Source organism: Brienomyrus brachyistius, chromosome 2 (assembly GCF_023856365.1).
Source record: "Brienomyrus brachyistius isolate T26 chromosome 2, BBRACH_0.4, whole genome shotgun sequence".
In the NCBI taxonomy this organism is placed as follows: Eukaryota; Metazoa; Chordata; class Actinopteri; order Osteoglossiformes; family Mormyridae; genus Brienomyrus; species Brienomyrus brachyistius.
This window is the reverse complement of record NC_064534.1, coordinates 29647973-29779818: the sequence shown is the minus strand read 5'-3', so window position 1 is coordinate 29779818 and position 131846 is coordinate 29647973. Positions and strand designations below refer to the sequence as shown.

General features: G+C 44.6%; 10 protein-coding genes and 1 pseudogene across 17 annotated transcripts in view; 6 read left to right on the top strand and 5 right to left on the bottom strand.

Moving 5' to 3' along the window:
• Positions 1–12975, bottom strand: part of LOC125709603 (receptor-type tyrosine-protein phosphatase alpha-like) — a 24650-nt gene extending 11675 nt beyond the window's left edge. For 2 of the 3 annotated variants that reach the window (XM_048978214.1, XM_048978220.1), the window contains exons 1-8: positions 12563–12975; positions 4129–4185; positions 3625–3685; positions 2708–3103; positions 2121–2135; positions 1610–1694; positions 995–1068; positions 16–152 (exon numbers count right to left, since the gene is read on the bottom strand). In XM_048978214.1, coding sequence (XP_048834171.1) covers positions 16–152; positions 995–1068; positions 1610–1694; positions 2121–2135; positions 2708–3103; positions 3625–3685; positions 4129–4149 — 789 coding nt within the window. In that variant the 5' untranslated portion in view covers positions 4150–4185; positions 12563–12975. The remainder of the gene's footprint in view (positions 1–15; positions 153–994; positions 1069–1609; positions 1695–2120; positions 2136–2707; positions 3104–3624; positions 3686–4128; positions 4186–12562) is intronic. The other variant, XM_048978230.1, reaches the window with a different exon arrangement.
• A 14587-nt stretch (positions 12976–27562) lies between these two features.
• Positions 27563–35801, top strand: zgc:73226 (uncharacterized protein LOC402792 homolog). 3 transcript variants are annotated; one of them, XM_048978279.1, is made up of 6 exons: positions 27563–27750; positions 29778–29946; positions 30286–30370; positions 31319–31404; positions 33074–33238; positions 33497–35801. In XM_048978279.1, exons 1-5 carry the CDS (start codon positions 27594–27596, stop codon positions 33222–33224), a joined length of 648 nt encoding a protein of 215 aa, XP_048834236.1. In that variant the 5' UTR covers positions 27563–27593; the 3' UTR covers positions 33225–33238; positions 33497–35801. The 3 variants fall into 3 exon arrangements, with proteins under 3 accessions (XP_048834236.1, XP_048834227.1, XP_048834222.1); XM_048978270.1 differs by having other exon boundaries at positions 27564–27750; positions 30289–30370; positions 33074–33220; XM_048978265.1 differs by having other exon boundaries at positions 27566–27750; positions 33074–33220.
• A 166-nt stretch (positions 35802–35967) lies between these two features.
• LOC125709636 (protease-associated domain-containing protein 1-like) lies at positions 35968–39654 on the bottom strand. The gene is made up of 5 exons (XM_048978294.1): positions 39375–39654; positions 38789–38889; positions 38587–38696; positions 37971–38138; positions 35968–36891 (listed from the first exon to the last, which is right to left on the bottom strand). The coding sequence occupies exons 1-5, from the start codon at positions 39445–39447 to the stop codon at positions 36771–36773; spliced, it is 573 nt and encodes a 190-aa protein (XP_048834251.1). The 5' UTR covers positions 39448–39654; the 3' UTR covers positions 35968–36770.
• A 1596-nt stretch (positions 39655–41250) lies between these two features.
• si:dkey-88e18.2 (interleukin-12 subunit beta) lies at positions 41251–48057 on the bottom strand. 2 transcript variants are annotated; one of them, XM_048978242.1, is made up of 8 exons: positions 47919–48057; positions 46916–46991; positions 45655–45897; positions 45479–45572; positions 45223–45401; positions 44294–44442; positions 43807–43917; positions 41251–42353 (listed from the first exon to the last, which is right to left on the bottom strand). In XM_048978242.1, the coding sequence occupies exons 2-8, from the start codon at positions 46989–46991 to the stop codon at positions 42186–42188; spliced, it is 1020 nt and encodes a 339-aa protein (XP_048834199.1). In that variant the 5' UTR covers positions 47919–48057; the 3' UTR covers positions 41251–42185. The 2 variants fall into 2 exon arrangements, with proteins under 2 accessions (XP_048834199.1, XP_048834208.1); XM_048978251.1 differs by having other exon boundaries at positions 47927–47997.
• A 24849-nt stretch (positions 48058–72906) lies between these two features.
• On the top strand, positions 72907–74426 carry LOC125719309 (isotocin-neurophysin IT 1-like). The gene is made up of 4 exons (XM_048993971.1): positions 72907–72956; positions 73299–73418; positions 73634–73838; positions 73984–74426. Exons 2-4 carry the CDS (start codon positions 73299–73301, stop codon positions 74136–74138), a joined length of 480 nt encoding a protein of 159 aa, XP_048849928.1. The 5' UTR covers positions 72907–72956; the 3' UTR covers positions 74139–74426.
• A 3315-nt stretch (positions 74427–77741) lies between these two features.
• On the top strand, positions 77742–78532 carry LOC125721812 (fatty acid binding protein 1-B.1-like). Its single transcript, XM_048997918.1, has 4 exons — positions 77742–77848; positions 77968–78140; positions 78253–78345; positions 78445–78532. Exons 1-4 carry the CDS (start codon positions 77782–77784, stop codon positions 78493–78495), a joined length of 384 nt encoding a protein of 127 aa, XP_048853875.1. The 5' UTR covers positions 77742–77781; the 3' UTR covers positions 78496–78532.
• Positions 78533–78854: 322 nt separating this feature from the next.
• On the bottom strand, positions 78855–89102 carry smyd1b (SET and MYND domain containing 1b). 2 transcript variants are annotated; one of them, XM_049003065.1, is made up of 10 exons: positions 88698–89102; positions 86572–86748; positions 86012–86225; positions 85602–85732; positions 85315–85353; positions 82432–82627; positions 81234–81326; positions 80803–80966; positions 80419–80587; positions 78855–79585 (listed from the first exon to the last, which is right to left on the bottom strand). In XM_049003065.1, exons 1-10 carry the CDS (start codon positions 88817–88819, stop codon positions 79430–79432), a joined length of 1461 nt encoding a protein of 486 aa, XP_048859022.1. In that variant the 5' UTR covers positions 88820–89102; the 3' UTR covers positions 78855–79429. The 2 variants fall into 2 exon arrangements, with proteins under 2 accessions (XP_048859022.1, XP_048859031.1); XM_049003074.1 differs by lacking the exon at positions 85315–85353.
• Positions 89103–94881: 5779 nt separating this feature from the next.
• LOC125723343 (DDRGK domain-containing protein 1-like) lies at positions 94882–98371 on the top strand. Its single transcript, XM_048999845.1, has 9 exons — positions 94882–94998; positions 95991–96143; positions 96250–96359; positions 96906–97007; positions 97110–97232; positions 97459–97497; positions 97686–97742; positions 97850–97898; positions 98136–98371. Exons 1-9 carry the CDS (start codon positions 94911–94913, stop codon positions 98294–98296), a joined length of 882 nt encoding a protein of 293 aa, XP_048855802.1. The 5' UTR covers positions 94882–94910; the 3' UTR covers positions 98297–98371.
• A 1333-nt stretch (positions 98372–99704) lies between these two features.
• lzts3b (leucine zipper, putative tumor suppressor family member 3b) lies at positions 99705–115001 on the top strand. Its single transcript, XM_048999833.1, has 6 exons — positions 99705–99941; positions 105615–106157; positions 106314–106853; positions 109466–109786; positions 109904–110134; positions 110725–115001. Exons 2-6 carry the CDS (start codon positions 105705–105707, stop codon positions 111316–111318), a joined length of 2139 nt encoding a protein of 712 aa, XP_048855790.1. The 5' UTR covers positions 99705–99941; positions 105615–105704; the 3' UTR covers positions 111319–115001.
• A 2537-nt stretch (positions 115002–117538) lies between these two features.
• Positions 117539–117651, bottom strand: LOC125732113 (5S ribosomal RNA; annotated as a pseudogene).
• Positions 117652–118280: 629 nt separating this feature from the next.
• On the top strand, positions 118281–131483 carry ubox5 (U-box domain containing 5). 2 transcript variants are annotated; one of them, XM_049002142.1, is made up of 5 exons: positions 118281–118527; positions 120790–120861; positions 123258–124632; positions 125362–125508; positions 127587–131483. In XM_049002142.1, the coding sequence occupies exons 2-5, from the start codon at positions 120808–120810 to the stop codon at positions 127787–127789; spliced, it is 1779 nt and encodes a 592-aa protein (XP_048858099.1). In that variant the 5' UTR covers positions 118281–118527; positions 120790–120807; the 3' UTR covers positions 127790–131483. The 2 variants fall into 2 exon arrangements, with proteins under 2 accessions (XP_048858099.1, XP_048858092.1); XM_049002135.1 differs by lacking the exon at positions 118281–118527 and adding an exon at positions 118539–118708.
• The last annotated feature ends 363 nt before the right edge of the window (positions 131484–131846 follow it).

Below are 131846 nucleotides of genomic sequence, written 5' to 3'. Positions count from 1 at the left end.
GGAGCCGGGCCTCACATTGAACTCCTCCCGGAAAAGCTTGTTGTCGTCCGCCATGCGACGGTTCATCTCCTCCTCCAGCTTGTCGATGGAAAGGGGCGGGTACTTCCTGTTTGTGCTGGGGGAGCGGGCCAATAGGGGCATGGTCTGCATCTCTGAGAGGGAGAGTGGCAGATGGGGGGAAAAGGGTGGAAAACAGAGGAAGGAGGTGAAGTAGCCATGCTATTAAAACACTTAATAACCCTGACAACTGCACAATCGCCAGGGCTATGCAAAGATGGACAAGCTACATCGGCATTGGACTTAACTCATAACCAAAGACTACAAATTGCTAGCAAGACTGCAGAGTGACCACTAGATGGAAATAAAACACAATGAGATGCTTGATCACTAGAATGAAAACATGCAAGGAGATCTTTAACAAGCTTGTTATTTTCCACAAAGGCATACTGGATGCTGTCATCTCAAACAACGCTGATGCCCCCTCACTTAACACAAGTGAAGTTCCAACACAATATCTTATCATTAGAGAGAAAGAAAGAGTCAACCAAATGCAATATGAGGGGGGGAAGGCCCAGGTGGAACTAATCAGTCAGTCACGTGACTCTCACTCCTGAGACAGCCATAGCCCCCCCCCCCCCCCCCCCCCCAAGTTCACAGGAAATGCGTGGGCTCCAGACAGACACGCAAAATAGCAACAGTTAGAGCAGCAGTGCTATAATCAAAACACTCCACTAATTCAAACCAAACCAGACTATTTTAACGGGAAGGAATGGATAGGTTGAACTGCACCGGCATCACTGGGGCCACATAAGATAAAGGGGGACTTCTGCCGCGGACTTTTACATAACAGACTGCTCAGCATTGATCCGCTGAGCACATGATGGCGGGTCACAAAGATACTGCTGTGGGCACGCTGGCGCCAGGACAAAGAGCCCAGCCAGGACGGCGGGCAACGGAGGTGGAGAGAGATACATGCAGATAAAGTGCAGGATACCGGTGTCGTCGGCTCTGCCGTTGGATAGCCGGAATGAGTTGGAATGGCTCCCGGCCTGCTTGTACTTCTTAAACCTGTCAATCAAATGGCACAGAAAAATGAGAGAAAGCGTGAAAGCGTCGCCTGGGCTCCCCGGACAGGCTGCCAAGAGTACGTGTTCAGCACATCAGCGCTTCCACATCGCTTTGGCACAGAGACAGCACTAGCCAACCAACGTGCAACAGAACGCCTACTGCCTGACGTCGTTTGCCAGCGTACGAATTACATGATTGATTCATACTTAGCACGGTGTTGTACTCAACAGAAACCAACTAAGATCCATTCACTGTCCGTTATGTCTGATCCAGGTTAGTGGTGAGCTTGGAGCCACTTGCAAGAAGAACAAGGTACAAGGCAGAGGATACTACAGATGGGGGGTCAGCCCACTGTGTGTGTGTGTGTGTGTGTGTGTGTGTGTGTGTGTGTGTGTGTCCTGTGCCAAACAGTGTGCGGCGTGAACCAAGACGGCACACGAGCAGGACCCGGGTATGACGACGGCCACCCCAGTGTCACACTGCACTGCACTGCGGGCAGGCGAGACGACGAGCAATGGATTCCCCCGTGATGCTTCCTCACCTTAGCATGCACAGCACGATGATGATGAAGATGATGACCAGTAGGGAAGACAAGGCCACCATCACTGCGATGACCGCCCTGTCATCTGTAGGAAAATGTGAGAGGGAAGGAGGGTCAAGAGGAGCAGGGGATAAAAAAGCAGCCTTTCACACATTTGGCGGGGAGGGTAAAGGTGGCTAGAGGCAGAGGCTCAGAGGGACACGCAGGACCCCGAGGACCGAACTGGGACACACTGCCCTAACTAGCGCATAACAACACATATAAACTGGAGGACACAAAGACAGAGGAAATGTAAGAAAGCCCACAAAAACGAGTGCAGGATTCAGTGAGATGGCATCCCCTGTGTGTGTGAGAAGCAGTTTTACCAAGTGAGTAACACAGGAGTTATTCACTGAATGCTGACTCCTAACACTGACTCCCAAACGCTGACTCACTGCAGGAGGTTCCCCAGTACGAGTCAGTGCCTGGCTGCCACTAACCAGTAGGAAAACTGAAGATCTTGCTGCCTTACCTTGTCCCGATCCATCTAAAAACAAAGAAAAGACGATGACATCAGCGGTAAGCATGTCATAAAGCCATTCATTCAGATTCATCGATCCAGATTATTTCTAGAAGCCTCAAGTAACTGATATTCAGTCGATGCGAGGTTCCCGTTTTGGGTTTCGTCTCACAGCGCAAGCACCAGAACGTCAGGTCACCAGTGTCTAACACGACCTGTGGGCACTCTGCCACCATCAAGCCTGCTGTGCACCTTTTCAGGCCAGCAAAAATTAGGGACGAAGTGCTTCTCCGGCCCCTCTGTTCTCAGTGCTTTGAGAGCAGAGTGGAGTAAGCGGCACTTCCTGTTTTATCAGGAAAAGCCTAACAGAGGCGTTTAGTTGTGAAAGGCAGGGTGTTGACACCGAGAGCAGCAAAACACATCCAGTCATCTTTAATCTGCAGAGCTATAACACACACAAATGTGCCCGGTGACACTGTGACATCATAAAATAAGCCAGTTTCCTCTTAAATATGATTCCATATCAACGTGTAGGATATGGATGAATGAAATGAATTGAGTTGAAGCGACTAGCAGGCAGGGGGAAGGCAGAACGGTACCTGGTGCGGTGGTGCTGGGGGCGATGCTGTGCCCAGCGGAGGGCTCTGTGGGGGGCTCAGTGGCCGTGGGGCTTTCGGTGGATGTATCAGGTGCTGGTGTCAGGGCAGGTGACACAGTGGTACCATTCTCACTGCCCGTACTGCCGTTGTGAGCTTGGGCGGTGGCCGCCATGACGAAGGGAAAAGTGGTGGGGGGAGGCGCAGGGGCGGATCCGACACCGAGGACCGGAGTCATGATGGTGAGGGGGGGTCCGTCCCCGTCATCGCCTGCTGTGACGACACCGGGGGCTGCGCTGGCTGCATTGGGCCCAGTGGGCGTGGTGCTGCCAGTGGATGTTGTTGCCACGGTAACATGGGGGACCACCGTGGAGGGCTTGCTGGTCCCAAACGGGAGATCTTGGAAAGAGACATACGGGGACGTTTACGACGTTTACGTGACGAATCCATCACTCTGATGTGAAAGATTCCTATATTGTAGAATATCTGCTCTCATATTCCATCTTGAAATTATGAAATTATGAAATAAAAAGCTGCCTGACCAAATTAATTCCCCAAAAGACGCAGTTATACAGTGGAATCTCCCAGGTGGGTAACTTGCATTGTAAATGAGCCATCAGTACAGGCAGGACTAGAACAAGAGGTTTACACAAAAGCCTGGGTGAAAATCTGTCTCAAATAAAAGAAACCCGCACAGGAAAAGTAGCCAGGAGATTCTAACAAGAGGCTCATCAGAGCAAGATTAATTGTGGGACAGAGCAAATGGAAGAAAATCCACGGCAAACCACCGAGACCCCCTTACCCTCGCATGAACGTGAACGCCATCTGCTCACTGTAACACGATCATCAACGTAACACATCAGCTCACCCGAAACAAAACAAACACTAAGAGAAGCGGGAGGATCATGTGACCATCCTACCTGACCCAGAGACAGCTGCACTGAAGGCCGCCAGGGTCACAGCAAACAGCATCATACTGCCCTAAACAGAGAAGCATGGTCAGGGAGCAGGAAATCAAAGCTGACACCCGGCACGGCCGCTAACGTGGACGTTTCCGCAGGAGTCTGTCCTCTCTGCGGTGACGCCATGTGGGCGCGAACACACAAGTGCCGCAAACGTGACAGCGGTCTCACGAAGTCACTCTCAGGACCCACTAAGGAAGCCTAATTACGTCACTTACATCTGGGTCACAGAGGCCGCGAAGCCTGAAAGTCAGCCTGACACGAAACTTCCATTAAGGGAGAGGAAGCCAAGACAAGCGGCTGCCTCCAGACCCCCCAGCGGACCGGGGCGGCGGAAAGGAGGAGGCAGAACACGCTTCGCTTCCCGGAGATCCCAGCTGCTCTCCGGAAAGCACCTGACACTTGGTAGAAGGGCTAAGGCGAGACGCCCCAGGTGTGTGCTGGGGTGGGAGGACGGCGTACCTCAGGAAGCGGCGAAGGCATCAGTTGGTCATCCGTTCCCCAGGCTCTGCATCAACCCTGCAAAGACAGCCAGACGGTCACCGGACGTCTCACTCCATTACCGCACAAAAATCCAGCCGTCTTTCTTCCATGACCGCTTATCTGGGACTGGATCACAGTGATTCTGGATTCTTCGTCTCAGGAAGCATGGGGTATGACGAAAGAGAGGCCTGGATGGGATCCCAGCCCATTGTGGGGAACAGAAATGTACAAACTATGGGCGATTCAGAGATGCTAAATACCTATGGAGGAGACCGGAGCACCCAAACAACATGCAAACTACACACACAGATAAACACAGACACAGGAAGAACATATAATCTCAACTCTGCACACACATATGCACACACGCACGCACGCACACACACACACACAACTCAACACACACAAAATCCAGACACGCGGAAAGAACACACAAACTCCACACACAGATATGGGTAGAACGCGCAGATTCTGTGCACACATACACATACAGAGAGAATATCCAAACTCTACACACAGACACAGAGAGAACAGAGAGAACTGCAGTTACACACACGGGAACAACATGCTAACTCCACATGCACGCAGAGGGGGCAGGAATCCAACCACGACATGCGAGTTTCAGGGTTCAGCCCTAACCAATGAGCCACCGCACCCCCCCACCCCACCCATAAATTTCACACATGCTTATCATTACCCGCAGGCATACATGATGTGCTCCCCTCCACCCCATAACAGTCGTGAGGCTGGATCCGACCCCTCTAGTTATACGGGACAGAACAGGACCACAAGGGACCTTGATGTCATAGTCGGTCCCAGGAACATAGTCCGACATGGACCGTTAATCCTGCAGCTGGTTTTAAGAGCAATGGGTGGAGGGGTGGTGGAAACTCAGCGACGTGAGCAAAGTGCAGGCGACACAGAAGCTCCCAGCGGCCGCCCCGCACAGAGCATGGCACACCAGCATGCGGCCGCCCCGCACAGAGCATGGCACACCAGCATGCGGCCGCCCCGCACAGAGCATGGCACACCAGCATGCGGCCGCCCCGCACAGAGCATGGCACACCAGCATGCGGCCGCCCCGCACAGAGCATGGCACACCAGCATGCGGCCGCCCCGCACAGAGCATGGCACACCAGCATGCGGCCGCCCCGCACAGAGCATGGCACACCAGCATGCGGCCGCCCCGCACAGAGCATGGCACACCAGCATGCGGCCGCCCCGCACAGAGCATGGCACACCAGCATGCGGCCGCCCCGCACAGAGCATGGCACACCAGCATGCGGCCGCCCCGCACAGAGCATGGCACACCAGCATGCGGCCGCCCCGCACAGAGCATGGCACACCAGCATGCGGCCGCCCCGCACGGAGCATGGCACACCAGCATGCGGCCGCCCCGCACGGAGCATGGCACACCAGCATGCGGCCGCCCCGCACAGAGCATGGCACACCAGCATGCGGCCGCCCCGCACGGAGCATGGCACACCAGCATGCGGCCGCCCCGCACGGAGCATGGCACACCAGCATGCGGCCGCCCCGCACAGAGCATGGCACACCAGCATGCGGCCGCCCCGCACGGAGCATGGCACACCAGCATGCGGCCGCCCCGCACAGAGCATGGCACACCAGCATGCGGCCGCCCCGCACAGAGCATGGCACACCAGCATGCGGCCGCTCCGCACAGAGCATGGCACACCAGCATGCGGCCAAGTGCTTGCAGTTAAAGGACATGCAGGTGGAGGTACAGGGTGGGGACACACATCAATGTATGAAAGAGCGATACAAAGTGTAATTACGCAATGGAAAGCTTTTTATTGGATAGCATTTACTTTTATTCTACCCATTAATTATTCTAAAGGGAGGCATTTAGAACCCAAAACCCACCTCGACTCAATACACAGGGGTTTCACACCCTTGCTGTATTAGCAGTTAAAAGGTCTGACTTCCCCTCTCATGGTATGTTTGAGTTCTGTAGAGCTGACAGATGGGCAGCAAATCCCAGCCTAAACCCACATCTTTCCTGCTATGAAAAAAGTCAGACAGTCATCAACAGAAGGTCCAAACCCCAATTCTGGCTCACAACAGATCAGTATAAGTTTGACGACTTTTCTCTCTCTCTTGGCAACAACCATCCTGTTGAAAACGAAGACTAAGTTAGTTTAATTTTGAAAAATGGTAGAACCCAGAAGTTGGATGCACATGGCAGGAAAATGAATTGGGCTAGCACAATGGGCGATCAAGTTTGAGGAGCCCTGGCACAGTTCATCTTGGACCCAGACGCATGATACCAGCCTGAACATACAGTCTGAAACCTGACAACCCATTGTTACAAATTGTCGGAAAAAATTTTAATCGAACTTGAAGATCCATCACACACCAAGAGGCCAGCCATAAGTCCAAAGTCAAGGCCGGCCTGACACATAAATGGTAACGCAAATTCACACTGAGGCAGAGCGTGATAAATTATGCCGTCGTCAGCCTCTTCATGTACGGAACACGCCGGCGGAGCCCAGGTGGCAAACACGCACGCACACGCACAGAGCCATGTTCCTACAGCTCCGAAACCAGGTGGGACCTGTGATATGGATGAGCGTCGGCTTCCGCATAGGCGCTGCCTCAGTTACCGTTAGGCACTCGTGCAGCAATGCGCTCGCTCCAGCCCTACGGAAGTCAAGGCTACCAGTGATCTTTCTGATGTGGTCTCTCATGATATGTGGTCTACCATCCAGTTCCTCTATCCACTCCACAAAAAGAACTGGTAGAGTTGAGGAGCATCTTCAGCCACAGGCTCATCACTCCAGATGTGACTGTGTGACCACGCCCCCTCCCCGCCAAGTGCTGCCATTGGCTCCCTGCTTCGTAACCTTATCCAAACTCAATTCTCTGTGCCACCCTACCAGCAGAAAATTAAATACCTTCCATATTTACAGTATTTCTACCTCTCCTTTTACTGCTTGCATTGTACTATACACAGTGCAGCTTCATTGGTTAATTTCTTTATTTTTTTTGGGGGGGGGGGGGGGAGAGACATAGTTCTAGGAGTCTTTTTTTGCCTGATATTTCTGTAATGCTGCTGGACAAGAAACATTCTTTCTCCACGTCCATTCAACCCACAGAGCTCAGTGCTTCAGCCTCGCATCATCCCAGCCTGGCCAGTACGGACCTGTACATTAATCAGTGGTAAGGCAGGTGCAGACCCACCTGATTCTGGAGGGAGGAGCTGCCATGTGGCCATCTCCAGGCCCGCTTTTTAAGGAAGTGCATCTTTTAGCGACGTCAACAGCCCGCAGTGGCCATAAGCTCGGAGTGGATACTCTATACGGTAAGATAATCTAAACGGGTGGCTAAATCTTCTTTATTCATGTCAACGCAAATGTAAAGAAAATAAGGGGTCAGTCCTAAATTACAATCTAAAATGAAATACTGATTAAGGAGACGGGATACCAAATATGTCTTAAGTAGACTGAAATATAGACAGCTGGTTTTTCCTGGCTGTTAGATTACTTAATGACTATAATAACAATGATCATAGTAGCTCTTATTCACGTTTATTTAGCCTGCTGTGTAAGGTGCTTTATTTTAAGAGTAAGTTAGAGTCCTGCCCTAAAGCAATGTTAAGTAAGTCAATGCGTCAGTACCGAAAGCCACTTCCTGTGGGATTGTGGGGGGAAAATTCCCAGGGACTACCATCACGGGGTGCTGTATCACGTCACTTCCACTGGAGATAAGATGAAGGGCTGGGGTGGGGTGAGGTGCAGGGGGGATGTTAGCGGCTGGAAAATCCTTTTAGAGCACTTTTTCACCACACCAGGTACTATACTTGTGGTATTTTAAGGCACCGATTTTCCACTGGTGTATGAACTGGTGCTGCTACTGAATGAAATCACAATGCGAGGCAAGTATTTTGTATTGAATTTGAAAAATGGCTGTGGTATATTACAAGGCTGGGCAGTGTGCGATATTAATCCATGTTACGCACATGGAATTCTCACATTGATAGTGAGCTAGATTAATATCCGGCTTTTTCTTACCTTCGATTCTGAATGGACATTATGGAGCAGCCCGGGAATTTAAGTTTCACCAAAACATTTTTACTCTGTTAGAAGAAAACAAATCTTGGCAAGTTTTGCAATTGTAATGATTATTCCTTTTCAAGATTATCTCGTATATGGTTAAAAATCAGTTTAAAGTTTCCCTCCACTGCTTTTGAATGAGCGCTGCATGCGCTCTCCGAGACGATCATAATCATTTTCATCCTTGCTGTTCAAATCACTCCTAGACGGGTCCGTGAGAAATTTATGTTGAACTCCCTTTTTTGTTCAATAAATACCCAAATATTTATCAAAACAAAATTACACTGCAATATTTGAACATTTTCCAGTACCGTGCTGTCATAGTATATCATACAAAATACTTCATTTCTTGTTATGTTACCCTGGTCTTGTTGTATCTGTTCTTCCAACCAGATTGCAATTAAAGCTTAGATCTCTTCATGCACACATCCACTAATATCATTTTTATATTTAACCTTCACTCATCATTTTCTGAGTTCTTCTTACAAGACTACGGTTGTATTGTCTTTCAGGGGCCGACTACTTGCATAAACAATCGACAAAGAAAGTGATTAAAGTCCCGTCCCAAAATTCCGAAGCACCGAAGAAGTACCCCAGCTGGTGTGGCACTTTAGGTACTGGAACCTTTGTACTGTTACTCAACCGGAAGTCAACGGAAAAGTACCGAAAGTATTGTACCAAAAGTACGGTACCTGGTGCAGTGGAAAAGCGCCCTTATAACTGGGAACCTCCTTCACACTGGGACTGTCCATTCTACATGGTCCCAACATATTCAATGTTCCTCTTTTTCCTTGGTGGTATCTTCCGGGGTTCAACATTACAGCCAGCTAAGAATTATCTTGATTAAGAAAATATTTTTTCAGTACCTTTAGCATTCCATAAATGTCTCCTTTAACTCCATATGTATTCAGCTTGGTTGTGTATACTTACTTTTTACTTTGAATTCTGTTTTTGTGGGATCACTGATCAGCGCACCTCCAACAGATGGCCAAACTCTTTCAGTAACGACTCATTTGGTTTCCTCTTGCAAATACAATAACTGCTGCATTTTGTTGCTCAGCCTGCGGTTTAAAGAGCAAAAGCATGTGCAGGTAGATCTACCCCAGCCAGAACCCTCAGATCCACTCTGAGCCTGACCCTCTCCTCACCTTTACATTTTTCCACAGCATCACAGGTTACATCCCAAAATGTAAAAACCATCCTTATAAACATGTCACATTACCACGGAATAGCAGTGACTACAACTGAGAAAAAAACATATAATTCACTTGTTTCATAATACTAGACACCAAGGAATATTAAGGCAAGCTGCACAATAAATGCACTTAATTTAACAGAATGACCTCTGGCAAGCAATCAGTTTTGCTGTTTTTCAGGTTTGTGTTTGACTAGATTGACTGTCTGGCAGTGAATTCTTGTAACGTCCCCTGATTAGACAGGTCCAGCGAGAGCAGTTTTACTTCCCCAGTGATGACCAGTAACAAGACATGACCATGAAGACAGAGAGCAAAATGTACGACGTGAACAGAAACATGAAGACATCAGCTTAACAAAACGAAACCAGCCGCATGGTCTGCTAACCCAAATGAAACACGTAGATCATTAAAACCAAAAGCTAGATCAAGGCTACTCCGCAGCATCAGAGATCAAAACCATCTATGATTAAGTATTAGGACAAAATGAACTTGAAAACTGAAATCGTGGAACAGCGAGAACCAAGAGTGAAGCAGCAAATGAACGCTAGTGCCCCAGCTTCGCCGTTTCATTCATGGTAAGTCCTCCTCTGCAGCTTCCGGGCTACTGGCAGCATAAAGGCCTCCCTACAGCGACATACCTTATAATTCACCCTAATTTATAAGCCGCAACTGCAACAAACAACACAAAGCAACACTGTGTCTCTGCCAAGACTGAGCAATGGTTCATATCCCCAGCGATGCTTTGTCACATCCTCCCCACCCCCCAAACTCCCAGCAAGCGTACGCTCCCCCCCTGTAAAATCAATCCGACATGAGAACACACATCTCGCAACACGTGATGTATACATCCATAATGAACGTCGATTTCGCATTTAAACCCCACCCCCTCCCGGCGCTGGACACATACTCAACGACTGCTATCTCTATTTTCTCTGCTCATTATTCATGCGACTAGTGGCAGACTTTATCCACAACAACCTAAGTTCTCTTCATATTCATTTCATAACAGGATATTAAAAAACACTAGAGAGCTCAGGGCTTGCTGCTCTGACCACAACATCTGTAGCACATCTAGTTAATGAACGTGAATGTATTTACCGAGGGCCAGCATCCATCCGACTGCAGAAGGGGAAGAATCACCCGCACACATAAGACGCATGGACTCCCTCTGGAAAGACGGCACACATGTCCGTGACGTGCTTTTGCAGCTCCCGTTCCACAGCGTAAATGCTAATCAACCACCCCCACCAAGTCCATCCAGTCAGTTAATGTCCCATCAGTAAACTGCCAGACCGTTTTCATTCAGCATTATTCTCCATACTCCTAACTAACCTCTCAAGAGTCACAGGACAGGTCAGTGGCTTACAGTAAACACCTCCCCACCTCCCCAGGGTGGAACACATACCCTCCATTCCACTACAGTCTCCATGGACCTTTAGCTTTATTGATTCCTGAGTCCCCCCCCCCCCCCCCAGTTAATGTTGAGTCGATTTCATACAACCATGTGACGCCCAGAGAGAGAGGCGACAGCAGGCGCTTATCGCCCAGCCGGAGAACGTGGATTTACCCGGCTCAGCGAAAGACGCCGAGGGATGTAGGGCACGCATGCCAAGCCGCATGCGGCGATGCCATTCCTACCCACAACCTCATACGCTCTCACCCCCCGGCAGTGCCCAGGGTTAAACACACAGAAACAGGCAGAGAACTGCCCAGCCCTTCCATCCATCCATCCGAGCATCAATAAGCACCATATAATGCTAAAAGCATCCACTGATCTTCTGCCTTTCACTGACTGCGCTTTCAAGCAAGTCATACACACGCATCTGCTGCCTTTGCATATGATTTTAAGCAAATTAGGGTGCACACTGAACCTCACTGTTGTTTGTACCTAAATAAGTTACCTCACTGGAAGGCACATCTTTAATTACAGTCCATTATTCCACCTGGCGCAAGCAGTCATCATCCACCAAGAGCAAGCTGTCTGTCAATCCTGCTTGGACACCATGGCAATGTATGCCTGGCACTGCAGGGACGCCCACCAAAGCTGATGGTGAAAATATACTTCCCTGGAACAGACAGCGCTACATGCGGAACAAAAAAGTTTCATAAAAGAAGATGTAGGGGGGTGTAGTTGATTCAGTTTTGGAGGAGCATTATCTATTTATACTATAGAAAAATGATATTAAACTTAGACTTTAAACAGGCCATTTACGCAACCATTTTTACACATGAAATTCAGGTTAAGTTCCTTTTACAAAAAAGCTCCTCCCTTGTTCAAATGGTGCAGGATGGTGGACAGAAATCTCTGAATGCACTAATCTCAGGCACACAAGCATACAAGGGTGATCTACCTCTCCCCATCGCAGACTCGTGTGGGCAGTGTTTTTTTTCTGATTATTATCAGATCTGACAAACACCAGCTCTGGGCACCACGCTGGGGTGGGGGGAGGCTGAAGTTTACTCAACCGGTCTTAAAATTCATTTAAGCACAATTTACTGAAGAAATTATTGAGGTTTCAAGGGCCGCGTAAATACCGTCTCGTGATAACCGCTGATATAAACACGTGTTTTGTCTGCAGTGTGAAACTGAAACAAGGAGTAAATGGACGACGTGAAAAGGACTGTTATATTGCAAATTCCCCCCACGCAACCCATTCTTTTCCACCCGGAACCGAAACGTGCGGCCGAGAGAGTCCTGGGCTCCGCTTATCAGGCGTCGGACACTCGCTGCCGATCCTCAGCTTTATCTCACTGTGTCGCGATCGGGTCACTTCAGCGAGTCGTTTGTTGTAATGCAGCCGCCCTAATGATGTTACGTACAGATGACACAGATACACAGCCAGCCGCCCATAGCGCCTAGTTAGTTACAGCTCACGCCGATGCCCTGCTTTAATCACCACCCATGAGGTGTGCATTGTATTAAACACATGAACACACACACTAATTATATATATATATATATATATATATATATATATATATATATATATATATAATCAATCACACACTCACCACTGTGCCTATTCTTGGGGGTTTTATTAATTATGCCAAGAGAATACGATATATTTCGTTAATGCAGTACAGTAAGAAGGCTGGCCTGAAGAAAAACACAAGAATATTATTTTGTTAAAAAAAAAAACTCACCACGCTTTCCTCTGGGTGAGGCGCAGTCTTTGCAGAATTCCTTTCCGATGCGGTAGCGTGCTTATTATCTCCCCTTTCTCGTCTTACTCGCTTCCCCAATCCATGCCTCCACACCCGGGAACAGTGAGTGTTAGGTGGGTGGGTGGGGGTCTGCTTGTTTGGAATGATCCGACGAAGACGGGCGATCGAGCGGGGCGCTAAAACGCAACCCTAATAAAAGGATCGCCTGATGCCCCGCAGAGCATCCAAGCCCCGCCGCACTTCTTCACAAACCGCGGGCCTGTTTGCTTTGGTCCCTCGCAGCGCAGTGTGAGCAGGATTCCCGGGATTTGCCAGCTACGTCTAAGCGCCTTAATCGCTGCTTTTACTCCGCCATGTTTGGTCTCCGTGCCTGGGAATGGGAAGCAGCGAGTCCCGGTCCGGGGCCCCTCCCCCCTTCGCCGCAGCGCTGCCACCGCGACCCCTGGCGGCGGCCAGCGGCAACATACTTAAGGAATCTCAAGTAGAAGCTCCGGGATGGCTTGTGTTCTATGTAGTTTGATAAGGAAATTCCATGTTTATGTGTGCATTCTTCTCCTGTTTTCGTCTATAAATATATATAAATAGTATTTTAAATTTGTACGCAATTAATTCTATTAAATATTCTTTTATTTCCGCAGAAAGAAATTGCATCGTGATACATGCCTTAGACTTTAGGTACAAAACGAAGCGCAGGATAAGCTCATACTGTGTAATCGGGTGTGTAGTTAGAGATTCTGGACCCGCTGACGAAATTTCACCATCCATGCCCCTCTGACACCCCTGTGTGTAATAATATTTAGTATTTTCCATTAGAAATGCTAAATGATATCATATTTCTGTACTCAGCTACTTGGCATTTTAAATGTGCTAATGGACAGCTTACGGTCGCATATGCAGTTTATTATCGAAGAGCATGGAGCCTGTCCTAGGAAGCCCAGGGCACAAGGGAGCAGGGGACATGCAGTAGGAAGCAGGGCACATGCAGTAGAGAGCAAGGGACATGCAGTAGGGAGCAGGGGACATGCAGTAGGGGGCAGGGGACATGCAGTAGGGGGCAGGGGACATGCAGTAGGGGGCAGGGCACATGCATTAGGGAGCAGGGGACATGCAGTAGGAGGCAGGGCACATGCAGTAGGGGGCAGGGCACATGCATTAGGAAGCAGGGCACATGCAGTAGAGAGCAAGGGACATGCAGTAGGGAGCAGGGGACATGCAGTAGGAAGCAGGGCACATGCAGTAGAGGGCAAGGGACATGCAGTAGGGAGCAGGGGACATGCAGTAGGGGGCAGGGGACATGCAGTAGGGGGCAGGGCACATGCAGTAGAGGGCAAGGGACATGCAGTAGGGAGCAGGGGACATGCAGTAGGAGGCAGGGCACATGGTGTAGGGGGAAAGGGACATGCAGAAGGGAGCAGGGGACATGCAGTTGGGGGCAGGGGATATGCAGTAGGGAGCATGGCACATGTAGTAGGGGGCATGGCACATACAGTAGGGGACAGGGGATATGCAGTAGGAAGCAGGGCACATGCAGTAGAGAGCAAGGGACATGCAGTAGGGAGCAGGGGACATGCAGTAGGGGGCAGGAGACATGCAGTAGGGGGCAGGGCACATGCATTAGGGGGCAGGGCACATGCATTAGGAAGCAGGGCACATGCAGTAGAGAGCAAGGGACATGCAGTAGGGAGCAGGGGACATGCAGTAGGAAGCAGGGCACATGCAGTAGAGGGCAAGGGACATGCAGTAGGGGGCAGGGGACATGCAGTAGGGGGCAGGGCACATGCAGTAGAGGGCAAGGGACATGCAGTAGGGAGCAGGGGACATGCAGTAGGAGGCAGGGCACATGGTGTAGGGGGAAAGGGACATGCAGAAGGGAGCAGGGGACATGCAGTTGGGGGCAGGGGATATGCAGTAGGGAGCATGGCACATGTAGTAGGGGGCATGGCACATACAGTAGGGGACAGGGGATATGCAGTAGGGGGCAGGGCACATGCAGTAGGGAGTAGGGGACATGTAGTTGGGCACAGGGCACATGCAGTAGGGAGTAGGGGACATGCAGTAGGGGGCAGGGCACATGCAGTAGGGAGCAGGGGACATGCAGTAGGGAGCAGGGCACATGTAGTTGGGCGCAGGGCACATGCAGAAGGGAGTAGGAGACACGCAGTAGGGGGCAGGGCACATGTAGTTGGGCGCAGGGCACATGCAGAAGGGAGTAGGAGACACGCAGTAGGGGGCAGGGCACACGCAGTAGGGGGCAGGGCACACGCAGTAGGGGGCAGGGCACATGCAGTAGGGGACAGAGGATATGCAGTAGGGAGCAGGGCACATGCAGTAGGGAGTAGGGCACATGCAGTAGGGAGCATGGCACATGCAGTAGGGAGCAGGGGACATGCAGTAGGGGGCAGGGGACATGCAGTAGGGGGCAGGGCACATGCAGTAGGGAGCAGGGCACATGTAGTTGGGCGCAGGGCACATGCAGAAGGGAGTAGGAGACACGCGGTAGGGGGCAGGGCACACGCAGTAGGGGGCAGGGCACACGCAGTAGGGGGCAGGGCACATGCAGTAGGGGACAGAGGATATGCAGTAGGGAGCAGGGCACATGCAGTAGGGAGCATGGCACATGCAGTAGGGAGCAGGGGACATGCAGTAGGGGGCAGGGGACATGCAGTAGGGGACAGGGGATATGCAGTAGGGGGCAGGGCACATGCAGTAGGGAGTAGGGGACATGTAGTTGGGCACAGGGCACATGCAGTAGGGAGCAGGGCACATGTAGTTGGGCGCAGGGCACATGCAGAAGGGAGTAGGAGACACGCGGTAGGGGGCAGGGCACACGCAGTAGGGGGCAGGGCACACGCAGTAGGGGGCAGGGCACATGCAGTAGGGGACAGAGGATATGCAGTAGGGAGCAGGGCACATGCAGTAGGGAGCATGGCACATGCAGTAGGGAGCAGGGGACATGCAGTAGGGGGCAGGGGACATGCAGTAGGGGACAGGGGATATGCAGTAGGGGGCAAGGCACATGCAGTAGGGAGTAGGGGACATGTAGTTGGGCACAGGGCACATGCAGTAGGGAGTAGGGGACATGCAGTAGGGGGCAGGGCACACGCAGTAGGGGGCAGGGCACATGCAGTAGGGAGCATGGCACATGTAGTTGGGCGCAGGGCACATGCAGAAGGGAGTAGGAGACACGCAGTAGGGGGCAGGGCACACGCAGTAGGGGGCAGGGCACACGCAGTAGGGGGCAGGGCACATGCAGTAGGGGGCAGGTCACATGTAGTAGGGAGTAGGGGACATGCAGTAGGGGGCAGGGCACATGCAGTACAGGATGCCAGTCCAATGCAGACCATACACTTTCTCACTAGGTGCAATTTTGGAGATTCCAGTGCACATAATCTCATGCTTTTGGACTTCAAGAAGTAACTGGACTACAAAATCTTATACTCTCAAAAATGTCATTGTGATAACTTTGGAAAAGGTACAGCAGGATGAATGTAGGAATGCCATTCTGGCCCCAGATACATCGCTCTTGGCCTCCATTGTTTAATCAGATGCTTCCTGTTTTTCTACCTATGTTTTTGACAGAATGGTAGACTTCAATACCTAGTGCAATACCTGTTGACAACTGGTCTTAGGAAGTATTCACAAAACAGTCAGTCTTTCAAGATAAAATATCTTCATGATAAGTCTCAACCTACGGCTTAGGCACAGATATCATTATCAGCTTTTAAAGTATTGATGTTTTTTAGACTAACCTATGCTTATCAGTCCACAATATATACTAAATGAACACTTTATTAGGGACTCCTGCTTGTCAATGCTTGTAAGCAACATTCTTCTCCAAACAGCAAATCACGTGTCTGTAGCTTAACACATTCAGTACACAGACAGGGTCAAGAGATTGTTATTGTGCAGCTAAGCATTATAAGATATCTGATCTAAGTGAATTTAAACGTTTCATGATTGTCGGTGCCAGACATGGTGGCTCCAGCGTCTCAGATGCAGCCACCCTCCTGGGATATTTGCATACTCAAGTGTCTAGAGTTTACAGACAATGGTGTGATGAACAAAACATATCCAGTCTGTGGTTGTTCTGTCCCTGATAAAGCTCGTTTATAAGTGAGGTCAGAGAAAAATGATCAGACTCTTTAAAGCTAACAGGAAGGCTACAAATACAAAAATAATAGCTCGGTATGACAGAGCTGTGTAGAAAGGCATCTAGACAGCATTTGAAGTGGTTCTTGTGTCACTTGCTCTTGGACACTGTGAGAAGATTTGGGGTGCAGTACACAGTGTCTTCACCCACAGCTTCCACAGTCCTTTACACAGTTTGCCATCAGGGGAGACACAGCAGATGTGATTATTCCACAGGTGAATAAAGATTGCACAATAAGATGAAATGACAGGTTTAAGTCGTAAGTCTGGATCAAGATGTTCTCCTCCTTCTTAAACTCTTAAACCCACCGTGCCAAAGTGAATCTTCACAGTTGTTTTTTTTTTCCTCACTTATTAAAGCAACTGTGGAACCAAGCCATCTCAAATCTCCGGCACACCGCCTGGTTAAAAAAAATGTCCATCTATAACAAGACCATGGATTGCAGGTGGACACCAACACAAGAGGGAAAACCTGCAGACTCCACCCACACAGCCATGTGGGGGGTGTGAGACAATATTGCCATTCTGTCACCTGCTATTTACACTCAGATCTGTCAATATTTCTCTCAGTGCACTGAGGATAAATGCTTACAAATGAATCTATATGAAAGTGCTGCGTCTTTTTTTATGGGCCGTGGGGGTTAAGACCCTGAGTTTGCGGAAAAATAATGAAACATCTAAGCTAATGAAGTAATTTCCTAAATTTTCCCAACTTGATGTACAACTGAGCTTAGAATGGTGTCGATCAGGCTCTCATTTCATGGGCCATCACTGTGTTTTTTCAGAGGAATTCAAGAGGGATGGTATAAGCTGACATATTTAAGCATCCTGGCGCCCTTTGCTTTCAGCTTGTTACCCATCAGAGTAACATGTCACGCCTGCTGCAGCTGAGGATAGCCGATAGCCCACAGGTGGCCAATGGACACTGCTGTTACAATAGGGACGTATGAGTGAGAGAGAAGCCTGGCAGCTAAGAACACAGTTTGTATGAAGAGCTGATACTGCAGTGGGTAGCAGCGTAAAAAAAGTCCTTGAACCAAAGGCTATCCTTGGTGGATTTAACACCTATTGAAGTCACTAAGCTTGCACCGATACCATTTTTTTCTGACCGAGTATGAGTACTTCAATTTGTGTACTTGCCAATACCAAGTATGATACAAGTAGCATACCATTCATACCACAGCATTCATACCATTGAAAATACCAATAACCTAACCTGGCACAACCAGACCAGTACTCAAATGACAATTTGACAAGACCCTATCAGTTCATTTACAGTTTTCATGGGGCTTTACCAATAGGCAAATTACACCACACACAAGAGTTGGTATGTTAAACTTTTACAACAAGCTATTATTCCAGACTAACAATTACCATCATAGTGCAAAAACTGAAAGACAGGTTTTATTTTTTTTGTTCAGATTTGCTTAGCTTGTTACAATCTAAATATTCACCCGACTATCAAATAAAATGCATAACGTGGCCATTTGCAACCAAACACAAACAAAACTTTGCTTCAAGCCACCAATCAGAGGGATTTGTTTTGTTCCTCTGGCTGTGGTGTGGAGTGGCAAGACGAGTCAAAGCTGGGGTGACAGATTTTCAGAGTTCCTGGGACACTTGTGTAGCATGTGTGTGTGTCTTAGCTCTTTAATAGGGCATGAACATCCACTATTGCTTTTTGGAGAAACTCACTGCATAAACATAGTGTATAAATATTCACTATGGACACACTCAAGGCCTTTAATAGTGCATATATATTCAGTATTGCTTCTTCGACAAACGAAGGGCATTTTGTTCCTTTTCAAAGGGCCATACTGAATGTTAATGCAGTATTATATGCAATGAGTTATACCCTTCTGTGAAAAACTGACTCATTTGTTAGCTTCTTTTATTGACTTGGTGTGGCCTCGAGCCATCTTTTGTGCTTGGAAGTGGACAGATGGTCATGAATGACTGACTTCCCGCTGCATGCAACCGAATACATGCTTTTGCAATGAGTGCATAAAACTTTAGTAGCATCATTCGGTATTGGATTGAGGGGATGCCTGCTCCAGCCCCTGATTAAAAAGGCGTTTTCTCCTCGGTATGGTTAATCTGTGAGGTTCATAGCATGGATCAGCATCCTCATCTCCTTTCTGTTTTTTTTTTATTGGCAGATAGAAATGTCTTAAGGCTTAATCCACACAGCCTAAGAGTATAAACGCCCAATTGTGGTTGACAGCTGTCATTGTAGAAAGCAATAGAGTCTTGAGAACTATTTCTCAAGACCCTGGGATGCATAGCCTGAAATAGGGGACCGTCCTGGCCAAACCAGGACATCTGGTCACCCTAGATAATGCTGCTGAACTACCTAGGCTGATTGCTCCCATTGTATCTTCCATATCTCCTACGGGTTGCCTGCAGTGAAAGTCGCATCACTCCAGATGGTAAAATGTGGGCCGACGGGCTGTGTGCAAAGTGAATATCAGGCCTCTGGCAGAAATCATGACAGCTGAACTGCCACAAATGGGTATGATCATACTGGAGCATGGAGTGAGCTGTGTGTGGGTGGAGTCGAATGGGTATGGGCGTGGCTTGTTAGAAGGCAGGCTGGTGGCACAGGTTGCTAACGACGGTTCACACAAAGGCACTTGTGGTGCAACAACCCTCCTAGGTCCATCATACGCAGCGAGTGATGGACGTTTACTTATCACTAGGCGACTTCAGATCTACTCTCCCTTTGATACAACATATTCCTAATATGACCCAGACAGATTCACAAACAAGGCACAATGATACTACTCTCAAGCAAACCCCCCAAGAACAGCTACCACTAGATATTCAAAATAAAGCAGTAGCCATTTCCTGGGACATTTCCATGATATATTAAATGCTAAGGGAACTTGAGATGGTGAAGTGCGTGCAACACCTTCATTTATGTATCTGTTAATGCTCGCAATCTGTTAGTTGATGATTCTTAAGCATAAAAAGAACGAACCAGCTCTCTGGCTAATGTACAGAAGGCATTTTGAAGAGCCATTAACAGTCAGGAAAACACAGGACATGGAGGTACAGCTGTCCAATGTACATGTCCACATGAGGGGAACAGAAAAGAGGAAGCATCCCACAGCCCTAACAGGGTTATTTCTCCACAAATTCACTTCCACCAAACTATGAATGTCATAGAACTGACTGCCTTTATATATATACAAATTCATACCCCATCTTGCTTGACTCTGGATGCCTGACACTGCCCTTCCTCCCAAAGCTTAAAGTAATTTAACCTACCGCTGCACTTCTGATATGCAATATGGAAAGCGTTGTGCAAGAATCATGTATGATTCACTGTTCAGATGTTTATTCACTGTTTGTTTTCAACAGGACAGACCAAATAGAAGATGCCTGTACAGCGCCGTGGAGACCTGTGGGACTGCAACTTCAGGACCATTGTCAGCAGGAGACAAGGGACTGTTGCTGAGAAGTCTGAAATGAGGTATTTTCCCATGGTGTCATTAGGAAATATTACCTGTACATGCTCCACAAGGAAACATGTTTATAGCGATGGGCCTAGATGTCCATGCAGGGACTCAGTCAGAGCTTACAGCAGGAGTGTGACAATAGTGTCACAAGCAGACAGAGGGAATGACAAAGAAGCAGTAAGACAGAGGAGAGACAAGAATCACAGACAGACACAGAGAACACAAGACAGATACCCAGTCAGAGACAGTAACACACAAACAGTGACAGACAGATGAGAGAGTGTGACAGACAGACATACAAACAGACAGTCACAGATGGACAGAAGGGGAGACCCAAGCCCCCAAGCTGCTGATAATGTTACCATATAGGTTAAGCACTACCAGTACACCAAACCGGTATGAGCTCTGACCCAGCTTGGTAAGCTGCATTCCATTCAATAATGATCTGTGGACATTTAACGTGACATGCAGATGAATTAAATATCGTTAACGTTGGTGCGCAGTATGAAGACATGTCACTGTGTCACAGTAGGACCTGTGTTACAGGTTCACTTGGGGTGCAGCCTCTCCTTCAGCCTGGAGGACTATGACAAAGACGTTTGCCTTTGGAGTGGAGTACAGTACGAGTTCCAGGAAACATGGAACAGTTACATACAGACATGCTTATGGCTGCGAAGGACCATCTGACTGCACATCATGGTGAATCGCTGATGATTTCAGAGGGATCTGTACCTACATATGGTAGCTGTCGATGACTCTGCTCTCATACTTGATCTTCGGTTCAGACTACAGCTACAGACTGTGCCGCCTGTGAACAGCCCTGCATGAAGACGCTGTGTGCCGACGTCCTGAAAGTGACAGACTATTACAAACTGTCAGAATGACAAAGCACACAGGGACTCTAGTTATGGCGATTGTGTGCTCACATCTGGAAAGTCCTCAGCAGAACACACTTGTATACTGGTCACCCATGTATTAAATTACTATACTGCTTGACATGTTTTTATTTATTGCCATAGTTAATATTGTTCATTATTGGTGTGGTGATGTGGCTCAGTGAGCAGCACCATAGTCTCACATCTCCTGGGCTGGAAGATGGCTCCTCAGATCGAGCACAACTTAACACACATACCAATCTCAATACACTTGCAAATCGCATTACACATTTAGAGATTCTTTTACAAGTTTACAAATCTGATTACGCACACAGATTCTGAATACACATTTACAGATTCCTGTACACATTTGCTAATCTCAGTACGCATTAACAAATTAATTCTTTGACACATTTACAAATCTGATTACACACACATGGACTGAGGTACAGTGACATAACTTTCCATACACACTTGCAAATAATATTACTATGATAATAACCCCATAAGTAAAGTAAAAAGGTACTCAGTAATGCATTAAATGTAACTGAGGTACAAAAATTCCATCTGCTCAGTTTTTGCTGCACTACATCTATCTCTTTTCCCTACACTTCCGCATAACTGGCATTTTGTGAGGTGTCCCAATTGTAAGTAGCATAATCTCGTGATTAGTGACTAGTTGACGTCAAGCTTAAATCTGTGACCAGGATAGCAAGTGTTTGTGGTGTATCGAGATCCGCGGTATCCAGAGAAATGTTGACATACGACCACAAAGGACAGACCACATCCAAAAGGAGTAACTGTAGATGCAAGACGGAGCTGTATCCAAAAAAACATAAACCCTCTGCTCAACTCACTGCAGAATTAAATGCGCACCTCGGCTCTTCTGTTACTACAGACACTGTTTGTCAGGAGCTTTATAGGGTCAATACTCATGGGCTGGCTACTACAGCGAAACCTTTTGTCACTCCAGCAAAAGCCAAGCGTCAGTTTCAGTGGTGGCAGTGCAAATCTTGGACTGTGGACAATGTGAACCATGAATTGTTCTCTGATGAGTCCACCTTCACTGTCTTTCCCACATCTGGGAGAGTTACAGTGTGGAGAAGCCCCAAAGTGGCTTACCACCTGGACTGTTGCAGACCCACTGGGGGGAGGGCCAGTGAGGATTTGGGCTGTAATATCATAGCATTCCTTAGGCCCACTACTTGTTCTAGATGGTCGTGTCACTGCCAAGGACTTCTGAACCATTCTGGAGGATCCTGTTCACCCATTGGTTCAAATATTATACCCTGAAGGTGGTACCATGTAACAGGATGATAATGTACCCATACACACATCAAGACTGGTGATGGAATGGTTTAATGAACATGAAAGTGAAAATGAAAATTAACGATTGGGCTGATACATGGCAGATGAAATTTAACATAGATAAATGTAAGGTAATCCATGCAGGAAGCAGAAATATAAAGTACAGATATTTTATGGGTTCCACTGAAATAAAGGTAGCTGATTATGAGAAAGACCTCGGTGTGAATTCTGATGCTTCAATGTCCCACTCTCACCAGTGTGGGGAAGCAATAAAAAAGACCAATAGGATGTTGGGTTAGATATTTAGGTGTGTGGAGTTTAAGTCAAGGGAGGTGATGCTACGATTATACAATTCCTTAGTAAGACCCCACCTAGAATATTGTGTGCAGGTTTGGTCACCATACCTTAAGAAGGACATTGCTGCCTTGGAAAGGGCGCAACATAGAGCGACGAGAATGATTCCTGGTCTTAGAGGAATGTCTTATGAGGAGAGGTTAGCTGAGCTGAATCTGTTCAGCCTCGAGCAAAGGAGACTAAGGGGGGACATGATCCAGGTGTATAAGATTCTAACAGGTCTGGATTCTGTTCAGCCAAATGGCTACTTCAATATTAGTTTAAATACTAGAACTCGTGACCATAGGTGGAAATTAGCAGGAGAACATTTTAAATGAATCTGAGGAAGCACTTCTTTACACAGCGTGTAGTTAGAGTTTGGAATAGTCTTCCTGCTAGTGTAGTGCAAGCTAAAACCCTGGGTTCCTTTAAGTCAGAACTAGACAAGATTTTAACAACTCTGAGCTGTTAGTTAAGTTCTCCCCAAATGAGCTTGATGGGCCAAATGGTCTCCTCTCGTTTGTAAATTTCTTATGGTCTTATGTTCTTAAGTATCTCCCATGGCCTACACAGTCATCAGACCTGAATATTATTGACACAATGTGGAGTGATTTGGAGGAGATGGAAATGTTTCCCACCACGAATATCACACAGTGACCTGGCCAATATTTTGCAAGAGGAATGGCTCAGAATCCCTCTGGTCACTGTGCAGGGTTTGTATCTGTCATTCCTAAGACGAATTGATGCCCGAGATGAATTGCTGTTGACTGCAAAAGGAGGCCATACACCGCAATAATATATTGTGATATGAATGCAGGTGTTTCACCCCCTGTATTTGCCCCCCACAATGTGATAAAAAAAAAACCTGTTGTTTTGACCTTGTGGGGGGAATTTTTCCAATCCCCACAAGGATAATCAATTTTATAAAAAATTATGAATACAATCAAAAAGCTAAAAATGCCAAAAGTCTTGTCTTTTGTTTGGTTACTTATATGCTTAAGGTTAGGGCTGGTTAGCAGTTCAGGTCGTCATGTTGGGATCAGGGTTATACCCACAGAAATGGAGAGTCCCCACAAAGACAAAGATAACTGAACCGTGTGTGTGTGTCCTGTGGTAGACCTGTATCTCATACAGGGTGCTCCCCACCACTCTGTACCCTGTGGGATCACTTCCAGACTCACTGCAATTTTCTTTTACAGTAAACCACTTTGTTCGCTGACTGTCTGACTTATCAAACCTTCACGCTACGTTACAAAACAAATGAGTGTGTAGGAGAGGGGAAGTGCTGCTGGCAGATGATGAACTCATCTCACATGATGTTGAGATGATGAACTCATGTCACAGATGATGAGAACTCACATGATGTTGGCTTTGTGCGTGACCATGACATTCTGACGTTTCTTCGTGGTAGTGCAATCAAACGAAAACTTAGTGATTCGGCGAGATTTCTCCCTGGTGATCGTCTTGAGACACTCGATAATCCCCTTGGTTCTGTGTCACGCAGATGGGCGGGGGAAGACGTGAGCGTTGAACTTCACACATGGACAAGCAGTGTGCTGCGCTGTTACGTTAACACAGCAAGGGGGCACTGTCGCTCAATGTCCATTTATTTACTTAATAAAAGGTGAGATTAACATCATGCTCCAAGGAGCTGTATTTATCCTGTGTCTGCTTATATATAATTATCAGGTCCAGGTTGTTTTGCCGAGTACTGCAGCTAGATAGACTCTTCACATGGACCAGGTTAGTGAAGAGGTTCAGCTTTCGCCTAGAGACGCAACCACCCAAGAAATGTGGATCAACTACCATGGATGGGACAAAATAAGACATTCAAGCCGGCTGGAACAATCGGCCGTGGTCTATGCACATACTCATTTGGTTCGTATTTTTATAAGAGCACAATCTTAACTGCATGTTCAGCCACACATCAATCCCAAAGTAATACTTAGTGTCACGTCCCGATCGTGCCGCTCCTCCTGTGTGCCACACCCCCTCATTAACCTCATATGGAATCCTCTTGATTACCATCTGTTCCTAGTCTTGTCCAATCGAGTATGTGTATTTAAGTGCTTCCCAGTTAGTCTTTCCCCAGTCTTGTCATTAAAGTCTTGTAGTCGCTGATGTTTCTCTGTGCCCCCGACTGTGTTCTCCCTCTTCAGCGGTCCTGACACTTAGTATCAGTGGCAGAGTACGTAACAGCAACTCAATAGTTAAGACATTTAAAAAGGTCTTATTGGAGTTCAGGTCATTGTGAATTGTTTCTTCCATTTCCAAATTAGCACCCTTTATAATGTATCAACTCATTTCTTGATTATTCAAAGTCAAGGGGCCCTAGAGAGACCTGGCTGTTATTTCTAGCCATCAAGAAAAAAAAACATTGGATATTTTAGCACACAGGATTATATCACCGCAGACAGTTTGCTCAAATTGTTAGTTTATACTTTTTCCCCCCTCTTGCAAACTGCTGCTGCATTTTCCCCCTACTACACATTTATGTAAATTTTTTCTGGAAAAACACATCCACTTTTCTGTCTAGTGCAGAAAGTATGCATGCAAGGTCCTGCTCTCTCTCTCATACTCCATGGGAGCATGGATTCTTCCTGCACAGAAAGACTGGGGTTGAGATGCAGACATTATGGCTGGTAGCTCCATGGTTCCTAACAACCTCAGCTGAAGATTTCATCAAGAGTTCATGACTGGATTGCACCAATGAGCTTCAGCAAAGGGGTCACAATTTTTGATAGCAGCCATCAGATCTTGTGACCCTAAACAAACGAAGGAAAAAAACAGGGACTCTGTAGTCAAAAGCACTTCAAGTGGCTTGTCATCATTGTACATTATAATCCTGGAAAGTCAACAGTCAAAAATATTTCAGGTGATTTATTATCAATGTAGATTGTAATGTTGGAAAGATTTCATGACTGGGGTGCACCAATCAGATTCAACACAATGGTCACAATTCTTCATGCAATTCCTGATTGCCATCAGATATTATGACCTCAAACAAAAAAGTGAAAATAGCAGAGACTCTGCAGTCAAAAACACTTCAGCTGCATTATCATAATTAGAAATTATAATCCTGGAAAGATTTCATTACTGGGGTGTACAGGTCAGCTCTGGCACAGGGTGACTAACACAGCGGGCATAAGATTTTGTGACCCGAATGTCAGACAGCGTTCAAGTATCAGAAAGTAAGAAAATGAAACTAAGATGCATCTCGTGCATATCGTGTTGTTTTTAACATATATATTTTTTTAATTTACCTTTACATACACTGTATAAATGTAATGTGGAAATAACTTAAATAATAAAATTACATAAAAATGAATAGACGTGGAAATTAGACACAGCACTGGCTAGGTGTTTTAATTGAGTTACGTAAAGTGCGTAGAGAGCTAGTGCACGGCCACGGGAACCTCGCGTTCATTCTCAACAACACGTGAAGCTGCGACTCCGAATTTGGTGTAACACCTATTCAGCCGCAGAGGTTCCTGCGCAGTCGCATTGCGGCAGCAAGGAAGGATGCGAATTATTATTCCTGCAAATCACGTACCTATTTTAATGCAACTAATAGTTGAGTATTTGGAGTGGACATAAAGATGAATGTAAAACACGAAATGTATGTATTGTTACGTAGAAGTCCCATGCCTACACAAACTATGTGGCAGATTTTCATTGATTCTCCATCCCTGTTCACCCATTCGTTCATTTTCCATTACCTATTATTCGTGTTTTTGCTACTAACATTTTAATGTTACATAAATATATATTTCCTTTATATACACAAATAGCCATACGCTGTGTAACGACCGTTTTCATGAAAACTTTGGGTGGCTGTTAAATAACAGTTGTTTAGAAAACTAATCGTTCATGAATGATACACGTGAAATAACTGACAATTATTTTGATAATTGTACAATATTTACCATGGAATTCAAAAACGTAGTTTACATTTTTTTTTTCATTGAAAACCATTTTGCCACGGACACAGAGTGGTCTTTCCGCGGACGCGTTTGTGCGTGTACTGGCAGCTTGACGATCTCCGCTAACGTCTAGTGGCCATACCAGCACGCGAAACAATTAATATAGCGTTATGTAAGATTTGGTCGAGTGCAATGTTCTCTGCTCGGACAAGTTGGCAGCGAAAGATGGAATAACGAGGAATAATCCCATTGCCACCAGCCCTGCAAATGCAAATATTCACCTTCCATTGACAAGTCCGCACCTCAGTAACCTCAAATGGGTTATTTGAGGTCAGAGAAAACGCGAAACAGAAATTACTTCACCTCTTTGCGCTATTGTTGTGTAACAAAAAAAATGAAGTTGTTAAATATTATTAGCGACTGCCATTTTAGTAAGAAACATAAAATTTCTTAGTTGTCTTTTGGGATACCTTCTATGTAAATTTACAGCACCGAGGTAAATTCTCCAAGTAACTGTTCATCGCTTAGCTAAGAGATTAACCATGCTACGTGTCACTTCCTCTTATCGTCAGGAAGCAACTAGGATATAACGAGATAACGAGATTTACTTTGATACGAAGAAAATTTACCGAAATATTCTGTTCAGGACTATAGCACGAGAGCATTATTCAAAACCTATTGTAGGCCTATTATAATTATTATATATATTGAATTTAGTTATTTCTCCGAATAAAATGTCTCTATTCATTTCAAAACCATCCGTCCATGTTTCGCTTCCCAATTGTGGCCATCAGTTCACTAAAGCAAAAAAAAAATCAAACTACGGATGTGGTTCTAAGACACAGTTCAGAGAGCAAACTCTAGCTGGTGACACAAAGGGTTAAACAGCAGATCTGTTTACTTTGCAGCAGCTACACGTGGGGGAGAAGAAGGAGGAGGGGATTAGAGATGTGATGTCAGGATGCTTCCGTGCAGCCCCAACAACACAGACACATTGCCTGTGAATGAGAGTTCATCTCGGTACAGGACGCGCAGCGTGTGTCTCCGCATCTCCCTTCGTCAAGGGCGACTCACAATGTCACAGACTGGTTCCCAATCAACAGAGGACGAAATTCAGGGTAGGTCCCTTATGTGAGTTAAGGACATAGTACAGCAATAATTGTAGTCATATTGCTGCTTAATTTTCGTGGCTTTACTGCGCATGTGTTATACAACTTGCACAAGAATGCCACCCGAACAGGAACTGTTTAAGGCTTATATAAGACGCCAAGCCTATAAATGTTGCACGCTCTTCATCAAGGAAAGCTTGGGATGGCGTTCTGTGTTCGAGTATAGTTTATAGAAAAAGTGAGTAGAATCCGATTGCAATTGACACATATACAACAAATAAGCAAGGTATTGGAGTCGTACGACCAAAAAACAAAAACGCTTATTGCACAACCTTATTCTGAGTAGCTGATGCGTTCAGCTGTTCTGTCATGAATTGCTCATGCGCACTGCGTTTATTTGCGATCGTGCGGAGCTGCATGTTTCTGGCTTAGTGCGCCCCTCCCTGACCACTCTCTGCTCCAGTGTAAGAGGACTCAATTGTGCTTGCACAATGCTGTTGGGCTTCCAGTCTTTTGAATGTCATTATTCCACTAGAGGCTGCCCCGTATCTCACCTACTGCGCGGTATCGCTGTCGATAAGCAGTTTATAACGAACTGACACTAGACAACCTCACACGTGTTAAGTTTCTGTTGCTTTTCATTCAGTCGCCGCTGTTGATGTTTGTAGATGATATGGTTGTGAAACAATCGGCATCTTAAAAAATTGGAGCGTCTCGGCGAATGTTAATTCGTTCCTTGGAATGACATTGGGGGATGGCGGAGGTGTCTGCATGATCTCTTTCGTAGCTTCTCGGTGGGTGTTACTGTGGTTACGTAATCATCATCTCACCAAGAAATATAGGGTATTGGCACACTGAACTTGTGGCCCACCAGTCATCTCCCTTTCTTTCATCTCTTCATTACCTTCTCTTAAATAGTGTTTGGGGGCAGCATGGTGGTGCAGTGGTTAGCACTGTTGCCTCACACCTCTGGGACCCGGGTTCGAGTCTCTGCCTGGGTTACATGTGTGTGGAGTTTGCATGTTCTCCCCATGTCGTCGTGGGGTTTCCTCTGGGTACTCCGGTTTCTCCCCACAGTCCAAAAACATGCTGAGGCTAATTGGACTTGGCTAAATTGCCCGTAGGTGTGAATGGTGTGTGAGTGTGCCCTGCGATGGGCTGGCCCCCCATCCTGGGTTGTTCACTGCCTCGTGCCCATTGCTTCCGGGATCGGCTCCAGACCCCCCCCCCACGACCCAGTAGGATAAGTGGTTTGGAAAATGGATGGATGGATAAATAGTGTTTAGAATCCTCCCTTCCACTATAAGGGATGTGCAAGAGAGAAATAGAGGACAAGGTGGCTGTCGTCAGAGAAATATAAATATGAACATTATGGTGTGTAATTTTACTTTTGTTTGACGGTGCCTGCAATTTGTCTTGTATTATTGTCATTCATTGGCCAGTTTGTATCATTTGTATGCTTTTATGCTATTCAACAGTTACCTTTTTTTGTGCCATGAAAGCATATGAAGCATATCAAGTATATCCTTTATATACTATCATCAGTTCATCTGTACCTTTTGCACATTTCCGTGGCAATTAAAATGCATAGAAAGACAGACATGCAGATTGGTAGTTATTTGGATGAGTGGCAGCAATTGCCAAATCTGACAATTATGTACTAAGGGGTATAGCTTAATGAGTGTTGTGTGTTATGTTTATCCACCTTTACACGTTATCTATGCCAGTGAAACGGTTAATTCATAAAATGTTGGTATTTGGGTCTAAGTTGATGCTGCACATGACTTGATGTCATAGTTTCCCAAGCGTTGCAGAAGAAAGAGCTAATCCTGGGTAGCCCTCCAGCCTGGCAGAATTGGTTTGCGGGCACGGGTCACGGTGTGGGGGCTCTGGTGCCAAGTGATATACCAACTGCTTATTATTATTACCGATTGAACAGCTATCCAGCTCATATTGCAGTGTTTTTAAAGACTTTCTTCATAATGATTTCCAAATCTCTATTTTACCAACTGTACCGGTTGTCCTTTATCTCTTAGCATCATGGGTGGAACTGGATGGATGCACTACTGCGGTGGCGAGTCGCAGGGACAGTGTGATTGGTCCACAGGGCACCACTTCATCTCTCCTGCAGGGGGAGCTAGAGAGGATCCTGCTTGAGGCACAGTTGGAGTGTGAGAGGAGCACCCATGCAGACGGCTCAGAAAAGTGTGTAGAAATGTTTTAATGAGTTTTAATTAAACTTGACAGGTGTTTAAATAATAAAAAGACTGCTTAATAAAAAGAATCTGCCTCCTTCTATAAAATATTCAGCTGAGTGAATGGACTAGATTTCCACTTTGGAATAAGATGTTGGTTGAGCAGTGGAATAATTTATATGTAGCAGGCATACACTATAAAGATGTACTGATTCATAATGCATTCGTTGATACAACGGTATCATTTTTTCCACTGAATGGTATGAACTAATATAACAACCTGGCATATATTTATCTGAAAACCAATAAACTGATTTTATTTTGTTTTTTTCTCAAAACTCTGCTACAGCAGCACTTCTCAGGCGTCTCCCCAGAAGACAACCACCCCACAGGTAGCCAGCGAGGAAAATTCTGTCACCGAATGCATATTACAGGTAACGTACTGCACTGTACTACAGGTCACTAAGAAACATACACCGCTCACAGAAAGTCTTGGCACACACGTGTATTTCTGTAAAAATGTTGCAAATTTATTGGTTTCATAACAAAAGTCAATTGACAAGCAATGTTTAATATATCTGCACATATCTTCTGCACGGACATGTGTTTGACTCATTCAATTTTGTTATTGTCATTCTGCTATTAGTTGCAGTTGTAGTCATCTCTTTCCTAAGGGATACTAAACACAAATGTTTGGTTTTTAATTTTATTTCAAAGGTGTTTCTAATTAAAAAGCACCCAATGAAACTGCTTGTCAATGAACTTTTCAACTCGGAACAGCTTTTTAGAGCTATAATTGGGTTTCAATTTATTACTAGTTGAAACCAATATTTTACTTAAAATTGCTTAAAAAAACTAAAACTTGTTTCTAATATGATACATATTTTTTGTAAACTAATGAATAAAGTATTGATTTTTGTTATACTATTATTATATATTATGTATAATATTATAAATATTTTTTTATAATATTAATATTATAAAATATTTTTGCTTAATTGAACAAGTGTCCCAAGAAATTACTATAATATTCTATAGGTTAAAAACCTGCTGCAACATACTGTGTACTGTGATATTCTGCAGGTTAAAAATAGACATGCTGCACCATACTCTCTACTGCACTATACTGCAGGACACAAGTACACATTCTGCACCATACTCTGTACCATACTATACTGCATGTCGCAAGTACACATACTGCGGCATTAGGCAACCCACTCACATCCTCTCGCACTGAAATAGACAACCTCATAATAATGGTCTCAGAGACTCACACTTTGGACCTGATCAGTATGGGAAAGGACAGATGCTTGAAGTGCCCTAAGTTCTGGGGAATAGGCAACATAATCAATCATGTTTTTTCACTTGTTTCGTTATGGAAGCCGGAAGACTGGCACCAGTGCAGACGATGCAGCAGCGCAGAGTGGGTGTGGCAGTGGTCCAGTCGACCTGAAAATCAGCCCCCCAAGTAAGCACACGTGCCTTTCTGGCTGTGGCCCAGATCACCGGGCCAAGCAAGTGTTTGCTGCTATACTGTTAGCTGCTGTATTTGTTCAGTGCTGTTTTCACACTGCATTCCCCTTCTTTTCCACCACCTTTTTTGGCTGGCAGTGAATAATCTACATATTAATTGGCTCTGTTATAGTAAACACAATTACAGTTTAGATCTGGGGTCTCCAATTCCGGTCCTGGAGAGCTGCCCTCCAGTAGGTTTTCTATCATACCTGGCTTCTGATGAGCCACACCTGATCTCAGGTAAATACCAGGAACAGGTGTGACTCATTAGAAGCCAAATGGGACAGAAAACCTACTGGATAGTAGCTCTCCTGGACCGGAGTTGGAGATCCCTGGTTTAGATTATTCATTTTCTTACCAACTGTTATGCCCCCAGGATGTACCCCCAGCCTTGTGCCCTGTGCTGCTTGGGATAGGTTCCAGGCCCCCCATGGTTCTGCACAGGATACATGGTTAGAAGATGGAAGGACTGATGGATGGATAAATTTTATTATAAGACATGTGTTCCTTAACACAAGTGCATACAGTACTGTGCAAAAGTCTTAGGCAGTCAGAGGGAATCTGAGTAGTAATGGCATATGTGCTCAGAACAAAAAACACAACTTAACATTAGAACATATGAATATTAAGAGTAACACAAAAACTAACATTTTTTTTTCAAAGTTTTCCAAAGAGTCTCTGATATCTTGCTGGATGGCTAGATGGACACTGCTTCAGTTCCCAAGCCTCTCCTCAGGGGCACCTCAGCCATCCCATGTATTCATTAAATTTCACCACCCACTCACTTGATTAATTAATGAAATTAGTTTTTTGAAGTAGTGTAGTTAATGAAGTATTGATTAGCCATACGAGGTGTGCCAGTGGTCCAGTCAAAAAATACTTGGGTGTATTTGCGGTTTGCAGCACACGCTGAGGTGACTTTAGGACAAGTTTTGAAACAGCCAAGGTCAGGGACGGATTATGGGTTGTGTGGGCCCCTGGGCAAAACGTCCCCCCCCCCCCACCAGCACCACAATTCAAGGGCCCTTGGCAGCCAAATGCCCTCCCTATAGGGTCAGGGGCCCTTGTAGGCAGAGGATCAAAGAATGTAGGCCCTCTAAAATAGACAAACGAAAATACATTGTTGATAAGCGTTGCAAATTGTTTTGGACTAGGGGCCCCACAGGCCCCCTGCACCCCAAGGGCCCCTGGGCAGCGGCCTCGCTGGCCCGGTCCGTAATCCATCCCTGGCCAAGGTAACACACTTTGACAGACGTACAGTAATGTCATAGTTTTACGTGAACACAAAGATCATTTCAACATCATTATGTTAGACTACCTAAGACTTTTGCACAGTACTGTATGTAACAGCGGCAGATCCATCCACTGGGTTTTAAACTTTAAAGTGCTCTAGTGTCTTAAGCCCTTCAATATAAATTTATTCTAAAATTAAACTCTAATGATAATTACCTTCCCCCACCCCCATCACCATAATTAGAATGAGCAGTTTTAAGATGGATTGAGGGATGATGGACTTTGGACATTTTAACAGCTGTTTTGTGTTTTTCCCTCAATTTCTCTTCTTCTCACTCTATTTTTGCACATTCCTTTCTCTCTAATCTTGTTGTCTCTCTCCCCAACAGAAAATTGATGTTTCAGCAGCCAAAGCGCTCATGTTCTCTCGGGGTGGGGAAGAGCGGGGCGATGAAGTGGGGCTTCTTCTCCTCTGAGGTCTTCCTCCTGTTCATACCATCCCTGGTGACCTCACACCTGCTCACACTGGCGGTGGGGTGAGCATATCACTCTCTGTAAGCACAGTGGGGCCAGTGAGATTGTAAGTGCTTCTGCAGTGGGGTGAGACAGATCTCACTGTAAGTGGGTTTGCACTGTAATCACTGACATTGAATGCAGATATACTGCAGACTAGAAAAAAAAAACTGACATTCAGACAGAGCTGATGAGTCACTCCATAGTGAACTGAATTGCGACACTGACTTCTGTATGAAGTTTCAGTCACAAGACTGAGTATGTGAAAATGCAAACAACTTTCGGTCTTTGTGTTTCAGGATTTATCTGGGAAAGCGACTGGCAACCTCTTCTACGAGCCCGCTGTGAAGTGGACCCCAATTCTACCATGAAATGCCCACTGCAGGTTCACACTCATCTTTATTGATAATGATGTCCCACCCTTGATGCTAGCATGTGCATTAGTGAAGCAGTCAGTCATTGTATAACTCTTGCTCTTTGTCTTTCGCTCACTTTGTTAGCAATAAGCACACCCTTCCGCTTTGGGGTACAGCAGAAGACAACCATGAGAATCAGTGGTAGGAGGGTAACAAATCAGAGAGTGATTAGGTAGACTGTGTTATGACAGGGAGGATCGTGGGATTTGGGAGGGGGGGGGGGGGGAGGCGGAATGAGATTCCCTGACATGTATCGCTGTGTTACTAGTCAACATTGTGACACATTCTTCATTGTGGACTTCCTGTTATGTAACCGTATCCCAGGCTCACATAAATAAGCCAGTCCTTATACTTCAGCAGACATTACAGCAGAGGGAGGCTACTCAATACAATACCTCACCGCCAAAACAACTACCTGTGACATCCATGCCAACAATTCGAGTGCACAAAAGGACATCAGGCAATTTCAGACAATACAAGAATATAAGATCATCCACTGCTTTTGAAGGTATCCCTATTCTTTTGTGGCTGCTTAGCACAGGTGTCAAGAAGGACACTAAGGCTGTAATGGTACACAAAATTCATGGTTCGGTACACACCTCGCAGCAGCAGGGAAAACAGTTTTGAAATTATTTATTATTAAAACCGCAAGCACAATTAGGCAAAGCTGCAATACAAAGGTGTGTCTGAATAATCAAAACCTAAGAGACATTATTTGTACATTATAGAAACAATTACGTAAAATAAATTTAGAAAAACAAACCTATAACAACCATAATGAACTGTCTTCTCTACTACCAAGTATATCAGCATATCTATAGCAATAAACATATTATTAGCTGTAGCTATAACCTAGTTATCTTTCAGTCTGAATTTCCTGCCAAAATCGCCTTAAATGCCACGGGATGACTAACTTGTAGAGGTGGTTTCTGCCTTGCTCTGGTCGTACAGAGGCTCAGATGATTTCTCAAATGAGTCAGTATGTTTGCTTTTGTTTGTGGGGCCTGTACCACGAAGCAAGGTTTCTTGCTCAGCCAGATATCTTGTCCGAACCAAAATTCTTCAGAAATCTGGCTTCATGATACAGGCTGTAGTCTAACCAACTACTCTCTCTCCAGCGCTGGTGTACTTTTCTGGGAAACCAAAGTGTTCTCAAACCGGCAGTTATAACGGACTGTACCAGCATTAGCTGAAATCAACTCGCAGCCACAATTAGTATAATATTTTCTGTGTTGAACATCTACATCTGTGAATTTAGATTTTGCATGTGTCAATAAATGTATTAATTCATTTCATCGTGTGTACCGAACCGAAAATATACGGAATGGTACACAACGCATACATGTGCTGCTATAGACCAAGAGGAAAATGTCTGTCTTCTGTCACATCGGCATTGTAACGGGATTCCAGTGCAAAAATCACAGACACGGTCTCACTGAAATGTGTGCAATGTGTATGAAAGCAATTCCACAATCTATAGGGTGGAGAGATGGTAGCCTTGAAATAGGTATAAGGATATGGACTGACAGAGAGATTCCCTGCTCAGTTTCCAGGTCCAATATGAATGTTCATATTTTCCATATAATACACAGGTACCTCATTATAAAATTTGCACCCTTGACTATAAATCAAGGGAAAATTTCCAGAAAACCAAAGGGACGGTTTCCCTTAACTCCAAAGGTCCCATAACTGCTCTCTAGTGTCTGAATAGTGTACGTGTAATAGTGTATTTCAGAGAATTCAGTGAAGACTTCCATCTCCAGCACAATGTGCCACAGATCCAAGGCTAACTGATCAATGACAGTCACCCCATTCTCAGAACATGGCTAATGAGCCAAGTAGCCAAATCAGCACTGCTTTAGTCCTACCTCCTTAGACGCAGATCTTAAAGTATCCCCTGGCTCCAGATAGTCAAAAGGCATCAACCCCTTAATATGGAAGTATTTCTGATATACAGTGAGTTCTGCATGTTGAATGGTAGTACGAGTCCCCCCCCCCACCCCATTTATTTCAGTGTGACTCACCCTCACTCCAGTCCCAACTCATGTGAATAACCATCTATCTCCCTGGCGTTTGTCTCAGTCCCAAAGCCGTGTTTCTTTGCAAGTTGTGTCTCCCCAACCCACCGCAAACCATTTCCTGTCCTGTCATGGAAAAGCAAACTAAATAAATCTCTCACAAAATCCCAGTCATGTGGTTCTGTCCAATGACCCGTCAAATTTCTCTCACACAAAGATTATAAATTGAAATGGTAATAGGACCATTGTCTGCAAGCTTCATACTGGCAAGTGTCACTCGCCCCTATTCTTGGACTAAATGTAGCACTTGTCTCAGAAAGCACAGGCCACACTTGCCTTTTTCCATTTTGGTTTATTTTGGCCACCTTCCATGAATGTGGAAAAAGCAACACATATTTTTATTCAAATTAAATGAATATATTACCAAAATAGGCGAATGCCAATTTTATTACAATAGCTCACAGTTAATGGCTAAATCACACCTTCAAGACAGTGGAGTCCTTAAAAACAATAAAGGGATTCAAGGTGACATCATGCTGTCATATAAGTTTTATAATCAAGTAAAATTATCAGTGTATCTGATAAGCACTCATGTCTGTTGTTCAGCTCATATGTAAACTACAAGAACAGCTGGTTCAGTTGGCTACCCAGGGGAAAAAAAAAAAGTTGTTTGCCTCAAAAGTAAAAGGAAAGTGAAATCTACAGGCTGAAATCACTGCAGTAACAATGGAATAGTAGCAGTTGGAGCATCAGAGAGCACGCTCAGTAGGGTATGGGGCGGAGCATCAGAGAGCACGCTCAGTAGGGTATGGGGCGGAGCATCAGAGAGCACGCTCAGTAGGGTATGGGGCGGAGCATCAGAGAGCACGCTCAGTAGGGTATGGGGCGGAGCATCAGAGAGCACGCTCAGTAGGGTATGGGGCGGAGCATCAGAGAGCACGCTCAGTAGGGTATGGGGCGGAGCATCAGAGAGCACGCTCAGTAGGGTATGGGGCAGAGTATCAGAGCATCCTAAGTAGCACAAAAGAAAGCATGCCAGAGATCTGAAACATAAATAATAAAATCCTGTGTAAATCTTTCCCCCGCGAAAAGCAACAAGGCTGGATCAGCACTCAGTATGACAGCCAGAATCAGCATCTCTACCAGAGTGTCCAGGGTGGCTGCTGCAGGGGAAAAGATGCCAGACTAGACACGTTCACCGGAATGGAGATGACTGCCCACGGGAGAGAATGCCTTTGCAGAGATCGACGAATCATATGCCTGAAGGAGTATAATGAAACACAAGATGCACCTCAGTCGTGCCTCTAATATGGGCACATAAGGTCACAACACATGGGTGGGAAACAAACATTCCATATGCACTGCATATATGCACTACATGTAGTTTTTGGTCTAGAAGATATAAACACATCATTTTGTCTGTATATGGCAAACAAACTGAACTTGAATTGTGAGATGGCTACAATAACAAGTGTGAAAAGACAACAGACAAAATTCCAAAGACTTAATAGCAGAAAAATGATGACTAAAAATTAACATAAGATTGCCAATCTAATTCAATGTTATTTGTATAGTTCATTTTCACAACACTTCATTGTCTCAAAGGCCTTTTACATTATCTTTGCCCAAAAACCCCCCAGTGAGCAAGCCAGAGGCGACAGTGGCAAGGAAAAACTCCCTGGAAGGAAGAAACCTTGGGAGGAACCAGGCTCAAAGGGGGAATCCATCCTCCAGGAGCCGGCAGAAGAAGCCCTAACCCGAACCAGACCCAAAGGGGGCGCCCATCCTCCAGGGGGCAGCAGAGGAAGCCCTAACCCTAACCAGACCCAAAGAGGGAGCCCATCTTCCAGGGGGCAGCAGAGGAAGCCCTAACCCTAACCAGACCCAAAGGGGGAGCCCATCCTCCAGGGGGCAGCAGAGGAAGCCCTAACCCTAACCAGACTGAAAGGGGGAGCCCATCCTCCAGGGGGCAGCAGAGAAGCCCTAACCCTAACCAGACCCAAAGGGGGAGCCCATCCTCCAGGGGGCAGCAGAGAAGCCCTAACCCTAACCAGACCCAAAGGGGGAGCCCATCCTCCAGGGGGCAGCAGAGGAAGCCCTAACCCTAACCAGACCCAAAGGGGGAGCCCATCCTCCAGGGGGCAGCAGAGGAATCCCTAACCATAACCAGACCCAAAGGGGGAGCCCGTCCTTCAGGGGCCAGCAGAGGAAGCCCTAACCCTAACCAGACCCAAAGGGGGAGCCCATCTTCCAGGGGCCAGGAGAGAAAGTAAAAAAAAACAAAAGATTTTTTTTTTCCTTTCAGAACAGGGTCATGTGTAGCCAGTGGAGCACCTTACCCGTCACGGCCCAGGAGGAAGAGTGCAGGGATGCTCGGCAGGTTCACAGTACCGTCGGTGATCATGTCCAAGTACTGGCTGTCGTTGTCAGAGGCGCTGTCAGCAATCAGCACAGCCTGTCCGCCGGCCTCTTCCACAGCCCGTGCCTTCTGAACAAAGGAGCACCCTCTGTGTGCATGGATACATACACACAGTGTCACACTGTCCGGCCATATTGCTACTGCCTGCACAACTGCACAGGTCCAATCCAGCTTCTGCACTGGTGATTATTTATTAAGGCACATTAACAAAAGCACAATACTTTTAACAAAACTTGCAAACATTTTATCCAAACGAATAACATTTTATATGCTGTTTTATACCATATAATATTTCACTTAAACAATTCACCTGAGGCAGTAGTAGGAAGCATCTTACGACTAAGCAATAACTTGTGGGACACAAGGTCGGGTTCATCAGTGCTATACTACATACTTGTCCCAAGGCATTTCTGCCTAAGTGAACACAGCAGAAACTACAGTAAAACAGACGAGTTCAAAAGCAAACATGCTTAGGTTTGATTCATCTCCCTGCCCCAAATATAGGGACCATAACCCATAAGGCACAGGTCTCATACCCTCTCTGCAGGAGGACAACTTGGCCCTCTATCATTTCTTTGTTCCTTAACTCCGAACAGCCATCCGAGGGTTCAGCAGGAACCAGGTAGATCTCATCATAGGATGAGGTCTGTCAGAGAGAGGTGGAGTGGAGTACAAGATTATTCAAAGATGAATCGATGGACATCAGTTTACCACGCTTGAAACGTAATGTAAACTCACAAAGTCGCCACCGAAGTCTCGGGCAGGGGCTGCGCTGAATATGTACCCGATATCTTCAGGCCTGAGGATGCGGAAATACAGCAGCTCATTTACTCCGAGTCCTAGTGAAAGCAAAGGGAACAACTCACAACCAACCAAGGCAAAGCCATAATCCCGCCGTAACAAGGAAAACCAGCCCTGTTCATTTAACACAAAATAAATGAATAAGACCGTGTGAAGTTCTTTTTATCATTCGCAGTTCAAAGTCCAACGCGAAATACGTCTCCGTTTGATTTTTAAAAATATATTTAAGAACAAAAAAAGCTGGGATAATACAAACCACAGAAACATAGCAGCGTCGAGGGGGTTGTAGCCAATAGATCAGAAAATCAAAAATTATTTCCATAAGAAACGCAAGAAACGATATTACTGAGGTGCAGAATTCGTGTGTACGGAGAATTCAGACCAATACCTGGATTCAAAGTTACATTTTCACCCAGACAGTATAGATAAGTTACCGCCAGTTTGCATGAGAAACAGACAGCTGTCTTCATCGGTTCGTATGCTATATAAGTCGGTATAAAGATATCTTTTGACGTTTACTTACCTAACATAAAATGCAGCTGTGACAATATTACCCCAGCTATAAGAAGCGGGGCTACACCGTACGGATCTGTCATGATTCTGCTAAAGGTGTCCGATTCTTAGACTTTAAACCGATTTCTATCCGATCCGCACATACCTCCGCGGACACAAAATATATAAATTATCTAGCCAGTCAGAAAAAACAAAATTGCAGAAACACAACTAGTATACAACAATTTCAGAATTGATCGGAACCATTTTTCCTTTTAATTCATTCGTTTCTTCGTATTTAATGAAGAAATTAAAGCATCGCAATCAAAATATATCGCCACCTAATGTACAGGCGGCCTCATGAAAGGAAAAGTAATGGGCAGAGGTGTAGATCTCTGACCTCACGAGTGCGATTCAAATCGAATTGATTTACCTTATTTGTCAAATCACTTGGTATGTTCATTTGACTTCCTCTGCCGGCTCCTGAAGGATGGGCTCCCCCTTTGAGTCTAGGTCCTCCCAAGGTTTCTTTCTTCTAGGGAGTTTTTCCTTGCCACTGTCGCCTCTGGCTTTCTCACTGGGGTTTTTGGGCAAGGATAAGGTAAAGTGCTTTGAAGCAATGTAATGTTTTGAAAATGCCCTATATAAAATAAAAATGATTGATTTATCAATTGATTGATGTGTTGATTGATTGATATACAGGTGAGTAAAAATCTCACGTAAAAAATCCACAACTGCAGCAACAAGAATACTGCAGATGATTTGAACAGTCCAAAACGGGACAATACAAAAAAATAACAATTAATTTGCTAAACCTTTTAAGTCCCTGGAGGTAGAAAAGACACTGGTGTGCCTTTCTTCACTGGTTTGCCACTGTGGGCTGTCCCTGTGAAGCCCCCAGTGATGTGCACTCTGAAGAACCTGAAACTGCTCACTTACTCCACAGCAGATCCGTTGATGATGACGGGGATGTGCACCTCCTCGGCTTGCAGAAGTCTGCCATCAGCATCTTGAGTGACTTTACCACTGGGCCCCTGAGCACGGTCCTTAACCTCCAACTGCTCCATGGATTGTCTGAACCCGTTTTCTCAGAAATGTATGCTGCCTTGGATGAACGTGGCTACTAAATAAACCAAATGTTATTTCAGTTTTATGTTTTTTACATGATTAACTTTTTGTCCAGAGTGTCGCCCTTCTATCAGAATACAAAATTTTACCAAGCATTTTATCTGGTGTGAGGAGCGTTGTATAATTACTCTCTCACTGTAGAGTTAGGAGCCACTGAAGAGTTATCACTGGCATTACCAACGGTGATTTGACCATGCATGTGGGTCTATGGACAAAGCACGTAATTTTCTAACCAAAACACAGGCCTCTCTGCTCTATCTAGAAGAGGACCTTCACATTGGAAGTTGATGAGGATGTGTAGGCTAACTGACAAACTTATAATTAAGGAAAGGCTATTTTGACACCAGAAAACATATTCTAATAGGGGGCGGCATGCTGGTGCAGTGGTTAGCACTGTTGCCTCACACCTCTGGGTCCCGGGTTCGAGTCTCCGCCTAGGTCACATGTGTGCGGAGTTTGCATGTTCTCCCCATGTCGTCATGGGGTTTCCTCCGGGTACTCCGGTTTCCCCCCACAGTCCAAAGACATGCTGAGGCTAATTGGACTTGCTAAATTGCCCATAGGAATGCATGTGTGAGTGAATGGTGTGTGAGTGTGCCCTGCGATGGGCTGGCCCCCCATCCTGGGTTGTTCCCTGCCTTGTGCCCATTGCTTCCGGGATAGGCTCCGGACCCCCCGCGACCCAGTAGGATAAGCGGTTTGGAAAATGGATGGATGTTTACGTGAAGGTGTGGATGTTAGAACAACATTAGTGCACAGTATTCATCTTTACAGGGTATTTTTATTAACGATCAGGGGAAGTTCTGAAACAGCTTTATAATAACTTTCAGTTGTTGTCCTTAAAACTGAGTATTGTGAAGCCACCGCTCAAACTAGCAGGCACCTTACTAAGGCCTTACTAAAAATGACAGCACCCTATATGGTGGCCCCCCCGACACACCTAAATAAAACAACTAAAATGTACAGTACAACTACATTCAACAAGGCACGTGAATGGTCATTAATAAGCTGAACACTACAATAACGATCATAAATGCACATAATAAAAAAAAAACAGATGCAAATGCCCACAGAGCCCAAAACAAACCAGTCACAGTCCAGATCTTTCCAAGGAAGGCTTGTGAGTATGCGCTTATGCACTCGCAACTTTAGCATTTCCTACAACAATAATAATTAAAAAGTAATTAAAAACTAAACTATGTACCTGCTCCTGATTCCTTGCAAAATAATAGCATCTATAGTACATTTGATATATTATCAATTAAAAATCCTCTTCACTGCAGCATCTCTAACTCAAGATTTTATATAAAAGAGTGACAAAAATGCAAATTGCCAAGAGCAACACTGTTGTCAGCACCATGTGAGCATGGAACCGAAGTGAACATCTACCGCACATTACCAGTCTAACGGACAATACCAGGTATTCTATCTGTGTACAGCAATCACTATATCATTCGAATGAGAAACATAGTGTTACTTTTACCAGTGTCTTTACAGAGACATTAACTCTGTTGTTTGACACTCATAGCTTTGTTTTACTACACTAGTGCCATTTTCAAGTAGAAAGTCTTGTATTCACATCAAAACAATCGCTTCAGTGATCTTAGAGTATGTCTTTGACCCATTTCCAACTTGCTGTTTTATGTCAGGATTCAGCTTTTACCACGAGGGTTTTAAGAAGCATAATTCCCCCAGTCTGGTCCTCGTGTGCCTTTCAGTTGTGGTCTGAACTGTCCTTCCTCTGCTTTTTCTTCCTCTGATAATCTCTTCTTTTCTCTTTTCTGCAGTAGAGGATATCATTTTCTTTCGAGGTTCTAAAACGTTGTTTAATTTTCTTTCCTTTCTTCCCATCCCTCATTTTCGTCTTCGTCCAAGATACCATCTGCATTTGGAGAATGAAATAGAGGGTATTTGCTTTAATATTTTAAGAGAATTGTGCGTCTTTCTTTTCCTGTGATTTTTGGAAGTTTTTTTTGTACCACATCGTACATTTAATTAAAGCATGATATCCCTGCTGCAGGATTGTGCACTCAGACCACAACAGTGTGGTTTCAGTGTACAGTTTCATGCCTCCTCTTTGGCACTTTTGATGTTAGAGGAAATGAAAAGCAAGATAGCCTGTGGTACTCTTCTGAGGCCATGAGTGACAACACACAATTAGGTTATGCACGAACAAACACTATATATGGCGGTGTGCTGCATAGCTAAGCTCACTAAGGACCTGGAGCAAGACATATTCAAGGCCTAAAATGGTTAATGATTGTAACATATTTTCCCTAAATTCACAATGTTAAGATGGTAACATATATATTTCTATCGTGCATATAATCTCAGGCTAAACTGGGAAGCTAGTAGTTCAGTAAAAATTCATGCTGATATACAAGTTATAATTTTATATTACTATTGACTATTTTTTTTATTGTATACACAAAACTCAATGTAAAAGTGAGGATTTATGCAAAGCAACAATTAAAAGGAAACAAAAGGGCTAAGTCTGAAGGCGAGACAGAGAGGCTTTTTAATAGCATGCAGTGAAAAATAGACCACAACCAAGTGCAGCACAAACATATTGTCACAAAGATGATCAGATGACTTCCAGTTCCTCGAGCTGGTTATCATGTCCTCAGCTTGAAATAGGTTTGTGACAGAAACATACAAGTGCAACCACAAAGAGAGCTTTGAGAGGGGTGCCTCACAAGCACTTTCAACAAGTCAGCTCTAAAGCCAAAGAAAAGGACCAGTCTGAGAAGTCAACTTACTTATGTCATTAAAATGGACAGATAGTAGAAAAATAAGTATTAAAAAAACATGAATCTGAACTTGTGGACTGGTTAGATGCTAAACGCTCTCATTCTGAGAGCCAACTGCAAATACTTTCTAGATTTGATGCAAAGAGAGCACAGCTGAATTGTATAATTCATCACGAAAGAAAGCTAAATGCGTGGTATAATTTTGCTTTACCAAATTTCTAGTTATCCTCCTCATACCATTATACAAGGATTTCCCTACACTATAACTTATTATCGTTAATAAATAATAAACATAGGATAAATAAATTCATAATTTAATTCTTTCAGATAAATAGGTAATGCTGTCAATAAATTACGATATAGTAGTCAATATTATAGCACTGTCTTATAGCAAATGATGTTTGGAGTTTGAGATGGATTTTCAGGTACGGACAGAGCTAATCTGCTCTGAAGAGAACAAAAAGACGGATGAAAAGGCAAAGTAAGGCTTCAGAAATCGAATCCCAAGCACCCCATGTGAGCTGAGCTTTGGGTGGGGCAGGCTGGCAACAGTGCTTAGGGACAGGAGGGCAATCAGTCAGTTACATTTTTCCATGGACTCCACTGGCTCCAGGGCGAGGGCACTAAGGGGTCCCTGGAGCGAGCACGTATCTGGCTAATTCCTCCAGGAACCGTGCTGCTGTTGGACAGGCCCGTCTGCAAAGTAAAGAGAAGCACTATTAACCAGGCCGGTAACTTGCTTTTTGTGGCCTCACAGGATTCTTCTTCTTCATCAAGTGACAGTGGGCTAATGTTTAAATACAGGAAAAAATGAAGAGACCACTCTATATTTAAAAAAAAAATCTGCATTTTTAAATACTGGTTTAACCCTGGTTCTGCTGGCAGAAGGCTACGTTCTGCATATAGCCATAAATTGAGAAAGGAGTGAAACTGAAAAGTGTGCTGCGGTATCTTCATTTTTTCCAGAGCTGTATCTGCTATGATCACTATCAGTATGTTATTGCAACACAGTTTCAGCATGGGCCTGTTGACGGCAGTGGCTTGGTCAGGTCATGTTGGCGATAATCCTCACCGTGCCATCGTTCTGGTATATGAACTCAATCTGGTGGTCAAGCGGGAAGTAGCTGAGGGGCTTAGCCCAACTGGCTGCGGGCTGCACAGTCACGCTGAGCAAATTCCCCTGCTTCTCGCACAGCCCCAGCTGTGGTGGGTCCGGCTTAACTGGGGCAGGAAACAGATGTTTGTCTATTTGACTGACAAGTCATAGTTTTGGCAGAACGTGAGAAAATATATCCAGAATGACAAATAATATAGACAGACTGGCAGGGTGTCACGATCGCGGTCGGGCGAAGTGGCGATCGTGCGGGTCGGCAGGCAGGAACGGGCAGACAAGCCGAATTCAGGGCTAACAAGGGGTTTATTGGGATACGGAGCACGAACATCGACCAACATCAATGACGGACGAAGGACTCAGGTAAGACACGGACTGAAATACACAGGACTGATTGAAAATAATCAGACACAGCTGGGTACAATCGGGAAAGAACACGTGGGCAATCCGGGGGCGTGGCACACACGAGGAGCCGACGAGCAGGGCATGACACAGGGGTAGATATTGACTTGGGGGGGGGGGACTGTCAATCGTGGGAGCAACATACAGGTGACCTTCATCCTTCATGCTGATTAGTTGTTTCGCTAGTTATTCATTTTCAATTTCACTATCTTATTAATATGTTCTTCTTTTAACAGTAACACTGGATTATTATATATGTAACTACAGAACCTTGATTTAATTCTTCCCTCTTGATATATCAGTGTATTTAGTGGAGCAGCTTTCTGTTACCCCTAGAGAAGTTATTACCGAGATAAACCTCTGGCCTCTTCTATACATCCCGCCCATGTCACATTGATCTCTTCAATGAGTCACCTTGGTTTTCACATCCTTAGCAAAATCAGCGTTCACGTATTTATTTCTATTTTAAGACATTTTAAGCCGCTCACCAATGTCACGGAAGAAAAATTGCAGGGTCCTCTTCACGTAGTGCGTGGAGCTCACCGCTTCTCCAGTCAGGATCATGGGGGTGTCCTCTTCGGTAAAAGGGGAACTGGTCAGTTGAAGAGTAAACACCTGCTGTGCATGGGCTTCGGAGTAAATCCAGGGGCTTGGATCTTGGCCATCACTGTAGAAGACAAACCTTTCTTTCATTTCAACTCAAATGACCTTGAGTGTGTAGGCTTTTCGTGTCGTATGTGCTACCGTTGATATCTTAATCGGGCAGCGGTGAAGCCTTTCAGAGACCAGCTGCAGGTGAAGGAACAGCTGTACGTCTGAGCTGAGCAAATCAAGGCTTCTGTGAAGAGGAAGACAAAAACGGAATCATAAATGGAACATCCTGGTATAACCTACCAACACGTCGTGTTTTCTCTGCTCACCTTCAGCGTCTTGCTCCTCGACGTTGTCCTCCTCCAGCAGGAGGTAGGTGCTGTCGAGTTTCCTTTCTCCATCCCAGCAGCTGTATTCACCAGCATCTGGCTCTTCCAGGTATAGCAGCTCTAAGCTCTTCCCTTTGACGCTTCTGATTTCCTCGCCATCCCGTCTGTGCTTCCAGGTCAAGTCGCCCGCGAAGTCAGTGCGGCAGACGATGGTCACGTTGTTTTCTACCTTGCCCACCTCCACTGCAGAAAAAACAGTTGTGCACAGATACATCAGTGCTGTACCATGAAACACACAATGCAGAAATAAAACACTGAAACAATATACAAGAAAAATACAAGTAAACTGAAGAAAGGTAGATGTAGACTCGAAAACAGCCAGATTTCCCAATTTTTCCTGAGCCAATCTCAATCTCAAAATTATAAAAAACAATTTGAAAAGTATATACAAAAGTAATGCATAATGAGTCACATGTATTAAGTTGTGTAAATGTCTGGTGCAAGAGTCCTTCAGTGTATTCACTTCCAATGCTTATGCGAAAGTTATACAAAAAGCAGTCTAGTCATGTCCTTCATTTCCTAAAAGCAATTTTCTCAACATAACAATGTAACTGTAACTAATAACATCTCTGATTTCATACTTTAAAAAGACACACCCAGAATTAACCATAAAGAGTATAATGTGTATTTATCCTATGATATTATGCAACAAGAGAAACTTTAAGGACGAATAATATGTTCAGCATATTATTTCAAATAGTACCCAAATGTTTAAAATATTTTCCAATCTGGATTTGGTTTTATTTGCAGTAATTCATACTGTACATTATGAATGGTCCAAAAATCATTTCACTGTAAGGGTTTTTCTATGAAAGGATCTATATTTTTAGGATATTTATTTTTAGATTCTCATTTCTTCTTTCTACACTTTCTTTGATCAGCTACATATGTTACACAGCTTCTCCATCTTTGTTCAGTATTTTAATCCCGTATGTAAGAAACTTTAAAATGCATCTCATGAATGAAAAGTGCTATATAAATAAAGACAATAGCAACATTAATTGATTGATTGATCATCATCATATTATCATAATTAATTATTGTTGTTGCATATTTGATTACAATCAATGCAATTAGATGCTTTCGTTGCATGTCTAGATCAAGATAATGAATGAAGTGCATTCTTTTAACTCAAATACAGTAATTCCGCAAACAATTCACATGCTTTCTGCAGATATGAAGGCACAATGTAAGACCTTACTGTGGCTTGGGAAGGAACTGAGCCCCCACACGGAAGGCAGGGAGAGCAGGAGGAAATACCAGGATCCAGCCGGCATCTGGGAGGGTGACACATAGGCCCAAAACACGTCTCTGCATGTTTAATGATTAACATGGTACCCGACATGGGCACCTTCCTATTTTTTCATTTCACTTTAAAAGACAGAAACACAATCTATGACTCAGTCCCACACCACCCTGGTATGAAGGAAACTTTACACATTTTCAAATAAAATCAGGAACTGAGCTGAAGAGGATGCAATTGGGTTACCTTTCAGAACAAAATACACATGTACAATCCACCTGTCTTGTTATTTTTCCTTCAGGGATAAAACATGACACTTCTCAAGATCTCGTATCCGTGCTGAATGTTATAATGTTGGGTTGAATCCAGTGATCTCTGTATATGTGTTAAATAGGTTAATAAATACATTCATCTTCTAACTGATTATCTCGGTCAGGGTCAGGGATAGTTTTTTGACAGTGGCAGCAAACCCGCCTGACACGGAGAGAACATGCAAATTCCACACACAATGTATTACACATACACACACCAGAGTGATTACAATCAGTACATGAAAAAGAGCTTAGTTATAGCATTAACTAAGCAATTTATTAGAAAACACAAGGGTAAATAGACGCATAGAAAACGTCACTCATTTGGCGATTGTTTAAGAATAGTTTCAGCATCATTTACATTATTACATTATATTATATTATTATATTATATCTTAGTGAAAACTTATAAACTTAATATCAAATTTATATATAATAACACTACTGCTGCTGCTGCTTCTACTACTACTAACAATAATAATAATTATTATTATTATTGCTATTATTATTGTAAGACATATGGCATTCAATGAAACGTGATAAGAATACAAGAATAATCATATCTACATGTTTAAAATAACCCACAACACATCACGAACCAGCGTTATCTTCCTCCCACCCCCCCTTTTCCACACTCCGAGTCCCCCTACCTTGGTACCTGAGCGTTTCTATTTTCTTTGGGCTTGTTTTGCGAAGGGGATTACAAGTCCGTTCCCGCTAGTTTGTGTAACCCTAACACTGACCCATTTTTATAGAGCTAGACACCCACGTACGCAAGTGGTTTCGAGCAAATACGGAAACATTATCGGTGAATTCCTTGAAGGCAAAAACACCAGTGGAGAGTATCCTTTGGTCATGATGTGGCGCGAGCGAGTAGACCGCGCAAGTTTAATGTAACAGGCTAATTCTGTGTAACCATTATACTTGTAGTGATTCCCTGAGGGGTTTCTGACAATTCTGACTCCTTTTCTTTGAATTACTAATATATCTTATCTTTATCAACTTAAAGTGAGTATTGTAAATGCGCGCATTACTAGTAATGCGTGATATTTTTCTTGAAAGAAAAAAAACCGAACAAGTAAAATCTTGACTCCAAATAATTCTGCACCTGTTTAAATTATTTTACTGTTATTCATTAGCGTGTGCAGAATTTTATCAGTAAAACCCATTTCAACCAGTCTTTGCCTGGGTAAACCTGACTTAGCCCCAGATTTAAATTTATTTCCCAATAGCTAGAAACTCCCCTGGTTCATTTCCAGGAACAATCAGATCTTGCAATTTTAATTATACTTTAATTATACTGCTCAGTAAATTTCAGTGAACATATCTTAATTTTTCATCCATCCATCCATCCATCCATCCATCCATCCTCTAATAATTGCATTCAGGACTGCTTCTATGGCAGATGAATGTTTAGTTTTATTTAGATTCGCTTTTGTTTAACCCAGGAGTATTCATGGGCTCTACATTCATGCTCTCCAGGTTCCCTTGCTTCTGCTGGTCCCTGGGTGTTGTGGGTGAGCCATCAGAGCAGGAAAGGTGTTCATTAATGGAAGGAAATCCAGTTCTCTTCCTTATGCTATGTTAAATGTGTCTTTATTCCTGTCTTAGCAAGATCTGTTCCTTTCTAATGTTTTATCTTTGGTGGCTTTGAGGTTCTGTGCCTGCAGGTTATCAATTTACCATTGGCTACTTAAGTAACTGGACATTAAGTGTTGGTTTTGTAAATGTAAATGCTTCCACCCATGCACCCATCCATGATGCATCCATCCGACGCTGTGGCTCACAAACAAAGGGGTTTATTTTAAGTTAAACAAAACAAGAAACAAAAAGCAAGAACTACAATAATTAAAGCACGGCGCAACATAGGAGCAATCACAGCAAATTACCATAGCTGCAAACGCACAGTAACAACGACAACGACTGAGGCAGGAAACCAGGCTATAACAGGTACATGGATAACAAGGCTAAGGAGGAGCAGGTGTGGGCTGTCACAAACAAAAGGAGAGGGGCAAGGAGGAGCAGGCGGGGTCAGTCATCAGATACAGAAAGGTTCTAAGAACAAGGGAAACCAAAACAAGGAAAACTGAAATACTACAACCAGGGAGTAAAACAAAGAACTGTACAGAAATACACCAAATAATGACTAACATAGGTAATACGGGAAATAAAAAAAAACAACAATAATGTGGGTGGGCTTAAGAATGAATGAAAGTTGCATTTATATAGTGTTTTTCAAGACACTGAAAAAGCAATGGGGAGCCACTTCAACCACCACCACTGTGTAGCCCACATCTGGATGATGCGACGGCAACTATTCTGCACCAGTAAGCTCAACACACAGTAGCTAAGGTGGTGAAGGGGCAGGAGCGATTTCACCAATTCCATATAGGAGGCGATTAGGAGGTCAGATCTGATAGGGCCACAGTGGGCAGTTTGAGCCAGGACATCGGGGTAGCACCCCTACGCTTTCAAAAGATGCCCAGGGATCTTTTATGATCTCAGAGAGTCAGGACCTCAGTTGTATGTCTCATCCAAAGGATTTTTACAGCACAGTGTCCCCATCACTGCACTGGGGCATTGGGATCCACACAGACCACAGGATGGGCTAACCTGTTATTCACAGTGTCCCCGTCACTGCACCGGGACATTGGGATCCACACAGGCCACAGGATGGGCTAACCTGTTATTCAGTGTCCCCGTCACTGCACCGGGACATTTGGATCCACACAGGCCACAGGATGGGCTGACCTGTTATTCACAGTGTCCCCGTCACTGCACCGGGACATTGGGATCCACACAGACCACAGGATGGGATAACCTGTTGGCCACAGTGTCCCCGTCACTGCACTGGGGCATTGGGATCCACACAGGCCACAGGATGGGTTAACCTGTTATTCACAGTGTCCCTGTCACTGCACTGGGGCATTGGGATCCACACAGACCACAGGATGGGCTAACCTGTTGGCCACAGTGTCACTGCACTGGGGCATTGGGATCCACACAGGCCACAGGATGGGTTAACCTGTTATTCACAGTGTCCCTGTCACTGCACTGGGGCATTGGGATCCACACAGACCACAGAATGGGCTAACCTGTTGGCCACAGTGTCACTGCACTGGGGCATTGGGATCCACACAGACCACAGGATGGGCTAACCTGTTGGCCACAGTGTCACTGCACTGGGGCATTGGGATCCACACAGACCACAGGATGGGCTAACCTGTTGGCCACATTGTCACTGCCCTGGGGCATTGGGATCCACACAGACCACAAGATGGGCTAACCTGTTGTTCACAGTGTCCCCGTTATTACAATGGGGCACTGGGACCTACACAGACCACATGGTGTGCTAACTTGTTGGCCACAGTGTCCCTGTCACTGCACTGGGGCATTGGGATCCACACAGACCAAAGGATGGGCTAACCTGTTGTTCACAGTGTCCCCGTTACTACAATGGGGCACTGGGACCTACACAGACCACATGGTGTGCTAACCTGTTGGCCACAGTGTCCCTGTCACTGCATTGGGACATTGGGATCCACAGGATGAGCTAACTTGTTGGCCACACCAACACCTCTTCCAGCAGCAACCCATACGGTGTCCAGTACATTCCAGGCCCAAACCAGCTTAGCCTCAGGTGGAATACCTCATCTGAAGTGCAGGTAAGAACCACCCACTTAGCCCACTGAGCCACACAGCAACCTAGGAAGCAGAACACACACACTAGGGACTATGAAGCACGTAAGACTTGGGGAACACACAGAAAAGGATGGTCAGTAACCCCAGCTGGCCAAACAGGGAACCCGACCCAGCAAAGGTGGCAGGACAGGCTGATCCTGACACATACATACATACCTACGTATATTCACCAATCCAACTATCTATCTTTAAATCTGTTATACTGTACATGATCACAGAGAGACACATTTTCAGTATTATTTAAAATATCTACAAGAAGCCTGGAGGATCAGACTGCAGGTGTGGTGAAGCAAAAGCTTCATAGATCAAGGCTTCTGGTTTACTAGTCAGTCTACAGCTCCATTCTTACCTACAGTCATGATCTGTGGGCAACAGTCCAAACAACATGCTTGTGAGTACAGTGGGTGAAGGTGCAGAGCTGGTGGACTCATTCTCCATGACAAGTATAAGGGCCTGGAGGGATGCTGGAGGAATCGGACACCCTTTTTGCTCGGGTACCTTATAAGAATGCAGGGTTGGACTGGGATTACAAATGAGACCTGAGTAGGTGGAGGGGGAGTGGGGTTGCCTTGCAAATTAATCACTGAATTAAATAAACCCATCTGCCTACTGGGAAAATTCCCATTCTGGCCACGTCCCACTGGATGGAGGCGGTAGGCAAAACCCAGGATATGATGCAGGGATTATACCTGCTATGTGGTTTGGGAAGTTTGGGGATCTCCTGGAGGGGGACTGTAAACAGGGGTAGAGAGATCTGGCCAGACCTGCTCGGCATGCTGCCTCTCAGCACCGATATTATTTAAGATTTTAATTTACTAAATAATTAGATTTTTTTTTTTTGACTTAAAACTTGAAATTTTTTTCAGACATTATTCACTCAGTGGGATTATAAGGTCAAATGAGTTGTCATTACGCAAATGACTCAAACTGTCATGCCTTTAAGAATAGCTGTCATGCATTTAAGAATAGCTTTCTTGTTTCACAGAGAAACTTATTTTTAGCGGTTACATTCCTGTATTATCGTCATACTCTGATAAATATTAGTGATAGATTTTTTTTGTCTTTTAGCTTTTGTATTGTATGCTTTATATGATTTCATATTTTTATGATTTTTACACAGTGGGCATCTAGATTTATGCCTAGAATTTAATCCTGCTGAATGAAACCTAATCAGATGATGCTGCATGTTATTATCAAAAGTGTAGCTGAACTGCTCACTAGACGCAGAGCAGGGAAGGTAGGTTAATTGTATTATCTACACAGTTTATTAAAGGACTTCACTGTTCATATTTTCCAGTGTGAACCATATTTCTGAATGCACTGCCTAAACTGACAATGGAACCGATTTTCATATCGCCCCTAATCATTGGGGGCTTCTTGATTTTCAACGATGGGAGTTTTTCGAATTTCTATCCCAGATCCCAGGAACAGCAGACAGCAATTTTATTGAGAAAACCTGAACAAGAAATGAAACCAGCACACACTCAGCAAAACCACAGTTAGAGGAACATGGGTGTAGAGCCGGGGGTGAGCACAGAGGATGGACGGATATGGGGAAGAAGAATGCGAAGGAGATAAAGGACAGGTGACCAAATAGGTATGATGTGGCAAGAGCGGTGCAGTGGGTAATAGGGACAAGTTTGTTTCAGACTGGTGAATGAAATGTTCACTGGGGAGGTGGGGGGCAGGAAAGTACACTATGGGTTTTTAAAAGAAAGCAATTTTCACCAACACCAGTGATGTCAGAGAGGATGTCGAGCACGCAAATTTGCATAGAATTTGCCTGCCTTGTGGGTGAGAGATAGTGAGGGAAGTGAGAAAGGCAGAGGAAAAAGGAAACAGCCTTCTGTCGATGACGTGACATTAATGCTAACTCTCGATAATTCACAGTAGAGGCTTTTTGTCATGTTGAGAAACAGAAAGAGATGCACGCAATCGTGAAAATCACACAGAAAAACAATGACTAAAGTTATCTATTTACATTTCAGCTTCCGTCACCTTTAAAGTGTCAATAATAGATTTTTTCAAATGTATCTGTTCGTATTACTGTAAAGAAGGTGGAGTGGAACCCCCAGCTCTTCATTTCCCGCTGGAGATTAATGAATCGTAATTTATTTACATAATTTGGGGCTTAAAAGCCCAAAATGATTTTCTCTAAAACTGAATGAAAACGATCGCAGACAGACTCATAATCAGAGGTTTAGTACAATATAGAATGTCAGGCACTTACACTGAGGACAATAAAATGAATTATAAAATTCAGGAGAAAAGGGATTTTCTTTTGAAAATCTTTCATATTGAGACTTGTAGTAAGTATATTACAGTTTTCAGGGTCAACCAGCAAAAAAAATAGAAGCTCTGCCTGTCTTCCAATGTTTGGCATTTCAGGTACAGAAGCTACAAATCCAGACCGATATTTTGTTTCTATCAACCAGTTGAATACTCTGTGACTGTAACTCTGCTCAACTGGTTGGTAGAAACAAAACCTTGGTCTGGATTTGTAGCTTTTGGGCCTGTCCAACATTGCTGCTTTCTGTGTGCCTGGGTTTTTGTATGTAATTATCCGTATATTGCTGTCTGTTGGGGCGAAAATGATGTCTTCCAAAATAAATATGCATGACCAAAAACAGTTCTATTTATTTTTGTAACTACTGGGTTTAAAATTTCTGGAGAATAATTTGAATGACTGGTACAATGGTGTGAGATACTGGGGAGAGGTGGGAATCCCCATATGTGTGAGGTGGCAGGAGTACAGTCATCACCATTAACAATCCAGCACTGGCACCAGCACGACAGATAACAGCCATATCAAAAGTGCAGCATGACTGGTGTTTATTTTATTCTCCCCCCAAAAACAGCAAACTGAAGTTTTGCAGAAGTTCTATAATGACAGGCCACATTGGCTACAACACATGTGCACACATTCAGCACCTAAATCACACTAAATTTCCATATGACAAACTTTATTTGTGGATCATATTTAAAAGTGGCAACAATAATTCACTTTTTTTTTTTGTCCTGTCCGGCAGCTTTAGCAAGCAGAGTCAGGGTCGGAATGCACTGCTCTATAAACTCTGTATGGGCCCCACATGTTGATCAATTTCTTTTTATTGTATTTATTTATTTCATTTTTAGCACTTGTAAAATATTGCAGTGGCTGAGCTGGCCGAAGAGGAGGGACAGATTAGGAGGAGGAAGAAGAAGGAATAAAAGAAAAGAAAAAAAAGGAAAAGAGTGATAAGTGAGAAACGTAAGTCAAGAACGATAGGAGTAAAGTAGAATTAATAATTAAATTAAATAGTGCTGTATATACAACACATCAATTTTACCAGAATGAGATAAATTCAGCAGACAACCATTATGAGAATATATATTTGCTATCATTGAAGTGTCTCTGTCCTTTCTGTAGTCAACAGTTTTACTGCACCTATTAGTAAATCCAATTTAAATATTGTATTATCAGGGTGTTGTATCGTCAGGTGATTCTTTTTTTTTGCATCAAATTATTAAAAATAACACAAACGGTCAGTAATGGGTGAAGAGAGTCAGGGATGCAGGTGCAAGTACTTAATGAACAAGGCATGGAACAGATAGAAGGCATTGAACCTGGGAGGCTGACTGGGAACATAGCATAGGGGCAGACTTAATCAAGCAAGGTAACAATAATGGACACGGACGCCGCCACTGGCCATGGCAACGACAACACCAGCTACAACAAAGGCTTGACTGGCGGACCAGGGCCTAAACCTTTACATATAGACACATGTGCAGCACATGAGTGCACCCAAAGCAGGATAATTATCTATTAAGGCACCACAGGGTAACACAAAAAGCAAATCTGAGACAACTGGTGCTCTCCTGCTTCACACTTTCTAGGAATTATCAACAAATTGAAAAACAGTTTAGCTTTCACTTTTCACTGTTTAAGTCCCAGGAATTGCAAAACGTGATCTTAATTAAGGCTTCATTTGTATTGACTGCTTTGTTGGTTTATAGTAAGTGAAAATTCCAGCTAACTGTCTCTCAGTTTTGCTCATCATGCACAGTAAGTAGTGGAAGACTCTTTGTTTTCACAAGAAAAGCTACTCCCTTATTTTCCACATGACATTTGGGGCCGGATGTATATTAGTTACCATGTGGATTGTGGATTTTTTTGCACCCCCTGACATATGTAGTTTCAGTATCAAAACCAGCATGTATTTTTTTCTGTCAGCTTAAAACATTCAAAAACAGAATAACAAAAACAGACTGTGGCCTTGTATCCTGTCCAGGGTGTTTCCCGGTCTTGTGCTCTATGCTGCCTAGTTTGGGCTCCAGTCTGACTACAATCATATACTGGGTATAGTGGTTATGGATGGACAGATGAATGGATACATTTTCTTCCAACAACCATCTATAAACTAGTAACAGAAAACACAGGAATTTGAAAAATGAAACTTTTAAAATGTTACTAAATGCGTACATTTGATGAAAAGAATAATAATAATAATAATAATAATAATAATCCATCCATCCATCCATCCATCCATTTTCCAAACCACTTATCCTACTTGGTCGCGGGGGGTCCCGGAAGCAATGGGCACGAGGAAGGGAATAATAATAATAATAATAATAATAATAATAATAATTGAAATCTATCCATCCATCCATCCATTTTCCAAACCGCTTATCCTATTGGGTCGCGGGGGGTCCGGAGCCTATCCCGGAATCAATGGGCACGAGGAAGGGAATAATAATAATAATAATAATAATAATAATAATAATAATTGAAATCTAAATTCCCTCATTTATCTCAGCATCTATTTTTTCAAGAATAACCAGGGACATATCTAATAGCCTTTTGTATATCTCATGGTTCTTAGTTCCATCAGGTTTGGAAAATAACCAGCAGCTCACCAGCATCCAGATCAGCCCCTGCCATGTCTGTCATTTCCCTGTTTGGCCAGCAGGTGTCAATGGCCATCCTGTCCTTTTCACCTTTTCATTAGGTTTAGCATGCTTCTCAGTTCCTAGTGTGTTTTCCTGTTCCCAGGGTTGCCGCATGGCTGAAGGGGCAAAGTGGGCAGCAGAGATCTGGGCATCCCCATCATTGTGAGTCATACAGTACTGTGCAAAAGTCTTAGGCACCCAAAAGAAATGTTTAGCGCTATTTATCTAGGTAGTAAGTGCACATTTTCTTAGAACAAAAAATATAATTTAACATAAGAACATATGAAAATTACGAGTAACACAATAAAAACTAGTAAAAATGTCTTCTGTTCTCCAAAAAGTTACTGATATCTACTTGGATAGCTAGATGAACACCACCTCAGTTCCCAAACTTCTCCTCAGTGGCACCCGAACCATTCCATGTATTTATTAAATTTCACCACCAGCTCACTTAATTAATTAACTTAATTAGTTAAAAAAGTGAACGAGATATTGAATAGATATATGAGGTGGATTAGTGGTCAGGTCAAAAAACACACGGGTGTGTTGTATGGTTGCTGGAAATAATAGGGTTATTTTAGCAGAGGTTTTGAAATGGCTGAGGTGACACGCTTTGCCAGGCGTAACAGCATAGTTTTACACCAACATGACAGTTATTTAAGCATTTTTTTTTGGCTGCCTAAGGCTTTTGCACAGTACTGTATTTCAGCATGTATTCTTGTTTCTGTACCTGTTACCTGCTTATTATTAATTTGGAGTCATTTTCTGTAATCTGTAAGACAAGTGTTTGAGGTCATAGTGTTTGATATTAACTTACTCCTGTTCTCTTCAGCCGCAAGTCCCTAGTGCAGTGTTTCCCAACCCAGTCCTCAGGGAACCCCGGACAATCCACACTTTTGCTCCATCCCAGTTCCCAGCCAATCAGGGACACCGAATACCTGGTACAGGTGCGCTGGGAGCTGAAAGGAAGCAAAGACGTGGACTGTCTGGGTCCCCCGAGGACTGGGTTGGGAAACACTGCCCTAGTGTATAATTAGTAATGGCCATATCGGTCCAACTCGTCCAGCCTCATTGCCTGTGTATATTAGGGGCAGTGTGTGGCTCTGTGTGCCTGTGGTCACAAGGTCACCGGATCAAACCCAGCTTCCGCACGTCTGTGGGTTCTTGAATAAGGCCCTTAACCCCCAGCTTCCTGGGTACAGCTACGGGTGGCTGCCCTTCGCGGACAGCTTACTCTACAAAGAGCAAGTTGAGGGAGACATAAAGACAATTTCCCCACAGGGATCAATAAAGTATCAAGCATTATTATTATTATATGTGTCTGCCCCTCTCCAGTGTCTCTGTAGGTCATTGTAGATGTTGTAGGTGCTGCATGTGCTCATGTATGTGTTTCCTCCGTGTTTGATTCTAACCCTTGTTGGTTTTGTTCTGTCTACCTGCCTTTTGTTTGAATGCTTGTGGTCCCTTTTGTTTCTACATTCTTTTGAGTGCAGTTCATCATAAAATTCCCCCTCTAGCCCAAAAGGCGCTCAGCGGGTTGCCATTCACCATGCTGAATCTTGGCAACCAGTGATGAAGAAACCTTGCGAGACAGACATATTTTTATGTGGAAAACCTTTATTATACCAAAAGGAAATTGATTTTGCAGCAAAATTACGGTGGGACATTACATACAGCTACAAGCAAGCAGAAGGCCCTTCATTATCATGTGCTATGCAAATGCTGGCAATGTAGACAATAAGGTGGAAATCAGGCTTAAAAAAAACAGAAGGATTTTAAAAATGTGTAAGGAAGCCCCCACTGACCCAATGACAAACTCCAGCGGAAGGTATTATGTTCCTGGGCTTCCTCCTTGCATTTCTGAAAAACATTCAAATTAAATGTAATCTGACTCCAAATTATTTTTTTTAATTTTATGTATATTTTATTTATGGTCAGTATATTTTTCATGGTCTTTCTTTGCTTTTGGTTGATTAAGCAATCCACAAACACAATATGAAACTAGCTAGGTCTTGATTCATGGACTGCAGGGCAGCTACAAACTGTCTCAGTTCCGTCAGTTCAGCTCAGGGACCGGCACCACCTCAGTGTGTCTGATAGATTTAACTCAGAGGCTGCAAATCAGCTTATAACTGCGCAATATTGTGTACCCACTAACCTCCAGTCTGACTAGTCTAAGTGATTAGTCATAAATCTAGAGTGACTAGACCGTAATGCCCCATGTTCTTACATTAGTACTGTCATGTGTATTGAAAAATTTCAGTACCATCATTATCTAGGAATCTACTACAAACAGTAATTTCAGAAAGATGAAGATTAATAAAATTTATTTACTGGGCAGACATATCACACATCAATAACAATTCAAAGGAAAGCGTAAAGATCCACTGAAAGTGAACACATGACTACATGACTACATCAATTACGCAAAACAATATAAAGAGTCAGAGTAATACATACCCAGCAGAATTTACACACAGTGAGTGTGAGAAATATGTGGGAGCTCTGACTCACCAGTCATCATGTGGAGCCCCTTAAATAACAGGCCAAGTGAAAAAGTTCCATTATTACCACTGACGAGATATAGAAACTTATTTCCAAAAGATATAGGAACGGACAATAAGCATCCATCCATCTTCCAACTGCTTATCACTGATAAACATTTAGATGGTCAGTTAGACAATACTGGGAGCAGAGCCTTCTAACTGGGTACAATTTGCCTAGCTTTCTATAACTCTATAATGGAATACTGCTCTAAGACTGAGACCATTGCACTAATCACACTGAGATCATTCAAATGAGACTAAACACACGTATGTACTCCACCTGCAGTCACACAACTGTTTCTCACATCTAAACATTATGAATGAACTATGTGTAACCTGGGTCTAGAAAAGAGGGTGAGAAAAGAGGGAGAGAGGAAGGGATGGAATTTATGACGAACGTCCGTGAGAACAGGCCAGTGAATCACTTCTCACATGGTAATGAACCTGATAGACATGCCAGAGTGGATCATTAGAGCCAATTTGATTGAAGTCTGGAAATATAACCGTTTAAAGGAACCTCAGTCAAAGACTTAAATGTGACCCGTCACCACGAAATGAGTCTTAAGTCGCACTGGTAGGACTGCACCCATAAGACTCATTTCGTGGTGATGGGTCACAAATGTGCTGCATGTCATGTTTACCCTGTTTGACTCCAGGTAAAAGGTCTTTTTGAAAGAATTACGCATGAGTCTCTCCGATAGTCTCTGTGAGTCGTACAGATGGGAAGCTTTCAAATAAGTTAGTAGGTCTTCAAGTAAGTTGTCCCTTTTCAATGAGTCAGCCAATTTGAATCTATTTGAATCTCTGTTTTATATCTCTGTCTCCGAGTTCAAGGTAGGTCAGATCCATTTTGTATGCTGCATCCATCCACCCATCCATTTTGTGAAACCACTTATCCTATTCAGGGTCGCTGGGGGTCCAGAGCCGATCCCAGAGGCTATGGGTGCAAGGCAGGGAACAATCCAGGATGTGGCAACCCATCACAGGACACACTCACACACCGGTCACTCACACACACACACACACACACACATACACTTATGAGCAATTTGGTAGCTCCAATTAGCTTCCGCATGTTTTTGGACTGTGCAGGGAAACCCAGAGGAAACCCCACAAGACATGGAGAAAACATGCAAACCTCACACACATGGAATTCTGGCGGAGACTCGAACCCAGGCACGCTGCATCTGTTTTGGAAAATTAAAAGTGACTGAAGTTACAAATAAACCGAGTGACAGGGTTACAGTTTTGCACCACCTGTGTGTCACCCCTGGGAATTACATATTGCCTTTGAGTTAATGAGCTGCAGGTGAGTATTTCTGAGAAAAGACTCAATCCCCCAGAATCACTTGCTGGAAGTTTGCCAGCTGTTCTTTAGAAATTTATACCACTACACTTCCTCTCTGGCTGACTCATTGCAAAGGGACAACTTGTTCTGTTTCTCTGAAGATTCATTTAGAGACCAGAGCTACACATTAGGTCAAACAGCTGTGAGCAGCACCGTGCTGTACTACATTGGTTCACTTATTAACTTCAGGAAATACCAGTTTCATGTTGTTTTTCCCTTACATACCTTTTCAGGAAGGTGCGTGTGTGTGTGTGTGTGTGTGTGTGTGTCATTTTGTACATGTTCTAGGTCAATTTTTATGGACATGATACATGTAGATAATGAGAAAAAAATTATTAGAGATAAGAGCAGGAAGGGGATGAAAAGGACAGAGATGTGTGGGTATGAAAGGCTCATTCATGTCATTCCAAAATTCAAATACAATTCAAAATTCACCGGTGACCTCTGTGAGTCAGAGGGCAGTCAACATGCTTTATGTCTGTGTGGCTTAAAGCCACAAGTCTTTTACTCAGATACAGCAGGGTTGCCAACGTTGGTGAGCTGGCTGGCCTTAAATTTTCAATTCAAGACAAGTCTGCACACGCATTTACAATGTATGTCACAGTTTTATCACCTTGCAAATTGTCTGTATGGTTTGCAAATTACCCTGACACTTTTAATGTAGCTAATTTTAGGATTATACTGGAATAATATAGATTTGCCGTAATATTTCTTGCGTGAGTGTAAGAGTCAGAAAGCATGAGAGTTGGCAACCCTGATACAGTCTGGAACACACACAGTCACTGAGGGAATATAGACACTGCTGTGAGAAAGTATCTAATTTCCTATATTTTTACCTATAACACTTAACCGTGCCTGATTAGCAAACAAATTTAGTTTAATACAAAGGACAACCTGAATAAACACAATACACTGTAAGAGGCAATCATAACAACAAAATATTATTAATAGCAAAACTTATTTCTTCTCAAAGCATTATTAGTTATGCAAATAATGTCACCTAATGAAAAAAATAGATGATTATTATCATTATTACAATTAATCTGCGTATTTTGTAAAACAAAAATCTATACCTTACTTTGATACAACTTGCAGCTTTTGATTGTGGTATCACTTACTTTTCAGTAATTTCAAGTAAACATTATGTGTGATGTATTTATATGATGATAAAATGAATGAAATAAACACACAGTCATTCAAACTTCAACACTTTTAAATTCTGCTTTGTCTCTCAATACAAAGCAGCAACACCAAATATGCCCAATTTCGATCTGCTTGCCCTTTTTGCCTAAATACAAATGCTGGTGTTATCAAAAGCTACGTTATATATATAGTTATATTCCGCATTTATTACAGCCAAACACATCTCAGAGCTCAGAGAAACCACCTTCTCTTACATATCCCTTCTTCCCACCCTCTCCCTCCCCTCTGCACCCTCAAAGATTCTTATATTTATGGTTTTCCACACTCACACCCCGTCTTGATCATGCTCTGACTGAATGCCATCCATAAACAAGGCAAATTATTTTACAGTCCTGTATAATCTTGTGTAATTGAACATGAACACCTGTGAGATATAACAAAAAATACGTCTCTGTGGGTAGGATGCGGGTTAGTGGTGTCCGTGGTGTGTGGTCGTTTGTTGAGCATTGGTCATGTAAAGTAAGCGGATCAGCACATACTGAGATGCCTTGAGTCCCGTTAGCTGTTTCTGAGGTGAGTGAAGCTTGGGCAAGTGCACTGCAACAGTATGAGTGTACATTTAAATTCATTAATTGGGACTAAGTGCAATAAGGTATGCTGCGTAGTGCTCTGGATGTATTGCTTTGGTCTCTGGTCACTTGGTGTTCTGTTATAGTCAGTAATTTGGTGCTTACTTTTTTTTGTAGTTTTCAGCTACGTGACACGGTTGCTCAAGGGAGGGTGTAAATATCCTTTAGCATAGCTGCTAGCGCTGCTGCTATTACAGTTACATCTGGTAAGTCTGGCAAGGTGGTTATTATTGTCGTGTTTATGGCGCATACAGAAGGGATATGTTTGCTCTTATTCTGTGTATTACACTTTGTCTATATTTTGCCAAGCTAAATTTAACTCGATACTCACCTTTTTCGAGCCATGCTCTGAATGTGAAATGTGAAACAAGCACAACGGCTCTTGTGTTCTGGGTCCTGTGGCCCCGGTCTTGTCCTGTCCGCCGCTCCCCTTGAGGCAATGTTGCTGCTTTAAGTTGATGCCACTAGATGAAAGATAGGCCAGTAACATGTCTATAAGAATCTAAGAACACATTCATAACACATTATAATGCATTCATAAAGCATTATAAACATGGCTATAATATTTATAAAAAGGCATGACGCATTACATCTTAATTATGCATTATGAATGTTCTATGCACTATACATGTAGATATCTTCAAAATGCAGTAAAAAGCATTCTTAATTCTTATACTGACCATTATAATGCATTATGAAGGTATCTATTGTGCATTATAGAACAACTTCATTGGAGCTTATGAAGTATTACGAAGTACTGCCTTTTGCCTTATGACTGGCAAAAGAAGATTCTGCATTACAATGCATTATCTAATAATGCTGCATTAATTGATACTTTATTGGTCTGCTGTAGGGAAATTATCTTTACACCTCCCTCAACTTGCTCTTTTGTGGAGTAAGTTGACTGCGAAGGGCTGCCACCCGTAGCGGCACCCAGGGAGCTGGGGGTTAAGGGTCTTGCTCAAGGACCCGCAGACATGCTGAGGTTGGGTTTGAACCTGCGACCTTCTGATTACAAGAACACAGCACAATACTTAGCCCACTGAGCCACACGCTGCCCCACACGCTGGACTGATTATGTAATAATATTACAAAATGTAAAAAATTTTCATCACATAACACAATATTATTACATAATGTGTTGTCACACACCATGTAACATATTATGTAATAATACCGCATTAATGTAATAACTTCACAAAATGTTACAAATTTCTACATTGTACATTTTATTTTGCATTTTATTGCATCATTATTCAATTTGTTATATTCTGTTGAGTTACTACATAATGCGGCATTATTACATAATACATTATTACCTGCGGTAACGCTTTATTAAATCTAATACCTACCATTATAGTGCATTATAGGTGACAGCTTTACTACATTAAATGTTACCAAAGTGCCTACATGAAAGAGCATGGAATTTGCTTCAAGTGTTGTGCATTGTTTTCACATTTCAGACACGACTGCTAAAGCACCCTGAAATGTGAAGACTGCAACGGAGATGACCGCATCACAGCTGTGCCCCCTAGCACCCCCTCATGGGCATCTCAGTCTGCACATCAGAGCATGCTGGGGTGGATGAAGAGCACACTTCAGCATCACCTTCAGTGAACTCCATGTACAGAGGCTTGTGGCAATAGCATTGCTCTGAAGTCTTGTTCCAAGATGCCTTATCCATGTGTTTCCTAAAGGCCAATATGTATGCTGTGCTTGTCGATGAGAGCAATAGGTCTCTTGAAAGTCCTTGAAGCTGTTTGGAATTAAGGGAAAGAGGGTTTACTATACTCTAAATACCTGTCCTGGACCGATGGAGACTTACGAAACAGACACATTGAATGGTAGAACATGCTTTACTCATTGGCATTGTTCTTCAGACACCCTGAGGTACAAGCACCACCCAGAGGAGTACATAGGAGCTACCATCAACAATATCTACAAAATTTTAGCCAGTCTATATGACCCTCTTGGTTTCCTGATTCCCTTTACCACCGGGGATAAAGTGCTGGTACAACAACTCTGGGCTTATCCAATGGGATGATCCGCTTCATCTAGCAGACCTCCTGGGTGCCTGGCAAGAATGGGAGCAAGAACTTTTACATGAGGTCTCCATTCATAGATACTACACATAAAAGAGCCTGGATCATCCTGATCTGAGGAGAAGCATTCATATTTTCTGTGATGCATCTGAATTTGGCTCAGTGACATATCTGAGGTCTCTAGACACACTATATGGAAAAAAATATTGGAACATCTGGACATTACACCTGTAGGAACTTTTATGACATTCCATTCTCAATCCATTGGCATCAATATAAAGGTGGTCCCCTCTTTGCAGCTATAACGATACTGCCACTCTTCTGGGAAGGTCTTCCACAAGAGTTTAGAGTGTGTTTGTGGGTTTTTTTTCATCCAGAAGCGCATTTGCGAGGTTGCAAGTTTCATGAACTGACTTATTGCAAAGGTGGCATCCTATGATAGTACCATTTCACCGAACTCTTTAGAATGATCCATTCTTTCACAGATGTTTGTAAACCTGACTGCATGGTTAGGTGCTTCATTTTATAAACCTGTGGCAATTGGTGTAAATTAAACACCTGAATTAATCCCAATACTTTTGCCCATACAATGTAGCTATGTCCATACAGTCAAGCTATGTCTATACAATGTAGCTATGTCCATACAGTCAAGCTATGTCTATACAATGTAGCTATGTCCATACAGTCAAGCTATGTCTATACAATGTAGCTATGTCCATACAGTCAAGCTATGTCCATACAATGTAGCTATGTCCATACAGTCAAGCTATGTCTATACAATGTAGCTATGTCCATACAGTCAAGCTATGTCCATACAATGTAGCTATGTCCATACTGTCAAGCTATGTCCATACAATGTAGCTATGTCCATACAGTCAAGCTATGTCTATACAATGTAGCTATGTCCATACAGTCAAGCTATGTCCATACAATGTAGCTATGTCCATACAGTCAAGCTATGTCCATACAATGTAGCTATGTCCATACAGTCAAGCTATGCCTATACAATGTAGCTATGTCCATACAGTCAAGCTATGTCCATAAAATGTAGCTATGTCCATACAGTCAAGCTATGTCTATACAATGTAGCTATGTCCATACAGTCAAGCTATGTCCATACAATGTAGCTATGTCCATACAGTCAAGCTATGTCTATACAATGTAGCTATGTCCATACAGTCAAGCTATGTCTATACAATGTAGCTATGTCCATACAGTCAAGATATGTCCATACAATGTAGCTATGTCCATACAGTCAAGATATGTCCATACAATGTAGCTATGTCCATACAGTCAAGCTATGTCCATACAATGTAGCTATGTCCATACAGTCAAGCTATGTCCATACAATGTAGCTATGTCCATACAATGCAGCTATGTCTAACCATGTCCAAGTTGCTTTCCTCATTGTCAAATCTAGAGTTGCACCTATGAGACAGCTGTCCATACGGAGAATAGAGCTAAGTGCAGCTCTACCTGGACAGCTGAGTTTGAGGAGACTTGTGGTAAGAAGACGTGCACCAGCTGAATTATACTATGACCAGAGGACAAACTTCCAAGGTGGGGAAAGGGAGCTCAGGGAAGCTTTAGATCTCATTAGTCCAGAGGTTCACCTCCGATTAGCAAAGCAGAAAATCACGCTGCATTTTGAAGGATGCCTGGGAAAGAGAAGTTCAGTTTATTTCAAGTATGGTTCAACTGTATGGTTCAGTTTATTATCCCTTTTTTCAAGATGGCGCCACGAGAGTGGCAGCTAGTTACAGCAGCTCTGACCACCTTCTATTCTTTTAACCTATCTTATCTATTTTCCTTGTTTTTTTCACCTTTTCTTTCAACTAATCAAAAGTATGCTAGTCAAAGGCAACTTGTGAACTTACTTTTTTGTTTTTTAATCATTTACGGACTGTTTTACCCGGTACACGGAGATTCTTCAAGCAGCGGCTTCATTGTTTACACTCGGGATCAGCTGTTAGCGCTTCGTAACCAGCCGATACACCCCAGGGAAAGACCAGAGATCCCCAGGGAGCTGCGGCGGAGGAGACGGGGCTGCAGAGCTGGAGTTAAGTGTCGAGAGCGGAAGAGAAGGTACAAACCATCTGTACCCTCGATCATTATGGGGAATGTTAGATCTCTCCCTAATAAGATCGATGAGTTAACGGCGCTGACAAGACTTCAGAGAGAGTACCGGGAGGTGAGCATGATGTGCTATACAGAATCTTGGCTGACACACCTCACTCCAGACTCACACGTAACTGTACCGGGATTCCACCTGGTGAGAACGGACCGAGATGGAAAGGAGACCGGCAAGAAGAAAGGTGGGGGGATTGTGATGTATGCGAACGAGAGATGGTGTAAACCGGGGCACATCAGTGTTAAGGAGCAATGCTGTACACGGGATGTGGAGCTATTGGCGGTCAGCATCAGACCATATTACCTGCCGCGGGAATTCACGCAAGTCATCGCGATAACTGTTTACATTCCGCCGACGGCAGATGCGGCAGCAGCATGTGAGACAATTCACACAGTGGTGTCCCAGCTACAGACATCACACCCCCAAGCCTTCTTTTTCATCTCTGGGGATTTTAATCATGTTTCCTTGTCCTCAACTCTCCCTACTTTCACCCAGTATGTGGACTGCTGCACCAGGGAACACAAAACACTGGACTTACTGTATGCAAATACTAAGGACGCTTACAGAGCATCAACCCTCCCCCCACTGGGTCGTTCAGATCACAGCCTGGTCCATTTGGTTCCCTCATACATACCTTTAGTATGCAAACGACCCCCCACTACAAGGTATGTGAGAGAATGGTCTGAAGAGGCGAGTCTGGCACTGAAAGACTGCTTCCAAACCACAGACTGGGAGGTGCTATGCAGCCCACACGGGGAGGACATTGACAGTCTGACGGCCTGCATAACAGATTATATCACCTTCTGCATGGATAACACTGTACCGACTAGGAAAGTACGGTGTTACTCCAACAACAAACCATGGCTGACTCCAGACCTGAGGACTCTGCTGGAGCAAAAAAGGAGGGCTTTCAGATCCGGAGAACGAGAGGAAATTAGGAGAGTCCAGAAGGAGCTAAGGAGAGAGATAAGGCGGGGAAAGAACAGATACAAGAGGAAGCTGGAGGAGCAGCTCCAGCAGAGCAACACAAGAGGGGTGTGGAAGGGACTTAATATCATCACCGGACGGAGCAAGGCGAGTGGAGGGGATCCGGAGTCTGGCGACCAGGATTGGGCTAATAGATTGAACCAGTTCTTTAACAGGTTTGACTCAGTAGCCCAACCCCCCCCTATCCACCAGAGCTCATCACACCTCCTTCACACCTCCCTGCAACCCCCCACAGTAGTCACAGCACCGGGGATATTGGCGGCACCTCATCTGCCCCCTTTGTCCCCCAACGGCCTTACTGCCCCTCCCCCCCATGCCGTTCAGCAGGAGTCACCCACCCACAACCTACACTGTGGCCTCTCCATCACAACTGACCAGGTGCGGAGTCAGCTGATGAAGATGAAAACCAGGAAGGCCGCAGGTCCAGATGGAATCAGCTCCAGACTGTTGAGGGACTGCGCAGGTCAACTGTGCCAGGTCATCACATACATCTTTAACCTCAGTCTCAGTCTGGAGAGGGTCCCCGTTCTGTGGAAGACGTCCTGCGTGGTGCCGGTCCCAAAGACAACGCACCCCAAGGAGCTGAACCACTTCAGACCTGTTGCCCTGACTTCACACCTGATGAAGACCATGGAGAGGATTGTACTTCACCACCTTCGCCCGCTAGTCAGGAGGGATCTGGACCCGCTGCAATTTGCCTACCAGCCGAACATCGGGGTGGATGACGCTGTCATCTACCTGCTGCATCGGGCCTTCTCTCACCTAGAGACGGCTAGGAGCACTGTGAGAGTCATGTTCTTTGACTTCTCAAGTGCCTTCAATACAATCCGGCCCTCAGTGCTGAGGGGGAAGTTAGAGGGAGCGGGAGTGGACCATCAGTTGTCTGCGTGGATTACGGACTACCTCACCAGGAGACCCCAGTATGTGAGACTCCGGGACTGTGTGTCTGAGGTGGTAGTCTGTAGCACGGGGGCCCCACAAGGAACAGTACTCGCCCCTTTTCTCTTCACCCTATACACTGCGGACTTCAATTACAACACGGACACTTGCCATCTACAGAAGTTTTCAGACGACACTGCCATTGTTGGTCGGGTGTCAGAGGGGAACGAGCTGGAATACAGGGGGGTCATCGATCGCTTTGTCAGCTGGTGTGAACTGAACCATCTTCATATTAATGCCAGCAAGACGAAGGAACTGGTGATTGACTTCAGCAAGAAGTCTTCTCCTACTACACCGGTGAACATCCAGGGTCTGGACATTGAAACGGTGAAGGAGTACAAATTCCTGGGTGTTCACCTAAACAACAAACTGGACTGGTCTACAAACACTGAGGCAGTTTACAAAAAGGGTTTAAGTCGTCTTCACCTGCTTAGGCGGCTAAGATCCTTTGGGGTGAACAGGACTCTCTTAAGGTCCTTCTATGACACTGTGGTAGCATCTGCTATCTTTTATGCTGTGGTCTGCTGGTGTGGTGGAATTGCAGAGAGGAACAGGGGGAAATTGGACAAACTGGTGAAGAGGGCCAGCTCTGTCCTGGGCTGCCCACTGAAATCCATCGAGCAGGTTGGGGATGAGAGGATGTGGTCTAAGCTAACATCCATTATGGACAACACCTCCCACCCCCTGCATGAGACTGTACGAGCTCTGAGCAGCTCATTCAGCAATAGACTTCTACACCCACAGTGTAGGAAGGAGCGCTACCGCAGGTCATTCTTACCAGCGGCTGTCAGACATTATAACAGTTTAGCGTGAGTATTTTTTACTCGTATATGTTTAACTGACATATCACATGCTGTAACCAGGATCATTCACACCCCACCCCACCCCCGCACTTGTGTACATATCTCTGTACATTTTGTACATATCTCTGTACATCTTTATTTATTTCCAAAACTTTTGTACATTTGTATTTATATCTTTGTGTATCTACCTGCTCCTATTGTTCTATATTACGTTTTTGTGCAAGAGCTCTGTAACACCTAAATTTCTCATTCGTGGGATAATAAAGGTTTATTCTATTCTATTCTATTCTATTAAGATTGGACTTTGTGCTAGATTGGGTAGCCAGACAGTCATGGGAGAGGTTCTAACCACAGTCTTAATAGAGGTTGAGGCCACCCTCCAAGCTAAACCTCTGAGATGTATCTCTTCCAGCATAGCAGATCCTGATTGAATTACCCCAATTTACCTCCTCATGAGGTAGCCAGGCAATTCCCTGCAGCAAGTCGCCTACCCAACAGCTGAGCTAATGAGTTGGAGGTGATATTGTTACATTCAGATCCTTGCTGATCACTTCTGGACTGCCTTCATTAAGGACTACTTACCTGTTGCAGTATCATCAGATGAGACAGAACTCAGTGCTGACCCTTACAGTTGCATCAGTGGACATGCTAGTAGATCATTAACTGCCAAGAGTTGACTGGCCAGTTGAACAAGTCACCAAGGTGTTTCTCGGAAGTGATGGGCAAGAGCAGACTGTAGAAATATAGATTAATGATAAAATGTAGACATGACCTGTGGTGAAGCTAATTGTCTTCCCACAGCTTCCTGATGAAGATAAGCGTCACAGCCCGCTCTCACCTAAAGCCGTTTAGCCATTCTATTTAAGCAATATTGCCATGTTCCCTTTTCCTTTCTTTACCTTTAACTTTCAAATTAGATGTACATTTTCACAAAACACCAGGACAATTAGTATTTATGTTACTTTACTTTGATCGTCCTACTTTGCCTAACCCGTCTGCTTCTGGCTATCTAGAAAACATGACGGGAAAAAGAAAGTCATTTTCTCTCACAATTATAGACTCATCATAACTTATGACAAACCGTCAAAAACGAGTCACCGAGATGCATCAGCGAAACTACAATTAGCGATTCAACACAATGCAATGTTGCGAAACTGCACTCAATTTTTAAATAAAATTGAATATTAAGTACTGTACTGTATTATGGCATTTTTGAATTATGCATAGGCTTTTTTAATTTTTACAGTACTGTAATCTGAAAACAGTTCGAAGCTGTATTTTGAAATAGTCAATAAAAATAATAGCGATGCTGTCCGTTTTATTACCTTATGTTGTAATAAATATACAAATGGCAATGGTAATCTGCCTGAAACATAAGAAGAAAAAAAAACGGTTATATTATGATTATAGTGAACAATTTGTGATTAGTTGGTTTCCACAGTATGTGTATATTCCAGTATTTGAAACTCTGTATGTATGGAAAGCTTGTACTGTATGTTCACTCCATGTTTGTGCCTTGTGATGGGCTGAAATTTGTTCTGCACTGTCCCCTGTTTTACTGTGAGCCTGTTATGGATGGAAGAGCAGCAGCATGGTTGGAGTGGTGCTTAATGGGTTAGGATGCTGTGTTTGGGATCAGGTGGTCACTGGTTCAAATCTCAGCGTGATTTCACTGCGGTGGCATGGTGAGTGTGGAGTTTGCATGTTCTCCGTATGCTTTTCTCCTTGAGGTATTTCTTATAGGTACTCTGCCACCCCCACCCCCCACACACAATCTAAAAACATGCTGAAGTTAATTGGAGTCACCAAATTTCCTGTCGGAATGAATAAATGGTGTGTGAGTCTGTCCTGTGATGGATCGTTGTTCCCTGACTTGTGCCCGTAGCCTCCAGGATAAGTTCTGGACCCCTGTGACCTTGAATATGACAAGCTGTTATAGAAATGGATGGATGGATTTCACTGTTGGCCCCCTCACAAGGCCCTTAATGTCCAATTACTCAAGTGACTAACCCTGCAAATGTATATTAAATTGTATAAAAGCCCTTAATGTCCATTTACTCAAGTGACTAACCCTGCAAATGTATACTGAATGGGATGAAAGCATCTGCTAAATAAATATTTGCCATATCATTGAACAATCACATATTGAGAAAGCATTGCATAAAATATTGCCAATATAACAATGACCACTAGTGGCCATAAGAATTCTGACAGTTTTGCTTACCCAGGGACCTTGAGGAATTGCTTTGTAATAACTTCAGTATGCCTGTTCAACACAGATATTAACACAAAGCATGGCGTACATGACGTGTTATCAATATATAAAAGCATAGGAATAAGGTACAAGAAGGAACAGCATAGATACTGTTTGTGACCTAATGATGGATGTAGCAACATTTAATTTCTGAGAATTCTACAGCAGGAGAACAAGAACCATGTGATTTTTGTTTTATCGGTACCTCTATTCTAAGGTTAGTTCAGTTTTAATTCCTAGTTGTTCTCATCCTAATCTTGGAAAAATCTGGGAAAGAAAATTCTGCAGACACCTGCACAAATTCTCCTTGAGTCCTCTGGCCTGCATACTGTACAGCGAGTGGAAAAAATCACAGCAATACCACATGAGAAAAGGATTTGAAATTAAAGTAACTAAATCATAATTAAAAACGCCTCTACTCTGAGTCATATCAGGCTGAATGCCAGTTAGTTGTATATGTCAGATATACTGTAAAACAATCTGTCAATCAGCACTTTCATTTGTTCAAAGCAACACAAGGCAATTCAGCTGCATAAATGCCAACCAGTCTGTGCAAATGCATCGGTCACAAAAACTGTACAATTATTTAACATGTCAAGGGAACAGTCTCAAGAATTATAACAGCATATGGCAAAAGTGACCAATGGGGATAGATTGATGGTTAAAAAGACAGTTGTTGTCTTATTAGTTATTATAGTAGTTTTGGTTAAAAGCATTAGAGAACTGTGCTAAATGTAATGTAAATGTAATGTGAGTTCAGTTGCAATACACCTATACAGTACATGTGTCGTGACTACGGAGCAGGGAAGCAGGAGTAGGGAGACGAAGAATCGAGGGATTTAGTCGGGATAAGGCACTCAGGAACATAAGACGGCAGATATTAATGACCGGACTGGGGAAACATACTTAAACGCAGACTTCAATACACAGAACTAATGGCAGCAACAGCTGATCACATAGGGATTCCACACGAAGTGGCAAGGGCGGCACATGGGAGGGTCGGACGAGCGACTCACTTTTAGGGTTTCATCAAGTACTTTATGTTAATTATATAATAATAGAAGTGTAATCACATTAATTTAAATCAAGAAATATTTTGAATAGTTTACAAATTTACTTTCTCCATTCTGCAGTAAATTTACTCATCATTTTGCATGTAATCACGGACAGTAATATATATTCAGAATTCTATATTAGAACGCAGTATACGTATCACTTCAGACTTTGCTCAGAGTTGTGTGGTCCATGTGGCCTGCATTCCTGTTCTAAATGCTCGTTTGGTCAGAATTGTGTGATGGACAGATGAGAACTGGTCTGTTAAAGGAGTTGGCAACTTTTCTGACGTGGCTGGGTGTACGGATTCCCTTCTTTTTGCAGAATTTAGCCTCTCTAACTCTAGTAATTAAGCAATTGCTAATAAGGTAATATATAATTGAACGCTTCTTATTGCAACTGTGGAAACACTCTCATTGACTGCTGATTACCATAAACTCTGCTAATTTGAAAGTTAATGCTATTAACCTGTTGACCTGGCCGATGGACATCAATTCATAGTGGCCATTAAGTGCATCAGGGTTGCAGCCATCACAGGATGTGCTGGGCCGTCTGCGTGACTGTACCTTTATGGGCGTGTGTATATGTTCAGGCATGGCGTTCAGTTGATCGTTTGTCTCACCGCTTTTGATTTATATTTGCTATTTCCTGGTTGCAAGCCCTGTTCTTTAAACAGAGGTACCCCCCTCCCCATCTTTACGTTTGCAGTGTGGTACTTTCCAAACCTCACTGGCGATGAACTCTAAAATCTAAATGCATTTACCTTTAAAATGATGTCCATCAGTCATGGCATAAATCTTTGTTGGCCGTAGGTGTGGTCTTAATGATGGCTTATGTCAAATACTTTCCACAAACAGTTGCTGGGAGGGGCACCGGTGCTGAATCTCTGACTTCCTCCCTCCCTGCCATTCATCCCTCTTCTCGAATGCATGGTCACGTTCCCAGGTCACTAACTAATGACTGTACCCCCAGATCTCAGGCATTCTTTAGCCTAATCAGAGGTCTTTATTAATGTCAGGGTGATTAGCAGACACTCATTAACCTTAAGTGACTGTACGGTGCCCATGTCACTCTCTTGAGCACAGAGCAGAGTATAAATGGTCTCACAGTGAGACAAAGATCCTCACACATCTCCTCTATCAAGCACTAGGTCACTCTGCTCATCCAAGACCTCAGCACACGGTAAGTCTCCTATCATGATTATTATTTCTTCATTCAGCCATTTCGCTTATTCAAACAAATGTTATGTCCATGTTACAAGCTGTCTGATCATGTTATTTTTACTGTCTGCCTGCAGGATTTCATGATAGAATTCTTTAAGTACATTTTACTCAGATTTTGATCAATGAGGATAGAAAGAGCTACTTTATTTGGTCTCACGTGATTGTATTTCTTACTTTCTAAGCCACAGGACTGAATAATCACGTCACATTGCGGCAACAGAATGGACACCTTGTGCTACACTTCTGCCTTTCCTTTCATCCCATTCTCCTCTCCTCTTTACCGCCCTTCTTTTTGACACAGATGTCCGGAACCACCGTGTCGGTGTGCTTGTTGAGCCTGCTGTCCGTCTCCATGGCCTGCTACATCTCCAACTGCCCCATCGGGGGAAAAAGGTCTCTGTTGGACTTTCCGTCACGCAGGGTAGGAGCCCGTCTAGACCAGCCACTTTCCGCACCTTCTTGCTGTATTTGTCAGTTGCCGACAAACTGCCAATTTAAATGTGACTTAATACAATAACATTATATTTGGATGTTAAATCAAAGAAATGCTTTGTCATAGAGAACACAGCACCTGCTGAACAATTAATGAACTAATCATTGTTTTTCTCGTTGGTTTTCTTAAATCTTTTTTGCCAGTGTTCGACATGTGGCCCCGGGGGCAGGGGCCGCTGCTTTGGCCCCAGCATCTGCTGTGGGGAGGGGATGGGCTGCTATGTCGGCTCCCCAGAGACTGTGCGCTGTCTGGAGGAGAACTACCTGCCAAGTCCCTGCAAGGCTGGAGGGAAGGTGTGCGGGGCCGAGGGCGGACGCTGCGCCGCCCCGGGCGTCTGCTGTGATACAGGTCAGTGCAGGTCCCAAGCGACTCACTCAGTACTGCACCACATGCATTTAGTCCTGCATACTTAGCAGTGTTTTCTTGCTTTTCACTTCGTCATGACTGAAGCCTGTGCGACCATCGTTATCCCCATCCGATTCTTTCCTAACAGAGAGCTGCAGCGTTGACCAATCTTGCATGGACGGAGATGGTGATGACAGTCAAGTCGGCCGCTCCGAGAACAGCGGCCCCAACCTTGGCGGAGACGTCTTCATGAGACTTCTCCACCTAACTGGCCGCACCCCTCCCCAGGGGCTCCCCCAGTAGGATTTTCCAGAAGCTGAGATGGTATGGTTACATAGGACTGGGATGAAAAAACAAAGAGATTGGTGCTGATTTGCCCCCAAAATCTTACATGCTTCTTCTAAGCACTTCATCCCGGAACATGTCCAGCCTTTCAGGATGTGAAACACCTGTACATTGACTTTATACTACAATCTAATATAAATATCTGTGTATAAAATGGCTTGTAATCATCTGCTGATCTATTGTAAACATTGACCGACTGTAAAAAATATCTATGTGATTAATAAAGCTATTGAGATCTTCTCTGTGGTTCAGAATTGTGTGAGATATACTTCAACTTGAGACTGACTCAAAATCAGATTTATAATTCAATCTGATGTCATAGGGTCTCACTAGACACTAGAGCTATGAGTTTCCAAGTCTGACACTCAAACCATAACAGGATATTCATACTCTAAGAGGACCAATATGTTTATTTCCATTCTCCATTTATTACATTTTCAAAGAATGTCGCATGCAGGGCAGTTTAATTGAGATACATAAGACCACTGCTAATAAAAAAAAGTTATGAAAAAAATGTCCTTTATTGCAGGAGGGCTTTGTTACATTTTAGCTATGATTGGCGCTTCTGTCTACTTTTGAGCAGAAATTACACACTGAGGAAATGAGACTGGGAACTATATCTATATAAGTCAGCTATGGTAAACATAAGCAAGAAAGTGGCCCTAACTCGACAAGGGCTGTTATCTTTTACGATGCGTTATCTGTAATCTGCTGTGTTAGTGAGTCCAAAGTCAGGGGCACCTCTCATCTGTTCTCACGTTACAGATATAAGACACTTAGACATCAACCTAAAAAAAGACCAGCTAAGTAAAGGATGCTGCTGTCTGTACAGGTTCCTCAGAGTTACTGTTTTCAACTGATCTGCCCAAAACCACACCAGCATGGGGATAATGATTAGCTTATCTGACAGCTAATCATTCCCCCCCCCCCCCTCCGGGAAATGCTCTGGGAAGCTGGACATAGAGCTCACCCTGTACTCTCAGCCCAAGCTTTGGGTTCACCTGTGCATGTCTTACAAAGCAGAACAGGATGGGACACCTGAACGCTAATACATTATACACTGGGTTTCATATAACAACCCTTAACTAACAGAGCCCCATTTCCTGTCCTTGACATTAATCTTATCTATTGATCACCGGTGATTAGAATTACATTCAGAGACAGATACCAAAGAAAAAATGTGGACGATTCTACCTCAGGCTTATTCATACTCAGTCTAGCTATAGATGTGTCTGGGGTCTTCGGGGAATCCTAGCACATTTTTGGCGAGGTGCATATATATACTGTACAGAACACCGCTGAACTGTCAGTATGTATCGCACTTCTAAGCTATTGCCCCTTCCACAAGGTCACAGTCCAGGGAACAAAAGCTCTGATAGCAGGCTTATCTGTACAAGCAGTGGAATATCGGCAGTAGCATGTCATCATCTTTATGGGGGAAGATAAAGGCTTGATAATTTTACATCACTTAACATAAACCATAACCATGTAATCAATTTCCTATGACTATAAATAGTAAATTGATCAGTACATTGACCAGACTAAGAAAGCAAATACCATAAAAATAACAAATTACATAATTAAAACTTGTATTTTTGTGCAACAATGTTACCTTCAATGGCTTTAGGAAGTTTAAAGACAACTAGTGACAAATGGGGCTGCAAATACAAACACAGTAATGGCCAACAGAACAAAAATGAATATAACTGTGACTAGTATACCTGAGACAGCACTCACCAGGCAAATGTGCTACCCCATTATTTTTTAAGGTAAAATGTTTGTGCATGAAGCTGAAACAATTTTGTAAACTGATGCTGTGTTATTAATTAAAACATTGATGTATTGATTAGTTCATTACAGGGGATGTTTCAAACTTAAGGTGAGCAGAGTAACCATTAAAAATGTCCCATGGCCAAATCCTGGGTGTTTCATGTTGGTACCCAGTCAATGGATGACTCAACATGGTGCAGGTTGGGGGTGGGGTTGTGCTGACAGGGGGACAGTGTGGTTAAATAAAACGTGCTGTGAATTTCTGTTAATTAGTCATTTATTTATTTTTTTTACTGTCAAATGTGTTTTATTTGTTTACTTAATGTATTGTTACAGTGCCCCCCTCCCCCCTTTTGGGGTTATGATGGTGCTTGACATTGTTATGTAGGTGGCAGACTGAAGGAGAGGTGGGCTCCTTTTGATGTTCAGAAGCTCTAGTCAATGGTACATAACCTGGATGCTACCCAGAGTTGTTTGTCATACCCGGCTCGTACGATCCTCGTGTGTGCCACGCCCCCCGGATTATCCACGTGTGCTTCCCTGATCGTAATCAGCTGTGTCTAGTTATTTTGATCAGTCCTGTCTATTTAAGTCCAAGTCTTGCCTGTGTCCCTTGTCCGTCATTGATGTTAGTCGATGTTCGTCCTGATTAAATCCCCAGTTACCCCTAATTCCGCCTGTTTCCTGCCCGCATCGCCTGCCTGAGCGATCAGGCCCCATCGTGACAGTTGTTAAGCATTATATAATTTTTAAGCATTATAATAATTTCCTTCCTTCCTAATGTGTATTTGGCGCTATGGGAAGGAGTATTGAATATTTGGATTTGTAATAAAATAAATACATTTTTTGGAATTCTCCTGCGGTTCTTCTGTCTTTTGGGCGATCGAAATAAAAAAAAAAAGTTTAAAAAAATGGTACATTTGCGCAGTCGGTTTTCGTAGCAGTCAACTCAATGACGTCATACCACCGTGTCAGCACATTCAGACGTGAGAGAGATGGGCTGGGGGTATGGATAGGCTGACTTCGAATTTCACTACAGCAGCGGGAACGGGGAGGGGGAGAAGGGGGGTGACATAGCGCACCTCTAATTTTTAACTACACCTACTTTGTACAAAACTACACTAAGAAATTTTACCAAGATAAGCCACAATTAATTTACAATGAAGCAAATATATAAATTTACGGACGTAACTGGGTGTGGGTTGTGTGAATTCGTTAATAAGCTAAAAACCTGTCGGCACACCACCAAGGTGAACCATGTAAATGTAGGGCAGATTTCATACCATGATGTAATTGATGACTTTGCATCAAGGAAGGCAGGAAAGGTCGGGTTTTAAATGACATTTGGATGACATTTGTGTGTCTGAGTGTTTGTGTGTGTTTGCAGTGTAATAAGTTATTCTGTAGGTCTATTATTCTATTTATGAATTTGTGTGATAAAGAATTTATTTGTATATCTATATAATTTTTTCTAGACTCGTTAATTTATTTTTTTGCTATATATGCTATATTATTATATTTGAATGACTTCATAAAAATTATGAAATGATGATTAGTTCAGTAATGAGCCTTTTTTTGTTGGTGAGCATGGGGTTGTGTTCACCCAGAACGCCATACAAGCTACAATCCCCACTTACAATATTAATCTTTGCAAAAATGTGTTTGACCAGAACTGCAGTGTTTCCAATCGCATATCAATTTAATCACCAGCCTTTCTGCGCTAAGAGAGAAAAAGACGAAACTCCGCCTTTCAGTTAATGATTAGTCGCCGCTGAATGGATATATATAAGGTTTCGTCAAAATTAGATGTCACCTTTTCATTTCGTTCAAAATGGCATTTACCGGAAAATATGAACTACGTTCTCGTGAGAATTTCGAGCCTTTCATGAAGATGATCGGTAAGTGACTGGAAACTTAGTTATTGTTCGACTTACTAAAAACAATCTAATAGTTTAATCGCCTTCTAAATCAACTACACCGACTGTCGCCATCCCACACAATAAAATTAATTCCCCAGGTCTCCCTGATGAACTTATCGAACAAAATAAAGAAATAAAGAGCATCTCGGAGATCGAGCAGAGTGGTGACCAATTCAAAGTGACCATAACGACGGGAGCCAAGGTTCTAGTCAACTCCTTCACCGTGGGACAACCAACCGAGCTGGAGATGATAACAGGAGAAAAGGTCAAGGTGAGAATGATTAAATGCAGCACTTGATCATAATCGCAACTGCTTGTCCCCCCCCCCCCCCCCAAACATTACAACTCACCGGACTTTGCACTTGACTCTGAACTTTCTTCAGACTGTCGTGAGACTGGAGGGTAACAAGCTGACGGCGTTGCTGAATGGTGTTGAGTCTGTGACTGAACTTGTCGATGAGAATACGCTAGTCAATGTAAGTATGACTGGGAAGTTTCCCGGCTGCATGAGCACCGCTGTTCCTGCTCCTTTGTGGACAGTTGTCTTATCTCCTACATTTTTGCTTTCGTTTCAGTCTTTGATTTTAGGAGGCGTGACATACAAGGGGATCAGCAAACGCATGTAGAGCTGCAGGGCTCTATGTGGCATGATGCAAATAAACTGTAAAAAAAATCATTAAAAAAACAGTTTGTGTTGTGACTTGTTCCTTAATTACCCGTGTCTTCAATGCCTGAGTTGATCAGCAGGTATTTATCATTCACCAGGGGGCAGTGTGTGGGGCAGCAGGCTAAGCCTGTGTGCGTGTAATCAGCAGGTCACAGATCAAGCCCAGCCTCAACACGTCTGCGGGTCCTTGAGCGAGGCCCTTAACCCCCCCCCCCCCCCCAGATCCCTGGGCACCACTGAGGGTGGCTGCCCTCCACAGACAGTTTACTTCACAAAGAGCAAGTTAAGGGAGACATAAAGATAATTTCCCCACAGGGATCAATGAAGTATCAATTATTATTTTATTTATCATTCAACAGAGCCTTCAGATGACTAACTTTTAATTCATGTCTGGTACAACTTTGACAGCATCACCCATTAATAATTAGTGCACTAACACATACCGCGTACAGCTGCAACGCTTTGGCTGTCTTGTGCATGTGTACTGCCTCAGCTCAGGTGGTTTCAGGTTGACAAGGAAGGGTCAAACCAAAGCCCCAGCTAGTGAATTACTAATAAATTAAGTTGCTGTGGGTTAAGCAGTGACATACTGTACTTCAGAATCACACCGGAATGTAGCCCAACTTTCCGTGCTGGGGATGGTCTGGTTTGCTATTGGCAGAGGGTGGGAGCGCCTTTGTAAGACTCAACGGTAGCAACATTCAATTGGTGAACTTTATGGTTCCTTAAAACCATGAGGTTTCTTTGGAATAGAAGCAATGGATGCTGCTGCTGATTGTGGCAGGTCTGCCAAATTGTTTCTGCGATTCCTCAAAGTTTCTTTTACTGTTTAAAAAATGTTTGATGGATGATAAGGTACACTGCATAAAGGGAAGTAAGTGACGGCAGCGAGGTCATTTCCTCCGGAAGAGGTTCTTGATGCCTTCCTCCACGGGCTCCGGCCTCATGGTCATTGGCTGGTTCTTGAGGGCCGCCTCTCGCATGCTGTGGTAGACGTACTCGTTCTGCTGGAACATGCGCATCTCCATCTCTGTCTGCCTGCGCATGGCCTGTCGAGCAGAACGGGAATCTGGCTCAGAGACCCCCGGTTTATTGCCGCTGACGGCTTTACCCTCAGACAATCAGTTCAATGACACTTCAAGGACACCTGCATGTGCTGCTTAATGAAAAGTTGCTGATTTCTTTGCAATTTTGCAAACAAAGGTCACGATTCATTGATTGCACTCAGGCTGAAGTAAGATTGACGTGGCGGGATTTATGTATAGTGACACGGGTACGAAGATAAAAAGCAGCAACAGGAAATATGAGCAGCTCAAGTTGGTTTTACTAAAGATGGCTCTCTTGCTGATATCTGCCTTTGTGGAATGTGCTGCTTCAGACGAACAGATACAATAAATCATGGCCACTAGGTCTCCCAGTCGCTGTTTAGTCGAATGTAGCGGCATTTGTAATTCATTAATATCAGGGGCGGACTGGCAACCAAAAGTCAAAAGGAATTTGCTGCTGAAGGGTGGGTGGGGATAGTCCCCCTCAGTCCCCCTAATTGCAATCAACCAGTTGGCAACCAATGCAATAAAGAATCATCCAATAATCACCTCCTGCAATCGACCTGGAAATACAGCAAGATTGACCGACAGGTATACGGGCTGTATAATGCCGGGGTTAAGGGAGTCAAAAACCGGCCCACTGGGAACATGCTATTTAGCAGGCACTTAGCAGACACTTTAGCAGTTGAGATCCTTGCTCTAGGGCCCAATGGTGATATGATTACTCTGCTACACGCAGCATATGAACCCACCATAGGTGCAGATCTGTAGCCTGCCAAGCTGCACACTGCACACAGCCCCCCCTCACGTGTGGCTTAACTGGGCTCAGAGGTTACCTCCAGGTCCTGGGTGATGGGGTGGGTTGGCCCGTGGGTGATCATTATAATGCCGTAAGCTTTGCAGATCATACTATGTCCAACCTCGATGAGACCAGCCTGCCAGTGCGTCACCCCTGCTCTCATGGTAGCCATGCCCAGCGCTGCATTGTTGGGGTGATACAGCTTCCTGAGTGGGTATAAGACACATAACGTCGTTAAAAGGGTACATTATCGCAAAAAAAAATAAAATAAATAATAATAATAATAATAAAACAATAAAAAATAATAAAAAAATAAAATGTGCAGTAAACTTTCAATTCAGTTCTAACAGGGTCTGAATTACTCAAAGAGATGAGATCTGATGAGAGCCCCCCCCAGGCAGACAGGGTTGGGCGTACTCACATATAACCCTCCACCATCCGGCGGGAGTACGTGGCGGCCTCGTCAATGAACTGCAGGTAGGACAGCACCTCGCTGGCCGTGCTCAGCACGCGCAGCATGTACAGGTGGGTGTCGGCCAGCACCTTCTCCTGCTTCTCCAGGCACTCCCGGCAGGTCTTTACCACCTGGGAGGTGTGGGTGCCACAGGAACAATGTGAAACCCCAATCTTCAACATTTGATCGCTGAAAACGGGCCAGTATATGACAAAGCTTCGTGGCTCCTTTCCTTTCATTGCTGATTTTACTTTATTGTTAAATATGAAGATAATATTAAGTGAACAAGATATCTTTAAAGATTAAATTGATGATGAAACTTATTTTTCCCTTGTAAATGGTAAAGTAAACATGAAGGAAACAAACGCAGGACAGACAATGAATGCAGGTTGTTCTACCTCATGATAGTCCCCTTCAACACGAGCTTTTTCTATCTTCTCCAGCATCTTCAGACTATACTCTGTCACCTCCTTCACCTCCTCCTCAGATGGCTAAGAGAGGTTAATAGAGATTGTTATGGTAGCTCTAATATTCATGCACTTTCACATTGAACGCTACCAAATAGCTGCCTGATATGATGGTCCGTGTACACTAGATGGCGCCACTAAGTAAACACAATTTCTTGATAGAGGCATGAAGTACTAAAACAATTTCAGTTATGAAAAAGTTGTCATTTTCTGATCATAATCAATGTCTTGTATTGTGTAATTTAAGAAAATATGGTGTTTTTGATCTTGCACACTTAATAGAAAGAATTCTATGAAATCGTCTTTGGATGCTTTCCCCTAATTTTACTAGTAAAAAGAGCTCAGAACGATATATAATTATTTTGGGGCTCATTTATGCTTAAATTCAGCTTATAGGGTTCCTGAAAGTCAGACTGTTGGGGGGAAAACCAGACATGTGGGAGCCCTTAATAAGCCAGTAAGAGAAGGGCTCTCACTGGTTTGTGGCTGCTGGCCTGAGCTCGTTCTGGTGGTATAATGTTCTGCTTAATCTCAATGGCTCAATTTAACTGCAGTGCCTTATCAGGGCTGCATCCACTATTGCTGTTGCCTACTAATTATAGCAGGTGATGAAAGTCTCTTCTAAAGAGCAGAATGCTGCAATATTTGTCAAGAGAGTTTCCATTGGCTGCTAGAAAGACTTTCTGATCTTTCCAGTCTCCCAGCCCTCTGAGGGGTCCTTTAGTGTTACTCCAAGCCATAAAAAGTTTCACTGCTTTGTGGCCAAGTGCTCTATTTATAACCATTAACAAACTTTCTTGTACTGACTAACAGGAACGTGGCGGACAGAGGGGTGACGGAGGTGCACTCAGCTTGAGGCTGGGGACAGACGGTCACACTCAGTCTGACAGACACACGCTGTTCCACAAATGTGACTGACAGAGATAATGTTACTTTATGTGGTAAACAATCAAGCTATGCTCCTGAAGTTCATGTAATGTTGTCTGAGCTGTTTTCGAGATGGGGTGTCGCATTAGGATCCGTGAAGCGAGTTAAAGCCATATTGCTATGATGTGTCTGATAGACAGATATGTCCACATTGTTCTTGGTAACACCTGAAAGCCCCAAAGCCCCCCCCCCCCCCCCCCACCTTATTGTCATCCGCCTCCTTTACGGCCATCATGAGATCATCCTTGATGTGCTCGGTGCAGTGTTTGCAGCTGCAGTCAAAGAAGTACTGCTGCTTAAGCTGTAATTGCCGCTCGCTGGAAACGTTGAGGAAGTCCACGTAGGCCACCGTCAGCTCCTCCCCCGTGTTGATCTTCCCCAGGGCCCGCAACTCAATCCTGAGGGGGAGGATAAGGGTGATTTTGGGAAGGGATGCAAGCAAAGGGAGATGGGGCAGGATGGTCTTATGGAAATTCCATGAAGACCCAACATTTTGTACCATTGTGTGACGACGGTGCGTCTGCTGGTGACAGCTTGGTGGACCACATTAACACCTGAATGACCCGCCGCTTACAATTCCAAATATTCTGCTCAGACAGAGCAGATACAGCTCTGGAAAAAATTAACAGACCACAGCAAATTTTTTTGTTTCACTCATTTCTCAGTTTATGGGTATGCACTTGTGTAAAAATATACACTTGTTTGTGAACTGCAGCCTGGCTCTTCTCTGCTTCTCAGTGATGAAGTGCTTCTTCCTTGTTTTATGGGTCTTCAGTCCTGCTTCTAGAAGCCTGTTATGAACTGTCCTAGCAGTGCACCTCACTTACTGTTTCCCATTCTGTTTGAAGGTCACTTGAGGTCATCCTCTGATTTATGAGGCACTACCAGATAAGTTGACGGTCATCTCTGGCATTAGAGAGTTGCTGCCCTCTACCTGGCTGGTTTTTGCTTACTGCCAGTGTCTCCTACTTCATCTCGTTCTTGTGTTCTGCTGTCTGAGCCTGGAGTCAGTTTAGCCTTTCGCCAGCAGAACCAGGATTAGACTAGGATTTAAAAATGCTGATTTAAAAATTATAGAAATTGGTCTCTTAATTTTTTCCAGAGCTGTATATGATATTTATCTATCTAATAACCAGGACATAATTTGTATGCATATCCACATTCATCTTTAAAAACGATATTTGCGACAATTGATTGTGGTAACAGTATAAATCCGTACTTATTTTATGTTAATTTGCGCGGATATGAAAACAAAATGTAAGGCATTTTAATCTTTATATGCTAACTCGACTTCATTTGCGGTATACAGGTTAAAATGCAGGGTATTCTCTTGTTATATCACATAAGATAAGTACGCATTTACACTGTTACCAGAATCGATTGTTGCACATATCGTTTTTAAAGGTGAATGCCTACTTGCATTCATGTTATGCCCATCCCTGCTAATAACCCGTGTCTCAACACCCTCCTGTGTACATTCCTAGCATCTACACTAATTCCTGTGCTAAGTTTTCCTGCTGTCATCTAAGCCCTGTCTCTCCTCAGGGTCACACCCATGCCACATTAGTCGCTTTAGTGTGAGTTATCAGAAGAGCTGTATCAGTTAATTCCATTGGCTGGGGGGTGTGTTTTGGCTCAAACCATAAGACAAGAAGGAGCTACCAGTAAGAGCACAGACCCAGTTGGCTTGGTTATCGCTACCAACAAGCTCCACAGACAAGCAAAGATTTGGGGAGCGAGAGAGAGAGAGTTATCAAAGGCAGAATGATCAAATAGCTACACACAAAAACAGGTAGAATGAAAATTGAGAGACATAGGGCAAGAAGTATTTGCTGGCTGGCAAATCAGTGGGAAACAGCATGCAGACATACAAAGGTGAGGCAACTGGAGACAGCGATGGCGGGACAGACAAAATGGTGGACAGGCAGACAAATAGACAGGACAAGCAGCTGCCTTTGGACACGGTGGGACAGGTGGATTGACGAGACAGATGGGCTTGACTGCTCTGTGGAGGAACACCTGAAATACCCAAGTCCTTGATTAAAATGAATGGTACTCTGTAAAACAGCAGCTAGGACTGTTTGTTTACCCTTAAATGGAACTGATGAGTGTGGAATGTCACTAAGGACTATATCATAAAATAGCTCTCCTAAATCATCAAGTACCCACCACACCTGTTACAGACATCCCACCTTAGGCATATTGATTTTAGGGAGGAATTGAGTATTATGGTACTGCCCATACCACGCTAATACCCCCCATTTAATGAATATACCCCCCACCTCGCCCTGAATAGTACCTGAATAGCAGTGCTTTTAAAAACACCTTTCAAATTTCATATACCAAGGTATAATGTTTGAATGGTGAGATGGTATTTAAGAATTAGAAACCGCCCAGCCAGGGCATAGGAGCTGCTGGTAGACAAGGTGGGAGAGAGCAGGACGAGGCGATGACCGTAACATTTGCTAACCATTTGTTGACCGAGTGGGACATGGTTGCAGTGGTGAAACTTCTTGCCAGGTCATTTTACTGCTGTCGAATAGCAGAACAACAGATTTCTGGGACAATATACATCATTTGTGGGCGTCACGGAGCCGCCCTCGATTTGTGAGAGACTTCCGGAACTTCTGCGAGAAGTGGAATGTCTGCTGTTAGCACTAGCAGCTAAAAGCTGCCAAAGGCTGTTTTTATTTATCACATACTGTATTGTTAAGCTTCTGCTGGGTTTAGCTGAAATATCTGGAGTGGTTGTTCTGAACACCTCATCCAACACACTTATTCTATTCCACCATCAGCAAACTTGATTCAATTATCCTCTCCTGGACCCTTAATTTTGACCCTCTGACTATTTGTTCTTCATTTTAAGGTGTTCTTGTGACAGAGAAGATTCTCAAATGAGAAACTTACAAATTAAAGAAAAACACGGAACAGAAACAATGTTTAAAACAGAAAAGTGACTGTGATTACAGTCAGCTGATATCAGCATGATTAGGTTATGTTTGGGGGTGTGAGAGGTAGCAGACTAAGTAGGTGGGAACATTTGTGTGTGTGTGTGGGGGGGGGGGGTCACGCCAAACAGACCCACCTCCTTTGAGTATGAAATAGAGTGTTCACAGCTGTCTGACTGAAAGACAAAACAAAAGCGAACTGATTTATAGACAGCTAATAGTTCAGCATGGATCCTACACAAGCTCTCCTCTCCCTGTCACACACTCATACACCCGCCAAACTCAACACACTCCCATCATATTGCTCATTACCCCCCCCCCAAGTGCTCACTGCTCTCTCTCACACACTGGTGCTACAAAAGCCGTCAATTGCTCCTCCAACCATGAAGCGGGACTGGACAGGAAGCGAGGCAGGGCTACTCACTTCCCATTGTTGAGGATGACGGTGCAGTTGGGCCAACAGTCGTGGTTGATCAGGCACAGGTTTGGGAAGAGCCCCACCCCTACTGCGTTGAGCCCCCGGTGGTCACTCATTGAAAAGCCATTACAGTTAATCTGTAACACAAGTTAATGCAGGAGGAGTGGTGCAAATTGTACATCAGCTACAGGAAAAATGATTAACACAAAGAAAAAGAAAATTGATTCATAAGAGCTAAGAAATTAGACATCAACGCTGAATCGCCGAAAAGCACTGTGTATGTTTGTGAAGATAAAAGGGTGGTGAGTAACCTGAAAGATTAAATATGACATAAATTTCGCTAAAACCTCATGAACATTTTAAACGTTTAAAAGACACAAAAGTATATATAAGCTGAAAGGACTGAAGATACAGACCAACCCGAGGACATGTGAGACGTCCTCCACTTTGTGAGGTTTGCTGTAGCGAGGCCAGTAGTCCAGGAAGGTAAGAACATCCACCTTGAGGTCCTTCAGGTCTTCGGGGAGCAGGTCAGACACGTGATTCTCCAGATCATCGATGGAGATGAGCTGGGTGTCTGACACAATCCCTCCCTCCTTGTCAACACGCCACAGGATACGAGCCGCAAGCCTTGGCAGTAATACATGGTGATTTAATACACCAGCCTCTATCTACACCTATTCCCATTCTTTTATCCCAGTTCTGTTGTTATTGTTTTCTAATTTGTCATTTTGACAGATCTACAATTATTACAATAACAACATGTGCCATTTCACCAAATTATAGAACCAATTACAGTGACTAAATACCTTTCTCAAGACTATTAAAAGCAATGCCACTCCTGGTATCTGAATGAGTCCACGGTCTTAATGGACGTAGCTCACCGCTCCATTCCCACTGTTTTCCCCTTCCATCTCTGTTCCCTGCATAAACCTGGCCCCTCCTGGCAAGTCCCTCCCTCTGCTATCGCCCTTACCGGATGTTTTCGTTGGGCACCTTGCCGTAGGCCTTGATGGCGGCACACTCCAGCTTGTGCTCCTCCCAGGCCTGGCGCTGGCACGTGCGGTTGCAGTACTGTGCGAATTTGCACTGGCCGCACCGGTGCAGCTTGGACTGCCGCCGGAAGCAGCTGTGACATACATGTTCAGCCATGCTGATCAAAGGAGAGAGGGAGAGGAAGAGGGCCTGTAATCTGCTGCCGGGATGAAGAGCCCATGAAGTGGCCTGTCTGCTCACATCCCAATAACTCGGCAGTAACGTCTCCTCTGAGAACCCCTCATTGCCACGGCTAGCAAGTGAGAAATGATAAGCGCAGGATAAGCATTCTGTGTGGCCCTTCGGCTGAGATGCTAAGTACAACCAAGCAGGCAATCAAAAAACTTTTACATTTAATTATTTAGCGGTCAGTTTCATCCAAAGCGACGTGCAAGTCAGAGGACAGGTTGAGACAACCCCTACAGCAAATGGGATTAAACGATAACTGAAGTTTTAAGATGTGAGGGTGGGACACTTCCAAGAATTCTTTGGCAGATATATACCGACCCAACAAAAATGGAAGAACCAAAGGCCTCTAAGCTCCTTTGGCATTTTAGCCTTTGTCATTTTCTATGTTCTGCTTTTCTTGATGTGAAGACCAACACCATCCAGGTCTCTTCGCTTCAGTGGATAAAAAATAACAAAACACTTTCACTTAGAGAAGGCTGCTTACTCAATAGGGAACATTTCCCATTGTCAGGCAGATGAAACCTTAGTGAACCATTGTTGTTACCAATAGTCCCAGGAAGGACAATAAAGCTTTTTTTTGAGGAGGGGGGAGATTCCTCGACTGCTTGTGGACAGATGTGTCACTCTGCCATTTGGCACATAGTATCACTACACACGTCACTTGATCCCCAACCTAAAAATAGGGCAGAGCTGGTGTAGACGTGATTCAGAGCAGCAAACTTCAGATACTCCTGTCTTCCTGGCAGACGCGAGGCCATTGTCAGGTGGGGTTGCATGTACAATGTATTACAGTGTTAAACTGGGGGGGGGGAATAAGAATTAAATCCTTCAACATCCGTACGTTTCCCTATTCTCTGTCTCAGATTTATGTGCCACAAGTTGCATGGACATGCAAGGCTAATCAAAAACTGTTACAGAGACCTATATGAGGCATTACTTATCTCACCTGCAGCACAGACAATGTCCAGTGCTAGCGTTTCACGGTACAAGATAGCAGGTGGCGCTCTGCAGATACATACATGTCCTGTGACATGAATTTCCATGCAGTACCATGAAACGCATCGGACCCTATCTCTGCAGACATTAAAAACGAATCGTTAATTAACCACTGAAATAAATTTTAGAAAGGAATGGATCGGTTATGGACAGCACCCAATCCTGCGGTAATCTTTGTGCTGTCTGTGTTGCGTTTCTGAGCGGGTAACTATATCGAATCCTAATCAGTTTGCTTAAAGCAGCTCTTTCCTTTACCTCACTTGTGAATCAATATTAACCTAATAAAAATTGAAAATGATATTGCATTAGAGAAAAGTAATCAGGTCGTGATGGCACAGGGCCCTAACTGGTTCTGATATACTCCATGTGATGTCACTGAGACACTACACCAGTGTTTCTCAACCCAGTCCTCGCTAAGTCCCAGAAGGTCCTCGAGGGAGCAAAAACGTTCACCCTTTTGGGGTCCATGTGAACCAAATTGAGAAACGCTCTACTACAGGATACCATATCTGCATCTCAATAACACACATAAAGGTTCTAGAAGAATCTCACGCAGCATATGTTTACAAGATAGCAAAGATTAATTCACATATGCTGCATGGGACATAAGAGTCTGGGACTAAAATATAAAAGAGTTTGCTCATTGTACTGAGCCAAGTAATTAGATTCAGGGCAGCCAGTTTTAGATTTTGTCAAGCTAGAGCAATAGGATGCTTTGAAAGAAGCAGAGAACTCCATAGGATTTCGGCAAAGATTCCGTGCGACTGCATGCAAGCAGAAGTCTGTAAGGAAGAGATGACTCTCACACGGAAGCCATCTCTTCAGGTTCACCATGCCTTCCTAAGAGCTCCACCTTCCATGCTCAAGGTTAGAGAGCCTCACCTGTCAAAGACGACGGCAGCGAAGCTTGGCTCGGCGAAGAGGACGTCTCCGGCCCACACCTCCTTGGTGGTTCTAAGACCCCGGCCTTTCCCAGGCACGTCAAACACGTCCACGCTTTCCATGCTGTCCTGACTCTTGTGTGTAAGGGAGAGATTAGTGGACACGTTTATAGTACACTACTGCCGACTGACTCCAAGTCACACTCTCTAAACCACTGCACCTGCTTGTTCCACTCCCATACCGCCCACTGCCTAAAATAGAGCCCTGACTCCAGCCATACCATCTCATGGGCTAAAACGGGGGACGCACGGTCTAGGGGTTTATCTAGCTAGAGATTACTGGACACTTCAATAGAAGCAGTTCCTTCCACTTCTAATGTTTTTCGGAAAGTTTAATCTGGCCCACGCCAACGCACTCCCCTCCCTTCGGGAGAAGTTGGGTTATCCCAGGGGTATTTTTATCCAACAGCTGTGTCTGTCTGTCAGTGGCAGCTGAGCGACAGCTGATGGGACCTGCTCACTCTCTGGTCTTTTGCATATCATTCATTCAAGTTCTCGCACACTCTCCTTCTCGCATGTTCTCTCTCTCCCTTCATCTGGAAATGTTTCCTCCCCCTGTACTTGTTTCGTCTTCATTTTTTTCCCCCAGTCCTTCGTCATCCATTGTAAGGCCAATAATTTCCATATAAAGGCAGATCCTGTAGCTCAGTAAGTACCAATATTGTGGTGAAAATGCAAAGGTTGTGCGTTAAAATCCCAGGAAGCACATATTACAAAAAATAAAATTGGAACCTTTCCTTCTACTCTAAGTTACTTTAAATGAAGGTGACAAAGAAATATAATAATGTCTAAGCATTAAGTCATTAAAAACTCAAGTTCAGTGCCTGGAAGAAAAGGACTGGTGACCGTTTCACTGGAAGTTCCTAGAAGCAGCAGTTAAAACTGTCTGTAGACTGATAGTGTCGCATTCCCCCAAAACAAATTTACAAATTCATTATCTGTAATAATGAATCTTATCTTACCACAACAGATATGGAACAAGATGACCAGTATATACATAAAATTGGCTTAACTTACCACAACTTAAACACACAGAATACACATCCCCTTTTAATAATGACATCTGGGCAGCATTTTTCCTCAATGACCTGAACATTGTAAAGAACTGTAAACATCTGTATCAGAATGACACAATGTACTGGTCGGGGCATAAGGAGTTGCTCCATAAACAACATAAGTGATCGCCTAGGACACCGTTTAATCAGGGAGCAGAAAAGAGCAAAAAAAAAAATCAAATACCTGTGTTTTTTTTCCATGACATTAGAATTATTTACCCTCTAATATCTATAACATCTATTGGTGAGATAACCACCCACAGCCCCCATTAAACATGGGAATAATGTCTCATTCCTCAGTTATTGAATTAGCAATAAAAATTACAGTAAATGGTCAAAAGAATCTGGGCTGCTGGGCAGAAACACTGAAATGAAAAGGAAAAAGGAATGAAAACAAATCAGCGTCATTTTGTTACTGCAGTCAGTTAGTTGGAATCTTTTAAACTAAAAGAACCAAACTAACTAGTTTGAAAATTTCCGAAATTTCCTTGTGAAACAGATGATAGCTAGTTAGCAGCCAGATACCTCGTGCTAATGAAATGTTTTTAATATACATGAACTGTTACTTTGAATTATGAAGTTCGTTATATCACTATGCATTGTATAAATATATAAATCGATGTATATGGAGAAATGTATAGAGCATAAATACAAAAATGCTTTTAAGCACTATCAATAATGCCACCTTTTCAGCAACTGAAGTCAGCAAATTTTACAACTTAACATTCTACACCTTAAGGCCCAGGTGAGGATAATCCCTCTGTTTTTAATAAAAATATAAAATGGCACACACACTCAATACACCGGTGTCAGAAGCAGGACACGTATATCTTTTGCCAGCATTCGACATTATTTTAATTTACACTGCAGCTAAGAAATATTTTTTAAATGAGTAGAGGACCATCTGACTTTTGCAAAGAGAACCATCTCATGTTACATTTCAAATTCACTTTATTCTACATTCCCAAGCTGACCATTGGATGCTTTAGCTTTGATTTATATTTTTCATTTATTCAATAGATTTCGCCCTTTTTAGTCCTACTTGTTGTATTTAATAATTTTGTTTTTATATTTTGGTGGTGTTTTAAATAAATCAACAGGTTAAGAAGAATTTTGCATAGGAATGTTTGTAGGTTTATTTATATTGTTGTGTTTGGGGCAAGAACTGTGTCTGTATCTTGGGTGCGAGAACAGCCTGGGATGGCCTTGCGTTTGTGACAGACACTCGCTGGAAATGCAGATACAGCATGTATGTTCACTTGTGTATCACTTTGGACAAAATGTGTAAATGTGTAAAATATCTCAACGTGAACCTATATAAGTAAATACCACAATTTTTCGGGGAAAAAAAGAAAACAATCTATGGGATTAATCTCCTGGGCACTTTATTTTCAGAAAATGTTTAATATATCAGCCTACATATGTTGCATCTCTTTGCAGAAGCTGAGCTGGGCATCTGGGTCGAAGTCTACACTGAGAACACATTTTAGGCCGTGAAGACTGGTCGATGTGTCTATCTAGATGTTAAGAAGTGGGTTCCAGAAGGAGCCTCATGACATGTAGCAGGCCAGCAGCTGTATCTGGAAGTAGAGAGACAAACACAGTGACCGACTCGGGTGTACAGATCAACATTCACCATGTCTCTGAAGGCCAGCAGGCCGGGTGGTCCTCTGGCAGCAAACCCTTAAGGTAACATCAGAAGGTGGGAACAGCTGGGGCCACAGGCGACCGCGAGGCAGGAGGCGGAGGTGACACCAAAGGGGCGAGGAGGAAGGCGGAGGAACCGCCAGCGGAGATGAGGAGGAAGACGATTTGTTGGAAATTGGCCCACTTTGGCATTACAGTGTCAAAGCAGTTGGCAGAAAAAAGAAATTAAGAGGGTCATAATGGAGAAGCTTGTAGATCTGCACCTATTAGGTCCTTCAACTGACCCTGCACTGGTCACTGGACTGCGCACTCCTCACTCCTGCTGAGGCGGCTCAGGGAGAGCCTAGACTGCCATGTCCAGAGCTAAATGCTACCCTACCTCGGTTTGATCCACTGTCTTCTCAGTTATCTGGGTCTAGGGATGAGACCCATGTGAAAGCATGTGTAGTACACTATATTGGCAAAAGTATTGGGACATCAGCCTTTACACACACATGAAATTTAATGACATCCCATTCTTGATACATAGGCTTTAATATGGAGTTGGCCCACCCTTTGCAGCTATAACAGCTTCAACTCTTCTGGGAAGGTTGTACACAAGGTGTAGGAGTGTGTTTATGGGAATTTTTGACCATTCTTCCTGGAGAGCATTTGTGAGGTCAGGCACTGATGTTGGATGTGAAGGCCTGGCTCGCAGTCTTCACTCTAGTTCATCCCAAAGGTATTCTATCGGGTTGAAGTCAGCGCTCTCTGCAGACCAGTCAAGTTCCTCCACACCAGACTCATTCATCCATGTCCTTATGGACCTTGCTTTGTGCACTGGTGTGCAGTCATGTTGGAACAAGAAAGGTACATCCCCAAACTGTCCCCACAAATTTGGGTGCATAGAATTGTCCAAAATGGCTTTGAATGATGCAGCATTAAGCCCAACCCCTGAAAAACAACCCCACCACCAAATTTTATATTTGGCACAATGGAGTCAGACAAGTACTGTTCTCCTGGCAACCACCAAACCCAGACTCATTCATTGGATTGCCAGACAGAGAATTGTGATTCATTACTCCAGAGAACACATCTCCACTGCTCTAGGATCCAGTGGCAGCATGCTTCACACCACTGCATCCAACGCTTTGCATTACACTTGGTAGTGTAAGGCTTGGATGCAGCTGCTCAGTCATGGAAACCCATTTCATGAAGTTCACTGCGCATTGTTGTTGAACTAATCTGAAGGCCACACGAAGTTTGGAGGTCTGTAGCTACTGACTCTGCAGACAGTTGGCGACTTACTGCACATAGTGTGCTCAGCATGAGTTGTCACTCCTCTGTTATTTTATTTGCTGTTGCTGTTGTTCCCAGTTGCTTCCACTTATAATACTACTAACAGTTGACCATGGAGTAGTGAGGAAATTTCACAAATGGACGTATTGCACAGGTGGCATCCTAACACGGTACCATGCTTGAATTCACTGAGCTCCTGAGAGTGACCCATTCTTTCGCAAATGTTTCTAGAGGCAGTCTGCATGACTAGATGCTTCATTCTTGATTCTGCTGGCTGAAGGCTACACTGAGCTGCAGGTTGCTTCCAGGTTCAAAATTTCTAAGACCACAGTACAAAAGAACAAACTGAAACAGGAGATCCTGAGAACAGCCGACAACTAGACAGGTAGAGGGCAGAAACGACTTTCTAAAACCAGAGATGACTGTCAACTTACCCAGCAGTACCTCATGAATCAGAGGATGATATCAAGTGACCTTCAGGAATAATGGGAAACATTAAGCAGTGTGAAGTTCATATCAGGGTTCTAGAAGCGGGAATCAAGTCCTATAAAGCAAGGCAGAAGCCCTTCAAGGAGGAATGGATTGAAAACGTATATTTTACACCAGAACATGTTCAAATTTAACAGTCAGTCCCTTATATGCCTTGTCCATGAAGAAAGTGCAGATCTTTAAAGTCCCAAAGCCACAATACTGAGGAACATGATTTGCTGTTGTCATGGTAATGTGATATGTTGCAATATGCTCTCCTTTTCCTATTTATACTATTTTGAGCCCTTGCAGCCTCTCGCACTCATTCCCTTACCAGGTGATGTCAATTAAGTCTGTGAGAATTAGAATTTAGAATTTGGTTATCAGTGATCATTGTTGACACACCACAGCACACAGTGCACAACAACAAAATGTGTCCTCTGCATTTAACCCGTATGTGACATTGTGACATAGCAGGGGCAGCAAATTCAGCGCCCGGGGAGCAGTGCTTGGGGGCGGCATCTTGCTCAGGGTACCTCATTGGTGCGTTGCACTTGCTTCACTGCCTGTATTTCCACCAGTGTTCTAATAATAACACATTTTATTCAGGCTAAATATGCACTTACTACCCAGATAAATTTAATGAATGATTAGGTGCATAAATAATACAAAAGCCACAGGTCAGATAATGTCACAACAAACACAACTCAGCTTCTCAGTATTGTATTACGGCAGCAGCATCATGGTTGCGAAATATTGATTCTCAGAGTCCCTGAAAGTCAGAAGTTTCAATAACTGTTATAGCCTCGTTATCAGGTTAACTTTGGGTTGTCATTAACCTTACAAGGAGCTCTTTGAAGAATAGGTTGATAATTTTGCTGTCGATTGTGATGTCGCTTTTCAATCCAGTTTGGAATGCAGCTTACTTTGCATGTTAAGGGGAGCAGAAATATATTATTTAGACCAAGATATTAATATTTTCTGGTATTCATGGTAATATAAATAATTGTATCGTCATTAACGTCTAGGTTAGAGTAAATATGATGTTGAAGTAGATAGATTTCAGGTCCAGAGAGTACAAATCCAGACCATGATTTTGTTTCAACCAACCAGTTCAGTACTCTGTGACTGTGACTCTTTATACTCAAGTGGTTGGTTCAAACAAAATCTTGGTCTGGATTTATACTCTCTGGACTTGAAATCTCCACCTCTATATATTATACATTGTATTTGCTTTGCATTTTCTTATATTTAAATATTTGCATTCAATTATGTATTCAGTTGTGTAGCTTTTAGGTGTTAGTCATTTAAAAATGTCTAAAGATAAAATATTTATTTTAATATATATTTAAATGAGGAAAATGCTACTAAAACTCTGGCTTCGTTTTGTGGATGAACCTTTTACAGATGTGTATTATGTAATGTATTGTTTATAATTTAACTGCTTCATGTTAAATCGTACATTAACATTACTTTTCCTTTAGTTATTCTTCGTTGAGCATCGTGTATTTAATGGTAGCATGTTGTTCTATGTCTTAAGTAGGAAAGTATAACAAATTTCAATAAAGCATGTGCGTGCTCACTCCTCCCGCCCGTATGGTGGCGGTAAGAAGAAACAATGGTAAGATAATAAACCACGTGATAGGGGTGACCCGGTAATTGTTTTACGTGTTGGCATCACGTGTCACGAGTTTGACGTAACAGCAATGGAGGTACTGGTGTATGTGGTAGTCGCGGTAGCTTTAGTTCTGTTGATTTTACTTGCGATTAAAGTACGAGGAAAGCAGGAGGCGGGTGAGTGGAGATTTATGAGCTCTAGACGAATAAACCAGGATTATCAGAAGACTAAGAATTGGTTACGTAATACATACCTAGAAGTGATGTCAGCTTATCGCCACAGGAGAAGAGAGATGTTTCTATTCACGTTGTTTAAATGAGTCTTAATATGTGTTGGACATCTGCGTTTGGTGGTTACAGCCCGCTAGTTTGTAATGGCAGTAGCTGCTGCTTATGTATGAATTAAAATCAAGGACGCCGACTTACAAATCGTTATGAAAATTGCTAACTGAAACATGTACAGATAGCCTTTAATGTGCAATGCTCCGTTATTTGGATCCATCATTACATCATTGCACATAGAATTTTTAAGGATTAAGAATAATAATTAAGATTTGTATACACTTAAATGCAAAGATTTATGTTCAACAGTCAAAAATTGACGCTCAAACTGGTATGAAATGTACTAGATATTATTTTTAAGTTATTTTTGATAGTATAAGTCAGTAGCACAAAGAGTTTGAATGCAAAATATTTGTACTGGTGTTACTAAGTTCTTTAAAAGCTGAATTGAATCTGATTTTTATTAAGTGGCCTAGAAACAGGATTTATGTTGGAGCCGTTTTTACATGAGAGGTTAACGGTTTAATACAAAAGCGACCCAGCACTTACATTCGCCTTATTTTACGTAGTACTATTTTTATTTTAATTTTGGTCAAGATAAGTCCCTCACATCTAAATAAACAGTTAAAATTAACAAAGTTTTTGGTTAGGAGTCTTTTGTCTATGATAAGGTTGTGTGCCTGGCAGAGTGTCGTCACCATTGGCATTGAACTATGCCCTTAATTCCAGTTGTTCCAGGGACACTGTCTGTACCTGGTCCTTGATCTCCACTTCTATGTTGCTTTGGACGGAAGCGCCTGCTAATTGTATAAATGTCAATATCTTAAAATAATGTTTAGAAAATAGAGTCTAAATACACTTAAAATTGCTTCCTTACTCTTTCTCAGTTGGTCGGGTTCAGGAAGATGCGGTCGGTCGAGTGGCAGGGCCCCACCCAGTGGTGGATGAGCGAGGTGCAGGCATGCCCCGACGCAGAAACCTTAACAGCAGGATGACTGCCCAAAGACAGAGGCAGCCTCAGCGGGACGCATCTGATAGCGGTAATTGTTCCTGGACCAGATCTGTGAGGTCTTTGAGTATCATTCAGGGGACAACTGAGGGTGTGAGCCATGCTCTCTGTATGTCTGTTTCTTCATGTCCCTGTAGAGGACAGCAGTGTGGAGGAGGGTGTGGGCCCACAGTTTCAACCAGGAAAGATAGGATCCAAGAAGAAGAGAAAACTAGAGGACAAACAAGCCAAGAAAGCCCAGAGGGAGGTAGGACCCAAAACAGACAAGTATAAGACAGAACCGTTAACTCCAGTTACGTGTGTAAACTGCACAGGAGTGCAGGACAGCCTGCAGGATTGGTGGGTTTCATGGTCGTGTACCCTGTAAGGTAGCAGTGTTCTGTGGTCTTCAGCTCAGTCAGTAGTGTCTGCAAGGTGTGCATTGAGGTTTTACTTTTATTGGACGGTAACACACCAGACATGTCATCAGTAAACCTAGTCATCGTTTCCACCTTGCACTGTCACACCAAAACATAATTTGCATGTGGGTCCCGCAAATTCAGACTTCAGACTGCGGAATGGACGATTCGATTGTCCTTTAGCCCACCTTGTTTGTTGGCTTTTTCTTCCAGTAGTTGGATGTTTCTTTTTGTCTATCATCTCAGTGTTAAACCTGGATTTTCTAGAATCTGAGTTTGAAACATTGCAAAAGATATAACTGCTGAAATATCCCAGCCCCTACATGTATTGCGGGTGAATGCATAGCTGTGTTTGAGGGACGTCAGCGCGCATAATCTTAGGCCCTGTGCTGCAGGCAGAGCAGGAGGAGAGGGAGGAGAGGCGGCGGCTGCAGGAGCTGAGAGACCAGGAGAAGCGGAAGGAGGAGGAAAAGGAGCGGCTGCTGGAGCAGCGGCAGGTATTTGGCGGCTCACGCCTGCATGTAGTGAATACACAGACGTGCACGTCGGCACACACCAAACCTGACGGTGCACGTGCTTTCTGACGCTCCTCTCTCCAGGAGGAAGAGCTGCGCCGGGCGAAGGAGGAGAAGGAGCGGAAGGAGGAAGAGGAGTACTTACGACTGAAGGATTCGTTTGTGATTGAGGAGCAGGGAATTGCTGAGCAACTCGATGAGCAGGAGGTGAGGAAACCGTGAATGAGAGAAGAACGTGTATGAACCTTTGGGAGTGTAGTACTGAGTCCCCTTTACCTGTCTACGTGTGACTAGGGTGTAGAAGTATGTTGTCAGTGTTTGTGAGGAGTACATGTGTATGGACTGATTTCTTTGACATACTTTTTTTTTTTTGTCTTAGTCTTCGTCAAATGACAGTTGTTTTTTTTATGTTACTTCCTTTTTTTTCCCCCAGTCTCGAAATTTGCTGCAGGAGTTCATCCAGTACATCAAGGTAAGACCATGGAGATGACCAAAGGAGAAGTTGTAAGAGAGCTCACTGGAAATCTGGTGTTATTCTTCGACTCTTACCAGGTCATCCTGGAATTTGGTTGGGTGCTGATAGCACACATTAGTGGTACTCCAAAGAACTACTACATTAGTAAATGGTTTGTTGTGACCTATTCTGTTTCCTCTACCCAGGACTCCAAGGTGGTTCTGCTGGAGGACCTGGCCTCACACTTTGAGATGCGCACCCAGGTCAGTTCAGCCAGCTTGCGCTGTATGCGCTCAACCCACGTTACCTGAGATCTTTTTCGAGCTGGTGACAACTTTGAAGACATTTTTTTAAATGTTGAACCTTGCAGGATGCCATCTCTAGACTGCAGGACCTCATTGCCGACGGCTCCCTCACAGGTGAGACCAAAAACTGTAGCCGCTATTTAAAAATGCCGGTGCTGGCATCGCATGACAGCTTCACTACGTCTTTATGAAAGCTAGTTTCAGGTGATTCAGCGTCTGCCTGTGATCCATGCTGCAAATATTCTCCTAATCTGCATGTCTCTGTTCAACTCCCCTACTCGCTCGCTGTCGTTCTGTTCCCCCATACTGTCATCTCTTGATTCCTGTTTTCTCTCTCCCTCCATCTCCTAGGAGTGATAGACGACAGGGGCAAGTTTATTTTCATCACGCCAGAGGAGCTGAGTTCTGTGGCCCAATTCATCAAACAGAGAGGCAGAGTGTCCATTACTGAACTGGCCCAGGCTAGCAACTCCCTCATCAACTTGACCCCAGTGATCCACAACACAGCCTGAGGGGGGGCTGCCCCATATGTGGGCATGCGTGCATGCACAGCTTAAAAGAATTGTATAATAAAGTTAAGCCTTTAATGTTTCTGTCATTTCTGATGCGACTCCTAAGAGGCAGTGTGGCATGCTGGTAAAACCTGAATTTTACATGGTTAGTGTGGGTGAATGAATGCGTAACTTCCTGTAGGAGCTGGAATCTGCTCCCACATGTTGCTCACCGGGTACCTGGATTCCAAGCTGAATTGCACTAGTGTGATGTCAAGGCTTCCTGTAAGCACACATCATGCCAACCTACGCCAGAATGTTGCTTCTGTTCTGACCCCATGTAAAATGCATAATTTGCACTGGCTTCAGAGGCTAGATCCTAACCATAAAGGTCGTTGCATGCTTTGTTATTGGAGTTTCCAAGTCCGAAGCCAAGGTGCAGTGTTCTGCTGCTCTAAGAGCACCTGGTGTCAGATTAAGACCCTGTACTATTGACTAGAGCTGACTGCACTTGGATACCTGTGAGCATCATTGGATCTGGAGCTCCAATGTGTGGTTGTTATGTGCTTGTTCTATATTCCCCAGCATAAAGCATCCGCACTTTTCATGCAGCAGAATATAGGCGGCCCTCCTTGCCTGCTGGAGGAGGGGCAGGAAGCCTAATGTTGGCTGGAGCACATTGCCATGGCAACTTTGACACATTCTGGATGTTACCAGTGAATCTGTGAGTGGAAAGAGTACTAGGTGGGTGCTGAGGGGCTGTGAGTGTGTGAGTTTGCCTCTGCTTTTCCTGCTGCTAATGACATCAGTGAGCATATGGGTTACACTGTATTCATAGAAATGGGAACAACCTCTTTAGTTATTGTAATTTACAGTTTGTTCCTAAACAGGCAGAGCATAAAAACACCTGTTCTCGTTTGTGTATCAGGTGATTTTAAAAAAGTAAATATTATTGTGCTGTTGAACGCATTTAAAATATTTGATCAGCACCACGGACAGTGATGAACCTTCTCCCTGATAAAACAATCCCTCACCTGCTGATTCTTTGTTAATCGTTTTATTTAACTTTTACTTCAACCCCTCTGATGTATTATTTCAAATGTATTTGATAATACAAAGTGGAAGCTGAGACCTTTGTTGTGTTTTGCGTTGCACATAGATGCCTTTCTGTTGAGAGCCTAGTGAATATTTCAACCCTCCCCGTTCCTTGTCAATAAACGCGTGCTAGTGTGACACCCCAGGAGAGGCGGGACCTTCGCTCAGTGATGGTTTCAAAGTGTTGCCGGACACATGCGTGAAAATAAGGGAGATGCAGATTGAGGATTCACGGAATAGCCAAGGTGGTCCAGGGGAAATCGATGTCACCAAATGAAGGCCCTGCCGCGCATGCGCGGAACACCGGGAGGGGGCGTTGCTGGAGGACTACTGGGGGGGCGGGGCGGAGGTGGGCGTGTGGTACAGCTGATGCACGCAGCCGCCGCTGCGTCCATCACCCGATCGCTACCACGGGAGATAACAGCAGCATCCGCCACGACCCTCACAGCGCCGCCGTAGCTGCCGCGCAGACCCAGCAAGCGAGCCGGACAAAGAGGAGTCGGCAGGCTCGCCGCAAACACACCCCGGGGTCGTTTGGAGTCACACGCCACTGACGGCGGTGCCGCAAACAGTGAGTACGGATTAATAATGTCACTGCTGTGTGCTGCTCGCCCTATCGCACAGATGCGGCGGCGCCAGATGTAATGGACGGCGCCCGTCCCCCACCTCACCGTTTGCCGTATTTATCTGCAAACCTGAGCGGATCTTTCTTTTTTAAATCCTGCTATAGTTGCTATTCTAGGATGGAGGAGAGAGAGCGAGGGAGGGGGAGATGGAGAGGGGGTAAGAGAGAGAGAGGTAGATGAGGCTACGTGCTGGGGGTGGGGGGTGCCTAGTGTTTGTTAATATTACTCATCGGAGTGGAAGTAAAGTCGGTGTAAAGGCGACGGAGAGAGGAGTAGGGCGCGCTGTCTGTGCCACGATGCGCGATGCTCCTTCTCCGCCCGCATCGGGACGCCCGGATCGGCGGAGTGCTGCTGTGTGCCGACACGCATTATGTAATGTTTTACCAGGGCGAAGACGGAGAAAATAGATCTGCTCGTTTCTCGCCCCCCTTGCGGCATGTCGACTCGGGTTTTAATGCCAGACGCGGCCGCTTGAGTAATCCGGTCATTATCCCGCTTTTATACGATTGCCCCCCGTGATAGATGTAGGATGAAGCTTTGGCGTGTGCGTGTGTGCGGTAAGGTGTGCGTAGATGGAGGTGAGGATGCAGCGATGTGCCCGGGCTGCGGTGATGGCAGGAAATGGATAACGCTTGCAACGTGCATCTCGGCCAGATAAGGTCCTTATGGGCTATATTTGGTGCGCTGAGCGTCAAGTGTATACCATTGGACGGCCAGGCGGTGGAATTTGCGCTTATGCGGTGTATATTGCGTGGTATTTAGTGTGCAAGGTGCGTATTTTATCTACGGATGTATAGGGCAATAATGCGGGATGTTTATTTAAAGGTACAGTGTGTAGCACCCTGTGTGTAAGGAGAGTACGATGTTATATTGAGGTGTTTGCTGTGTAGTACTGGGCATGACTCAAGTACGAGGTGTGTTGCTTTGTATGATGTGTAGTATTAGTGGGTATCTGCGTTGTGGATGTTTGTAAGGTGGGCGGTGAGTAGTTTGACTAGTACAGTGTTGGATTTGCCGGTGTGTATGTGTGTGTGTGCGATCTTTGGTGTGTCCTGTGTGTAGGTCAGGGAGTGCGGAAGTGGGGTTAGCAGGTACATTTATATTTGTAACATCTGCTATTAATAGAGAAGGACATGGTAGGGGAGTGTGATATCCTCAGGTTTTACTTCTGAAGGTGTAAGAGATGAGTCCTTTTTGTGAGCATGTGTGGTGTTAGGGAGGTGTGTTGTGTTGTACAATGTGTATTAGCCATGTAGCATGTAGTAGCTGGTTTTCTGTGGTTACCAATTAGCAGAGCGTTTGTTAGCCCATAGCACAGAGTTCGTTAAATGTGTAGCCGCTGATCCTGTAAGGCTGTATAATTTGACGTGTTACACGTGCTTGACACATTCGCTGTGAAAGGTTTCATTTGTTGGGCTCTGGGCACCTTCCATGTGTACCGGGCCTCCAGAGAGGGGCAGACTCTGTGAGGTTATGGAGAGATACCCATGGAGGATGGAGAATACATTATGGGTCCCCTTGGGCCAGTAGGTGTCCGGGGGGGGTGGGGGGGGGTATTTATCTGGGGAATTTTCTGAGGACAAGTGGCAGATATTCAGCAGAGGTGTGTTGGGGCTGTTTGGTCAATATCCCTTCAGTGGGTGTATTTCATATGCATTTTGTATATCGCTTGCTCCGTTTGTAGGGGCCGCCTTTGTGCAGAGCTCTCAGATTTGCACATGAGACTCTCATGTGTCCGTACAAAAGGTCATAGGCGCTTTGCAACTTAGCGGAGCACGCCAACCTGCAGCACATGCTGGCACACGCTTCCCCTTTGTCGAACGGCCTTACCTGAGAATGCTGTCAATCCAGAAGAGTTCAATCGGGGGTGGGGGGTGGGCTTTTGTGCACCTCTGCTTCTCTACCATGTCTGTCGAAGTGCCGCTGTTTCGAAAACAGAGTTGTATCTGTGCCCATTGTGCGCGCCTGGGTGTGTGCGTGTGCGCTGTGAGCGGCGCGTGAGAGCAATGATGTAATGCTCGTGAGTGAATGAGCCAGCGAGCAAGGAGGGGAGTTTCAGCATGTGCCTTCAGTAAGGCCACACAGAAGCTGGGAGACCCCTGCTGGTCAAATGGGGTGCTGCGAGGCACGGGACTCGAGCGGCATTCGTTCGTATTAATCACCAAGGCGCCCTTGCGTGTGAGACACATAAGGAAGCGAGGGAAGCGGAACGGACTCCTGGCGAGCGGAGGAAGAATGGGAGGGTTTACGAGCTGCAGCTGGCTGCAAAAAGCTTACTCCTCGTCTGGAGATGGGTGTCCGACACCTGCAAGCAGAGACAATAGTGTAGGTGCCTGGTGGGGCAAGCAGACGAGGCAAAGACTGACAGTAACCATTATGCACATACAGTTGTTATACTAAATACTCAGGTATAAGCAGGGACGCTCTCCCTGGGAGTAACCATCATGCACATACAGTTGTTATACTAAATACTCAGGTATAAGCAGGGATGCTCTCCCTGGGAGTAACCATCATGCACATACAGTTGTTATACTAAATACTCAGGTATAAGCAGGGACGCTCTCCCTAGCAGTAACCATCATGCACATACAGTCGTTATACTAAATACTCAGGTATAAGCAGGGACGCTCTCCCTGGCAGTAACCATCATGCACATACAGTTGTTATACTAAATACTCAGGTATAAGCAGGGACGCTCTCCCTGGCAGTAATCATCATGCACATACAGTCATTATAATAAATACTCAGGTATAAGCAGGGACGCTCTCCCTAGCAGTAACCATCATGCACATACAGTCATTATACTAAATACTCAGGTATAAGCAGGGACACTCTCCCTGGGAGTAACCATCATGCACATACAATCATTATAATAAATACTCAGGTATAAGCAGGGACGCTCTCCCTGGGAGTAACCATCATGCACATACAATCGTTATAATAAATACTCAGGTATAAGCAGGGACGCTCTCCCTGGGAGTAACCATCATGCACATACAATCGTTATAATAAATACTCAGGTATAAGCAGGGACGCTCTCCCTAGCAGTAACCATCATGCACATACAGTCGTTATACTAAATACTCAGGTATAAGCAGGGATGCTCTCCCTGATACTAACCATCATGCACATACTGTCATCATACTAAATATTCAGGTATAAGCAGGGACGCTCTCCCTGGCAGTAACCATCATGCACATACTGTCGTCATACTAAATATTCAGGTATAAGCAGAGACACTCTCCCTGGCAGTAACCATCATGCATGTACAGTCGTTATACTAAATATTCAGGTATAAGCAGGGACGCTCTCCCTGGGAGTAACCATCATGCATATACAGTCGTTATACTAAATACTCAGGTATAAGCAGAGACACTCTCCCTGGCAATGACACAGAGTGCAAACACTGGCCAACACTGAAATGCATGAAGCTAGATTATCTATGCACACTTGTCCTTCGCTGCTGCCACCTCCCATTATTTAATATATTATCCATCCATCCATCCATTTTCCAATTCGCTTATCCTACTGGGTCGCGGGGGGTCCGGAGCCTATCCCAGAAGCAATGGACATGAGGCAGGGAACAACCCAAGATAGGGAGCCAGCCCATCACAGGGCACACTCACACACCATTCACTCACACATACACACCTATGGGCAATTTAGCTAGTCCAATTAGCCTCAGCATGTCTTTGGACTGTGGGGGGAAACCGGAGTACCCGGAGGAAACCCCACGATGACATGGGGAGAACATGCAAACTCCACACACATGTAACCCAGGCGGGGACTCGAACCTGGGTCCCAGAGGTGTGAGGCAACAGTGCTAACCACTGCACCACCATGCCGCCCCTATTATATGTATAATATGTAATTTATACTACCAGTATAAACCAAAGGTTTTTGTACATGTGCATGTTACCTAACAGTTACTAAAATACACTATTTTTTTTTGCTAACAAATAAATTTACAGTATGTTCAGTATTTGAGTACCTTTATTAGCAAGAAAATGTTATATCTTTAATTCATCAAAGTAACCTCCATCCTTTCTGGAAGGGACATTAAGTACTGCTCTATTTCATGGGATGAAACTGTTAACTAGTGCATTTAAAGTTAAAGGACAGTCTAGAATTTAACTATGCCATCACCACACAGCCAGTGAATAGGATGTCAGACATGCACTGTTACATACTCTTTCCTTTGTGTAAAAGAAACTTGACTTATATTTTCATTCATAGTTGTTCACTCAACTTTCCAATGCTTAACAAGAATAAAAAATTAGGCAGTTTATAAAGTAAGAGTGGTTAAAGCTGTGGTGTGCATAAGCTTTTGATAGTGTGCACATATACACCTGATCACATGACATGGAACTTAAGCTCAGTGGACACTTTCGCATGTGAATGAGATCAGCTGACATCCGGGGTTAAATCTGGACCAATTCAGCAGGAACTGGACCATCACAGAATTCTGGAGACATTGATAAATAACAAGAGCACTTTTTAGGACTGGAATTATTTTCAAGCACGTATTTGAATTCTTTCACGTTTTGGTAAATTCTGAGCTGCTTTTTTTCATGTTTCATGTATACATATACATTAGATATATATCATTTCAGTTTATATGTTGCTAACCAGCGTAGGTAGATATACACCGATGGCATCTTACTTTCAGGGTTGGGGGTTCTGTCCCCGTGTCTGGAGAGGGGGGGTTCTGTCCCCCCTGCCTTTTGTCCTATGACTCCTGGGTTAGGCTTCCTATGACCCAGTCTAATAGAAATTAGAATAGAAATGTTGGATGGAGAGATAGGTGAATGGATTACATTATCCATCCATCTTCCAAACCGCTTATCCTACTGGGTTGCGGGGGGTCCGGAGCCGATCCCAGAAGCAATGGGCACGAGGCAGGGAACAACCCAGTATGGGGGTCAGCCCATCGCAGGGCACACTCACACACCATTCACTCACACATGCACTCCTACGGGAAATTTCTCAACTCAAATTAGCCTCAGCATGTTTTTGGACTGTGGGGGTAAACCGGAGTACCCAGAGGAAACCCCATGACGACATGGGGAGAACATGCAAACTCCACACACATGTGACCCAGGCGGAGACTCGAACCCGGGTCCCAAAGGTGTGAGGCAACAGTGCTAACCACTGCACTACCATGCCCCAGATTATGTTATATATTATGTATTATTTTAATCTAAATAATACTACACATCGCACCCTTGCTGTATAAAATATATACAAGTGTGTTACTGTGCCAGGAAGGTGTGTGAAAATATTCCTAAATGTGGAAGTGTGGACTCACGTGGTTTTTAGGTAGTCAGCAGTTAATTAATAAATCTGCTTTTGACCTTGGCTCTCTGTTTCTGCTGTGTGCCTGTGTGTTTGTGACCCTCTTTGTGTCCGTCTGTGCCTTTGGGTGTCAGTGTGTGTCTGTGCCTCTGTGCCTATATGTCTTTGCGTGTATCTGTGTGTGTGTGTGTGTGTGGGTGTGTCTGTCCTTGCTGACCCTATTCTCATCTCTGTGGCCCAAACTTATACCCTGTGTACAGTCAGGACAGCATCAGAGTTAACCCTTCCCGTAACCCCCCCCACCCCACCCTGCTCTCTCTCAGTGTGTTTGCCCATCAGCTGGCGCCCCCCTTGTGCCTGCGATGGCCGCCGTGGGTTGCGGGGAGCCGAGTAAGTGAGGCGTCTCCCTCAGGATGGGCAGCGTGGGCAGCGGAGTGGCAGGCGAGCAGGAGTTCGCCATGAAGAGCGTGGGCACTCGCACCACGCTGCCGCGGGCCCCGCCCCCCACACGCCGTGGCCCCAGCGGCCGGAGCTGCAGCACAGAGAGGCCCCCGCCTCCCCCCTCTGAGAGCACCGCCTCCAGCGACGAGCGCGGCGGGAGCGCCGACCGACCCCCGCTCGCCGGCTCCGACAGCGCCGTCTCCGAGAGCGACCGTGCCAACTCCAACTGTGAGCGGCAGGTGGCCAACGCCGTGTTCCTCAACGGGGCAGGACGGAGGGAGGGGCCCTGGGCGGGCGCCAGCCTGGACGCCTGTGGGAACAACGCCCCCGCCCATGGGCCCACACAGTACAGGGGCAACAGTGGGAGCAAACCGGACAACCCCAACCCCCCCAAAATACTGCCCGTGTCTGGGAAGCTGGAGCAGGTGAGGTCCGGGCCCTCGCAGACCATGCTAAGCATATAGCAGCGTCTCAGTGTCTCCGTCTGTTTTCCTGTCCAGACGAGTGACATGGTGACACAGTGCCCCGTCTGTCTGTTATACAGAAGCTCCGTGTACCTTCTGTTCCCTCTTTGTCTGCAGCAGAACAACAGCGGCCTGGTGCGTCCCTCCGCCTTCAAACCCGTGGTGCCCAAGAGCTTCCACTCCATGCAGAACCTCGTAGGGCAGGCCGGAGGTGGCGCTGTGGGGGGGCGGGGCGTGGGGGCCAGCGGGGGACCCAGTGCTGCAGGGAGCCAGCAGAGCAGCGACAGCCCCAGTGGAGGCCGGAGTGGCCAGGGGGCGCTGTCGGACTCGGGGAGGAACTCTCTGACCAGCCTGCCCACGTACACGGGCTCAGGCTCAGCATGCGGCCCTTCACAGGCGCTGGGGCCCCTCAGCGCCTCCACGAGCCACATCAACCGGCTGGGCACGGCCGGCGCCAATCTGGATCGCCTGGAGAAGCCGGGCTACCAGAACGGGCTCAGTGCCTCCGACAGTGGACGCTCTTCCTCAGGCAAGAGCTCCTCCTCCTACCAGAGGCTCAGCCACCTGAGCGACGCCCCCCAGGCTCTCCGACCCTCCCCCTCCTCCGATGACATCATCCAGGATCTGGAAGATAGACTCTGGGAGAAGGAACAGGAGGTAACGGGCCAGGGGTGCAGGATCTGGTCATGTGACATGAATAAAGATTGTTATGATTGCTAGTTGACTGTGAGCCTGTACTGCATCAGTGCTGATGGATGCATGGATGGATGCAAGGATGGACAGTTGGGTGGATGTATGATGGATGGATGGACCATTCAGTTACAGATACTCCACGTGCTTTTCGCCGTGGGGTGTGAGAGCTCCACCTGGCGCTGGCAGCTAAGTCCACTCTGTGGCATGATAGTCTTGCAGTGTGAATAGGAAGCGGATTGGCTGCGGTCTGAATCAGAGAGCTGAACACTCTATAAAGGGGATGGGTGATGTAAAGAACATTGTTAGGATTGAGTATCCAAGGTGATCAGCGCAACAATTGTTTTATTTTAGCACAATGTAGCAGTGAGCAGATGGATTTGATCAAGGTTCATGTGTATTTTCCATGCTGCTGAAGGGGGAAGGTGCCTGCAGGTGCAGGACTAAAGCACCTAAAAAATGGGGGGGGGGGGGTCATGTTGTTTACCACCATTCAAACCATAAATGGTCGCAACACTAAATATGAAATAAATGTGTTCCATATTTAGAAGGTGCTGAAGCAGCATGAAGCCAGCAATGATCTTCTGGCTCTAACTGCTAGCTGTTTATTGTGTAGAGGGGATGGTGGTCCCAGGGTGACCTTTTGAGTAGGGCCCCAAAATCAGTATTGAGTTTTATATAATGCATGAGAAATTCAGGCAAAGAGGTAAAATCTCGTTTTTGGCTTCCCATGACAGAAAGTATCTTCCTGAGATTAGTACCAAGGTTCCTCATGGAGGAACCAAGGTGAATTGGTAACCATAAGAATTTATGATTGGACAAAGGATAGGCACGATTGAAGAGTACATACGCATTCTTCAGAAATTTATTTATTTATGTTCATGAGTAGTTTCGATAGGTCCTAAAGCCCGTCAGATAACAAGGAAGAGATATTGCAAGAAATTTTGAAATGTTGCATACCATTCTGCCTCGTCTGCAAACTTGCGTCATACGCGTGGCATTTAGTGTCCCTGCGTTGTGTCTCTTCACGCTACAAGAGCATTCTTGTCTTCCACGGCCGCTAAGTGGTGCCCGGCTGAGGATTCATGATGCGGACAATGTTGACGCTTAACACAGTTCCCGTAAGTGCGCTGCTGTTAGCTAGGAAGTAGAGATGCTCATTGCTGTGCCCCCACACCTGTCCAGCTCTGCATGTGCCTGTAAGCCGCTGCTTATAGCATCTGATGCAATCCAGCTGGACAATAGTGGCAGCATGGTCTCACCACAGCCCTAGACGGAGGCACCTGTGCTGCACTCATGATTTAATGTGTCCTTTCTGTCGTCACTGCCGCAGTGAACGTCACAATATAAATTACTGTTCAATGTATTATAGATTATTATCGGATTATATATTGTTTAATCACTAACGAAAACAGCATTACAGCTACTGCACTGATCAGCTAGCCATTAAAAGTATACTTACACTGTAATAAAAACGGAATTTGATTCAGGAATTAGTGAGTAGTTAGAGTGAATCCCTGTCATTTTATCGGTTTTTCATTTGAATCGTCTAGTCTAGAGGTTCCCGTCCTCCAGTCCGCGGTACCAGTCTGAACCAGCACTCCACCAGACCACGGAACGGGGGGGGGGGGTTTTCAGGAGGGGCTGGTTACTTTCCAGAAATAAACTATATATTGTCATTTTGTTACGCCCGTGCACGTTCATGCCTTCTGTTCATCTGAAAAAATCGGAAATGGTTACACTTTGGTGAAAGCAATACACTAGACGCCCCCCCCCCAGTCCATGAGACATAAACCAGAAATGTAAAGGTTGGCCACCCATTGAAGCACAGTTAGAGCTAAAGGCAGTGCGTTTTGGATATATTTATACATACTGTAAGTATTACTGATCACTTAAAGATTCATTAGAGGTGATGTTTTGCATGTATTATATACATAGCCGGTGTTTTCGAACCCTGGCGTGGCTTAGTGGCTCATGATTTTCTGTGTGTGTAGTTTGCATGCCCCCCCCCCCCCCCCCCCCGTCATGCTGGCCCCCAGCCTCAGCCCGTGGACATGCAATTAGGCTAATTGGTGCCTCTACATTCCCTGTAGTGTGTGTATGTGTCCTGTGATACCTGTAAACATCCCATTCAGGTGTCCTATGCTACCTGGCATAACCTTCACCCCCCCACCACGAAAAAAAAAAACAGGATTTTTAATGTTAGTAATGCATCATTCTCATACAGTCTTTCAGTTGGAAGACAGGTTACGACATATAGTTTTTTTGCTGCAAAGTAAATGGTTGCTATGGGTGTTGCTGTTCTTGCGTATTACATCACTCTTGTCCGAGGACCAACATTGTGTGTTTACCAGTGCCACCCAGTGGAGAGCGAGGTACTGCATCCACCACAATCAAAATATGAGTATAGCTTAAATCCTGTGACAGTGTTTACTCAGTGCATATGAGGGGATCACAGTAAGTGTAGGGGAGCACTATGCAAGTACAAAATATGTATTCGGGAGCGTATTCGCTTCCGTTTGGGATTTTGGCGAGCACTCCCATTGGGCTGTCAGCTGACCTCGCCCGGATGCCCGCAGGTGTTGCACATGCGCCGGAACCTGGACCAGAGTGAGGCGGCCATCGTGCAGGTGTTCGAGGAGAAGCAGCGTGTGTGGGAGCGTGAGATGGAGGAGCTGCGGCAGAACTACGCCGGCCGGCTGCAGCAGGTGACACGTCGCGCCCAGCGCACGCAGCAGGCCCTGCAGACGCAGATTGCACGGCTGCAGCAGGACAAGCGCCGGCTGCAGGACGACCTCACTGCCCTGCTGTCTCACCGCGAGGAGCTAGAGAGGAAGTGCCTGGACTACAGGAAGGAGCAAGCCGACATCCTGCCTCGCCTGGAAGAAACCAAGTGGGAGGTGAGACGGGGGTGTGAGCAGCTAATCGAGTGGGTGGGCATGAACCGAGGTGTGACGAACTGGCTCGTGGACGCCCTCTCTGCGATCCCTGTTTATGACGCCAACCCCTCTGGCCAGGTGTGCCAGAAGTCTGGGGAGATCTCACTGCTGAAGCAGCAGCTCCGGGAAAGCCAGGGCGAGGTGACCCAGCGCGCGGGAGAGATGGTGGCCCTACGGGGCCAGCTGAAGGAGCTCAACGTGCAGCTGAAGGAGAAGGAGGAGATCGTGATGAGCCTGAAGGACTCCTACTGCAGCAAAAGCCTGGAGCTGGAGCGGTGTGAGGGCGAGCTACAGAAGACACTGGCGGAGGTACGGAGGAGCACACACACACACACACACACACACACACACAGCAGCCAACACACACATGTTTGTATTTATCTTTGTAGGGACACTCCATTTCTATGGGCATAACGCCAGTCCCAACATGACGACCTTAACCCCTACCCAGCCCTAACCTTAACATAAGTAGCCAAACAAAATGTAAGACTTCTGGCATTTTTAGTATTTTGATTGCAGTCACATATCTTTATGAAACTGAGTTTCCTCTTGTGGGGACCACAATGTAATATTGTATGTAATATTATACATATGACCCCCTCCCCACACACAGACACACATCAAATAACTGCTAAAAGTGAAAACTGAAATCATTTGGGCAGTTTTGAAAAGTGGATTTGAGGAGAGGTACCCAAAAGATTGTTGTAAAGAGTTTAATCCTAACACATTCTGGTGCAGGTTCACTGCTCTCACACTTGCCCTGTATCTGAGAAACACACATGCCCCTGCACTAGTGTGTTTGCATTTCACACACACAGAGACTCTGTCATGTAAAGAACCAGAATCCATGTGCTTAAACTGATGGCAGTCTCTCGTCTCTCTCTATCCTGCCTCTGCAGGTTGCCATGTTGAGGGAGAAACTGGGTGTGTTCGAGGCTGAGGTACTTGGGCTGAAGCAGGCCCTGGGGGAGCTGAGCGAGGGCCGGGGCGGGGGAGCCACGTGGGGGGCATCGCCCTTACCTCATGGGCCCCCTGAACCGGCGCCGGCACCCGCCCCCCCACCTGAGACGCTGCTGAGCCTGCAGAGCGACGAGGCCAAGGTGCAGCGACAGGAGGCGGACGACCTACGGCGGCAGCTGGAGCGCCTGCAGGGGGAGCTGCGGTTAGAGCGGCAGCAGCGCGAGCGCCAGGCCCTCACCTTCGCCCAGGAGCGCCACACCTGGCAGGGTGAGAAGGAGCGTGTGCTGCAGTACCAAGCGCAGCTGCAGCTCAGCTATGTGGAGATGCTGCAAAAGAACCAAGCCTTGGAGCAGCGTGTCGGCCAGCTCTCGTCCAAGCTGTCGCCGGCCCCGTCGCCGGCCACGCCCCCCTCGCAAGCCCTGCCCGTAGCCACGCCCCCGAGTGAGGAGCTGAAACCGCCGCCACTGCACCAGCTGGCGCCACCCTGGTCAGGACCCACCCGTTTGGAGAGGATCGAATCCACTGAGATTTAACGCAGATCAGGCAACACGATACATCATCACAAAGAGACCATGATGCCCAGTACAGCAGCAGAAAAACACCGCTATCCACATTGTTCAACAAAGTACAGTCCAGCTTCTTCTCCGTACCACCCTCCCCCAGTCTTCCCAGGAGCTCCCAGTAACACTTTAGACATCAGAGGCTGGAGAAAGGGGCTGGGGGAGGAGGATGTTTCCCATTGGACATCACTAGACGAGGATATGCACAGCGGAGGTCTAGGCAGAGATGATCCACGCACCAGCTGACAGCTCAAGCACACGACCTGCCGAGACACTCGCTGACTCGTTCAGATTCCCAGACTGACACACGCTGCTCGCGTTGGTGTGGGGAATCCCCCAAGAGCTTTGGGTGTGGGGGGCACACGGTTCTCACTCACAGATGGGACTGGAGAGCAGTTGTTGGGAAGCCCCCACACCCCCCCCACCCAAGCAAAGAGTAAGGGGATCTAGGGATCGTGGTAAAGGGGTGGAAGTGACAGCAGGCTAATAGAGAAAGGGAGAGTGGGGGAGAGAGCGAGTGAGGGACCGATGGGTTGTGTGTGTGTGTTTGTAGATGTGGGTAAAGCAAGACTAAAGGACGTGTTAGCATCTCTCGGTGGAAAAGGAACAGTTGCGTTTGGAAGCCTGCATCAGGAAAACGGCAGAGATGTTTCCGGGTGTTAGTGTACAAGGAAGGAGGCAGACTGGGATAATTCAGGGAAAAAATACCTTTTTTAAAAGAGAAAGGTAGAGGAAATGTTTTTTTCCCCTGAGAAAGTACAAAGGGTAATGTTTTCCTGGGTGATATGGATGCATTTGTGGGTAGAGAGGTCTGGCTTTTCGGTGTTGTTGGAGACTGTCATGACTAAAAACGGACACCAGAGAGCGACACAGTAACAATTCAGGGTTACCCACTCTCAGATGAAGTACTTGAAAATGATTCTTGCATTTCTTTGTTTTTGGGCAGTGAACACAACACACAAAGTGTTTGTCATTAACTAGTTGTTTAGTAGCTGGAACTTACTAGGTGTTTCTCTGGGTAAAGAAAGTGTTGGGTACCTGGACGAGGGCCTGTCAGTGACGTTGCTGCTATGACTCAATATCGGCGTCGAGCAGATAGCATCTGAGACCAAGGCTTGAATGATCAGTGGTGTTACCGGAAGGCATGTTTTGGCGTGTTGACGTGGAGCCTGGCAATGAAAGTCTCCTACGTAGTAACACAGATCATGGAATAATATGGTAAAAGAAGGATTCATTTGGAATAGGACGACGGAGTTGGCTCTTTGCGTATGCCTGTGTGTGTCTGTGTGTCCTTTTTGTTGTATGCAGACAGCCCAGCACTATGAGACAAAATTCTGGAAGACAATGAACCGGATGAATATACTTACAATGAAGGGTTGCAGCTGGAGGTCAGTATTTGGGGAAGATGTTATAACACAGTGTTATGTAACACAGTGCTGTTAATAGTGCTGTTTAACACAAATCATACATTTTTCCCTTGAAGTGGATAATTTCATAACATAAGGATTCCTATAAAAGAAAAAAACTACAAAACCATTGTTTTGTAAAATAGCTAAATAATTTATAATTGGTTGTGTGCAGAATACAAGGATTGCAATTAGCTGTGTTGAGTCAGGCTGCCCGTTACTATACTGTAAACTGGAAACACAAGGTGGAGATGTGGAGCAAAGCTGATACAGTAAGATATTTTATTTCTCCCAGAATAAAGCCAATTCTGTTATATTTTGCAAAGATTGTCTAAAATCTTTGATACTTCTTAAAAAAAATTATAAAACAGTAATTTATAAAAATTACCATCAGTGATTAGTGAGGAAAAAAAACAACTGACTATCGCTAAAGATCACTGTTTCAAAATGAACAGGTAGACGATATATAACCTTTACTGTGCCAGCGATGGCTGTAGTGTTCTCAGAACCTCCACGATACTAATTGTAACACCTACGATCACATTACTCACCACGCTGTTTTGATGTACTTTGAATTTGTAGTAAACATTTTATATTGTGACAGATTAGTGCATTTTGCAAGGGATGACAACATTCTCCGACAGCACAGTGATTTCAACAGTTGTGTTAAATGTTTGAGAACTGGATTAATCTTTTAATAAATCCGTTTGATCAAACTGAAAAATGTCGTGAAATAAACCGTATTTTTCAGAATTGGGTTTACAATGCTGGAACCCTCTAGACTCTAGACTATAATCTATCTTTAATCTCTTAAACCTTTCAGTAAACTCATTATTTTGGTTAGTTACCCTGATGTTCCAGGTATTAACAAATTGCTCTGAAAGGTAACTCAATAATCTTTAAGCTCTGGCTTTTCATGCCTCTGATGGACATGGACTGCAGTTATTTCTCAGCTGTGATATTAATGGAACACCGTTTATGCTAGCTTTCGTGCTAGCAGAAGTATAAATTAATTAGACCTGATTGAGCTTCTAGCCATGTCAAATCGAGTGCATTATTCCCAATGATGTCAGACTGAATTTTAATTAGTGGAGTGACTGTAATGAAGAAAATACGATTCAATCAGATAAAAATATATTTTAATATAAAATATTTTGTGTATTTTTGCAATTAAATAAATATGGTATTAATTATTTCAATTCATAAATGCCTACTTATAATTAAGTAGCCACACAAACAATTAACAACTTCAAGCATTGATTATTCTTAAGTTATAATTTAAGTTCAGCACTATTTCTCCCCTAAGGGTCAAAATAGACAAGCTTTAGTAATGGAAACATAGTTTCCTTTTTAGTAAAAACACCCATAACAGCTGTTTTGTAAAAGCACCTGTAGCTTAAAACTCTCGATATGTGATGTCACTGTTTTATAACAATTGAATCAAGCATAAGTAATGAAATGTAGGTTAAACAAAAAAGCCACAATATTCAGTATGCCGTCAGGGCTGAGAAATCCCAGTGCAATTATTTTATTGCAATTTGTGTTTTTATCGTACTGAGTCTGTCAGTACATTATATCCACCTAATAAGCATCCAAACATTCAGGGAAATTTGGGCTGTCTACATATTTTTTTTGAGATTTTTTTGAATTATGTGAGCACATAAGCAACAGGTATACAGAGATAGACAACGTCGGTAGGCAGGAGACTGAAGAAGGGGGGGGGGGGGCGTGTCTGTTGTGTGCGTGTGTGCGGAGGTTGGCGGAGCCTGCGTGAAACACACTGATGTCAGGAGAACAGGATACACAGTTTGCTGACTAGTACTGCTACAGTGTCCTGCTGCGTTCTTGGTAGACAGAGAGGTGGTGCAGTTAGCTGTAAATATCATTGGTATTTATGTGTACATACTTATTCCAGTATACAAAAATATTGTGTGTGAATACTTCAAGAGCATTATTCTAATTTTTTTTATCGTGAATCCATTTCATACGTTTCAGCTTTTATTTATTTTTAACTGTATGAAAATAAATACAAATATATTTACACTGAATCTACAACATGGTACAGCAGAAACAAACATATCCAAAATCCTTACCTGATTATTTCCTTTTGTTCTTACTCTTACAAATGAAATATTGTGACACGCAAGAAAACGGAACACTACCAATAATTTTTAAATATCTTTTTTTTTAATTATTATTTTTACCTATGTTCTTGTAATAGCTTGATCTAAAGTATCCTTTAGCAGATGTTAATTTAAACAATTAAGATCCAAATAAATCAACATTACTACATATTCCTGTGTCATTTATTCCTTGTGTCATACATCTGGATCAAAAACATGAATGAACATGCTGGGGGACACTACTGCCTCACTCATGCAGGGCTGGGGTTCGAATCCTGCCCGGGCTCAGTGTGTGTGCAACTTGTTCTGCTGGGGGACTACAATGCTCACGTGGGCAATGACAGTGAGACCTGGAGGGGCATGATTGGGAGGAACGCCCCCCCCCCCCCCCCGATCTGAACGCGAGTGGTGCTTTGTTATTGGACTTCTGTGCTCGTCATGGATTGTCCATAATGAACACCATGTTCAGGTATAAGGGTGTCCATATGTGCACTTGGCACCAGGACGCCCTAGGCCGCAGTTCAATGATCGACTTGTAGTCGTGTCGTCTGACTTGCGGCTACATGTCTTGGACACTCGGGTGAAGAGAGGGGCGGAGCTGTCAACTGATCACTACCTAGTGGTGGGTTGGCTCTGCTGGTGGGGGAGGAAACCGGCCAGACCTGGCAGGCCCAAGCGTATAGTGAGAGTCTGCTGGGAACGTCTGGCGGAATCCCCTGTCAGGGAGAGTTTCAACTCCTACCTCTGGCAGAACTTCTCCCATATCACGGGGGAGGTGGGGGACATTGAGTCCGAATGGGCCATGTTCCGCGCCTCCATTGTGGAGGCGGCTGACCGGAGTTGCGGCCGTAAGGTGGTTGGTGCCTGTCGTGGCGGCAATCCCCGAACCCGCTGGTGGACACCGGTGGGTGAGGGATGCTGTCAAGCTGAAGAAGGAGTCCTATCGGGCCTTTTTGGCCTGTGGGACTCCAGACGCAGCTGACGGCTACCGGCGGGCCAAGCGGAATGCGGCTTTGGGGGCCGCTGAGGAAAAAACTCGGGTATGGGAGGAGTTTGGCCATGGAAAACGACTTCCGGACGGCTTCGAGGAGGTTCTGGTCCACCATCCGGCGGCTCAGGGCGGGAAAGCGGTGCAACATCAACACTGTTTATGGTGGGGATGGTGCGCTGCTGACCTCAACTCGGGATGTTCTGGGTCGGTGGAGGGAGTACTTCGAAGACCTCCTCAATCCCACCGACACGCCTTCCGATATGGAAGCAGAGTGTGGGGACTTGGGGGGGGGACTCGCCTATCTCTGGGGTGGAGGTCGCTGAGGTGGTTAAAAAGCTCCTCGGTGGCCAGGCCCCGGGGGTGGATGAGATTCGCCCAGAGTTCCTCAAGGCTGTGGATGTTGCAGGGCTGTCCTGGTTGACACGCATCTGCAGCATCGCGTGGACATCAGGGGCAGTGCCTCTGGACTGGCAGACCGGGGTGGTGGTCCCCCTCTTTAAGAAGGGGGACCGGAGGGTGTGCTCCAACTATAGGGGGATCACACTCCTCAGCCTCCCTGGTAAGGTCTATTCGGGGGTCCTGGAGAGGAGGATTGTCAAAATCCGCCAGATTGTCAAACCTCGGATCCAGGAGGAGCAGTGTGGTTTTCGCCCTGGCCATGGAACAGTGGACCAGCTCTATACTCTCAGCAGGGTTTTGGAGGGCTCATGGGAGTTTGCCCGATCAGTCTACATGTGTTTTGTGGACTTGGAGAAGGCATTCGACCGTGTCCCTCGGGGAGTCCTGTGGGGGGTGCTCCGGGAGTATGGGGTACCGGGCTTCCTTTTAAGGGCAGTTCGGTCCCTGTATCACCAATTCCGACTCGTTTCCGGTGAGGGTTGGACTCCGCCAGGGCTGCCCTTTGTTACCGATTCTGTTCATAGCTTTTATGGACAGAATTTCTAGTTGCAGCCAGGGCATTGAGGGTGTCCGGTTTGGTGACCTCAGGATTAGGTCTCTGCTTTTTGCAGATAATGTGGTTCTGTTGGCTTCATTGGACCGTGACCTTCGGCTCTCACTGGGACAGTTCACAGCCAAGTGTGAAGCGGCTGGGATGAGGATCATCACCTCCAAATCCGAGACCATGGTTCTCAGCCGGAAAAGGGTAGAATGCTCTCTCCGGGTTGGGGATGGGGTCCTCCCCCAAGTGGAGGAGTTCAAGTATCTCTGGGTCTTGTTCACGAGTGGGGGAACAATGGAGCGGGAGGTTGACAGGCGGATCGGTGCGGCGTCAGCAGTGATGCAGGCGCTGCATCGGTCTGTCATGGTGAAGAGAGAGCTGAGCCAAAAGGCAAAGCTCTCGATTTACCAGTCGATCTACGTTCCTACCCTCACCTATGGTCATGATCTATGGGTAGTAAGAACAAGATTGTGGGTGCAAGCGGCGGAAATTAGTTTTCTCCGCAGGGTGGCTGGGCTCTCCCTTAGAGATAGGGTGAGGAGCTCAGTCATTCGGGAGGGACTCAGAGTAGAGCCGCTGCTCCTCCGCATCGAGAGGAGCCAGATGAGGTGGCTCGGGCATCTGATCAGGATGCCTCCGGGACGCCTCCCTGGGGAGGTGATTATATTGATTGCAATGGTGATTTTAAATTTGTGACGGGAATGTGCGCCCCCCTGGATAAGGTGATGAGAAAAGCTTACAGCACCGGGTATTCCCAGGCGGTCTCCCATCCAAGTACTAACCAACCAGGCCCGACCCTGCTTAGCTTCCGAGATCGGGCGTGTCCAGGGTGGTGGGGCTGTAAGCAAAAGGTAAGGTTTAAAACAGACCTTTGGTCATCTTTGGAGCATCTGAAGTGGTTGTAAACCTTTGTTTCCAATTTATGTTTGTATATATACTTATATGTTTGTGTAATTTATGCTTGAATATTTTGTTGGTACCCAGCGTTTACTTACCCCAATCAATTAAAGTACTGATCAAAAGTCCATACAAGCTTGTTGCCATATTCACATTTTCACATTTTGACAACCTTGCAAAGTTTTCCTGAAATCGGGTTAATTAAAAAAAAAATTTAAAGAATAGGAACAACACGCCCCGCGCCTTTTAATTTGGAAACCTGAAACAATACTACCGTTCGGTACATTCCCAGTCTTATAATTATGAGAATAATTCACAAGTAAATGGAAAAGACGCCGTTTTAAATGTCATATCACTCATTTAGCCTACATTGGTCTGGATTGCATTACTACCGGTCCAATAGTTGATGTATGAAACTGTATAAAGTAAAATATGGAATTCTTCAAATTGTTTTTATTTCTTAATTAGCCCGAAATATAGTCTGATTTCATGTGGTTGCGTATTTGTATCATTGGTATCGAACTAATAAAACAGAGCGTTGGTGCGTTCGTCGGGCTTTTTGGCCTTCGGTGCTTACTGTACTCGTCAAAACACTGGCTGCTCTCACATTATTTCAGTATCGAAGCCGTGCTGTGCTCGCTGTTCTGTAGGCGAGCAGAAGGGTTTGCGTTTTGGATGTGTAGCCATGTAGTTGCCTCGATTCCGGCAAATTTTCGTACGCATGGTTTTAGTTGTGTACATATTCGGCAGCTAGTTATAATGCACTAGTTAAAGAGAGAACTTGGTATAATGAGACACAGGAACAGGAAGTCCTGGAAATCATAGGTAAAGTTTTCTTTTATAGCTACGTCTTATATACGCTATATACGAGTTATTTCAGTTAGCTTGACTACCCAAAGCACATATACGTAGCAAGGGTCACTAGCCGGTCGGTAGTAAGAGTCTCATGCCAAACCAAAATTGCGGATTGAGGCTTTTTTTCTCAAAATCGTCGGGTCTGTTTAATGTAAGTACGCTGAATGCATGTAGGCGACATTTCCATCTTCTTTTCACTGAAGCGGTGTGTTTAACGCTAAACCGCTACAAGCAGTGAGTATGTCTGCCTCAGCTGTGCTCACTCTCTGACTGGGTCTCAGCCCCCGGTTACGGCCGGTATGATTTAAACGTCTGACTCTTGGTCAGTGGCTAATGGTCACAGTACGGTCCCGGTCTGCGTGATGACTGCCCCCATCCCCACCTTGGCCATCGCCAAACTTTGCACTAAAATTTGATTACAGTAGAATCTGTAATTCACGGTATTTTTATAATAGCGGTTGTAAAAAACAATGCATTTCAATAGAAACGAATATAAAAATAGCAGTAGTGTACAAAGAGAAAACGGGGAAGTTTGTGTTTCTAATCAAGTTAACGTTAAATGTTAATGTTAATTTGTCAAAGGACGCTAGTACTACTATTAACCTAACGCACAGTGAAGAAACTTGACATCACTCACAGGTAAAGACCATTTAAGCCGTTTGGTCGATATTTATAGTACACGATGGCAACATAGTGGCATTGGTACGTCCCATGCGCTTACTGGTTTTATTTAGGTTTTACAATTTTTGTTCCCTTAAACGGGGATGTACAGGAACCAAGGTAATTTGGTCTCATTCATCCCCAGATAAATATACATTGGTTTTTTAATTAACATTGTGCCCCCCCCCCTTTAAATTCCTAAAAAACAATCAGCTGGAAATTTTTACATGTATCCAGATTGTCTACCCATTGGAAACATAGTATCTAATTTAAATACACAATTTTCAAGATCAAGATTGAAAATCAAAGCCATTTTCTATTCTGTCCTTGTTACATCTGGCAGGGAATGTGAAATAGAACATTAGAACATGTTATAAGTGGTATTCTGAAAGATAATGAATTTTAATGAATTCACCCAAGCTGAGCTTCAATGGAAATGTTTTCTTCCCATAAACCAGCAAAACATTCCCTTGGCTAGTCAGGGGGATTCATCCCATGGATTTCAGTTTTATCTATGGGAATATTACCTTCACAGTCCTACAGGCTCTTTTCCCCCCTCTGCTGCTATTGACAAGTGGCCATGAATACTGTGCTAAATCTTGGAATAATTGTTTTCTTTTGTGAAGACAGACTCAGACCTCAGCGCTGCAGTCTTTCTTTGTGCCTCATTGTGGTGTGACATTGAACAGGATTTAACCAAAAGAACATCTCAGATGCCTGTTGGCAGCGGGCCCTATGCTTGGATGCCGTGATTCGGACAAGCACTGGGCCGTGCACTGGTCGGCTTCGATCCATAGCTGCACGATAATGGTCACTTACTGGTAGCCATATTGTTCCAGAACTGGGTGTAAACTCCCATGCAAAGTGAAATATGTAAGATTGTTATACATTGTGAAGTCCTTTATTGGTACTCTGAGGCACGTAGTTCAGCTTAAATGCAAGAAAGTAGAGGAAAACACTTTGGGGCAAAATAAAGAAACAGCGAAACAAAAAGAAAAAAAGATTTAACTGCTTAGTTTAGGGAAGTCAGAGCTAGACCGATATTAAAAGGTGGCTCTGGACTTTGGGCTCACAGCTGACTGGGTCCGTGTGTGTGGTGTGGTGGGGTGGGGGCAGTGGTGGGGGCAGTGGTCTCCCACAATGAGCCCTGGTGGAAGTTGTTGTGTTTGGAGCTGATTTAAAGGTTATCAAACTCATACTTGTGTGTGAGGTGAGATGTACAATGAACTACCTGAGATGTCTCCTGTTTTGCAGGTTTTAACATTAATTTCCAGCTACTTTGTTAAACTAATTAGTCTTTAACTGTTCTTCTCTTCTGTATGTAATAAATTACACGCTCATTGACATGTAGATGCTGATGATTCGGTTGATTTATTTTTTTTCCCCTGCAGTTTTGACATGTAGCCCTGTCTGTCTTTTCTGTGGGAATCTTCTTACTGCTATAAACACATACGGACAGAGCAGCCCATCCCACATAATTCACAGGAAATTTGCTTCACCTGGAAAGCCTTCCTGGAATTGTGTTAAAGTAGAATTAAAATAGTAAGCACTCCTCTTCTCTTTCCCTTACAGGTGTGGAGGGCAGCAGTCATGGTGGTGAACCTGTGTCTTCCGCATTTTGAGACCACTGTACAGTGCAATAAGGTATACTGCCTCCTGCTGGAGTTAATAAACACTGCACTTTGGTACTCGGCTATGCATAAGTCCCTGTGCATGGTGTCTCTGCTCATGGTTCATTATCATTGCAAGACATTGATGCCCATTAAGTTTGATGTGGGGCATTAATTCCTACTTTCATTGTAGAGCTAATTCATTAAACAAAAAAACATACGAAAAGAGGTTCTTGTAATGAGATAATGTAAAGATATTCACTATCCGAATGGCCTCTCGTTTGTAAATTTCTTATGTTGCCTCACGTCTCCAAGGCTGTGGGCTCAATCGCTTTCCCTGCACTCTGTGTGTAGGAGTTTGCATGTTCTCCCTGTGTTGCATGGGTTTCCATCCATAGTCCAGATACATATGGTTACCTGGATTGACATCTCCAATTTGCTCATTGTGTGTGATTGAGGGTGGTGTGTGTGCACGTGCTTGTACCCTGTGCTTAGGCTATATCGTATCATGATTCTGAATGTTCATATTGTCATCAGTTTGAATATCATAAGTACTGTGATATAGCCTAAACACTTGTTTTTTGCATAGCTGACCGTTATATTGAGCTATTTATGCACAGATTGCATCATGTTATGAGTCTGTTAGCGTAATTTATTTATGCTCTAAACTATTAGTAAAACAATTTGATCATTATGATTGTATATTACTGTGTTCTACATATGAATTAGAATATTGTGGTAAAGATAAAAGAATATCGAAATATTGCGATAAATATCAATATTGTTAAAATATAATTTTCTGGGCATGTCACCCAGCTCTGTCAAACCCAGTCCCTGGAGATAAGTCAGGTAGTCAGAGGAGAATCCAAGCAACTAACTGTGCTGTTGTTTTCTTGTGTCACTCTCTATGACAAAAAAAAAAAATAGTGTGATTTATTAAAACTAGATTTCGGTTTTCAGTCCATTCAATTTATTGCCTGTTCTGAATATATATGTTCAGAATCCATAAAAAAAAAAAAAAAAAATATATATATATATATATATATATATATATATATATATATATATATATATATATATATATATATATATATACTAGGTCTATTCGATCCTGAAAAGCAAGGGGGAGCAGGGAGCAGCGAGAATTTTACCTGCTGATACTGGGGAACTACAAAATTATCCCAGTCATTTCAAGGTGTATTTTGGAATGTCAGTGGTCCAGTTAGATCTGCTGCTAACAGTACTGGAACCACGTTAAAAAGAAGACCACCAATTTCCACGATTCGGTTAGTCTTGAACAGCTGCTGGCGGTATGTCTAGGGCAGGGACCCACACAGACACACACACACACACACACACACACCATGAGTTTAATAGACAACCCAAATTGTGCCATCGGATAAGCACACTGTAGGTGATACAGGGTCATTGTCAAAAGTTTTTGATTGATGCAAAAAAACCACACACACAAAATTTAACCTCCTCCAAAAAATTATGACCGATGAAAGTTTCAGAGTTGTTGTGTAAATGATTAGCACAACGTGAGTCCAAGTGTTTCTAATTGCTTTTTCCTCATAGGGTTGGATGAAGGGGGCAGTCGACCAAGGGCCTGTACTACAAAGCAGGGTTACTGGCTTATTGGGGTAACTTGTCAGATTTAAGGTAGTCTGGGCAAAATGTAAGTGAATGAAGATGAAGTCAATTTAAACTGTAGTACCTTAAATCCGACAAGTTACCCCGATAAGCCAGTAACCCGCTTCGTAGTACAAGCCACAAGTCCACCAAGTGAGACGGCCCTTCAGAATTTCTTTTCTTATTTATCGCAGGCTTTTCTTCTGCGAGTCAGAGCTGTTTGTCACCATGAAGGAATAAGATGTAAATAAGGGCATTTAATTAAATTTGAACTCCATTGTTATTAAAGACATCACGTTTTCTGTAGTGTTGATCATTAAGCAATTATACACCTGGAAGAGGCTGCGTTGTTTAAATTGGTTGGGGGGTTTGGGGTTAATTGGACTGTGGATTGCTGGCGTGTGTCCCCTCATTGTCCTTTGCTTATTGGTGGTAGTGCTGTGGCTTCCTCCTTCCTGCTCTGCTGGGGGGGGGGGGGGTGCGTCAGAGGTAACCTTGAGTGTTTATCACACTCACACATTGGGCATGGAAGGCTACGTGCTGTTTTGCAGATAGATGTCGACTATGGTCTTGCACACGTTCCGGCCTCTTGGTGCCGGAACAGGCTTCATCATGCTGTCATCATGAATGTCAGGATTCCAGACAGCCGTAACGGTCCCAGTCCAGAATGACATGTAAAGCCTTCCGTATTGTGCATCCCATTCCTGCCGTCCGTCCTTCCACTCGCCTACTTTCACTTCTCTCTCATCTTCTCTTTCTCTCTCGTCTCACTCTTGCCACTGTCGTCCCCCCCCCTAGCTGTCCGCAGATGGGTACGACGTCTCGAACCTGCTGTCAGCGGATGCGAAGCTCCGCTTTCGGGGCTTCAGGCTGGAGTATTTCCTGCGGCCCCCTGTGCATGTGACCCTCCGCTTCCGGTTCCGGGTGGAGATCTGCCGAGTGGATGTGGCCCTCTGGCCCCTCGGCATGGACCACGGCCAGATGTCCCGGGGCCTGGAGATCCACACGTCTTCCGACCCCCCATCTGACGGGCCGCACCTGGACCTCAGGCACTTTCGGCTGGTGGGCCGCTGCGAGGTGAAGGAGGCCCTGTGTGTCAGCTTTGCTGTGCCCTGTTTTAGGCCCCGCCCACCATTTCCAGAGCCTCCCCCTGAGCCCCCAGCAGAGGCCAGGCGTGAGGAGCTGTGGAGCCGAGGGCCCCAGTCACTGGGCTCTGTGACTCAGCTCCGGGTTTCTCTTCCATATGGAGGAGCTGGCACACCGCTTGGGCTCAAGGCCCTTGCAGTATGGGGACTGCCAGCTTGCTGCTGTCCCCCACTGGTGTTGGAAAGGATTATAAAGGCACACCAGGATAGTCAGAGGCAGCCCTCTCCAACACCTGCCCTGCCTCAGCCCTCACCCCCTACCTCAGATTCTTCCACTCCTAATGTGCCCTTCCCAGACTCTAACATTCCCCCGGAGTTCCTAGACCCACTTACGCAGGAGCTCATGACGCTGCCATTGCTGCTGCCCAGTGGGGTGGTGATTGATTGCATCTCGCTGGAGAAGTACCAGCGACAGGAGGCCAGCTGGGGCCGGCCCCCCAATGACCCTTTTACTGGGATTCCCTTCACCCGTGATTCCCAGCCTCTGCCCAACCCAGACATGAAGGGCCGCATTGACCGCTTCCTGCTACATGGTGGTGCTGCTGTGGGTAGGACGGGGCAGCTTGGACGGGTGGTGCAGCAGGAATTGCCGCACCCATCCAGGTTGGTTAATATTGGAAGCTCCGATGGCTCTCTGGCAGCCTCAGACTCTCAGGGCCTCCACAGTACATTGAGCAGCCATGCAAAACCACAAACTGTGGAAAGGCCTCATCCAGAGGAGACTCCAACATCACCGCGACTGCAAGTGCGTGGGGGATCCGAAATCCAGCAGGGGGCAGTGGAGCGTGGCTGGCAGGTGCAGGAGGGACGAACTGTGGTGAAAGAGCCTGAGGAGAAATCAAGCAGAGGGACAAGGCCATCCTTGTATGGCAGGAAGAGAGTGCTCGATAAGCATATGGGAAGTTCCTCCAGCTGCAGTCCGGGCCCTTCCTCGTTGGTGGATCTGGACTCTACAGACAGCCCACGTTCTATGCCGGAGGTGCCCCCAAAACACCTTAGGAAACAGGAGGACACCTTAGTCTGCTCAGGTGAACAAGCTCAGTCTAGTAGCTCCTCTGTCTTCCGCCTTCAGTGACTAATGCTGTGATGTGATTTTCTGTAATGTCATTCTCTGTATCTAATGCTGTAATGTAATGTCTAGCATGAGTGAAGCCAAACAAATCCACAGGAAGCTGAATGAGGCTAGGATTGTTTTGGCCATTGCTTGTCCTTGGCGCTGTCACCATGTGGTGTTTCTATTTGTTAAACAAGCAGTGCCCTCAAGACAATTCAAATTATCTATAATGATTCATTATAATTCTGATTAGGGGCAGTGGTGGCCTAGTGGTTAGGGAAGCATAATCAAATGGTTAAATGCAGGGGGCACATTTTGTCGTTGTGTGCTGTGGTGCATCAAGCCTGACAACTTGTATCTTAAACTTCACTTATGGAACAGCAGTGTATTGGAAATACCAATAAAATAAAAATCTTAATATTTAAAAATGCCATCCACAGGTGATGCATATTTGAAATGCTTTTCTTCAGACTGAGAAATCTTGGTCCACGGGAGAAATACCTACTTAAAGGTCTCTGGTTTAAGGTGGACTGAAGGTTTCCGGTATGAAGCTGGGCAGTTTACTATAGTTAAGAAGGTAACAGAAGTGGCACCTTTAGTGGTTCAGCTTTGTGTGGTTCAGCAATGAGAGCCACACTAGTAGCTCATATCCTGCCCTGTAACTCACAGGCTGAGAGCTACTTGTCTTCCGTTTGTGTCTCAGGCCCCAGCAGCATCTCCCATGAGCAGCGCCTGTCCGAGAGCCTGGATCAAGCCCTGAAGTCCGCTCTGGAAGCCTGTCCTGGGTTCACTGCCCATCGTGCTAAGGAACCGTGGTCAAGCAAGAATGCCATGCAAGGTAGCAGCGTGGGTAGGTATTGAGGAGGGGCTGATGATTTGGGGGAAGCTGGGGGGAGTCTGGCACGGTGATACCACGAACAAGGCGTGCATAGAGGCTTTCCCAGCATCTCAATTTAAATCTGAAGTCTGGGCAAACCTTGGAATCTACATAGTAAACAGAAACCTAGACATGAGTACGGCTCCAGTAAAATTTTGTAGTAATTAGACTAATTGTCGCGTAAACAAATGAAGAATGAGAAGCTTCGATAAAGAACTTTGGTAACAGAAAATGAACACAGTTCATATGGTACATATTGTACAAATCATGTGGTACTAACAAAGCAAAGCAAGGCTGACTGAGTCAGCGGAGCGGAGCGCACCGCATTCTACTGTTTTGGTAACGTCATGGAAGAAGTAAGCGTTCCTTAAAAGGTAAAACAAAAAAGGTAAAACAAAATTTGGTTTTGTTAATACCAAGTATGGCGGCATATCTAAAGTGATAAACACCCCTAGTGCCTTGGTCTGAATTTCTTGACAAAAGTGCCTTAAATGCCTCAGGGAGACTTGCTTGCAAACCTCTTACTGCCTTGCTCCGTTGTATTTACACTCGGATGATATTTCAAATGATTTAGCTGGTTGGATGTGTTTCCAGCAACATATCTGAGTTTGGTATAACAGAACCGACAGACTGTCTTGGTCTTATCAACTATCCCCTCTCTAGTGTTGCTGTTACTTATTGGGAAACCAAAATGTTCCCAAACTACCGATTTAATGTGCTGTGGGAGGATCTTTTGAGCTCTCCAGCACTAGCTGTAACCAGCTCACAGCAACAGTTAGCATAATGCTTTCAGTGTAGAAAATCTACACGTGATATTAGATTTTGCCCATGTCAAGAAATGTATTCATTCATTCATTCGTTTCATTGTGCCTTTGGAAACAAAAATGATGAATGCTCTTCGGCAAAAACTATTAAGAAAGCGTTATACGTATCGAATCGCTTTACCCGTTCCCGCTCCTAGTGAAGGCAGTGGGCTGGCCAGTGCTGAAGGAAGATGGGTGAATTCAGGAGTGGGCAAGAGCCACAAGACAATTTGTGACTGAAAGACCCTAAACATCTGTTCACAGAGGTAGCTGCAGTACTTATGAGGTCCGCAAGCACAGCATGACGTGGGCAGCACAGTGTGTGTCCTGTTAACCTCATGCTTATGCTCTCACCAAGGACCCTGCATTACACAACAATTACGCAAGCAGAATAAATTCACTCATTATTTGGCCTTCCTCTAAGATGGGGGCTCTGTAAGATGCTTCTGTCCTTCCTCTACGTTTCTGTTATTACGTTTTCTTGCTGATTCTATCTTGAGTAACATGATTGAGGTCTCAGATGTTGAATTATTTTATTCTTTATAATTCAACAAATAGAACTTCATGATAACCACGCAAAGGTCATGTGTTCAGTTCTAAGAGGCCACACCCAAATTGTAACCCTTCCCTTTACTGCAAGTTATTTCGGAACAAAGCATCAGATAAATGTAAAATACAAAATCAGTAAATATGTGGTGACAAAATATTTCTGACTATAATATTTATCTGTGCTTTAGACAATGTCTGGGACTTCAGATACTCAGCACAGTGAGCCCAAGGTTTTGAAACTCACAACATCTGGTCACTAAGTAGTTCTTGGATACAAAGGTGCAGAAGAAGTTGCACCGTCCTGGGTTGGCTAAACCGGCTATGTGCCCTAAGACGCAAAACACCATTACCCTGAACAGTATTCCTCAACGCAGTCCTCGGAGACCTCCAAACATGTGGATTGTCTGGCAGGAAGCTGGGAGGGAGCAAAAACGCGGGCCATCTGGAGGTCCTCGAGGACTGGGTTTAGAAAGATTGCCTCAAAAAGTGACTAATTCCAAGAGATAATATGAGTTATATTTTCACTTGAGGAAATTGTCATTTACAGCATCTTAAGTCGCTATGTCAGTAAGAATTAGGCTACATTGACTAAACTGAACCCATTAGAATCAGCAGTGAAGCCGTGTATTGCTAATGCTGCCTAAATTCAGAGTGAAACACCTTTTAACATGTGGCTCCACCTCCCTCCCTCTCTCCCAGGTGCAAAGAGGTGTGGACAGTGCTCTTGTGCTTTCACAGCTTTCCCCGGGTCCCCGCCAGCCTTCCGCCTGCCCTGCGGGCACCTGCTCTGTCGGCCCTGCCTGTCCGCCAGATCCTCCCCAAAGCCCCAGTGCTCCTCCCTATCTTGTCCCACCTGTGGCTCCCCTGCAACACCCAGCTCCATCATGCGTGTGCACTGCTGAACATGAGCAGTCAGACGCGCGTCCGTGTTGCTCACTTTCACAGTTTTAATTGTCTGCTTGCTTCCTCTAAGGTCAAAGGGAATAAAGGAGCACAGCAATGTGCCACAGCACGTGCTTATCTTTCGAAACAAAACTTGTGAAGTTGAATGACTGAGTGGATGTATGTGTGCATCTTTTGAGTAAGCACAAGGCCTTGGGCCAATAGCTATTGTTGTGGCTGGAATTAAAAAGTACCGAACAACTGGGGGCGGGGGGGTTCCAAGGCTGTCATGTCTTTGTCTGGGAGCAAACCGCTGGGTCCGCAGCTATTGATGGGTCATCAGACACTGGCAGATGCGTGATGGCGACCATGTGTGTATATCCATGAACATGCATGCCACATGAAGAACTTAATGGCAATGGAGTATGTGTTTACTCATGGAAGAGGTGACCTCCTGAACCTGAAAGGTTCCCCCGTCTATGTGCCCTATGCTGTCTGAGATAGGCTCCATTCACTGCCATGACCCCGTTGGATAACCTGTAGGAAGATGGATTAAGATATTTCAAAATACTGCAGGTCTCTTGAGCTTGGTGTAAATCTAATGGTTTTGATTGGTTTAGAAAAGTGAACCCGGTGTAAGATGCTGCATTAATACCCTCCAGCTGGAGTAGGATGAATTTGGGCTGAGTGAATTAATTATCCCCGTCAAATTCATACTTATGCTTCTTGCATCCTTCTTCTTGGATGCCAGGACCATATTACAGGTCACCACAGACATCGAGTGTAATGTTCTGCAGTGGAGAGGTGAAGGTGCACAATGTGTCAAAAATTCTGGAACTGATACTTCATTGGAAGGAATGTTGCATCTGTAGTTATATGATTGGGAACAGAGGATTAAACATAGAAAACATTGCATTACAAGCACCAATGAGAAGAAATTCATGAAGCCCAATCTTCAGAGTCGGCAGGACAGAATTAACATTCTCTAGTGCAATAATTGTATTCCTTAGTCTGGGAATACATATTGTTTGGGTACCAGTCTGCTGCTGCCGCAAACACTTATCTCATTAGCATGATAACTCAAAAAGTATTTGATGGCTCTATTTCAAATTTTGCAGATGCATTTGCATTTCGCAGATGGCGAAATTTTGAGACAAATTGCATCAAAATTGAAGCAGTGCCACACTAATATCAAAGAGAAGGGTGACTGCAGAAGACTAGCAACTAAAAGTATTCGAAGGATAATTTTCAAGCTTCCCAGAAACATTATGTAAGTGATGATCTGGTACCTATTTCAGACAAATCACACCAAAACTGAAGCAGTGTCACTTACTGGTAGCACATGAAAGGACAGCCACAGGTGCAGATCTGGTGAACCTGACTATAATGAGACAAGGCACGCAAGTTGAGCTTTTAATAAAGATTTTTTGGAGAGGTGGAAAGAGTGTGTAGGGGGGCTAGAGGCTGTAGAGGATGGGGGGGGGGTGTGTGAGGAGTAGGGATTCAACGGGGCCAGTTGTGGAGTATATTACTATTGTTCTGACAGCATCAAGTTTGGCCATAATTCAAGCATTGTAATAGTATAATGCACAGTTTACCTCGGAGATGGGGAGTGTGTGAGATGCAGATATTCACCCATCATTTTGGTTCCTCTGTTCATCACAGTGGATTTAGACTTATGTAACAATGGTGCTTTGTAAACAACAGAGTCAAAAATATGTGCATTGCATCAGGCACTTCACTAGGTATGACAATGCAATGCTATTTATTTATGTCCACTGTGAAGGATACGTGTTGTCACTTTATTTCCAAGGTCATACATGCTACATTGATGGAACCTATTGTGTCTTTAAAGGATATCCACAGCTTTTCAGACCTCTCCAGGCACGTAGCTGCCTAGTAAATTAAAGGGACATAGCCAGGTACTAAAACGTTATTACTACAATATTTACACATTTATCCAGACGTTCAAGAATATTTTCGCATTTTATTATGTGATGGACTGCTGGTTGCATCACGGGGAACCAGCACCCCAGAAGTGTTCACTATCAAGTCTCTGGACAGCAACTGAACACCACCCTGGGCAATAAGACCCAGGAACCATGTGAGAATCCCCCATGATGCACAGATGGAAGCTTGTATGTCTCATGCCCCAGCAGCACCTGGGAAGACGTGTATACACTAGTCTCAGTCGGGGTGGGGACAGCGATGGGTCTACATGCAGCTGGGAGAGTGACGAAAAGCAGAATACTAAAAGCGATGCAAGACAACACAAAGGCAGAGATGTTTCTTAAATGGTCATGAGCTTGGTGGTGAGCTTGCTATGCCATTGACAAGGTAACAAGGCAGCTCTCATGGCATAGAACTGCAAGACAGTTCCGTCAGGCAATCTAGCAAAGGGAAGCCATGTCAGTGTTTCCAGTCATGCTGGAGTAGCTAAATATAACATGGTGGAATAGATTTGCATGATCAGTCGTTAAATCTAACAAGAAAATTGACAGCCAGTACGATGCTCCATTTTATTGGTCTTTGCTGCCAACATCAGGATTCAGTACCACAAAGACAATTTGATTAGGGATTAGAGTGAGAAAAGTTACACTTTAGTACCTAAGCTGCAAAATCTATGTGGTTTGCAATATAAGTAATTAATAAAATAAGACCATTTTACGCACTACATTACAAGTTGCTGGTGTCCTAGCAACCTTTGACAGCTGACATTTATAAAGACCACAATACAGTGGTAACAACCATCCACCTATTTTCTGTACTTGCTTAGACTATGCAGGGTGGCAGGGGTTAGCAGTCTATCCCGGAAGCTATGGGCAGAGGGAATAAGCCAGGATGGGGCACCAATACATCATAAACAGTGGCAACTTAATGAAATAAAGGATATAAAGTAAATATGGGTTTCTATATGTACTATTTATTTTAAATGATAATTAGTTTTTTAATCCTAAATCAAAATTAGGGTATTACTATTATTATTGTTATTATCAAAAGTTTTTTTAAGCAATCAGTTGACAAAGAACAGCTTTGTATTACATTAAGGTACACAGGTAGCCTGCTAGTCTACATCATCTGTACACTACAATTTTCAGTGGGTTTTCCTTCAGTATAAAGTGAGTCAGATTTGCTGCTCTAACAGCACTGCAAAATGGTGGACGCACTATATAGTTCACTACTTAAGAAAATTGGGTAATTTCAAATGCAGCCCTAGATTTCAAGTTGCTCTTGAAATGATTTCCCAAGCATAAAGAGAATGATTTATTCAAAATCAGTTGCGAGACATGCCATCTCCAAAGACGTGTTTAGGCTAATGGGTGTCTGTAAATTTCCCATAGCATATGATTATGTCCATGTGCCTTGAGACGGGCTGGAATAAGCTGCCTGATGTTTCCCATCCTCGTGCCCCTATGCTTCCTGGCTCCAGGGTCACCCCTCGTGAGGATCAACAGTTAGAAGGTGGATAAGTACAGATTTTCTTTGTAATATTTTTTTTTCCAACCAAAATCCTTGTGTGATATACAAATGGTTGTACAGATGGATGGATGATTGTATAGTAGAGTACATCGTTTTTTGCATGCTTGGCTTGTATGCATAGCTGTCGGTGAAATATGAAATCATTTGTTTGTATGGCACGAGATGGTCATTTGTTCTTAGTAGTTTAAATTTATTACAATTATTGAGTTATTTATGGTTTCATTTGGTATCTATCCATACAACAACAACAACAACAAATTTATTTTTATATAGCGCATTATCACAACATTACATTGTCTCAAAGCGCTTTACAGTATCCTCACCCAAAGCCCCCAGTGAGTAAGCCATAGGCGACAGTGGCAAGGAAAAACTCCCTAGAAGGAAGAAACCTTGAGAGGGACCAGACTCAAAGGGGAAGCCCATCCTCCAGGGGCCGGCAGGGAGAGTCAAATAGAGAGAGGAGAGCAAGGAAGATAAGCCAATGCCGAAGCCGAGTCTTCTTCCAATTGCCAGGCAACCAGAGGTAAGGCAGCGGGTCATACATGGAAGATCAGAACGGCGAGCTGGATGCAGGGACGTCACTGGTGGTGGTCGGGT

Coding starts and splice junctions, on each gene's coding strand:
- si:dkey-88e18.2 (XM_048978242.1), bottom strand. CDS start 46,991: ATGCCGGCTGGATCCTGGTATTTCCTCCTGCTCTCCCTGCCTTCCGTG. Junction 45,898..46,915: donor CAGTTCCTTCCCAAGCCACA/GTAAGGTCTTAC, acceptor TTTTTTCTGCAG/TGGAGGTGGGCAAGGTAGAA. Junction 42,354..43,806: donor AGTGGAGTCCATGGAAAAAT/GTAACTGACTGA, acceptor CTCCAAATGCAG/ATGGTATCTTGGACGAAGAC.
- lzts3b (XM_048999833.1), top strand. CDS start 105,705: ATGGGCAGCGTGGGCAGCGGAGTGGCAGGCGAGCAGGAGTTCGCCATG. Junction 106,158..106,313: donor TGTCTGGGAAGCTGGAGCAG/GTGAGGTCCGGG, acceptor CTTTGTCTGCAG/CAGAACAACAGCGGCCTGGT. Junction 109,787..109,903: donor TGGAAGAAACCAAGTGGGAG/GTGAGACGGGGG, acceptor CCCTCTGGCCAG/GTGTGCCAGAAGTCTGGGGA.
- ubox5 (XM_049002135.1), top strand. CDS start 118,649: ATGCCAAACCAAAATTGCGGATTGAGGCTTTTTTTCTCAAAATCGTCG. Junction 124,633..125,361: donor GGACACCTTAGTCTGCTCAG/GTGAACAAGCTC, acceptor TTTGTGTCTCAG/GCCCCAGCAGCATCTCCCAT. Junction 125,509..127,586: donor CATGCAAGGTAGCAGCGTGG/GTAGGTATTGAG, acceptor CCTCTCTCCCAG/GTGCAAAGAGGTGTGGACAG.
- LOC125719309 (XM_048993971.1), top strand. CDS start 73,299: ATGTCCGGAACCACCGTGTCGGTGTGCTTGTTGAGCCTGCTGTCCGTC. Junction 73,419..73,633: donor TGGACTTTCCGTCACGCAGG/GTAGGAGCCCGT, acceptor CTTTTTTGCCAG/TGTTCGACATGTGGCCCCGG. Junction 73,839..73,983: donor GGGCGTCTGCTGTGATACAG/GTCAGTGCAGGT, acceptor CTTTCCTAACAG/AGAGCTGCAGCGTTGACCAA.
- zgc:73226 (XM_048978265.1), top strand. CDS start 27,594: ATGCTTCCGTGCAGCCCCAACAACACAGACACATTGCCTGTGAATGAG. Junction 31,405..33,073: donor CCTGAAAATCAGCCCCCCAA/GTAAGCACACGT, acceptor TCTCCCCAACAG/AAAATTGATGTTTCAGCAGC. Junction 33,221..33,496: donor CTGCTCACACTGGCGGTGGG/GTGAGCATATCA, acceptor TTTGTGTTTCAG/GATTTATCTGGGAAAGCGAC.
- LOC125721812 (XM_048997918.1), top strand. CDS start 77,782: ATGGCATTTACCGGAAAATATGAACTACGTTCTCGTGAGAATTTCGAG. Junction 78,141..78,252: donor TAACAGGAGAAAAGGTCAAG/GTGAGAATGATT, acceptor AACTTTCTTCAG/ACTGTCGTGAGACTGGAGGG. Junction 78,346..78,444: donor ATGAGAATACGCTAGTCAAT/GTAAGTATGACT, acceptor CTTTCGTTTCAG/TCTTTGATTTTAGGAGGCGT.
- smyd1b (XM_049003065.1), bottom strand. CDS start 88,819: ATGGAAAGCGTGGACGTGTTTGACGTGCCTGGGAAAGGCCGGGGTCTT. Junction 85,733..86,011: donor TCTCACATGTCCTCGGGTTG/GTCTGTATCTTC, acceptor CTTGTGTTACAG/ATTAACTGTAATGGCTTTTC. Junction 85,354..85,601: donor GTCATCCTCAACAATGGGAA/GTGAGTAGCCCT, acceptor TTTGTCTTTCAG/TCAGACAGCTGTGAACACTC.
- LOC125709636 (XM_048978294.1), bottom strand. CDS start 39,447: ATGACAGATCCGTACGGTGTAGCCCCGCTTCTTATAGCTGGGGTAATA. Junction 38,890..39,374: donor ACAGCTGCATTTTATGTTAG/GTAAGTAAACGT, acceptor TGCTTTCACTAG/GACTCGGAGTAAATGAGCTG. Junction 38,697..38,788: donor GAGACTTCGGTGGCGACTTT/GTGAGTTTACAT, acceptor TCTCTCTGACAG/ACCTCATCCTATGATGAGAT.
- LOC125723343 (XM_048999845.1), top strand. CDS start 94,911: ATGGAGGTACTGGTGTATGTGGTAGTCGCGGTAGCTTTAGTTCTGTTG. Junction 94,999..95,990: donor ACGAGGAAAGCAGGAGGCGG/GTGAGTGGAGAT, acceptor ACTCTTTCTCAG/TTGGTCGGGTTCAGGAAGAT. Junction 97,008..97,109: donor GGCTGCTGGAGCAGCGGCAG/GTATTTGGCGGC, acceptor TCCTCTCTCCAG/GAGGAAGAGCTGCGCCGGGC.